Source organism: Epinephelus lanceolatus, chromosome 16 (genome assembly GCF_041903045.1).
Source record: "Epinephelus lanceolatus isolate andai-2023 chromosome 16, ASM4190304v1, whole genome shotgun sequence".
Classification (NCBI taxonomy): Eukaryota; Metazoa; Chordata; class Actinopteri; order Perciformes; family Serranidae; genus Epinephelus; species Epinephelus lanceolatus.
Genome location: NC_135749.1, coordinates 13,315,093 through 13,459,271, shown reverse-complemented (window position 1 = coordinate 13,459,271; position 144,179 = coordinate 13,315,093). Strand labels below are relative to the sequence as shown.

At 42.7% G+C, this 144,179-nt stretch overlaps 2 protein-coding genes across 3 annotated transcripts; both read left to right on the top strand.

Annotated features, from left to right (window-relative positions):
* Window positions 1-40,743: 40,743 nt before the first annotated feature.
* Window positions 40,744-108,192, top strand: col8a2 (collagen, type VIII, alpha 2). Of its 2 annotated transcripts, none has more exons than XM_033637862.2 (3): window positions 40,744-41,544; window positions 95,985-96,176; window positions 103,019-108,192. In XM_033637862.2, the coding sequence occupies exons 2-3, from the start codon at window positions 96,014-96,016 to the stop codon at window positions 104,920-104,922; spliced, it is 2,067 nt and encodes a 688-aa protein (XP_033493753.1). In that variant the 5' UTR covers window positions 40,744-41,544; window positions 95,985-96,013; the 3' UTR covers window positions 104,923-108,192. The 2 variants fall into 2 exon arrangements, with proteins under 2 accessions (XP_033493753.1, XP_033493755.1); XM_033637864.2 differs by lacking the exon at window positions 40,744-41,544 and adding an exon at window positions 63,345-63,432.
* Window positions 108,193-111,791: 3,599 nt separating this feature from the next.
* ptp4a2b (protein tyrosine phosphatase 4A2b) lies at window positions 111,792-139,052 on the top strand. Its single transcript, XM_033637117.2, has 7 exons — window positions 111,792-111,932; window positions 130,860-131,147; window positions 131,496-131,604; window positions 131,693-131,785; window positions 131,894-132,024; window positions 136,028-136,102; window positions 137,773-139,052. The coding sequence occupies exons 2-7, from the start codon at window positions 131,143-131,145 to the stop codon at window positions 137,882-137,884; spliced, it is 525 nt and encodes a 174-aa protein (XP_033493008.1). The 5' UTR covers window positions 111,792-111,932; window positions 130,860-131,142; the 3' UTR covers window positions 137,885-139,052.
* Window positions 139,053-144,179: the final 5,127 nt, after the last annotated feature.

The following is a 144,179-nucleotide window of genomic DNA, read 5'->3' as shown; positions in this document are numbered from 1 at the left end:
AGGCAGACAGACACATGGGAGGAAAGAAAAACTGAAACTAATTAATCACTTAAAGTGCAAGACACGCATAGAGAGAATTAGTATTAGCTTATAATTTCTTGCTAGACAGCGGAGTGCAAAGGAAGTGAGTCTCTAAGAGCATTTGGAATGTATAACAAATGTTTCGGGCGCCGTTTTTCAGTGTTTTTACATTCCAGACATACAGTGATGAGGGTCATTTGTCTTATGTGGTCATTTGTGAGTGTGCCTGTGTGTGCAAACGAGCGTGGGCGGAGCACATAGGGTGGGAAACGAAGCGCTTCTGACCAAGGGATTAGGTATAAATGGGTGTACTGCGAGAGACAGGAAAAACAAAGTGAAGATAGATAAAGTGAGAGGGTGGAGTGAGGCGGAAAAAATTAAAGGAAAATAAATGGGAGGGTAGAGAGGCAAGTAGAAGTGGAGGAGCGGAATAGGGTGGAAAATAGTGGAAAAAATAAGGAGGGCAGGAGGGAGGGCTGAGGGCCTGAGGGAGTGGCAGCGAGGGTCGTTTGAGTTGGAGCGAGAGGAGAAGGGGCTTTGGGAGGGGAGAGGGAGAGAGGGACACTGTGAAATGTTGAAAAACCTCACAATTGATGGTGTTTGATTTCCACAGTAATTACCATTCCTCTGGCTCCGTGCATTCCCAATCTGGGCCTATCTTATATCCACGCCACATTCCGCAAATGATTAGCTGGCCCACTGCTTCTCCCTGCTGCCCACGGACCGAGCCTGCGAGAAAGACAGCGAGAGTTTGAGTTTAAATGTTGCTCTTTAAAACAAAAACAGTAGAAAAAGTTGCAAGAATGCCTCCGAAACTCAGCAGTCAAGTCTCAAGTTTACACAGAAACTCCAAACACACAGAGAAATGTCTTTTAAATTCTCACTGCTACCTTTAAATAGTCATGGAAAGTGCTCAACACGAAGGTGCCCAGGCTGTCCCTGACAGTGTTGCCACAGGGTACGTAAGATCCTTGCTCTTATGTTGGGAAAGCAGTGCAACGTAAGAGAGGAAAAAGACAGGCAGAGAACACGAGAGCGGCTGTGCCAAGCGTATTCGCACACAGCTCCAACAGCAGCCATGCTTAGCTGTGTGAAAAGAACTGGCTCCAGTCGTTTAGAAAACGTCCACTTCACTTTTCTCTGTTGACAATTCTTCACCAAAGGAGAGTTGGAGCGCCGGGCCAAAGTACATGCAGCCCATAAGAATGAAGTGCCGCTGGATTACCGACTTAGACCTCTGCTAGTGCCGCGGCCTGGTGCATGTGGGAGCGTGTGTTTGTGTCTGCAGCATATATCTTCTCACATCTGCTTGCGGTGTTTGTGTGCTTGTGTTTATGTGTTTGTGTGTGTGGCTGCGTAATATAAAGTTAGGGTGTGAGAGATTTAATGCCGCCACATGCAGTGGAGCAGACTGTAGATCAGCTGGCCCCCAGACTCCGGAGCACCTGGAGGTCTCCGTGGTCCAGCCGCTATCCCATCAGCCCCGCAATCAATCACTGTCCAGTTACACCGCAGGAGGCCTCACTGTATGTCCCCGAAGCCTGCAGAGCAATAAAGTCAGCCTCATATTTTCCAATATAGCACAGGGCAGCATGTGAATGGTCACATACTGTAAGTGTTAAAGCTTAGTGAGGCCATTAAACAGACTGATACTGTATACGTGGACACAAACAATAACTAACATCCCACATATATATCAACCAAACAGGATGACCTTCTCGGATAGCAATGTGCTGCACCCAGGGGTAACTCTGCATCGCTGCGGTGTTGAAGGGTGTTTATTTATTTATTTATTGTCAACTCCAGTGGTTCCCAATGGGCGGGTCTTGGACTACATGGGGTCATGTGTGAGTGTGGCGAGCATGCAGGCCAAGTTTCTGTTGCTGTTGTCATGTGATCTTTGCCTCGCACATCCCCTTTCGAGGTCCCTCTGAGTTTCCACTGCTCGTAGCTGACAGAGAAGAAGCTAGCTCAGCCCACAGGGTTAGCCATTCTTGTCTTAAACTCAGTGTTACTTACAGTGGGAAAAAACAGTGTGAAGTAACGTACTGGCCTAGCTTGAAAGCTACGTTAAAAAACAAAGCAGCTGATTTAATACCCTGATTATCTGGTGCTAAGTAGGAGGTTAGCTGTAAAAACACTCTTAGAAGCTTTATCAACCCTTAATTACTTTTAACCTTTCTTGACCCTCCACTAATCCCCACCCTAGAAGGGCCACTGTCCATTCCTGCGCAACCGTAGGGAGGCTTGTCAACATTTCAGAACTGGGAAAAGTGGCGAAAAGGTGCACATAGAGAACTGGCATGTCCGACAGCAAATGTTTTTAAAGTTTACATGGCGGTGTTATATTTTTTGCCTCTCCAAAGCAATTAAAAAAACAACAGGAGAGTTGTCAGATATGGATAGGAGCTGTGGAGGAATGGATCTGACTCAAAGACTGTGGCGACACCTCACAGACAGCCTGTCACTCAAGCAGCCACTCCCTTAAATATGCGTAACTTTAAGCCTCAATCAAATGTAAACCATTTTCAACCCCGATGGTTGCTGCTTGGTCATAACATGGTCAAAACAACATTGTTTTTTCCTGTGTATCTTTGTCCTTCATGTGAATTCTCAAGACATGGGGCGCCTGACGCTTGCAGTGAGCTTTAGGATCCTGACACACCAAGTCGATGCGAGACCTCCAAGTCCAGCTCCGTTGGTCCTCATCGGCACTAGTCAGCTTTTTTTCTGCTAACTCAGCATGTTCAATGGCATCAATGACAATGGAGCCCACTGGCAAATGACGTCATTTTGATTTGCAATACAGCTCAGCACATGAGAAGAGAAGCGGAAGTGAGGAATGTAAACAAAAACCCAAAGTGAAGAGGGAGTGAGGTCGAAACAAACTTGTTATATGAGGTATGATTGTTTTTCTTTAGCCACTGAGCTCCTCAGCAGAAATGTTTCCTGATAGTTCGTGTCATTGTTCACTGGCAATATTCTGTTGTGTTGTTAATATGCTAACTGGCTAACTAGCATTAGAGGCGATCTACTGGTTTCCCTTTTTGAATGACAATTACAGATGACCACTGTCTGTTGGTATGGAGGGACTTGTCCTCTCATGCAGGCACATCTTGTTGACTGTCGGTTTGGTGTGTTCATGTGCAACTTTTTGGCCGAGACATGGCTGCATGTGACAGAGCAGCAGGGGGCTCTTTAAGCCGCTAGTTCTCTGATGTTAGTTCAGTGTGTCTGGGCCTTTACACTTGGTTTTAATGTCATCTTCATTTGCAATACTCCACCAACAAATCATACCGTAAATGTATCTTTCAAATGAACTTTCTGTGAACTAATATTCCAGAAATTACTATTGTGGATAATTTGCTATCACTGACATCACTATATGTTGGGTGAAAAAGCTTGACAGGTTTGCCAACATTAACCAAAAAGGGGCGGGCCTTAACAAAGATTAATTGAATGCTGTAGTGCTTCTTATTTTAATAGAGCCCCTATAACACTTTGTTTATTTTTGTTTATATTTTATGAAATAAAATGAAAGGGTTAGCACAGTCTCCTCACAGCAAGAGGGTTTTGAGTTTGAATCCACCAACTTGCCAAAATGATGGATGGAAATTAAACGAAATACATGTTCTGACGAAATTAGACTCTTTTTTTAACGTCATTTTATACTAACACCTCACAAGGAGTTTGACAGTATAGTTGCTACAGTATCTATTGTACTTTATCTTAGAGTTTAACAGTATTATTCAGTATGTCCTTTTGCTAAAACCATTGCGGTAGGAAAATATTGGGCTTTGTTTGTCCTTGAAAGAAACGTCATGTGAGTTTCTGCATTAAATAACAATGGAAACATATTTCATGAATAAGTAATCACACACCATTTATAGCAAAGTGTTTCCTGATGTAGCTAGGTCCTTTATATTGTTGCTATTTTCTTTGCCAGTCAAAGCACACCTAACTCACATTACATTGTTTTGTTACATGTTTATGTAAAGTTGCCGACACAGCTGGATGGAAACACGATTATAGATTACCTCTACGCAGTCTCTTTAAACATTTCTGCAGTGGCCTTTTTGTTGTTGATAATTTCTGATTGAAAAAGTGACCAAATATGTTTATTTTACTTAAAGGAATTGCACAATAGAACTTTCCCCAATGTGTTTGAACAGGTCCTGTTAAACCCCTAGCTGTGGATTCCTGTATAAATGGGAAATGACGGATGAAAGAGACGGGGTTGCTGCTGTTGGAGAACTCTTGGGCAGATCATCAACATTTCTTCTCCCTGAGACATTGAATATTTGGAGAAGTGACAGTTGTGTATTTGGGTAAGGATGAGAAAATTCGTTTAAGCCAAAATAGAGGAGGGAAAATGAAAGTGAGAAAACAAACAGTGAATTCGGTTGCACACTTCAGTTGTGCAATGATTGCAAATATGAAATAAATGTTCCCTCTCCTTCTGTCGTTCAAGGACAAGCTCACGTTTTCCTTCTGCCTCCATTGCTCTTTCTCTTATACCTCCTTAATAATCTTTTCTTCTACCTCACAAAGCAAGTTTTTTTTCCACCTCCTCTCTGGGGAGCTTGGATAAATATTTAGTATTTCCCTGTTCCAAGTTGATGTCCCACTGTATCACATGCTTTTTTCCCCTGCAAGTGGTCACAGGTGTGTAGCGGCGCTTTGGAAACGTTTTTCCTCTACGAGGTTTGATAGATATATCCGGAAGAAGCTCGGAGCGATGCCACGGTCTGGGATTGCACAGGATTTTGGAATTATCCATTGATGGGTTGCAAAGGGTCTGGTGAAACGCTCCTCAACAAGGCTTTGATCAGGCCTGCTGGGAGAGGACAGGAGCAGGGCTGACCGTATATGTTTTGACTGGCCCAAGTGAAAAAAGGTTGGCATGGAGTGTTAGAACTGGCACGGCAAAGGAGAAAGTGTAAAACTGAATTTGTCTGAGAAAGGTGTGACAGCCTTAAAGGGACATTTGGGTTTCATACAGACTGGACTTTATTTTCCAGGTTTGGGCCTTATTTCTGTCCATGTTAATAGCGTTATACTCAACAAGTTGATTGCTGGGTTCTAGAAACAAATTGGGGCAAAGTAAAAAAAAATCTCATGAAGTAAGAAACTCGAGCTGTCAGACGATCAGCCAGGTTTCTCCACAGTAAATAGACTGACTTGACATTGTTGTGTGGCCATAGTTTTTCTCCGTAATTACGGTTTATTCGAACATTTACGGTGTGCTTAGTGTTGGTACCAATGTCCTCTTGTTTTCACAGTACTACAGTTACAGTACATAGATGAGGTCAGTATTTTCATAACCAATAGAAACAATGACTAAAACTACAGCAGTAAGACTCAGGTCATAATCAACCAAAATGTTTCTTCAAAGCGTCAATTCACTCAAATCACATATAAGGATGTATTATCTCTTTTACCCTTATCTTTGTGTTGAAATAGAATTGGTTTTATGCATCGAGGTTTTGAGCTGTTCAACACCAACTGGACATTTACAGTTGTTTTCCCTTGCATTTTATCCAGCAGCAGTGTTTAAATGAGTTTTATTTTGCACCGCCAGAAGATATTTGGCATGTCTACTGACATGAGAAGGGCTTTACACACATATTTGTTGTAGATGTCAAATTACGATTAACAAAATGCTTTCCATACTGTTACATTCTCTCCTGCACCTGGGGGCAGATATAACATTTGACATCTTGTGTTTCAATCAATATTTTGACTCTAACATTGCTTGTAAAACCAATTTTTGACTGTTAACAAGTAGAGTACAGATACAAGTTACCCACATAAAACCTACCTACCTACCACCTGCGCCCATACCATCTGATCATGTCCTCTGGTCGGCCTTCAAACTGTTTAGAACAGCCGATAACAATTGGTGGACAATCAATTGGACCACCCTTATCTGGGGGTGTCTGATTTGTAGTCCTTGCTTGTCCCTGACTCTGGCTGCTTAAAGTAAACACAGCGAGTTTATTGTGTATGGCAATATTTTCTTATAGCAGCGACGCTAATCATTTAGTGGCACAGTGCCACCGCTTTTAGCCTCATTGTAGCCTGCAGCTCTAACTGCCTCTGTGTGGTGGTGCCGATGTCTCACGGTCTCGCGCAAGTGCACACATGTCAGCGCAGTTTGCACAGAGACAGTTAGAGCTACAGGCTACAATGAGGCTAAAAAACAGAGTTCAAATGACGTTTTTCCAAACAGCTTTTTATGTCGGGGCTTCAGGAAACTTGGATCACTACGGGCGAGCAGTATGGAGATATTTTATGGTTTCAATTCTGTGTTCTTGGGTGTTTTAATCTGGGTCGTCGTCCGCCATTAGGTGTGCAGTTGTGCTGCTAGCCACTTCTCCCTCAGATTTCCGTAAGTGTTGTGAGGACTCTAAAACTTCACCAGAGCCTCCCTCGGTATATGGTGTGTAGATAATGGCTGAATTTTCATTTTTGGGTGCGCTATGCCTTTAAGATGGTGGCGGAATTTGCAGAGGCAGGTAACTCAAAACCTGGGCATGCAAAACTGAAATTACTGTAAAACTTCAATTAAAAGCCCAGTCTCTATTACTAGCCTGGTGTGGCTACATGTTTTCACAAATAAAGGCCTGTCTCAATTAGAAGCCTGGTCTTGTTGCCAAGCAGTTAATTTTTATAGAAGTTCTTTGAATATATAAACCCGGATTGTTGACTACCCACTTGAGCTAATGTTAGTTAGCTGTTTAGATCGCACATAAAAACATAAATGTTTGAACTTTCGTCAATATGGAGAACACCAGAGAAGACCGTAATTCATTCAGATTTACCGTCATGATTAAAAAATAAGTAGAGACTCCCTACCTCATAAAGTCAGCATATGTGTCCATTCCTTGATTACTGGTAAGTTATTTATATTCCTTTAGTCTGTAAGGATTGGCCAATCAAAAGAGTCAAATTAACCCCAGTTATGAGTATTGGATAAAGTAGTGTTGTTTGGTATGCTGGGTGTGATGAAACAAGTGTCATAATGTAACACATAATTGATATGTTATGTTAAGTAATATGCATACTGGTTCAAATAAACAATTTGAACATATTTCCCAGATTTACAGTTTTTGTGGAAAAGGAATTAAAGGCCTGTCCCATACTGTATGTAAGCATGTTGAGTTCTTTGAGTTAAGCAAATAATAGCCCAAGCTACTAACTGAAGTTTTACAGTATCTGCATAAACTGGATACCACAAGAGGTAAATAGGACAAGACGCCTTATTGTAATTTGGGTGACATAACCCTTTAACTGATGCTTAAAGCATAAATAAGCTATACTCTTAAAGCTGTTGCACTCACTGAGATTGACTGTATGTTCATTCTCACAAACATGGAAACATATTCTCCGTCTTACTGTCTCACTCCCAGCATGCAGCAGTAGTTTCATTAAGGAAACTGGAATGACATTACTGCAGTGATAAGCTGCGTATTGCTCTCTGAGGACAGCTCCATCATGGAACGAGACATCACTGAAGCAAAACCCCTCTCCCCTCTGGTCATAGACTACTTGACAGCAGCCAAATGAAGGCTGATGAATATGTTTATTTCATCAGACAAACACTGCATTCTTCTGTCTCGTCTGTTCACGAGCCATCGCACATCCACCTCATAATCCTATCTTTTACAAAAAATATCCATCAAAGTCTTTCAGGTTTCTTTCCTCCATTCTGAGCTATGGCAAAAATGCATCTGTGTGTTCCCTTTTTAGGAACTGGAAGGAATGCTCCCGTCATTCTCTCATTTTTTTTCCACCAGCGTTCATTTACAAAAGAATCAGCAGTGAATGTCTAGACTTTTGAGATAGTAGTCAAAATAAATCCAGGGGAGATGCACTGGACTAGACGAAGTGGAAAGGTACACTGCTGATTGACTATGAATTGCTCTGTTGTGAAAGGAATGGGCAGAGGGTGAATTGTTGGCATTGTTGGGACAGCATGGCTAGACCTCATGGGATTCTGGGACGATAAAATAAATCCCTCAGTCATTCATCTGTTTGCTTTTTCTCCAGCACATAATGTCGTCATCCAAACTGGACCTGTCATTCCCCATGACTAGACTTGTTAAACAATGGTGTCTGATAGATTTCTTTGTTTTCCCTCTGTCTCATCAAGCCAATGGAAAACAGTGACCTTAGCTGCTTTAAGTGGAAATAGACACTTTTTTTTTGCTTTAACTTATCAATATGAAGTACATGTTGATTGCACAATCTAATGGCTACAGAATAATGGCACCATGGACATTTAAGCCCTGTTTCCTCCAAGGGTTACTTTTGGTTCCAAAGGTACCATACCGTGTTTGGTGGAAACAGGGCTTTAGATTGGTTCCCTATAAGCCTCGCTTTCATAATGCAATTCTGTATGCCACTGGGTACAATCTCCCAGAAAAATGAAGGCTCACTTTATGGCACAGAGGAAGTGCGTCAACCATTGCTAGACCTAACCAGGAAGAGGATAGCCCTTCTGTTTTCTCCGGTAGCTATCGGCAGCTATTCCCAGTTACCAAAGAGGACCAAAAGTCTCCTTCATACATGCACTGAAAACCTGAAATTATCTAAACCTTATCTGGAACAGCTGTTTGTGAAAATGCAAATTACTTGGATCGGACATTTAATGGACTTTACCCTGCCAGCTCCCAAGTACAAAGTCCATGTAGTGTTCGATTGAGCCCATGTTTGAATAGGGCAGACAATTCATAGCAAGCGAGTGGGCATGTTGATGTCGTTTCTATCATGGGGCCAATGCGAAACCAGAAGAGAAGAGGAAGGGTTATTAACATGAAGACGGAAAAAAAGTCTAACTGAGAAATGACAAGATTCAGGAACTTCTGTCAGTACGGGCCGAAGTTGAAATCGTCAGAAAAACTATAGGAACCACAAGAGACTCGGTTGTTAGTGACCAAATTACAAACTGGCAATGTGACTATTGTGTAATCCGTGTCATGTCTTGCCTTCTGCATGCTCTACCTAGGCACCACCTCTCACTTAAACCAAGCAGAATCTCCATTAGGTGAGAACGCTTGTGACACCAACACTCTCCTGTTGTGCGCTACATGTGTGGAAGAGAAACTTCGGATATTGTCAGGAATTCATATGAGAAAACAGCTGATGTAAGTTCTTTGCAGTTACCATCCCCAGTAGTGGGCGGTACAACAAATGTAGTGTGTCCTGTGTTATTGTTGTTATGCTCCAATAAAAATACCGCTTGGAAACATCAGGGGCAAAATCTGTTTCCATGTTAAGGAGAGAATAAGATTAGGGTACCCCAGTAGCTCACCTGGTAGAGTTTATGCCCCACGTTCTAAGGCTTAGACCTGGTCAGCGACGGGGTTCAGTTACGACTTGTGGTCCTTTGCTGCATGACGTTCCCTCTCTATCTCTCCGTCTTCCCTGTCTATATTTGACTGTGCTATCCAATAAAGGCAAAGAGCCCAAAAACGTAATCTTTAAAAAAAGAAATCAAGGATTAGAAATGCAGAAAATGAAACAAGGCAAGAGTCCAGGAGAGGACATAAAGGTGAAGAGGATTCTCGTGTATGCTATCTCATTCATTTAGCTCAGGCAGAGGAGACGGGGAGGAAGAAAAGGAAAGCTGTCCAGGGAGCAATGTTTGTATTTGTTTTAACTGCCAGGTCAAATACAGGACAAGGGTCAGATGTATTTGTGTAGCCTCAGGCTGTTATCACTAAAGTGAGAGAAGAAGAGAAAGTTTGAGCAGGGTGTAACAGCACCCTCAGTGATCTTTCATCGCTGGATCCTTGGCCAAAATGTTTGACCTGCAGCCATCAGTCCGGGACTCATAGGCAGTCCAGAGGACACGCAGATGGTGACAAGAGGGGGAGACGGAGAGGGTGAGTTAGACTGCTCAACTGTGAAAGCGAAAAAGAAAAATCCAGTTCTACAGTTGAACAAATAAAGATGCCAAGTTCACCCTTTTGCTGACATACTGTATGTACTGTAGATGTCCTTCCTATCTGTGTTACATTAAGTGTAATCCTCCACTGTGCTTCGAGCAAGATGCTATCAATGGCAACAAATTCCAGCCTCACCCCCTGCACTCTCCGATCCAATCTTAGCAATTCCTCCACATTTTCAGCATTCTTTGCCCACATTGGCATACCTCGTGAAACTTGTCCCTTTGACGCAGACAGCGAGGGGAAAAGCCAAAGAGCGGTCAACCAAAGTCGGGAAGAACAGCATAATATTCAACAGGAGCAGGGCGTCTGAATATTACAACATATTGGCATGTTTAAATGCAACTTATACGAGACCCTTGACACACGAGCTCAGACATATAGGCCACAGACCTCAAATAAAAAGCACAAAAATATGGACATTGTTTTAAAATGATCTAATGCCTAGCATGTAATTTTCTGCCTCTGAGCAGGCAGGTATTTGCCATAGAAAGGTTCACAGCTTATATTAGCTACAAGGGCCTATAAAATGTGGCCTGAGGTGTATTATACCTCCTGAGTGGATACACCTGGCTGACCATTTGCATGTGTGCATGCCAGTGTGTATGTCTGCATAGCGCAGTCAATGTACTGTTTGAATTTCTTCATTTTGTTTGTGTTTGAGCTGCTGGTTGTATGTCTAAATCAAGATTTGATGTCAGTTTAGTCTCAGGTTTGACATTTTGGCATTAAAACTAATCACCTCTTACTGAGACCAGGCTCGTGGCCACGCTTCATTAAAAGAGCATTACGGCAATAGCTAGTCAAAACTCTGAAGTTCACAGGACACTGTAGTTTAAATTCAACCTTTCCGATTGAGCAATGTTAAGAGCTTCACACGGATAAAATGTCAGATCTCTTCCAAACATTTCCAAACATTTCACTTAAAGCCATATAATTGCACATAAGAAAAAAACCCCAAATGTTCTAAGTTATTTTTTCCTGTCACGGCCATAGACAAAACAGCTGCAATACTGACAGAGATACATTACACAATATCTAAAAAATGGGAAATGGGGCAGCCTGGTGGCCGAGGGGTTTAACATGCTGACCATGTAATCACAGACCCCTTCACACCTTGCATTAAAATGCATTTTGGGTTATTGTATTGTCACCAGATAGTGCTTGACCACATGACAGTACAGTAAATGCACCCAAAACACATTGAGGGCAAATTGTGATCCAATCGGCCAAACCACCTCCGCAGGTGTTTAGGGATGCTTGTGATGCATGAAAAACAAATGTAAATGAAACTTAATTTGAAATCTGCATACAACAACTACGTGGGTGGAAATATGTAATTCCACATGACTGTTCCAAACCACCAAGGTAGCAGCCATTGGCCAGTTAGCAAGCTAAGCTACTAGCAAGAAAGCCTAAGGATATTCAAAACAATCCTAGATGGTTGAGTCAAGAGGAGACCAAGTATCTGGTCTGTTGAAAGTATATAGCATAAAACTTCAATTAACAGCTGAGTCCCAATTAAACACCAAGTTCCTTTAACTAGCCGGGTGTGGCTACATGTTTGACAGTTAAACTCATTTTTGTCGAAGTTATCTGGATATTAAGCAATTTAAGCCTACCTGGTATACCCACTTGAGCTAATGTTGGTTAGCGGCCGATTGTGCATACAAATATAAATGCTTAAACTTTTGTCAATATGGAGATGCTACACATCGATAGCACAATTAGATTCTCCACTATTCAATCACTCAGTTAATTTTACTGAAACCGTAAGCACCAAAGAACAGACATAAAAAAGGTGGCGACTACTTACCTCTGAATATGTGTCCATTCCTAGATTAACTCATATTCCATTACTGTGTCAGGGTCCAATGATCAAGAGAATCATAGGGCTTTTTCCTAAAAATAAATCGAAGTTGTGAATATTGTTTTAACAGGATTTAGAGGTGTTGTGTCAGTATGCCTTGTGTTGTAATCCTCAGGTACTGTAAAAGGTCCGTCGTCCGTCTCTGTCTTATAGTGTTGTGTCGTTCGCGAACGAATTGTTCAAAAGAACTAATCTGTTGAGTGAACGTACTGAACTGAATCACATCCGGAACTGATTCATTCATTTCTCAGTTCAGTTGAGCTCAGCAGCGAGCGTGCAGGCTGGGATTGGAACTGCCAATTCGGTCCATGCGAACGATGAATCACTCGCGAGTCGCCAGGCAGCAAGGGGGCAGGGAGGGACTGCAGTGACAAATCACTCGGTGAACAACGTAACCCCGATTCCTGAGTGATTCAAACCATTTCTTCTCAGCGATACACTTTCATAGGCACCGTTTTCTCCAAGCTAACGGCTAATGTAGCCAGGAGTCAAGCCACATGAACACAATCACACACCTCCCCATTATTTTAACAGATTTAGTTTCCAGATAAACAAACTTAAAACGCTATCCCAGCTGACATTGGGCAAGAGGCAGGGTACACCCTGGACAGGTCGCCAGACTATTGCAGGGCTGACACATAGAGACAAACAACCATTCATGCTCACATTCACACCTACGGACAATTTAGAGTTATCAATTAAACTAGTCCCCAATCTGCATGTCTTTGGGCTGTGGGAGGAAGCCGGAGTGCCCCGGAGAGAACCCACGCTGGCACGGGGAGAACATGCAAACTCCGCACAGAAGGGCTCCCACACCCGGGATCGAACCGGCAACCCTCTTGCTGTGAGGTGACAGTGCTAACCACCACACCACCGTGCCGCCCCGAATCTTTTTAGTTAGATCAAATTAATTATTCTTAATTGATATGTTATTAGATACCCTAAGGGAGCGATCACACCAAGATGAAACACTAGAAACGCGACGCCAGTAAAACCATTGTTTTCCTATGATACGGCGCGTCTGACTGGTGTTCAAGTGTCTTTTTAGACGGGTGTTTTTGTAGACGCTTCTTTTTAGACGCTGAAAAGTTAAAATATTTTCAACTTTTTTGAGCATCAGATGCCAGTAGCTAGCAAGCATTGAATAAGCGCTTCCAGCGTTTCAAGCGTCTTTGAAGCGTCTGCGTCTCTAGCGTCTCATTTCTGTGTGATCACCCCCTTACTTTCATACAAGTAATATTCATATTGGTTTAATAAACCATTTGATAATAGCCTATTTCCCATCTTTGCTGAGCAAGAGTTTTGTGTCAAAGAAATTAAAGGCCTGTCCCAAATATATGCCGATTGAGTTCAGTGATTGAAGCAAATAATAGGCAGTCTATTAATGGAAGTTTTATGTTTTGTGAAACTTGACAATTAATATCATAGTCACACCATTAATGAAGCAATCACTAAGCAAATGGTGGAGATTGGCTAGAAGTGGTGCTGGCTGCAATGTCAACGAAAAGTTAAACACATGAAACTGGCATACGGAAAAGCTAAGGATAGCGACAATAAAAGAGGCAGGGGCAGGGTAACAGTCTCTTTTTTAATGACCTAAATACAGTGCTGAGTGATTGACCTCCGTTTTGCCAACATTTGCTTGGACTCACTCAGTGGAAGTAGAAGTGACGATGATTAGATGGTATGTTGTGATGGGATCTCAATATGATACCGGAGACACATATAAATACCAGACGTAAATGTAATCAGCTTAAACCATATCTAGAATCTCACTAGGAAAATGTTTACTGAGGTAATAAATCAAGTGAGAAGTAGGGTCAGTTTCTCATAGGTTTTTATACAATTGCACTTCTTTTTTCAACCGGTGGAGTCGCCCCCTGCTGGCCATTAGAAGGAGCGCAGGTTTAAGGCACTTCAACATTGGCTTCACTTTTCAGACCTGTAGGTTACACCCACTTCTTTTATGCAGTCTATGCTTGCAGTCCACTTTAAACAGCCCTCTAAATGACCTACTAACTTTTGACTCCCAAAGCTATCAGGTCGATCCAAAATGTTTTCCTATCTCCTACAGAGATTACCTGTTTCTGAGGTTGAGGTGGTGAAATGTGTGTCAGTAAAATCTGACATGCTTGGAAATGTTTTCTCTCCCTTTCCCAGGAGCTGCAGCTTGATAAGCTTCCAACTCCTTCTCATGTTCTGAGACAATGATACACTGCAATGGTGAATGTTTTTATTCAACGCTGGCCTTTTGCAGCGACCTGACAAGCATGAAAATGAGGATAAGGATTGGAAGTTTTACTTTGGGACTCTGATTTTTAAATGCAATTTCAAGATATTTTGTTGTTCCACTTTTGTAATGAAAGACATGTTCAGAAATAGTAAGGAGGATGTATGATGAGAGTCCCATTTTCCTTCATTGGGACTTGGCTTCCAAAAGATCAACAAAGCTGCTTTTAGAGTCTTGTGCATTTTATCAAGTTCAAGTCGGCTGCTGGCTGATCACGACAAGCCCAACTGTCAGTCATGGAAGTCGCACATATGACTTTTATTTTTGCCTGAGAATGGGAACTCGCCCAACATGCAGAATAACACCTTAACCAGTGCGTCTTTGGCACTCAGACTGTTTCCTGTTACATTTCAAATCAATGATAAGGCTTTTTCTCACGTCGCAGAGCCTGAGAGTGGGAATGCTTTGCAGTTTGTCATGTGTAAATGGTGTTGTTTTATCCCTTAAAGCCCACGCCACAGCAAAGAACCAAACGCAAAACTGTTGGTTTCTAACTCAAATTATGATGTCAAGTGTCCTCTTTTTGGCTTTTGATCAGGGGCATAAGGTTATACTTTCAGCTCCTCTTATTGCAAATTCCAATTGTGTGACTCTGCCCACGGTGTCTCCTTTAATATTGCCACACATACATGCACACACACACACACACACACACACACACACACACTTTCTGTGGAACACACACAGGCAATTAAAGAAACACCGGCATGTATTTGGACATGTTTGGCTTTGTATTTTCATCAGTTTAGTGCTTCTTTTGTTCATTTTACTGCTAATCAGAACTGATGCATAAATCACACAGAGAGGAAAGTCTTGCCACTTTGGTGTAAAATGATGCTCCACTCCTACAGCTCGTGCAGCTTTGGTGGCCACATCTGCACAAACCCAAATCAGATTTTCATCAGGAACACTTGACATCTTCTTTGTGATTCCACCTGGAAGTTGCCTTTAGAAACCACGCATACACAGAAGACATGAAGGAGGAGGTAAGAGTTGAGGCCGCAGCTACATGCTGTTTCTCCTGCTGAGATACTGCGCAGTTCCTCGTGTTCCACCCACCTTGTCTTTCCACATGCAACCATACACCAATCCCACTAATGAGCTGGCTGAAGACAGCATGATGGGATGGAAGCTGCTGGAGAAAAATCACTTGTGAATCCGCATAAACTTAACTGGGGCATTCCCCATTTTGATTCACATGATATAAAGTATATGTATGTGCACTATTGGCTGTGCGTACATGTGTGATTCATTCATCTTTTTTGGCTGTCTGTTATGTACTCTATGGGTTCTTTTGCGTGTGGCTTAGCACTAATTTATGCATGTCTTGGTGTTCTTGTGTGGTCTACCCAAAGCACAACATGTGGCCGTGGTTAAAAGTGGATTATTTCAGTTGTTAAAAAAAATCAGAAAATGTCTTCATCCTCCGACCCTCCCTCTCCTTGTCACCTCAGCAGAAAACAAATGGAGTCTAATGGCATTCTTTGAATTCTTGGTGCGCGGAGCCGCTGTTTCCGTATTTCACGGATCTGAATGGTGTGGCCCAGGCAGTCTGGAATTCCTGGCAAGGAGATCAGAGGCCTTGATTTATCAGGATGTTCTCTCTGTAAGGTGTGTGCATGGTAGGGGAAACTCAGATAACAGTGCACGCACACCTGCACACACACAACCAAGTGAAGCTATTTTACACAAGTGTGAATCAATAGAGCAAAGTCACTGATTTCAGGAAGTGTCAGAAACAGGGCTTTCTGGCACCACTGTGGTCACTATTTGTATGTGCACACCTCCAGCGTGCTGTACACAGATATAATGAGGAGAGACCTCTGCTGTAAGCAAGCAATAGACTCAGATCACCTCCATGGCTTTTGTGGTTAAGATGCTGGACATGAAAGGCATCATAGGGTTAGGTAATAAAAGTTGTTTTGCTACTACTAAGTAAAATAATTGCTGCCTTGATAACTTCACAGAGATGTCACATTCCTCCTTTGAGGACTATAAACCAGTGTGCAGTGTTTTGGCATCTAATAAGTCTTCTAACTTATGGATCTATTAGTCAAACTGGACTTTCTAGATCCATGTCTCGATCCTACCTAAAAAAAAACACACTCCCACAAATGTACTGTGGCTCTTTGCATTTTCTTAACACAGGCCTAAACAAACCTCCTACATGGTGATGGAGAGATGTGATATATTGTAGGAAAGTCAACAATTAACCAAGTATTTTTGACCGATTATGCATGTCGCTCTATAGGTTAACTTTGCTACTCTTCAGTTTACTGCACTGCACACCACCACCTGGGTCTGGTGGTTGTACCCACCTTCCGTTCCTCCTCCAGACCACCATAGTGGGTAAGTGACTCAATTTCGAGCTGTAAAAACCCCTCTAGCATGGTTACATTATCACTGTTAGCTCTTTTGGCACTGTTAGCATTGTCAGCACAGTAGTGGTGCTAACATAGTAAACAATGCTAAAGGGGTTTTGCGGCTCATAATGAAGCTGCTTACTCACTAGGGCTACCTGTGGGGGACCGGAAGGTGGGCACCATATTCTCACAGCAATGCCGTTATGCCACCGGGACGGCATTACCAGCAGTAACTGAGAATGAATGGCACCACTAGCTGGTTCCCACCCGAACTGAGTGGTGCTCAGTGCAGAGCAGCCAAGGCCAACTGGGGGACACCAGAGGGTGGGCAATGGACACTATAGCCCTGTTTCCACCCTGCAGTGCAGTACGGTACAGTTCAGTTCAGTTCGGTACGCTTTGTTTCCACTGCAAAAAGTTGTGGATGGTACCAATGGAACCGTTCTGTACCATCCCCATTTTTGGTCCCCCCTCTGTTGGGGTACCTAGCACACAGATCTGGTACTAAAAGGTGGAGCTGTGAACACTGCAGTCTGTTGATTGGTCAATATCAGATGGTCACTCTGCTCAGGGCTGAGTTGCGGCTGGTTTTGAGGCTCATGTAACTACTGTTCATACTGTGGAGAGTTTTATTACTGTAACTATAAAATTAAATGATGTTTTGCTGCCTCTCGCAGCAGCTGGAGTCGGAGAAAAAACAAATTAATTCACTGGGCTGACTGCCGGCAATTTTTAAGGTGGAACGTTAACTTGTATTGTTACTCAATGCATGAGCTGAAGATGTGAATCCATCAACACACCTTAAATTTCACTGTGACCATCACTTTGGTTTTTATTGTCTCTCTTGGATGACATACACTTGAAGTAATGAGTGGATCTTCAAGCGTTTGAAATATATACTAAGTTCGACTGGATTATGTCAACTGCGTTTATGCCAATCCTCCCTCGGAGAAAGTAAAAGCATTGTGGATCGCCGTTCCTGTGGGCTCCGGCCGGCTGTGCTTGCCTTGGAAGGACTAAATAGACAAACCCTTTATTTTTAAATATCCCATGGAGAGAGACTCTCACTGCAGCCTGTTCTATTTTGTTCTAAAAATGACGGCGTGCAGCCTCGTTCTGTGGACGATAAATGAGGTGCAGATTGATAAAGGAGGAAATACAGTGAGTGCTGGATGGAGCAGTGAGTGACAACAACCCCACCAACATTTAAGGGTACTGGTTGCGGTGGAGACACAAGGTGGACCAAGGGTCTAGGTACCATGTCTGACTTTTGGTTCTAAAGGTATTTTACCAAAAGTGTTTGGTGGAAACGGGGCTTATGTTTCCGTATACTAATGGATGTCAGGCTATCAAAAGCAAAATAACACCAGGTGTGTTTGGAGGTATCTGTGCATTAGGTATAATTTGCCATGAGTGTCTTTCATAACTGTCGTAGTCTCCTACTGTTTAACACATAAGTTCATGGTCTATCCCTCCACTCCTGCAATGAGTGTGTTATTCATGTGACACTTTACAGTAGGATTTTGTTCAGGCCTAAGCACTGGTCCACCCCAAAAAAGAGTACATAAGCCAGTCATTTTGGTTATAATCTGCATGAGGGTAAATATTAGAAAATACTGATAAAAAATAACCATGACTGAAGGCCTTTGACTGGCCATATTACCCTCTCCTATAGATCGATTCATAAACATACTGTATATTCAGGGTAATGAAATGTGATTTTAGCTGATTATTTCTTTAGATTAGTTTTGCCAGATGCAGTTAATTTGAGTTAAGTGCTTCCAGAAGCATGCTTGCTTTGAGATGTATATTTAAAGGCTCGATCCAGAGTTAGGGAATAGCGGCACGTTTGGTGCCAAGATCGCCCAACTAATGATGTTGTTCACGGGGCAGTTTCAAACTGAAAGACTGACCATGTGAAGATTAGTTTAAATGGTATCGTGTGTTATTCTGTTTTATATCAGAGGACTATGTATCATTTGAAAACATGAAAGAGTGTTTGGGAAATTAAGCTCTGACAGAGAGAGATGTCATGGATAGAATTTAGAGGTTGTGAATTGGAGATTTAAGTTGAAGCTCTTTAAAAAAAAAAGCATTGCAACCAAAGGACACAGGAACCCCCAATTTAGCACGTGTCCCAAGTACAGCGCCAGGCCTCTCCCAAGTCAAAACCATTTAATTGAAAAGAAACGCTTTCAGTATTGTCTTGGCAATTTGCTGAGGAGGGCATGTCAGTTTTCAGAGAGCTGTCTTTGCCGTGGGAATGTCAAACCATTCATTTAGACCTGGACCAGCTTGAATATGTGTCCCTGCAGGGTGAATACAATCAACACAGTTATGATGCTGGGGGCAAAATTAATCACCGAGTTTTCCGTACAGGAAGCCTTTTCATTCATACACGTCATGAGGTAAATGTCGAAAAGGTTCTGGCTGGGTATTTTGGGAAAGAGCAAGCTCTTAACCTTTGAGGATTGACGTAGAAGAAAATGATGAGGGTAGCAACTGTGCGCTTTGCCGAGCTGTTATTTTGAAAAACAGTAACATTAGGGAGAAGTGGCTGGAGCACAGAGTCAGGAGTGGTGTTCTGCCAACTTTGCTTGTGTTTGCTCTTAATGTCAATGACAGTTTTGACTTGTTGAGCACATGCCCTATTCGGCGGTTTCATCATGGTTGGTGTTGTTTTTCTGCCTCCAGAGTGAAAGCCATGTAGGAGTAGGAGTGCTGAGTCATGGCTTCAAGGTGGCTGAATCTGTAAAAATCACTCACTCACCTGTGGTACCCAGGTCCCAAACCTAGCACTTTTACTCAATCACAACCACATGTCTGAAAGCACACACTAAGCCACAGAAGTTTGTTAAAATAAAGAGTGAACCTGCTTTAAAAGCCCCAGATGTATAGCTGCCTGCTGATTTTGCTGAGTACTGGAGCCAGTCCTGAAACACCTGCGGCTTTCTGGAGAGAGTGTTCCTCTGAGGCCTTTTAGTGCTCAGTCAGATGGTGCTTTTTGCACTTTTAAGTGGCTGTAAAGTAAAACTAAAGTATTGCTTTGAATGTTATTATTTATGTGTTCAATATATAAAAAATATGTAAAAACAGCAAGGTCTTGTGTTGAAATGTCAAGATGTATCAATTCACATACTCTAGCCTTTTTTGGTCATGCTGATTAAATTGGCACATTTGAGAACATTGCTTTGTGTTTGAGAAAAAAACATATGTATTCATTAACTTCTCTTGAAGTTGTCCTCAAACAAAACAGCTTTGGTACTATTCAGCCCAAACACTTACGTGTCACTCTGCACTTTAACTTAGCTTGTGTTCCTAGCAACCATCAGGGCGAGCACCAACAGCACAACACATTCTCGCTCCGACCTCGTCACATTTTGACGTTTGGTCATGGACTTTCCGCATCAAGATCCAACATGCAAGGTACCCTGGGTGTGTTGGTTGTTGATGTTCTAGGACGCTGTGTCAAGTTCTGCCTGTTACATGCATTGTCTTCAAAGGCTTGTGGTTGAGTTTAGGCAACAAAACAATGTGGTTGGGTTTAGGAAAACATTACAGGATAGTGAACACCCTCCTGGGTGAAAGTCGGTGGTTTTTGGACTCATCCAACACCTCTCCCTCCCACCCTACTCAGACATCTGCCACCGTAACTTTTGATGTTGTACCGCTGCGTTTCCCCCCATATCATCACGGCGCATAAAGGCGACTGGCTGCATATCATGCAAGCTTTTGTCGTTTGTGTCTGACGCCGGAAGTCACTGACCGAGCACCAGATTTCAACAACTTTGGAGTGAGACCAGGTTGAACAGCACCATGAAGATACAGTGCGTTCTACGTGGATGCACAAACAAGATCACCCCACAGTAGACTGAGGACTGAAGAAATAAAAAAGCAGCAATGGCCATTTTACACTGAATAGTTGCTAAGCTACTGTATACCCACAAATCCTATTTCAGGATTTAAGCTGCAGTCAGAAGCACTGATGTGTCTTGACGCTGGGAAGACCGTTGCTGTAGTTTGGCGTCAACCAAGGATGCAAAGATGCTCATTTAATCACCTCATATAATATATATACTTGGAATTAATATCAATAACTGGCAGCAGCCCACTTCGGTCCTGTGCAAGATCAGCTAATAGCTAACAGAAAATGGGCTAATGTATAGTATAGTTGCCAAAGTACTGGCAACATTAGTACCCAGCAGGGGTTGGGGACAAAATCAACTCTTCGATGCATTGCGATTCCCTCTTGAAAGATCATGTCTTGATGCAGAAAAAACAATAATATAGCTTGAACCAGCTGTTTTGCTGAGGTCATAGTCATACACTAGTCATATGAATAAATCCTGAACAGTATTTGAATATAGCCGCTCACAAGCCACACTCATGCTTATGCACACAAAAAAAGAAGACAGAGGGTGTCAGAGCAATCATGCGGTCAGGCAGCCACTCATTCAAGTAATCACAAGTACACACATATGTACACACACACACACACACACACACATAGTATTCTCTAAGTTAAACTCACTAACTAACTCAATAATGACCTTTAAAAAGTATTCCCATTATCCCTAAAACAAACAGGCATCCCTGCAAAAAACGTTCAGTGAGATTCTGTAAAGTCAAATATACATGTATTTTACGGTCTGCTATTGGATCCACATGCCAGGGGTAATTTAGGAGAGAGCACACTTCTACATGTGTACCCCTATGACTTTTTGATTGTTATAATTACATGTGCATGGCTCTTGTTAAAGCTCCTGACTGTTTATGGTTTCCGGCTGAGTACACAGGTTCAAATATTTTTTCTCCTCATTTAAGGGGGAACATTAAAGGCCGCCTTGGAGGCCTTGCTGCAGATGGTCTGATGATCTATACACAGAGGACCCCACACTGGAATATTTGTACCCTTTGCCTTTTTTCTCCCTCTTCCCTCTCTCGGTCCTTCTCTGTATTTTGTCATTTCTCCTGCCAACCAGCAAAGCTTCGCTCCCTGAAAGCCATAAAACGAGTGTTTTAACAAAAAACACTGGCATGCCTTTGCGCTCCTTCAAAGGGGACTTTTCTGGCGCTGGAGCCAGTACAGAGACTGCACTCATGTCTTATTGGATATTCTCAGACACACTCTCAATCGACAAACATAGAGGGGTGGGATATTCACATGGCAATTCCAAGCAACGCCACAAACTTAAGACACATGGAGCCCGGAGACAAAAGACGAGAGTGGCAAGCCATTACGGAGGAAAAATAAAACACTCAAATCTCCAATCTCCATGGCTTTATACCTGAGATGGCCTTGAGAGTGAGCATTCCCAGGGCTCTGATGAGTGCTGCGCTCTGGCGCTGCGGTTCCCAGGAGGTTGCGCGCTCCAATCTCTCTAATGAGAGAACCTTCCAGGCTAGACATTGTGGGCTCTGGCTCAAGCCTCCAGCCCATGCTGTTCTCACCACAAAGAAACAAGCCAAGTTATTCACTGATTCCTCTCTGACATCCCCGGCCAAAATGTCTCCAATCCCATCCTCCTTCTGCCACCGCTCTTGACTTTCTCCCTACCACTGATCTTTCTCTTTCTGTTCTTTCTCTCTACATTTTTCTTATTCTTTTCCTCTGCTTAAATGTGGTTGAAGTTGTTGTTATGATTCAGAGAATGCATACTCTTCCATTAACAAAGGCATGAGACGCACCAGTGGAGAATATAAGGGCACGAATCATACATGGGCAACACTTAGGCAAACTGGCTCACATTTTCAAACTTGTACAGGAGCACTGCTGTGCTTGGCATGTTCAGCGAGCGTCAGTGTTTACACAGCATGTGATAGCTCAGGCTAACGGGAGGGAGGAAATAGCATTGACAAAAAGGGTGGCCAGTTCTGAAGGAGGAGGTCCATCTGTGCAAACAGCACCTAGTTTAGGGAGTTATTAATTACCCCGGGTCATCGGCCAAACTTCTGGGCCTGCACAGGAGCCCAGAAAGGGGGAGAGGTGATGTTAGATAACAAAGGTATAGAGGAAAGAAGCAGGGGTGAGGAAAAGAAATAGCAGCTGCAAAGATTTGTCTTTAAAATGTATGAAAAGTGGAATTACTAGAACTTGGTCAGTTATTTTACTCATACAAGAAAGTAAGTTGTAAACTTAAATGGGGCATTTGGAGCACCTTATCTTATTTGACAACAACACACACCCTAGCAAGTCTTTTCACTCCCTCCTTCTTCACTTTCTACTCCTCTTAAAGTTGAGAGAGAGGGGTCAATGGCAATTTTTTTACCCCTCTTTTCTGCTTTCAAGAATGTCTGCAATGCTTCCCAGGAATCCTGCCTTGTTGACTTTGGTTTGGGATAAAAGGTACAGCCTCCTCTGTTCTCCATGCTGATCCGAAAGGTGATTAGGCTGGCCTCAACATGAGCCCACGCATAGCCCAGCACACTGGCCCAGACAGATTACCCCACGTTCCTGCGTGCTCCTGTTATTGAGGGGACCGAGGTGAAGAGATAGATGAGAGGGGAGAAATTAAGGGGAAGAATGTTGGTAGCTCGGAGGTGGTAGAGAGACAGAGTGAAAGTTCAGATGCTTATTGTGTTGAAGTGGTTTGTCTGAAGATGATGATGCTGTGCTTTTCTCTTAGAAGTGCAGGTGATTCTGCTGACTCCAAAATTTCTGTTGCACTGGAGCTGATTCATGGTCTGACCATGTCTCAACTGAGACATAAAATTATGAATCACTTGGCTGATTCAAATGATTTCAGTTCAGTTCAGGACAGAGATGTAAGCTGTTCAGAATGCAACAGTTATTGCATCATTAACTGTTGCATTCATTGTTTATTTGCAAGTTTTACGGCCTTTTCACAGCTACCTCGTCTGTTCCGGACTTTCTGACCTTTTAGTTTCTTCCAAACCAAAATTACACTTAATTTTGGTTTAGTCTCTGGAAAAGAGGTGGTCTCCGTCCAGATCAAATTGAACCAAGGTCCGGTTCATTTCCAGTGTGAAAACAGCCGTAGTGGCACATGGGGAGAAGCGAAGACCACATGTTTGATGACTTTATCAAGAGTCAGTTTGAAAAATCTCAGAAAAGATTTCTGACAGGATGAGAGAGAGGGTACGAGAGGATGAGAGAGCATCGGGAGACACAGCTCACGTAGGTGATGATGATATAGGGGTGTTATGTGTAGTCAAAACACTCTCACTTCCAACCCATAAAACATGGCACCTTGTCAGTGGACCTACACTTCAATCTAAGATGTTCTAGGTACCCCTCTAGCATCAGTTTTGGACATGTCAGCTTCCTTGTCAGTTTTCACTGGTTACATGCATACTGTCTAATCAAAATAAACTTTTAACATTTTTTGGCAACTACTTTAGGCTTGGGCAACAAACCTACGTTGTGTAACTTAATTTATGTCCATAAGTCAACTACTGTACTACTGTGTCACGCCACGTGTGTCACATTATGTTAACTAACATCATGAAAAAATCTCAGTGTCAACTTTTGGTTTCACATGGGGAGCCCGGTCTCACTCCGAAGTTGTCGATATCCAATGCTTGGGCAGTGACTTGCGGCGTCAGAAACCAACATAAAGGCATCCTTTAATATTCGCATGATACGCGGCTGGTTGCCCTTATAGTTAAACGGCACCCTGTGGCATCAGGGGGAAACACGACAAGGACGAAAGTTAAGTTAGCGAAAGTCCGAGTAGGATGGGCGGGAGTGGTGGTGGATGGGTCCAACAAACACTGACCTTCACCCGAGAGAGCGGTGTTCATGTCCCATAAGATTCTAACGCCAAACCCTGTTTTTTTCTAAACCCAACCAAGTGTGTTTATTATTGAAGGAAAAAAAACACCAGTTCGCTGTGTTGTACCGACGTAGTGGGTTCATTTTGAAAGAGACTGTATGTAAAGAGTAAATTTCCTGTGAAAACAGAAGTGTATCTTGAAAGAAGAGAACACGGTGTCCCAGAACATCAATAACCAACGCACCCAAGGTACCTTGCACGACATATGTGGACGTGGAAAGTCCACGACCAAATGTCAATATGTGATGTGATAGCCATCTCTTGTGTGAAAGTCCTCTGTTTGTTTGACCTGCCCACCACATCAACCTCCTACCAGCGTAGAGTTTCTGGCATTTTATAGAACATCAAGTCAAGTTTATGTTGTAGTTGATTAGAAAAGCACGGTGAGTCTCATACAGACGCTAAAGGGTGCCTTGTGCATTGATATCCGATGCTGAGGGCCACCGACCAAGCTGCTATAATTGACATAGTGGGAATGAGAACAGGTTGGTATAGTTCTTTAGTTCGCTTGTATAACTGCAATGTGAAACCAGAACCAACAGGATCAAACACAACAAAAACATAAACCTTGGTTTGGAAATGTGAAAAGGCACAAACAGTCACATACTGCATGTCACTGCTGACATGAGCTGGCAGTGGTGACTAGTTATGGGTGCTCAAATGCTAATAGCTACTGATTTGGTCTTTGACACTTACATTTCAGAAAAACTACTTCAGGTTGAGATTTGTTTCTTCATGTGCTGATTCCCTGCAGCTCATCAACATCGTCCAATGTCTGACTGGATTCAAATGAACTTAAATGAACAGTTCAACATTTTGCTTATCATCTTTCTTGCCAACAGTTAGAAGAGACACTGTATTTCCTAAAATATTTATTTAGCCACAAACTGTGCCCCTGTCATCAAAAACTCTTGGCTTTTTATTTCCCTCTGCAGAGCAACAGTTGATTTTGGACATGTCTTTTTTTTTTGTTCCCTCACAGCTTCAATATTCCTCCCTACACTGTGGTTACCCTCTCCCTCCTCCGCACCCTTCTCCCGAAGACTACCATCAGGAAGCTGTAAGTAAAACTGGTGTTTTTGAAATAAGGACTATTTCCACATGCACCATACGCTGATGCATGGGTGAGAGAAAATCGTGATTGGCCTGCATGGGCCAACAATAATATTGTGTTTAATCTAGATATCATTACATGCAAAATGAGCAGGAGAAATTCAAGGGCACCATTGTTTCTGCTCAGCCGGTTTTTCAGGGGTTCCAATGATGGAGTGTTTCCTTTAGAAACCCAAACCACGAGAGATGTGGAGGTGCCACTTACAGTGTTTCAGCAAAATGAAAAAAGAGACCTAGAATCAGAAAGACAGGAGGGAGATGGTGAGACAGGAAAGGTGAACACCATACAAGCGTTGACGGTGTGTGTGTTCTGTATGATGGCATGGATGTACCAAGTCTTTCTGTGCAAGTTAACAAGTTAATCATTGCTGTTTTTGCCCCCTTCTGTGCAAAACCAATGTCAGAAACACTTTGAGCCTAAATTACAGCCCTGCTTAGAGGGAATACTTCAGCATTTTGGGAAATCCCCTTGTTTGCTGTCTTGCTGCAAATTAGATGAGAAGGTCAATGGGCTAATTAGTCAATGGGCAATAATGGGATCTTGAATATGCTACTTCCAAAGACTCTCACGAAAGCTTACGTAATTAATGTTAATTACCATCATGTCAGCCAGAGAAGAATGAGCCCGGGCCAGATTTTTCTCTATTGTAGGATTTCAGCTACCAAAGGTCAGGAGAGGGAACGTTAAGTGGAAAACCCACTGCTTCTACTTGGCGCTGGTTTGTCCTCACGGATGAGGCACTGGGACAGAGGCAATCCTCTGCTGCCCCGTTTCTCATCGCCTCTATCCAAGAGGACGAATCAGGGCCAAGTGCAGCGGTGGAGAAACAGGAGGAGGAAACAGAGGCAGAGACATCTGTAGGTTCTCCAAACTGAGGCCAGAAAGATGGAGATGAGACAGGGGAAAAGGTGCAGAGGAGAGCATGGCAAGGGCCAACCACCCATTCATCCTTTGGGAAAGTAGTATTGAAAGATTTTTAAAACTGTTTTTTAGGAGGTTGTTCATTTGTAATGTAGCTGTATAAAAGCATCTAAAGCTGCAGCTGTTACCTCTGATTATGTGCATGTATGTTTCCTTATTAATACAACCCACTAAGAGACAAATCCCTACATAACTGTCACATAGTTTTTCCTTTGTTGCTATTGTGTGTAGAATTGGAAAATGTCTCACTTTGGTGACTTACAGTGGTAGTATCCAAAAAAATACCTCGGCAAACAGCCATGCACAAAGCTAACCAAACTCCTTACAACACATACTGCAAACTGCGCATATTTTTGTGGGGGGAAAAACTCTAGCCATAGATAATCAATTGGACTAAAAGATGACGCACTGTCATTGCCTTAGCCACTTCATGCTCTCTTCGTCGTCTCTGGGTGGCTTTTAAATATGCTAATGTATGCACACAGGGCAGTTACCAGAACTCTTCCAAGGGCACATAGCTGTAACGTTATTCATTCATTCATTTATTCATTTTTCCTGTTAGGGGTCGCGGGGGGCTGGAGCCTATCCCAGCTGACATTGGACGAGAGGTGGGGTACACCCTGGACAAGTCGCCAGGCTATCACAGGGCTGACACATAGAGACAGACAACCATTCGCACTCACATTCACACCTAATATTAGTGTATCAAAACTTTCTCTTTCCCTTGACCAGTGGTCTCTTCGTTAACACACGGCCATTCCTTTCCTTCCTTTGAGGTTTGACTGGCACTCTTTTAATTCTGTCGTCTCATTAAGCCCTCTTTTTCTGCACTTGAGAATTGGCGCCCTCTGCTGCTCATTTTGATGAACCAACTTCAAATACTAACATTGATTTGATTTTTACTTGGATCTGTTTTAACCCATTGGCTAATCTTCCAAGAGTCCACATTCACATTTATGTAACAGTTCTGGATGCATTTTCTTTTGCTAATTTTCTAAGATTTCAGTCTTAATTTGGATGGAGACCCAACATATGTCGCTGACCATACCCTAGTGTTGCTTATCATTAAATGGTAAATGGACTTGCATTTGTGTAGCACCTTTCTAATCTTCTGAATAATCAAAGCACTTAAACATGACATGTCACACCCATTCATACGCTGGTGACCGAGGCTACCATACAAGATGCCACCTGCTACTCAGTGAAACATTCACATACACTCACAAACAATTGCAATTTGGGGTTTAGTATCTTGCCCAAGGATATGTGGGACTGAATGAGAACTCGAGGAGCCAGGGATTGAACCGTCAATCTTCTGATTTGTGGACAACCCAACTCCTGAGCCACAGCCGCCACAGTCGAGCAGGCGCCTCCAATCTCGGCTCCTAGCTAAATATCTTCCCTTCAAAGCAGCATTAATTGATTTTTGGCCACTTGGGGGCAATAAAACAAGCCGTAAACTGAACACTGACATGTCATCAGTGTCGTTATGGTTAATATGTTGCTGACAATTTTCCATTTATACGTCCAATAGGCAGTAACGACATTATCATTCATATGGGCATGTGTTTCTGGCCATCCCACTAATGTAAGTCCAACAGTCATCATTGTAGCTCCGCCTCTTTGGCTGCTAAATGCTTCATGATGTTCATCAGCTAGTCGTTAACTTTGTCTGTAGGTTAGAGCTGGGCAGGTGGGTTTATCAGCTGTCTGCTGTGGCTTGAAACATGGTTGAGAGTAAACCAAAAGAGTAAAGTTGCGGGCTATAAACCAAAACAAAGAGCTGACAGAAGCTAAAATGCTCCATAAAGCTGAGAAACTGCAGAATCAGGTGATAATTACCTGCTGGTTCATCACCACAAGTGCCTGCTCTCATGTTCATTATCATCATTTGATCCATTGGTAATATGAAAATAATCAATAGTGCAGCTTTAAATTAATTAAATTAAAAACAAACACTTACAGGGACAAAAGTGATTTTTCCAACACCTGACTCGTGTTAGAAATATGACATATGCACTTGTTTTAAAGGATGGTGTGTTTTCATTTTATGTAGTACTTGTGGATTTTTATGTTCAGTGCATTTTCAGCGCAGGAACAGCTTTCTCTGCCATATGTAATGCATTGCAGACAGTCGGCCAACTCTGATTAATCAAACTTTAACCATAGCCTGTTGAACATGGCATCGCAACCGCGTTGTTGAGAGAAATTTAGGGCGTGTGTTATAGCAACTGCAAAACAAAACAACACAACAGCCCTTCTGTGCACCAAATCCATAACGTTTTATGTCTTTATTTATTTATGGAAATATAAAACACTTCTTCTCAGGGTTTGGATTCAGCGGATCAGATAAGCAGGAATATTTGCCAACCACCAGAACCTGATCCGCACGATTTCCACAAGTGATTTACACCCTTATATTACACAGCAAAGGAAAAGATAGGATCAGCTAATGCTCTCGGTCTCCCCTTCCCCTTCTTAATAGCTCCTCAGAGAGGACGAGAGGAAGAGGAAGGAGGAAGAGGGAGCTCAGAGAGGGTGAGAGTGCCACGGGATGTGATTAGGCTGGACCTCCCGTTTATGATTTCTGTATTACAGCCGCTTGGTGCCAGACATTCCCTCCATGGAAGGAATGTCTTCCTAACCAGTTCCATGTGAATGGTTTAGGAGGGAACCACAGCCCGCTGGTTGGGTTGAGGGCTCAGCCTTTTAAAACACACACCAAGGGGGAAATATGAGGATGGAGGGCAGGAGCCTGGAGAGGAGGGAGAACAAGAGGGACAAAGATGATGAACAAAAGGTCAGAAAAGTGTATACCATACATGTACATATGTACAGAGTTCAGTCCAATTTGCTCCTGGCTTTTTCTCCCAAACTTCTATCCACTTCAGCTGCCATGAACATAAATTAACATGGAACGTAGAGTTACACGATATTAAGTGGCGGTGGGGATTCAAATAAAGTTAGTGATGTGGCTTTAGGTTTCATACAAAACACAGGCTAATATCTTTTCCAGGATTGCATGACTTCAGCTTTATAAGGCAAAAAGCGGAGGAAAAGGGAGATTAGCCCCAAGCAAAGAAAGAGAGCGTATTTATATAAAACGTGTCGGCTTTTTATTGATGAAATCATCGGATATTCCGCAGCATCTATATAAATCAGATCCAGAGGTCACACAGTGCAAACGCAGTTATTTTGTTTGATCATGCATCATTATGGCCCTCTATCACATCGACATCTAGACACTGAAACATACTCAGACATTAAACGACATCATATAAAGCCCAGCACACTGCCTTGTGTTTCAATCTGAGATTTCATAAATTCCACCGGCTGCATCTGTGACAATTTTACACAATTGGACTGTAATTGCAACACTAACAAATCATTAATATGCTTCTCAAAAGCGCTCTGCAATTCACATTCTGCCTCTCTTCCCACGAGAAATTGGCCTGGACGAGAACACAAGCCCCAACTGCAGTCTCTCCGCTTGTTATTTGCATTTTATGGCCCAAGAGTAGCACAATGTTGGATGCAAAGTGTGAACGTTTGTTTGTCCTGGAATTTAAACTGGACTGGATGAGTCTCCTGGTGATTTTGGCCACGTGTAACAAAATGATAACAGTGGTTTTTGTTTGGATCGGCTGTAGTCTCGGAGCATGCTGTGCGAGGAAAGGCGGCGGTTAGCAACAGGGGGGAAAACGGTTGTAAAGAGCATTTATAAGGCAACTTTAATGAACACTTATTTGCTATAAAAAACAAATGCACAGCCTCACGCGTAACTTTAGAGGCACTGGTAATGTCTAATGTTTTTATCGTGTGTCTTAAATTTCCTCCTGCTTATTTTCTCTTTTTTGTTATTCCATGCATTTTGACAGCCTACCCTCTTGTGTCTTTCCTGAACACACACACACACACACACACACACACACACACACAGATGCACAACTGACAGAAGTCACGACCTTGTCCTATACAAGCCACTGGCCGTAGTTCCAACAATAATGTTTATCCGTCTGTCTCCGGAAAGAAAAGACACGCCTTCCGCCAGCAGCTAGTCAAAGCAGGAAATCTATGAGAGAAAATGTCCATGTCCTGCACATGTCCAAGCTTACATCTCTCGCGCATAAACACCCATAGGTGTGCAAACAGGCAGACACGGACGTGCAGAGGGACAGGCCGTTGCCTTCGGGCCTGCAGCGGGAGCGAGATGTAATTGAGGAAGGTGCTAATTGGTTAAGTGTTGGTGAGTTGCAGTGGACAGCAGAGGATGAAGACTGTTTTTTTTTCAGGTCTCAGCTTCAGTATGCAACCCTATCACCAGACACAAATGTTGAGGTTGGACAATTCTGCAAAACCCGGGATTACATTCAAGGTTTTTAGCGTCCAGTGCCAAAGTCTTTCTTTCTGCAGTGTCCTCACATGGCAGCTGCGGTATGGCTGAGGTTAGGCAGAGGTTGTGGGTATGGTCAATAAATTATGATTATGGTATTGGTTTAGGTTAGTCAACTAAAACAGTTGGTGAGGGTTAGGTTAGGCCGTGGTCATGGTACAATAACAGTAATTGCGGGTCTCTGACAGGACGCAAAGTCCGGTCTTCGGCAAGAAGCTTGGATGCACTACACGTCCATCCTAAAATGTGTATGTGTGTATGTAGTGGATCCCAACTGGTGGGTTGTGGTCCAAAAGTAGGTTGTGGGTCGTGTGTCGATTCTGAATGGACTGCAAGTGACTCGCAAACGTGTCAAGTTGTAAAAAACACACTTTATTTTGAAGAACAGTGAATTTCTGGCACACAGCTTCTATTTTGAAGTGCCGTTTCCTGCCATACAGTGACTGTATAATAGACAGCTACTTGACAGAGACAGCAAACTAATTCAACGACATGGCAAGACAAAAGTATTACACTAAATATGTTAAACTGTGTGGACCTTGATCTAAAGACTAAGGAGAAATCTGGACCCTGTGGTTGGACCAGTTGGGGACCACTGCATTTGAGTAAGAGAAATAGAAGAGGCAAAAAAGAAAAAAAAATAGCGCTCAGTAAAAATGAGAAAAAAGAAAACAAAATTAGCAAATTTTGCACGACTGTATTATTTTAATGTTTGTTTGTTTTTATTATTGTTTGTTAACTAAGTTGTTGTCTTGTTCTTGTTCATAAAAAAATACAATAATGATTATAATTTAGGGGGTGTGGGGGAACCAGGGCGTCAAATGCGCTAGGTCCAGCACTGCATGCACGTATACGTCCCACTTCGCTACATAAAGAGCACACTTCGACTGTCACTCTCAACATTAGTATTGGAAGTGGGTGAACATAATTCACAGGGAATCCTGGGCAGCATAAAGACATGGCCCCAACTCTGCTCAATCCCTTTTCTGTCCTCTTCGTTCCTCATACATAACTGTTTATGCTGCACATCTGTCTCTGACTCTTTACCCATCCATGCATGTTGTGCTCTTTATCTGGTAGCACCCTCGTCCAAGAAGCTGGTTTCAGTCTTGGTTGCTCGCTTGCACACCTCCATGGGTGGTCCTCGCTGCAGCTCTTCTGCTGTGGTGTTTGTACAGTTCAGAGGTCTTTGTTTTTCTGGCATGTCTCTCCATGCTAACCAAAGCCGGAGGCCTGCTGCCTGTTTTCTTTCGCATAGCTACACATCTGCAGGCTTTCGAGGAGAAAACTGGGCAAAAAGCAGAAAAATAGAAGGAGGGTGGAGGAGCAGGAAGAAACACGAACGCTCTGCCTTCACGTTGCCACTTTCTCCCCCGTAGGTGTGTGTGAGAGTGAGTGTTAGCCCCAGCTCCTCTGACATAAACTGTGGTTTGTTGGCAAAGGCCTGGCACACATGTTGACAGCCTCATTATTTATACTCCATTTTGACAGCTTGTTTTGTGTAATATACACACACGTATTTCCATCCTCGCGCCGCCCTGTCTTCTCCATTTCACAGGAATAAGTCAACTTAATGAATTTTGTATGAAAAAGCAGTGTTCCCCCAAAGGGTGTGTTACGGATCAAACAGTCACTCAGTCACCAGTGCTTTATGGCTAATTCCCCCCACTCTGAACAAGGTCATATTGTTCCCTATTTATACTCCCAGACTGATCAAAGGCGAAAAATGATCCCTTCCGACAGTTAATATTTCTAAACGTCTTGCTGAGAACCAATTTTGTGTTATTCAAACTCTTTTCCCAGATGCATTTTTTGGGACCCATTACCCATTCAGAATTTGAAATTCATGATGTGATATCCACAGATTGTGTGTGAGCTGAGCTCTGAGACGGTGACTACAGCTCAATTTCTCTGTTTCCTTGTCTTTGGAGGAGGGTGGGTGGCGGGACATGTGGAAACAGCTGTTTAGGGAGGAGGTTCCTGTGAGCATCAAGGTCAGGACACATTCACAAAGCTAGACAGGAAGCCAGGTGGGACAGGGCACCAATATACTGTATATGAGTGTGAGCGCATGCGGCATCAGCAGGATGCGTGCGTATACGTGCACGTGTCTTTTTTTACAGACAGCACTCGCAGAGAAAAGCTTTGCGGTGGGGATGTTTGGCTGTAACACAAAACAAACAATACTAGAAGGTTCTCTGAGGTCAGCAAGGGGTCAAGTGAGTAAACGAGTTTGTTATAATGGGACTAAACTTACAACAGCAGGTTTGAGAGGAGCGTAGTGAGGCATTTTCAGTGGGAACACAGAAGCTACTTAGTGTGAACACTGAGGGTAAAGGTCAGTGAGAGGATTGCTGCCACTCAAGAGGTCACAACCCGGGTTGTTGGAGTGCCTCAGAGAGCGAGACCTGCAAACATAATATCGCTGGGAAGCTTGTAGGTTTTAACAGCTTTTAATCTACAGTAGTTACAAGAAGTTATAAATTCAGCCAGTTTGTTTAGCTGAGACAAGCCAATCAGTTCTCATTCCCAGCATTGATGCACAACTGAAACACATTGCAACACATGGGTAACGTTGTGAAACGAGTCCGATTATGTTTAGGCAACAAAACTGCTTGATTAGGTTTAGAAAAATGATCATGTCTTGGGTTAAAATAAATAAGTTTGTTACGTAATTTAACATAAGGTGATGTGAATATGCAACTTGATTGATTTCAGAACGTCGCCAAGGTCTGTAACTTGTGTAACGTGACGGTAAAATAACACTGGTTACATTTGAGGTTCGCAAGCTGTTGTTACAACCTGTAAATAAGATCAGCAGCATAAGATAAGAAATGCTGAATAAATATAGTGAACACACTGAAATCACAAGTAATTTCCTGCTCTATTCAGTTAAATTGAGCATAGCTTTAGTTCAGGCAGGACACGATGTCAAGCTCAGCTCACACTCCAGCTACATCAGCTGATCTCAAACAGCCCAGTCAACTGATGGAGCAGCTGATTGATGGAAGGGAGTCAGCTGATAGATCACATGATTCCTCTCTATGCAACCACTTGGCAAATCTCATTCAGGACGCCCTATTTAAACTGCTCTGGCCTGCCTACTGTTGCTGTTTCCTCTGCAAGCTGCTTTGCAACCCGCCTCCACTCCAGCTCCTCCTTTTTATGCTGTGTCTGACTTGTCAATGTCATTTCTGTTTGTCATTGATGCTGCTCTGTTCTGTTCCCGAGGGTCTTTCCTGTTGCTCTCCCTGCCTTAGGCTTTCCATGTGGGCACATGGAAAGGTAGGGAGGTTTGCCACTCTGCCTCAGGCTTTCCTTGTTTGCACGTGGAAGGGCAGACAGGTGTGCCCTTTCTGCCTTGGGCTTTCTGTATAGTCCTAGGAAAGACAGAGAGGCCCTAGAACAGCCATACTGCCAAATATAATACTGCAAATATAAATCTGCTAAAAAAAGTAGACAGTGGTCAGTGAAATACCACCCAGGTTTGGTGGCTCAAACGTAGCTGGTAAATGCTGCAATGTGTTGCTTATGGCACCAGGTTCGGTGCCATAAAAGCTAGTGGAAACACCACAAAGCATCGCCAAAAAACAATCGATGTTGTTTATTGCTCTTGAACATTGGTCTGTAGGTTAGCAGCCATCTTGCCTAGATGTCATCCCCTCTACCTCGTGATGGCAAAATCAGCTCATATACATGTAATCTGATCTAGGTCACTTTAGAAATGTTTATATGATACACATGACATTTACGGAGTAACATATCCATGGTTTGCAGAAATGTACAATACAAACATTTTCTCCTGACGACTGGGCTGGTTGAGAACCCCTCTCCCTGCATGAACTTAAAACTCAGTCTGTTGTAATATTTTCTAACTTAACCGTGAGTCTTAGAAATTATGTTAACACACAACCAACTTGAAACAGAACATATGTTTTAAGGGAAATATAATGCTGAGTGAATTATGTTTTTTCTATGTATGTAATGAGGACATGTTGCTAATAATCAAACACAAAAATGTTAATACTGAATAATTTAATTTGTTGTCCACCAACACGGGCAATCTTGCAATCAACTCTCTCTCTCACAAAGTGCTTTTGTTGCCTAAACCCAACCACAGACAGGAGTCTGGATGTGAACGAGTTCGAGTTCTGGTGCCACAGTCCGTCATCTACCTTGACCACCAGCGCTGTATGTAAATTAAGTGTGTAATTTAACTCAAAGAAACATTATCTCTGAAAATAATCATGGCAGTGATTATGTTTTCAGCCCAGCATAACTATGAAAATAATTTTGTAACATACAAACATAATACCTAGAAGACAGGGTTGTCACACTGTAGTTACCCTGCTTTTGTTTTCAGTCGGCCATAGTTGCTCAGTATATTTTGTTTTGCCTGTTATCTAAAAATCACAACTGAATTATCTCATGATCTCAATAGAAAAGGCAACAGCTAATTATTTCATTATCCAGGGACAACAAAATGTATATAGTGCTGCCAGTTATTCTGAGAAAACACTTTATATTGTCATTCAGATGTATTAAACATTGTTTATATTCATATTTCTCAAGATCTTACTTGCCTTCATGAAGTGAAGCCATCAGACCGACAGACTCTCACAGGGAGAGGCCATGACTGATGTTTCATTTCAGATCTTAACTGAGATCTTAGATCAGTAGAAATGTCACAGTGTCTTTCTGTCAAATATCTGTTAAGAGCAAAATGCAATAAATTAAATTTTTTCAAGGTGATAAAACACTGAAGTCACGGTGAATTATGTAAGTCTTCATGAGAAAACATTGCAACATCTCATTATTAACAATATGATTAAAATCTTATCCCGTATGGACTTAACTGTTGGCACCACAACATTGCTATGTCTTATATCAAGATATTGAGATAAATGAGCAATGACCATGAGAAAACTGTTGCAGTGTTGAGGATGAATGAGATAATTAAGATGTGATCTTGAGATAAAGGTCCTAAACCCATTGAGAGCCTCTGGACGTCAACGCATAGGATGTTAAATATTGAACCTCCTGAGTTGTGCTGACAAGGTTCAGAAGTTTCAGTACTTAATTCTTAAGGGTTAAGACACCCATGAATGAACTCTGCCCATCCTTGGTCCACAGTGCCAGCCCCTCATATCTAACTGGGGTGGAGTTTTTGGATGTGCCGCTGAGATCTCTAAACTCCGGCAGTTGGCTTTATTTATTCTAACCTGATTGTTTGGGTTTGGGGATTCTGTTGCTCCTGCTGTGAAGGAAATTGCTCTCTTGCCTGCTGGTTCTGAAACGGAAAATGGTTTTTAAAAACTATAACAAAACAAACCTAAACGTTTCTCTGTGTTTGCTGAAGATCGGCGTTCTCGTCGCCCAGTCAGGGCCGGCTAACCGAGACGAGTCTGCCAACGAGAAGGAGAAACAAAGTGTGAATCGAGGACGAGCTGGTAGAGTGATGAGCTTATCAGTGCAGTGCAGTCGTTTTTACTGTTTGTGGACAGAAGATTGCAGGATATCGGTTATAAGCTAGTGGCCAGGGAAATTACAGTTGCAAAGTGTGTTTGTCTTTGCACCTCGAAGATCATAAATGAAAGACAAAGAGGAAGTTGTCTCTGGCAATCAGCACTCGCATTAGCGTCATAACCTGGAAGCTTGGCTTTAGCTCAACGCTCCTTTTGGATTCCTACCCCTGCACGTATCCTTCAACCTTGACTTGTGGTACAGTAAAAGATGTGTATTCGCGTACACACACACACTACAGTGAAAGTTCTCGTGTTTGAGATATAGCAGCACTCTGGAAACAATTACCAGGCAATAATCTTCACATTCTTTCATCCCACCACCAGCTCAGCTGATTAGGATATCCACTGGTACGCAAGGCTAACCTCAAACACGCTCAAACACACTTGTGCATACACATCGTACAGTACAGTAGGTGCCCTCGCTCCCTCTTTGGTTACTGACCAGCCCTCTTTTCTCTCACACACACACACACACACACACACACACACCTGACATCTGATTCCCGACTGATGATTAATGACCCTCGGAGTCTTTCAGCAGGGACCACCCAGGGTCAAAATAACCTGCCACAAATACAGAAGCAGTAAAATACCATTCAGTCGCCACTCTTCTATTTACACATGCTGCGGTGTGTGTACGTGCAGGAAGGTGTGTGTGTATGTGCCAGAGCAAGAAAAGGTGAACGAGTTACTGTGGAAACACTTAAAAAATGGGCGCACCCCCCCTCCTCCTGTCTTCAATCATTTGTGCGTGTGTGTGTGAAGAAAGCGGAGGGAATTACTGTGCTAACACCTTTTAAAAATGTACAACCGCCCTCCTGTTATTCTTTCCTGCAGCTCTTCTTCGTTTTCTTTCTTTCTCTTTTCCCCAATCTTCTCCTGCCCCGGTCCAACAGACGGAAGAATTACCCCGGCTGTCCTCTAATCTCTCCGGAGAGCTTTTTTCCCAGGGTGGAAACACTGCCATCCTTTTTCTCTCCACTGTCGCCCCCCCAACCCCCTTCCCCCTTTTATCAGTGTCAAATGATTACCCGAGGGGAAACTGAGCTCAGCAACAATATGCGTCAGGTTAGCCAGGGGGAGTCCGGCCAAAAACATCTCCTCCTCTACCTGCTCCATCCATCCATCCGTCCATCTAGCTCCCCTCCCCTCTCATGCCCTCGCATCACCCCACCCACACTCTCCACCCCAGTGCCAGCCGAGGGCGGTGGCAGAGCCCCAAGACCATCTCGGAGGAATTTCCCTGTTGAAATTTATATCAATTTCAGAGGCCTGAAGTTTTATCTGCAGCGTGTGAAAACTCTGAAACTCCCCTCTCCCTCTAGAGTTCACTTTCCATTCCTTCCTCTTCTTCTTTAAATGCTTCTTTCTTCCCCTCTCTCCGACTGTCCTCTCCACAACCTTCCCCTCTATTATTTATCTCTTTAAATTCACTTTTCTTTTTGCCCCGTCACCTCTCCTTCACCTTCTTCCCTCACCACCTTTTTTTCGCTCTCCTTAACGGCCTCGTGTAGGCACAGCCTGGTGAATGCCAGGCATTCCTTTGTAAGGTTAGAACACACAAAGGTGGACCACATCACCTGAAGAGAAAACGGCCCTTTTGAATCGTCGCCCGAGGGAAAGAGAGGCTGATAGCGAAGAAAAGAGGGAGCATAAAAGCGGAGGAGATGGAAGAGAGGAACACCTGTCCCTCGCTGTCCTCGCGTGAACCTTCAACTCTGACCTTTGTTACTTGATAGGGATGCCTTGTTTGAATAAAAGGGGCTTAGCTGAGGGAAAGTGCATTAGGCGTTGGTGCAAACCTGAAGAGTGTGAGCTTTTAAAGGGTTTTTGTGCCTCAGAGTAATGAGATTAAACACTGTCAAAACCATATTAGCTCATGCTATCGACTCAATTACCTCCATACAATACGTGACTCAGAGAGCGACCACTGACTGGAATAAACAAGGTCATATCGCGGCCCAAAAGTTAATTCCAATCAAGCTCACAAACACAAACAACTCCACCCTTTCAACACACTCCGACCATTCACACGACCCATTCAAGAAACACACATGCTGAATGAACTCACCCCACCCCAAACACACCACCTTTGAGGAGAACAGACCCCCATACGTTTAACACATAGTGGGTTTATGTTTGGTGATGCTGGGTGTGGTGTAGGGTGGAGTGTCTCGGTGACGCCAACCTGCCCTTCGTGGCTTATTTTTGGGCATTTGACGAACGTCAAGGGCAAAGCGGGTCTGTGTGATGCAATGTAACGGTTTTCCAGTCAGTTAACGGCCACTGTTTGTTTTTACTCTTACTAATGGAACGGAGCGAAGGGGAAAAGTGGAGCGGAAAAAAGAGAAACTTATGATGACCAGGTGTTTTTTCCCTCTTCTTGGGAATGTTTCACCTTGTAAAAGCAAGCGAGTGGGAGGGGACTTGTGTACCGCGGCTGAAGTGAATGGTTTGGGGGATTTTTCAAGGGGTGTGTGCTGACCAAAGCATACGAGTGAGAATGAATGTGTGTTGTGTGACAGTAGCAGAGGGTGAGCTGAGATTTTCTGGGGAGCCGGAGGCAGAATTCTTCAGTGGAACTGTAGCATAGCCATGACTGGAAGAGGCGGGGGCTCTCCCGTGTTTGTGTGTGAGCCTCCACCGAGCAATTTTTTGCCTCATTGAGCTACAGAAAGCTGTAGCTTTTGTGGTAGGGTGTGATCAACAAAAACAACACACACACACACACACACACACAAACAGGCATGCTCACGCTGAACACACACCTGGGTGATGAATGAATGGCAGGCCCTGACTACCACACAGGGCTCCTATTGATGACATCATTGCTGGGCATCTGGTCACTCCACCCTCTCCATGTTTCAGAGAGCCATTCAGACGGCTTCAACTGCACCATGGCTCTTTCACAGACATGACGCCTATTGCTTATTTTCTAGTGATTATTCAATTTAGCCGGCTCCATCATGAGCAAAATACTTTTCTGATGGCTCAATCAACAATTGGCTGGTTTATGCCCCTCAATCAGCGCAGCACAGACGTCTCTGAATAGAAAGAATTTATATCAGTTCCTCCAATGCATGTTTAATCACTTTCCTATCTTGATATTGGTGGAATTTGCCAAAAGAGGGCGAAAGAAACACATAAAACTCCATGTGCATCGTAAATTTTTGCCATAATAACACTCTTTAAATGGTGGGCCCAATTTAATGTAATAGACTTTATCCAAATATGCCCTTGTTGAGACGTTGCCTATAGTTCTCATGCAAGGAAAGGCTGCCTCTGGTTCTAATGGCTGGGAGATTACACAGTCTGGGGACGTTTATTACTCTTCATGAGCAAAACATGAATGAGAAAAGTGCAGCTGGACTGCCAGCCTTTGGTAAATAGATGGAATTTAAACACTGATTGAAGTAATGAATGAGGGGATGCTGCTGAAATGACAGGCCTTTTAATAAATCAATCCCAACTGGCACAACATGATGATGAAGAAAAGCAAAAAAAAAAAAAAAAAAAAAAAAGCTTGGACAAATGTTAGAAACTCTCTACCTCTCTACCTCTCGCTGCAGCGTTTCAAGATCGACTTGGAATTGTGGCCTCTATCTGATCTCTAACTCAGCCAATGGCTTAGTCCCAGTAGGTCTTTCAGGAAAAGGCTAGGCCAGCTTTCCTCTGGCTCGTCCAATCACAGGCACGGAGCAGCTCCTTCTCTTCAAGGTCCGCTACCAAAGCACAGGGCCAGCAAACACAGTGCCAATTAAACACTGAATGCTAAGCCTGTACTGGCCTTACTAAACCCCTGTTGGAAGTCACCTGGTGAACGATAAGGAACCACTGTAGTTCATCCAGGTTGTTAGTTAACATCCAAAAGCACGATTTCCAATTACCCATGCTGATGAGAATTTATGCCTGCAGATGCTTGGCACGTCTTAAATGTAAGGGTCTATTTGATACTTGTAATACTTCTTGTAGCCATGAATAGCCGGGGCTGTAGTCCCGAAATGTGAACCGATGTCATTTACTGCTGTGCTTTGGTGATTAACCCCAAGAGAGTGCTATCACGTAACGATTGTACATGAACAGCAGCAGGTTTTAGGCGACGGCACAATGCCCCTTTATGTATTATCCAGCGTTATGTCCTGCATGGAGATTATTAATCGGACGTTGGAGCTACAAGGTATGTAAAGAGAGATGTTTTTGTGGGGGGAATTCAGGATAAAAATCTCTGGGGTGTTTAATGCCAATATATACATGTTGAGAGTGATTTGGTTTAATAGCAGAAGGATAAAGGGCAGGGTGATTTCTTGGAAGGTAAGTTTGGGAGGAGAGTGGAGGGAGGCAGAACATGAGCAAGAGACGCCTCCGAATTCCCCCTCTTCTCGTCTCCTTTTCGTTCCCTTCCCTCCTCTTCATCCTACCCCACCCCTCTCGACTGTGGCCGCCACCCCACCCCATCCTGCTCACTCCCCTCCTTCCTCAGTGCAGCCAGCCACAGACACTTGCTTTTTGTATGAAGGGGTTTAACCCAATGAACAATCCTGTCTGTCTTTCCCAAAATAAGCCAGTGGGAGAGGGATCGCAGAATAAGCCAGGGAGATTGGAGCAGCGAGGTGCACTGCCCCTGGTTATAAGTCCTGGGAGTGCTGCTTGGACCCACAGCCTTTAGCTCAATATACCCTGCCTGGCTGCCTGGCCTGCCTGCCTGACTGACTTGACTGACTGACTGGAGTCTCACTCCACTGTTACTCACTCTCTCTCCCTCTCCTGTCCTGCTCCCTCGCTCATTCCCTCCTACTTTCCACCCTGGAGAGCGAGAGCGCACAGATTGGGGAAGGTGCTCCTCAGACCTGCGTCTGGACAGCTTGAAGACGGCACAGAGAGGATTTTTCACTCTTCTCTCACTTGCTCTTTCATTCTCGATTTCACCATTGCTGCCAAAAACCACATGGATGGACTTTTTTGTTTCTTGCCGGAGGCAGAAAAATAAAAGTTAAACAATTTGTTCCACCTGCAGCTGAAAATATCCAACTTCTAACTTTTTGTGGTTGTTTTTTTTTACCCTGCACTTGTGAGCAGCACTGGACCAATTCAGGGTGCAAGCTCTTTGCCCAGGAGGACACCATTCCTCTTTTTTGGCTTCATTGAAAATCTGATGCCATCGCATCCCATGGGAGACACGCGTGGCTGAGGCAAAGGAGGGAGGTAGAAGAGAGACCCACCTGAAGCTGACACCTACCACTGCCCTTACCCACTGCTCCCCCTCCCCCCCCTGCTCCTCAACGCTCTGAGGAGAGAAAGGTAAGCCCTACCTGCCCTCACGTTTCTGTGCGGGCTCTGTAAGCATCCTGGTGTCCTGCTGTCTTTTGCCTTTTCACTTTTATTACATGTGGCTGCACTGGCCGAGGCCAAAAGAAACAGGAGGAGAGAACAGGAAAGGGGAAAAAATAAAAATAAAAAACAGACGGTGCAATATCTTAGTCATGGGACTTACATAATTCTTCTCAGTCCTAAGCTAGTGCGCAGAGTAACAGCTTTCAGATTAAAGAGAGTGCAGTTTGTTCACCAAGCTGCAGACGTACAAGTGAATGGGCACTGATTGTGATATTAAAATCACTCTACTCTGAATATCCTGACCTTTTCTTTAGTCACTGTGTTAATTTACTGTGTGTTTTTGCCCTGATTAGTGACGGTGATGACTGATTCAAGTGTAGAACTAAGACATTGTTGATGCACCCATACCTACATACATCTTCTGCTGATGATGTTGGAGTGGGCGTGGTGTGTATTCGGAGTGTGTATAGGGGTGGGGCAGTGTGGTAGTGGGATATGCACAGTGGGTTTGGCTCAATAACAGACATTCTGATTATCGTCTTAAGAGGAGTGTCCTCCATGTGGACAGATCTTGTGTATGGGAACGTAACTGCTACTCATATCCCACATTCTGTTGGCATGGACTGCAGCTTGTTTGATGGTTTTGGGACAGATTTGTTGATCTGAGAGTTTATTAAAGTTCATATTGTGAGTGGAATGTATTAAGGTGAAGGAGTGGTGCAAATGGACACATGGTCCTATCATTTTTCCTCCTCTCTTCTCCTCGTCCCCCTGTTGCTTCACTCTGACCATCCACTGTGACGCCTCTGGCAGGCCACGCTGCATTCCAGTGTAACGACATCCCTCCGTTGCAAACAGAAAGAGGACAGATAGCTGTGACTCTGAGTCCCCAGGTATCCCACATGACAAACTAACAGAGACAGAAAGAGAGGAGAGAAGTGAAGAGGGAAAAAAAAGACCAAGAAGAGAGGAGCACACTGGTGAACATGAGCAGAAATAAAGTGAAGGTTCCAAAACGCATGCTTTCCCGAGGAGATGCATTTTTCAATCACATGTGTTTCAGTGCACCAACAGCAGACTTTCTTAGCAAAGGAAGGAGGGAGACACAGCGAGAGAGAGAGAGAGAGAGAGAGAAAGAAGGGTATAGAGAGTGAGAGTAAGAGAAAGAGGAGGGGGGGGGGAGCAAGTCTGGAAAAGACAGCTCTGAAATCCAAAAACATTTGGCAGCATCCGTCTATTTCGCTGGCTTACGGCAAGAAAAGTCAACTGGATATGTACCTGCGTGTGTGTTGGTGCACGTGCAGCCACATATGCGTGCTTCTAGGTGACCGAATGTGTGTGAGTATCAAAGTGTGTTACACAATCCCTCAAGGAGGAGCGGGTGAATGGATACACACTAAAGCGTGAACTCTCCCCCCTGGCAGTGAGGTACAACAGGTCTGCAAAGCTGCTGGTGCACAGCAGCAGCAGCAGCAGCAGCAGCTTCTGCTTTACTGTTCAAAGTCATATTTGCTCATAAAGTTCGGGGCCTCTCATGGAGATTTAGTGGTTTCCAGTCAGCTTTCCTCCCCTCTCCTCATTTCTATTAAGGTACCCATAGGTCAGGAGATTTATGCCCCTCTCTGCATCACTTGCCTTTTTTCTGGCACATGCACGATGGCAACACTGTGCCGTAACCACAACAGCCCCATGCCACTGACTGGGACTCTCTTGTTCTCCAGTGGGTGGCAACTGGTCACTTACTTTGTCACCGGTGGTTACAAGTGTGTTTTCGTGTGTGCGGTACATTATTTGACCACAACTAACAGCATCCAACCCGCTGCCCATTCAGGCTTTTGCTGCAAAGTGCCGAAGCGCGACCGAGCGTACACAAACAACAGTCACACTGAATGCACAGCAGCACACACAGCACACTTTATGCCCTGTGCAAGACAAACACCTACATGGATTTAACACACACACATTCTGAACAGATGAACACGCTCACATCATCCTGTGCCAAACCGCCTGCTCATATAGCACTGAGACTCTCGTGCCCCACTGCAGTTACTTTATAGGCCAGAACATGTTGAAGTTGGGACTTTTAAGACTCTAAACTCAACATCAGCTCCTTCCTTTTCTGAAACTCCTCGGGGATGACTTGTGTTCTGATGTAAGCTGGAAAAAACAAGGTCTTCTTTGTGGATCTGTGATGCTTTTTTGGTGAGATTTCATCCTCATTAGAGCAGCACAACAGAGAGACAGAGTGAAATCTGATTCTTAGATCAGTCTCTGCTTAAAATCTCTCACTCTGGCTTCATCAAAGAGGCGCAGGTAGAGTGGATTCATCATCTCACCAGAGATTTGGGGGGGTTTTTTCTAAGGAGAGAGATTTTAAGAAGTGAATGGAATTTAACTGAAGTTTTAGGAGCTGCTTCCTCTGTTTCTCACCCCTCTTTGGCTTGTGAAACAGTCGACACTTTGCTGCCACAAGGGGGCAGAATACCAGGCAGTTCACGGTCGCACACACAGACACAAACACATGGCATCTTGTAGTGAAGAGAAAACCTGTTCCTGTATATCTGACTGCTTCAGTAAATCATTTTGAGTCTTATTACATCTCACAAATCTTAACTGTATGGCAAATTATCTAATAACACAGATTATATTCAAGGTAGTCCCTGATTTCTCTTTTACTTCTCGAACATCATGATTTAGAGATTTAGTAAACTTCGCCAAAGATCTGAGTCTGTAGTCTTCTTTAATAAAGCAAAAATACTTTCTCTCAAAACATTCATCCCTCACTCGCATGTGTGTCATACTTCCCTCAGTTGTGCTCCCTAATGGTCTTTTAATGCTTGTTTGTATATGCCTTTGCATGTGTGTGTGTGTGGTGCGTGTGTATTAGAGTGCACATGTGCTTCTATTACCCTCAGTCTTATGCCCGTGCGAGCAGGAAATGAAGGAAAATGCCACTCATTCTCAAGGAAAGTAAACGCCCATTTATTCCTTTACTTCCCTGGAACCCAAACACCTTCAGAACACACACACACACACACACACACACACACACACACACACAAAACTCTACCCTTTTGTTTCATAGGTACTTTAGTATTAAAAGGAAACCCTGTAAAAAACAGGGCACCACTTTAATGACTTCACCAACAAAGAGCGTGTTTTCGTTTCAGCCGGAAGCCTGTGTCTGTATTTCCAGCCACACACACACACACACACACACACACACACATACTGTACTTGCACACACACTCTTCAGCCTGCATTATAAGGCATGCTAACGGGTGCCGCTGATATACTGAATGAAGAATTGCAGTGAAGGGCAGTGGAAACAGAATACAGGCCCTGGTCTTAATCAGAGCCTGGACTATAACATTCAAGATGAATAGGCTGGATTTGTTTTTCAGCTAAAAGGGGGATAAGAGACAGAGACAGTAAAACACAGGAATATATTGCTTTGTGCAGATGCATGGAGATTTGCATCTTGTCTCCCTTTATTTCCTCTTTGTCTCATGTGTGTGTATACTCTCTGAGCTTGTCTGCATATCACCAGTAGCCATCTTGGCCTGGACATGCAGCTGATATATGTGGAGGCCAGTCAGCTATATGGCAGATAGTGAATCTGCACAAACATACAGCCCTCCAGAGTGGATGGAGCAGCACGTTATTAATCAGGCTCTCTCTCAGATCAGAGGACAGAAGGGGGAGGAGGAAAACAACAAACAGAAGAAAGCTGTCAATTATTCTAATTCTGTTTTCACATTTTTGCAACCAAATGTTTTTATTTTCTGTCTGTCTAATTCATTTGTCTGTCTCCCTTTATCTGTCTCCCACTTGCTTTGCCATTGTCTGAAAACTGTGTCTGGACCAGAGGGAGTTTTTCCACTGGGCTGGCAGCGACAGGGGGGACAGAGAAAGGGAGACATGGGGGAGAAGGCAGTGGGGAGGCTTGGCAGACGACCCTTGTTATTTTTCCTCCGCCTCCCATTGACTCTGTCAGCAGTGGCTCAGTCTTAGCAGGGCCTCTGAGCCCAGGGGGCTTGACAGCATGCCCTCTTCAGCTATCAGAGGGAACTTATCACAGGCACGCTTTGGAGACAGGAGCACTTTCATCATTGCCACTTTTTCCCCTTTTAACGTGCCACTTTCTTCTTGACTTTGTTCCAGTTGTCCCAGTTTGTCCACTTCTATCCATCATTTATTTAATACTGTTACAGACTACAAGCCCTTTTGAACCATACCCTAACTCTCTTCACTGGGCTCGCCAGTGGTGGAAGAACTACTAAGATCCTTGACTAAAGTATGGCATCTGCATTGTAGTATTGGCATTTGCAAGAATCACAGGAAGAACCAATCAGATTGATGAATCTGTATCACCAACACATTCTCACTCTGACCTCGTCACATATTGACTTTCCACGTCTACATACGACGTGCAGGGTACCCTGAGTATGTTAGCTGTTGACATTCTGGGACAAGTTCAAGTCAAGTTCTCTTCTTTCAGGATACACTTCCGTTTTCACAGGAAATTTAATGTTTACATACAGTCTCTTTCAAAATAAACGTACTACGTCAGTCCAACACCGCAAATTGACGTTTCTTTCCCTTCAACAACATGATGCGCATGTAATTAGGTTTAGGAAAAAAGAACAGGGGTTGGCTTTAGAATCTTACGAGACATGAAAACTGCTCTCTCAGGTGAAAGTCCTGCCTGCCCTACTCGCACTTTGTCCTTGTCCTACCACGTTTCCCTTTGACGCCACCGGGTGCCGTTAAACTATAACGGCAACTGGCCACTCATCAAGGGTGCCTTTTTTCGATGGTTTCTGACGTCGCAATTCACTGCCCAAACACAGGATTTCGACGACCTTGGAGTGAGACTGTGCTCTTAATAAAAGCTGTCAATCATGGCAGTCACTGCTTGTGAATTGCAGTCAAAGCAGGCAGCACTGATCAAATATGAATACAGATTTTGTTACTGCATTGCCTTTTTCTTACCTTTAATGTTTTCAGAAACATCAGTGTACTGTTTAGCTGTAAAATGACAAAGTTCGTTGTGGTCGGTGGGTGGTGCTTTGTTTCGTTGCGCTATTTTCAACGTGGATCACAAATGTCCCCTTTATACAGCTAAACAGTACACTAAAATAAGTTTAAGACCGCTGAACCCCGCCCCCCACAAAGTTGAAACAAAACCTACGCCCTTGCCTGTGAGAACCACGAATCTCTAAAAAAGTCAACTTTTCATGGTGTCAGAAAAACAGCCCTGTTTTTCCACTTTGCAAGGGTACATTTTCACTTTTACACAAAAGTAGGAGAATTTTTCCAACACATAAAGAAACACTTCATCCCTCAGTTTATCAGAAAAAAGTCAAATCTCCTAATTATGAGATACGTGGTTTTCACTGGACAGGAAGAGAAGGAATCTGAAAAGTAACTAACTAAATCAGTCAGACAAATGTGGTGGAGTAAAAAGTACAGTATTTCTCTCTGAGATGTAATGGAGTCAAAGAATAAGGTTGTGTAAAATGGCAATACTTAAGTAAAAGAGAGTACTCGAGTAAATGTACTTGGTTACATTCAATCACTGTGGTAAAGCAACCTCCATCGTCAGCCATTGCTTTCAGTCTTTCAGTCAGTGAGGCCTGAACAAGGCCCAGTGACCAAGCCACGGACAAAACATGTATTGAGCAATGCTTCCTGGAGTCAAATCTATATTTTTCCAATGGTGTGCCGGAGCTCGTGTTTTCAAGGAGAATCCAACAGGAACAAACAGGAATCAGAGCCTCAGTGCTCATCCAGCAACAGTGCTGTTCCCAGTTAATGGGATGTGACATCTCGTTCTCTGCCACTGAGGCTGAGTTTTCCCTGGATACGAGGAAGCGAGAGTTTCCCCTGTCTCCTGAGGATGTGTGTGACCTCAGTGTTGGGAAGAAAAAAAAGTTGAATCCAAAACACTGAGCAAAGCCAAATAAAGGTTGTTTGATGTTTGGTTGGTTCAGGTAGCTGTACAAATGAGCGTGAGTGTACAGTACATGTGGGTTTATTTGCCTTTTGGGTTTTTTCTCTGCTTCCTCTCACTCATTGCCCCTCAGTTCACCGTTGGGCAAGACTTTTGTTTGGGGCTTCCAAAAGCAGGACATTTGGGCCAACTCCTAACAAGGGTCAACTCCTCAGTATAAAACTCACATTATCCCTCTTTTCATCTAGTTACAGACATGCTTCCTGAGCCAACTGTTTATTTTTTATTATTTCGCTTCAGATGCAGGATGGATATATCTTTCTCTGATGGGTCAATATTGAGTAAGAGATTGGAAACAGCTCTTCTGAGACCGTTTGAAAAGCTCCAGACTTTGTTATTGTTCAGTCTGAGCTTGATTTAGACGTGTGCGTAGGTGTTCGTGAAAAGAGAAAAGAGACTGGGGTTATTGTGGCGTTATGGTTCCCTCGGAGCAGGATAATAAAAAGCATTTTATTTCAAGGGGCCAGATTTTCTGGAGTGGGAAATGGATGCTTACTAAGTGACACATGTATTGTGCTGTATACTCGCACACACAGTTCCCCCCCCAGTCTTCAGTAGCAGACAGCCGCCTGATATCTTCCATCTCAACAAGTTTTGTTCCACCAGTTACCTCATAGTTAAAGGGACAGTTCAACCCAGAATCAAATACATATTTTTCCTCCTACGTGTAGTGTTATTTATCAGTCTAGAATCTTTTGGTGTGAGTTGTGGAGTGTTGGAAATATTGGCTGAGGAGATGTCTGACTTCTCTCCAGTGTAATGGAACTAGATGGCAATCGGTCAACAGCAATGTCTCCTTCCAGGAATCATGACCTGGTTACTCAAGATAATCCACAGACCTTGTTGTGAGCAGTTTCATGTAGAAACTATTTTCTTTCAGCTGAACTACATCCCATACCACTGCACAGAACAAAGTGTGGATCTACTGCTAGCTCAACTAGCTCCACTGAGCAAACTAATATCACAGCTCAGATGAGGAAGACGCCATTAATGTTTACATCTTGCACTGTCACAAGCAGGAGCCTCTTGTCAATGATTTTTGATGCTAATAATATTATTGCAGGAAACAAAAGTCGGTCATTATAAAAAGTGAACTTCAACCATATTTGATTTATGGCATATTCTAACGCAGTATTAAATAATTATTTTTTTTTGGCCACTTGGAGGCAGCAGATAAGCTACAAGCTCAATATTGACATATTATCACCTTAGTTGATGTGACACACATGTACAACAGTTGCTTATTCACACATCCAGTAAACACAGAACAACACGTGCATTCATTCGTTCGTATCTTCCTTCGTTCGGGCGGCAGTAGCTCAGTCCATAGGGACTTGGGTTGGGAACCGGAGGGTCGCCGGTTCAAGTCCCCGTCCAGACCAAATGCAGAGTGTGGACTGGTGGCTGGAGAGGTGCCAGTTCACCTCCTGGGCACTGCCGGGGTGCCCTTGAGCAAGGCACTGAACCCCGCAACTGCTCGGGGCACCTGACCAAGGCAGCCCCCTCACTCTGACATCTCTCCACTTTGTGCATGTATAGGTCCTGTTTGTGCGTGTGTGTATTTTGGACGTATATGTTAATGACAACGGAGTGAAAAAATTCAATTTAATGGGGATTAATAAAATATATAAAATCAAATCTCTGTCCACCTTTTGAATGTTAGCCCAATATTCTCCTTTTAGCTCTGTTTTGGTCTCCACCAACTCCTGGGGAGGCTCTTTAGCTGCGAAATGGTGGCGGTGCAGTCACAAGAACCTAATGTCAAACCAGGCAACCAGGCTGTTCTCGTGCACTGTTCGCATTTGTATACCTACAAAAAGTAATGGACCAAACTTCATGTTTAACACACATAATCATAAGCTAGTTATTCAAATCTAACCCATGTAATCATGAAGGCTGCAATCACGCCCTGAATGCAATTACCGGAGCAAAGGAGGAAGTTGTAAAGAGAGAAAGTCTGCAGAAGGAAGCAGGTTGGGGTGATGGATGGGTTGAGCAAACAGACGACTTTCCCTCAGGAGACTAGTGTTTGTATCCTGTATGAAACCAAGTAAACTTTGAGTTATTTTAAGGTACTTCATCACTTCGTCACATTACATTGAGTATGTAACTTTAAATAAGTACGTAACGTAACAATACCCAACCTTTTTTTTTACCTAAACCTAACCTACGTAACTTTAGATTCTTAAACCTAACCTACGTAACTTTATGGTTAGTAGGTAACTTTGTTAGGTATGTAACGTGACGATGCCCAACCATTATTTTCCTCCTAAACCTAACCTACGTAACTTTAGATTCTTAAACCTAATCTTAGTGACTTTATGGTAAATAGGTAACTTTATGTTAGGTACGTAACGTTTGTTTGTTTGTTTTATTTAGGATCTCCATTAGCTGTTGTACAGCAACAGCTATTCTTCCTGGGGTCCTTTCAACAGTCTTTACATTGTGTCAATACAATTATTCCATTTACAACACATAATCACACATAACAATACAGAAAAAGAAAAAACAAAACATAAGACAATACACATACACGACAGCTCCTACAGGTCAGCAGAGGGTATATGTAACATTTACATACAGTACAGGCCAAAAGTTTGGACACACCTTCTCATTCAATGCGTTTTCTTTATTTTCATGACTATTTACATTGTAGATTCTCACTGAAGGCATCAAAACTATGAATGAACACATGTGGAGTTATGTACTTAACAAAAAAAGGTGAAATAACTGAAAACATGTTTTATATTCTAGTTTCTTCAAAATAGCCACCCTTTGCTCTGATTACTGTTTTGCACACTCTTGGCATTCTCTCCATGAGCTTCAAGAGGTAGTCACCTGAAATGGTTTTCCAACAGTCTTGAAGGAGTTCCCAGAGGTGTTTAGCACTTGTTGGCCCCTTTGCCTTCACTCTGCGGTCCAGCTCACCCCAAACCATCTCGATTGGGTTCAGGTCCGGTGACTGTGGAGGCCAGGTCATCTGCCGCAGCACTCCATCACTCTCCTTCTTGGTCAAATAGCCCTTACACAGCCTGGAGGTGTGTTTGGGGTCATTGTCCTGTTGAAAAATAAATGATGGTCCAACTAAACGCAAACCGGATGGGATGGCATGTCGCTGCAGGATGCTGTGGTAGCCATGCTGGTTCAGTGTGCCTTCAATTTTGAATAAATCCCCAACAGTGTCACCAGCAAAACACCCCCACACCATCACACCTCCTCCTCCATGCTTCACAGTGGGAACCAGGCATGTGGAATCCATCCGTTCACCTTTTCTGCGTCTCACAAAGACACGGCGGTTGGAACCAAAGATCTCAAATTTGGACTCATCAGACCAAAGCACAGATTTCCACTGGTCTAATGTCCATTCCTTGTGTTTCTTGGCCCAAACAAATCTCTTCTGCTTGTTGCCTCTCCTTAGCAGTGGTTTCCTAGCAGCTATTTGACCATGAAGGCCTGATTGGCGCAGTCTCCTCTTAACAGTTGTTCTAGAGATGGGTCTGCTGCTAGAACTCTGTGTGGCATTCATCTGGTCTCTGATCTGAGCTGCTGTTAACTTGCGATTTCTGAGGCTGGTGACTCGGATGAACTTATCCTCAGAAGCAGAGGTGACTCTTGGTCTTCCTTTCCTGGGTCGGTCCTCATGTGTGCCAGTTTTGTTGTAGCGCTTGATGGTTTTTGCGACTCCACTTGGGGACACATTTAAAGTTTTTGCAATTTTCCGGACTGACTGACCTTCATTTTCAAGTAATGATGGCCACTCGTTTTTCTTTAGTTAGCTGATTGGTTCTTGCCATAATATGAATTTTAACAGTTGTCCAATAGGGCTGTCGGCTGTGTATTAACCTGACTTCTGCACAACACAACTGATGGTCCCAACCCCATTGATAAAGCAAGAAATTCCACTAATTAACCCTGATAAGGCACACCTGTGAAGTGGAAACCATTTCAGGTGACTACCTCTTGAAGCTCATGGAGAGAATGCCAAGAGTGTGCAAAGCAGTAATCAGAGCAAAGGGTGGCTATTTTGAAGAAACTAGAATATAAAACATGTTTTCAGTTATTTCGCCTTTTTTTGTTAAGTACATAACTCCACATGTGTTCATTCATAGTTTTGATGCCTTCAGTGAGAATCTACAATGTAAATAGTCATGAAAATAAAGAAAACGCATTGAATGAGAAGGTGTGTCCAAACTTTTGGCCTGTACTGTATAAATATATTTCATCCGATGTCTATATATGTATCATATGTGTAAAACAAAACTCTAATTAATACCGTTATTCAGTCCAACAATTCAATTTATAATCGATTTCACACATTAATCTCACATGCAATGTCAAAACAAAAACAAAATAAGTCTATATTCTTCAAATTTCCAGTTTTTCGCTAACCCAATAATGCAAGTCAAATATTATCCTTCTTCATCAATAAGCATGACTCCTGTTTTCCTTGTTTCATTTGCTCACGCTCTCTCAGGACACATCACCCAATCAACTGAACGTTCATATTTTGCTGTTACCTCAGCAGATGTAATTTCAGCTTGCCTATTTACCAAGCATCTCTGGTCAACAGATGTATCCGAAACTAACTTTTTGAATCTAATTTTACTGTTTTCTTGTGCGATGTGTTCTGGGAGCGCGTTCCAGTCTCGCATAGCTCTATATATAACCATTCGTTTAATTGCGTTTGTCCTTGCTTTTGGTAATGTAAAACTTCCTCTTGTAGCAAGTCTGGTTGCGTAGTCATGTCTATCTGAACTAAAAAATATTTTCTTATACAAAATAGATGGTTTCTTTTCTGCAATGATATTTTTAAAAAATACTAGTAATGAATAAGTTAATCTATTTTTAACAGGTAGCCAACCTAAGTAATTGTGTATTCCAACAATATTTCTCCTATAGCCACAGTGTAGCGCTATGCAAGCTGCCCTATTCTGTACTTTTTGCAACTTTGTTATATTTTCCAGTGTAGCACTAGACCATACTGCAGGACAATAGTCTAGATTGGACAATATTAGAGACTGAATCACTAGTTTAGTTGAGCTTTGTGACATAAATGCTGCACATCTTTTAACAACTGAAATACTGCTTCCCATTTTAGCAACCATTGTATTAATATGTTTTGTCCATGATAATTTACTGTCTAAAATAACACCTAGGAGTTTGGTTTCTTTGACCCATTTAACTGATAATTCAATTATGCAGAGCTTCAACTCAGGTTGCTGTGACGATACCCAACCATTTTTTCCCCTTAAACCTAACCTATGTAACTTTACATTAAGTACGTAACATGACAAAGGGTTGCTAATTTGTAAGATGACATACAAATCCTTGTATGTTCATTTTTGTAAGATACAAGCCGTTGTATGAGGATACATTGATTCGACATATGCTTTAAAATATATCAGTGAGAGGTTATGAAACAGCTCAGAAAATGATAGTTATTTTCATACCACCAGAGAGATTTGACATTTAAGGACATGATAATGTAAATGTTGCTGAGCATCATATGAAATGTTATCTCACAGCACTGTCAGTGTTTCTGCTTTCCTTTCATATATAAATCACTCTGCAGTCTGTCTTTAGCTGGTGACCACTGGTTCCCACCATGTGGCCACAAACGTGAGTCCTCTTTCTTCCAGCCTTAAACCAACTGGCACAGGTTGCCTCTTTCTGCCCAGATAAACACCTCAAATTTAGCTCGGCTCTCAGTGTTCCTCAAAGAGATGGATTTAAGAGGACTTATCCCCTGCAGTGGACCAAAATGTTTCTGTGTCACACCATATTGTGCATCTCAAGAGCACAAATTACGCCTCCAGTGGTTCACACAATGTTTGTGTACGCTGATGCCTCCGTTTCAATGTAAAGACAACAAATAAATAAACCTAATCAGACAAAACACATTTTGCTTGAGCCGTGACAGTATCCCATGATTGTTCGAAGCAGGGTGCTGGTTCTCTCACACTTTACGTTTAAATGGCTGTGGCTTACAGACTTAATCCTTTCTGTACAGACTTTGAGCCCATTGAGCAACATGTGTTTCATAATGCAACACTCAGAGGCATTAGGCAGCGTACAACACAACCAGCCCTTCAAAGCTTTTCATTTTCGTAATCAGCAGCAAAGCAGTGAAACGATAAAAGAAAAAGCGACTTTGTGCTCATTCCAGCTCGTTTGAGGTGAACGCTGTGCGAGCATTGCCTTACCAAGTGCGTTCTACATTCAGTGTGTGTGTGTGTGTGTGTGTGTGTGTGTGTGTGTACACGGTCTTAACTACAGTTCTCCTGTTTCTGTTTATCCGTACAATATATGTAATACTTCCTGGAGTTAGACAGGAGAGGCAATGCAGTTTGGCAGCATTCCTAAGTGCTTAAAGAAGCTGTTGAAGAAGAATTATTTCATGCTCACAAGACAGGAAGGGTTGCAGCTTTGCTGAACTATTTAGGAGGGATACAAGCGGAGTAGAGTTTCATGGAGAACATTTGAGATGCTGTACAGTGAAGACTAAGATAAACAAACACAAGACTAATTGGATGACAGCCTCGCTGTTTGCCTCTTCATCACGCATTTGCTCGGTTTTGTCTGTCAACATGAATTTAAGTGGGTAACATAAGTAAGCATGCAAGCGAGTACGGAAAGATTTTCAAATCTGGCGTTTCAGTTAGTGTGCCCCATCATGAGACATTTTCTGTACAGTGGTGATATGAAGTGTATTTCTGCAGCTCAAACACAATATATGGGTGCAATGTTGTCACTTTTTCCCATGTATGAGAACAAGATCAGAGAGATTAGGAAGCTGCTGCTGGCTGCAGGAACACAGCTGTAGCTGCATAAAGCAACACAGTAGTGAACTGTCTTGCTAAGAGGTCTGAAGACTTACATGACCTGAGTTAAAACCTGGATAGATGATAGATTGCAGAATGAGCTGACGGAAATAAAACATCTTCTACCTGACGCTAACCATGCAAGTCTGTGATTGTTTGGACAGCGAAAGCTACAGGAGTACAAACCATTTCTGGCAGGATGTTCTTTGGCCAACTAACAAAATACTTAATTAGGCAGGGCTTTGAATCAATTACCACTCACTTTCATGTGGTTTGCAGATGGCTACACGCTCTCTCTCTCTCTCTCTCCACTTTTCCTGCTCTTTCTTCTGCGAGCCGCCAGCAAAAAAGGCCTGCTGCGTTGCCTCATTACTAATTTGAACCAGAGAAGTGGTCATTTCCTAACTGTGGGCCCCGGCCTGCTCCGCAAGCCGAACCGACAACCAGCCCAATGGAGCCTGAGCTGGACCGCTCCCAAAGCAGGGCAGAAACCACACAAACCCAAGTCTTCCTGACATGTGGTGAAAGTGTGATAGGGATATGGGAAACATCGGGGAGGGTTAGGAAAGAGGGATGGCGACGGCTCTGTTTCGAAGGGAAAGAAAGATCGAAGTGAGACATGATGAAAATGGGGATAGGAGAAAGTGGAGGGGGCGGTATTTGCGGGAAAGAGGCAAGGAGAGGTGAAAGCACAGGAAAAGATTTGAAGGTAGAAGAAGCAGAAAAGAGAAAATAAGCTTGGTCTGAGGAGCACTCAGTTTGTAGCAACCCATGTGGCGTCTTTGATCTGGCCGAGGACTTGAACCAGTGTCAACAGAAACATGCAGGGGCCGTCTGTTTGCTCCCAGACACAGATCATTCCTCCATGAATTACTCTGCCTCAGTTCGCCGCAACCTCTTTACTACTCCAATGTTTGTTTACCCTGTCGGGAACACCCGGCCCATTCCTCAAGTTGAGCAACAAGCTCAGTAATACCCCAGAACTCCTGCAATCAGCTAAACTTTCTATGCCGTTAATCTCTAGAGGGAAGCAGAAATCTGGGTAGTTTTGAAGATTTAAAAGATACATTTGAGTCAAACAGTGCTGCCTTTATACTCCGCAGTTTATTCAGTAACAGAGTCATTTCTCATTTAGTCCTATAATCCATTCATTCTACTCCAGTCGCTGTCTGCCTCCACAGGGCCGAGGCATGTTCTGTATCCCTCGTAGTCTGGAAGGAAGAGGGAGGGATAACAAGGAGGCTGAGGAGGAAGACGAGGATGCAGACATGTCCGCCAGATCGTTACAGTGAGAGGATGTGTCCTGAATGCTGTGGCCCTGCCATATGACAGCTTGCTTATTCAAACCTCATGTTGAGAGAGACAGTAAAAAGACAGTGGAGTTAGAGGCTCGTTCATGGTTAGACTGGAAATAATGTCCCTCCTCAAAAGAGCTTCAGTAGCATCAAGACGTCTTGTTAATCTTGAATAAGTATTTCACAGCTAGAAAGATGGTCTTTTAATAAAATTGGGCTGTCTATGCTGTGAAAGGTGCAAATTCTTTTGACATTGGTGCTACATGACCACAGATACTGATAAAAAGGGCTGTGGCATTTGCGTTTGCTCAAGAGGTGGGAAACCTACAACTACCAGAATGCACTGCGCAACACCGGTCCAATTAACACTCCTGCTGGTGGGTGACTTAATGCAAGCTAGTCTGTTTTGACACAGGAAACAATACGATGGCTAAAACATATTTCTGAAGAAATTTTGAAACAGAATTTTGGCTCATATTTTATCAGCAGTTTTTCTCTTGATCTGCTTTATACTCTTTGTGTCTGTGGTGGCAGTAATACCAAAATGGAAGTACAATCTGTAGTTCGAGAAAAAGCCTTTCAGCCAGCATTGGAAGCCCGGTCTCGATCAGAAGTCAGCACTTGGGCAGTGACTTTAGGCGTCAGAAACCAATGAAAAAAGGTGCCCTTTAACATTGGTATGATGTGCAGCTGGTTGCCTTTATAGGTTAATGGCAATCGGCAGCGTCAAGGGGAAACGTGGTGGGACAAGGACGAAAGTTAAGGCGGTGAAAATCCACCTAGGGTGAGCAGGAGGGGTGATGGATGGGTCCAACAAATATGGACTTTCATCCGAGAGAGCGGTGTTTGCGTCCTGTAAGATTCTAAAGCCAAACCCTGTTCTTTTTTCCTGAACCTAACCACGTCAATTTGTGTTGTTGTACCGACATAGCGCGTTTATTTGGAAAGAGACTGTATGTAAACTGTACATTTCCTGTGAAAATGGAACTTTTTTTTAAATAACTTGGCATGGCATCCCAGAATGTCAACAACCAATGCATCCAGGGTACCTTTCACATCATACATGGACATTGAAAGTCATGAAAAAACGTCAATATGTAGCAAGGTCCGAGAGAGAATGTGTTGGCATTGGTAGGATGGAGGGAAGTTTGCAACAGTTCATTTACCCATACTATTGTTGTGACACAAAGCTAGATGAAAATTGGCAAAGTATCCCTTTAAGGCTCCACTTATCGATATTAACATGAACAATGGGTCAAATGACTCAGAGTAATGAGAAAGGGGTCATTCATAGAGTTATCACCAAGCCCTGCTGTTAGCCATTCCTTTTTTTAAAGCTTGAGTCAGGAACTAAAAGACAGTTTTTATCATAGGCTGTATGATAATAGACGTAGCTATCACGATGTTACTCACTGGTTTGTAGACTGCCACTCTGAAGCCTCTAGTTTAGCATTTCAGTTGTCACCATCTTGGTTTTTTGGAGCCAGAAGTGACCATATTTTGACAAGAGGTTAGAGCTGACCCACAGGTCATAGTGACACCTCACAGACATCCTGTCACTCAAGCAGCCACGACCTTATATATATGTAACTTTAAGCCATGATAAAATGTAAAAGGGTGACTTATATTAAAAATTCACCCCCCTTACAGTTGATTTTTTTTGTACTAGGCTGTAAACATATTTATTTCTGCCGTTAAGTTGTGCATTTCAACATAGATGTTCATGGGGATTGGCTCGCACCTGAAGCCAGCCTCAAGTGGCCAGTTGAGTAACTGCTGTTTTTGGCACTTCCACGTTGGCTTTATTTTTCAGCCTTGGAGGATGCCGCTTTGTCTTTATTCTGCTGCACTGATTTTGACTTTTCTTTTTTTAGTTGGACTTTTGCAAATCCCCAAACTTGAAGACCTCTTTAATACTGCAGCCATGCAGAAAATTTGAGCCTTGTCTTCATTTGCAGTATAAAAATAGACATCTGCGCTGCATGGAAATGGTCAGGATATCAGAAACATAAGGAGAATCATAGATCTGTATACTTAATCCCTCTCTGGGAGTGGATCAGCCAGGACATTTCTTCTTGAAGGATGATGGGAAAGGCCTGCTCAGACAAGCCAGGCGTAACGCAGCAGGGAAACACGCAAGCAGCCATCCACTCTCACGTGGAGACAATGACAAATCCAGACCCCATCAACACTTGTGGGGAATGTGCGGAGACCCCCTCCAAGCCAGCACAGTACACACTAACAGCGCCCTAATGAATTGAGGGCCTATCCCTGGTGGGCTGTATACGTGTGTGATCCGAAAACCAGGTTCGCTGACATTTTCCTCTGTCTTATGTCTCTTTCTGTTCCCATGCATAATTCTGTTGATCACAAATGTCTTGCTGTTTCCTCTTGAGTTTTGCTTGTCGAAAGGTATCTCCCAGCAAGCTGAGAGTGATGATAGTCAGATCGCCTCAATGCAGAGCTCTTCCAAAAGACAGATAATGCTCCTGTTGCACAACACAGTACTACTGTGATCCAGATGCTCCTGATAGTAAGGTAGAAAAGTCACTGACCTGATTTTTACCATTCACATAGCAATAGCATCTAAAGTATCTTAAGATCAGGACCACAGAAACAATCTAAAGTCTAAATACCTGCAGAGATTTTGTAAACCCCAACAGAAGGTGGTCCATAGTAAAGAGTCTAAAATGAGAGAAATGCATTATATTTTTCATTGCCTAACATTAGACCTGCCAATTTAGATTGGTATTGTCATTTGCCAGAATACTTTTTAAAGGTTCTCGTAGGATCATAGCAACAATGTTGAGAAAGAAACGGCCCAATATCCCCAGGAATTACGTCCATATCGGACAATGCCATACCTCACAATTTACATCCATTGCCAACATATATTGCCGAAGTAGGAGGCAGTGTGCTCTTTATGTAGTGAGGTCGAGGGTGCATGGTTTTTGCTGAATCATCCAATATCGGGAGGTATCTTCATACAATGGTTCGTATGATACCTTATGAATTAGCGCCACATATTGGTTGGGTGAGGCTTAGGAAAGAATCATAGTGACGTGCCTTGAAATAACTTTGTTTGCATTGTCTTTTGGTTTCACATGGAAGACACCCTGACCTCCTCCATTAGTGGACTTTGTCGCTCTAACGTGACCTGATCTCTCCTTTGATCCCGTCATGTGACAGACAACGCCCTGCAGCGTGCTATAATGGATCCACTGCTTTTCCTGGCAAATCCCCCTCTAATGTGCTGTGATTGGCTGGTAGTCTTCATGTCCATGTCAAGGTTAAAGACAGTTCGGGCTAGGGAAAGAGATCATGGTTAGGGCTGGTATTGTCCAATCACAGGACAGATGGGCAGAATTTGCCATGAAAAGAAGTAGTATCCAAATGCGTTCTCATCCCAACTCGTCAAATATCGCTGTTTTCTCAATGGACTTTCACATCTGTATATGACTTGCAAGGTACCCTCCTGCATCTGTTTTTGATGTTCCAGGACACCATGTTAATTTACACTTGTTTCATGCATTGTGTCTTTTCAAAATAAAGGACATGGGCAGTTGCTGCTCATTAGATGTATACAGTCTTTCTTAAAATAAACTTATAACATTAGTAAAACACATTGTATTTACGTTTATTTACTTCTGCAACAAAAGCATGTGGTTAGTTTTAGAAAAAAAACATCATGGTTTGGCTCAACATTCATACAGGAAGCAAACGGTGGGCTCCATGGTGAAAGTCCAGGGTTTGTTGGATCCATCCACCCCTCAGGGACCCCTCAGCCCCTTATATTACTTTGATTCCGGCAGCGTTACATGCTGACGTGGCCCGGCGGATGTCAACATTGACGTTGTTATCGTCAGCATTTCTAACTGGCGCTGTCCAGTGCCATTATACACTGACGCCGCCTGTTGGCGTAGGTGCCTTTTTGCATTGGTGTCTGACGCCAGAATCACTGACAAAACCATGTTATTTGACGATTTGGGAACGAGAATAGGCCGGGGATCCATAATTATGCCTGCAGCACATAGGTCACATGATCACAGCCTTCTGGCTCGTGATCACATGGGTCATATATGAATTATAAAGCACTACTATTCATTGGTATGAGTACAAGCAGTGAACAGAAACAGCCTGAATATCAACGATCTTGTGTGGTGATAGGGTTGGAAAGACAATGGGAATTATACTGAAAAAATCTGAGTGGCAGATTTGTTAGAACACACACGCACACCTACATACAAATGTATACACGTGTTAAAGAATTATGGGGACCTACTCTGAGCTGTGGGGTTTCTCTCTGCTGTTTTCTGTCTTGATCAGTGATACAAATTCAAACAAATGGTGGAGCAACATTAAGAAGGCCCTGCATCGAGTGTGCATCGATTAATCTGCAAATCTCCTCCATGTGACGCTCCTCCTGCCCATTACACTGCTCTCAATACGATTATACAGAGACGACGGGGGAAAAGAAAAGCATTAGTTGTAATGCTGCCAGGGTCCAAAATTGTCCAAATAGTTCTCAGCCCTGCCAGACACAACAGCACATTCACAGTCTCGGCCTGTCTGTGGATTCAATTCATTTTGATCCTGTCTTCTGTTGTGTCCTTTAGCAGCTCTGGCATTTTGCTAAGACACTGCCTACATGTCTTTTCTGTCTATTGTCGATATAGTGACGGCATGACAGCGCTGTTGTCCTCCTCTGTCATCTGCAAAACACATAGAAGTGCTGCTTTCTGTGTGCAGGAGCTGAAATGTTGCATCTCCTCTCTCCTCTGCATATCCCAAGCTCCAGGGAGCAAGGAGTGTTGTAATGCCTCATCTGTAACCTCAGATGCACTTCATCCTATGTCCTCCCTGCATCTCCTCTCTACGTTTCACCAGTGGTCCATCATTCGCTCCATAGAGGGCGTCTGGAATGTGTCTGTAATCACTTTCACTGCATTTTTCTGCAACAAGAGCGGAGCTCAGACAGTAACGCAGAGTGTCTACAGTGGGTGGGAGCATATGCAGAGATGCAGACAGGCAGACAAAGTAATGGATGGTGATGTTTGTTGGCTGAGAAAATCATCTGATCTACAGATAGAGAAATCAAGACTGGCCAGAACTGGCCCGATTTCTCAAAAGTGTCTTAGAACAAAAAACATCTTTGTTCTGTTGACGTATGATGCTTTGGGAAAGCCACATTTAAACCCAGATGGAAGGGTTTTGTCTCCACTGTCAGTCTAGACTCCATTTATTTTCACATCTGTGCTTCTGCGATAAGCAAATTGTAGCTATTACCTTATGAGTGTGAGAGGGCAATTGTGTTTTTTTCCCCACAGTGTGGATGAAGGAGGCAGGGAGGGGGAGGTGGGGGGGGACGCACACAAGCAAAAATGAGTGTGACCACTGTGGGAGATGTGGTGAACATCAAGAAGTGGGGGTGGAGATGGAGGGCTGGGAAAGGAGGAGTTGGTTGGGTGGGTGAAAGAAATTTGGCATCGCTGATGGAAACGGGGTCTGGAGCCGGCACACACTTTGCGCATAAACACATACATACACACACGCAGAGGACAGACACCAGCAACCATCATTCAAACGGCATTTTAAGAGCCATTTAAGTCATTCCAATAAAAACTGCAGCCGTTATAATACGCTGTCCAGGGGTAGACGGAGGGGAAAGAAAGTTATGGCATGGGTAAGCTCGGGGTAAGGGGTAGCAGAAAGAAAGTGAAGGGAAAGTAAAGCAGACAATGTTTGTTTTTAAGTCTGCAATCTTTTTCATGTCATTCTCCCTCTTTGCTTTTCTCTGTGAGAGGGAGGCCAGTTCTCCAGTCTGGGAAAATGGTTTAATGACAGCAGAAGGGTGCAAAGGGTTTACAATCCTGCCAGTCTGATCAATAATCAGCTCATCCCTGCAGCTGAACGTGTGATATTTCCCACCCTCCCTCTGCAGGCTTGAGGGCAGTGATTGTGACTGATACTGACCACATGTTGGCAGCTTGTCGCCATGACACATTTTATATGTTTGACCCCTGTGATGCACCATGCCACCTTTTCCTAGCACTGGTACCGACCTCATATGTCACCCATCATCCATATGCCACTGTTGTTTGACTCACCCCCGACCCTTCCCACCAGACCCTCAGACAACAACCTCCTCTGAAAACGTGACAGCCCAGACCAACATCTAACAAGAAAGGGGGGGTAGAGTTTATCTGTCTGCCTCGCGACCTTAAATCTCCATCCAAGGCCAACAACCACATATGCAGCGTTGCATTCCGACGACTGTTATTTCGGCATTATGTCTATTTGCTCTGTTCTCAACTGAAGGGCTGTGAAAAGCCGTCTAAACACAGCTCTCTCATACCACGCGATCCTGGCCAGTGTTAGCAAAGCCGAGCGAGTGCAAATATGGAGCAGGACGATGGAGATGTCGCATAATCGTTGTTCCTTCACTCCATGGCGTGTGTTCCTCTTCTTTCTTTTTTTTAAGTGTCTTAGTCAGCCTCTGAAGAATGCAAATCCTCATACCTCTTCACCCAATTACATTTTCTTACTTACCTCTGGTGGTATCAAACCCTGCAGAGAGTTTTGGTTTTACTTGTCCAAGTTTTGAGACATCCATCTCTGACATTTTTGCCTCCTCTCTATTACAGTGCTGGTGAGTCGAATTTTATTTGTGGTGTTCACAGCAACAATCCACCGCACAAAAGTATCTACATAGCTAAAATCCACTGGTGAACTTACCCTTCAAACAGCCATGCCCTATTGATACTGTACTTTTTTACAATGGACTACTCAACCAACCATGTCTCACTCCCAACCCAGCAAATACCGACACTTGGCCAGTGACCCTTAGTGTCAAATATTGACACCCTTTAGCTGCAGTCTGAGACGCAACAGACAGCGGCATTTTTTGACGCTCAGGGCAACTGCCTTGGTATAAGAAGCAACATAGTCCACACAGGGCTGGGTGGGAGAGATACTTATTTTTGACCAAACCATGATGTTTTCTTCTAACCCTAGCCACGTACTTTTGTTGCCTAAACCTGAAGAACCCATGTTCTTGGTATATCTTAAAAACAGACTATGCATTTAACAAGCAGACACTTTACATTTCCCATGAAAATGGAAGTTTATTTTGGCAGGACACAGTGCATGTAATGAGCCTAAATTGACATGCTGTCCCTGAGCGTCCAAACCTTTCACAGGAGGGTTAGCTAGAGCTCCATATTTTGTCGTGTAGGACCAGAGCAAGCTTCAGTATTTGACGAGTTGGGAGTGAGAATGTGTTGGACTTCCCTTTGCTCTATGCACCCTGGAGCAACAGTTGTGCACATTACCTAGATTTATTCTCATAGATATCTGCACATCTCACAGACCAATCACCAGAATAACTGTTGGACTGTACGTTTATGCAAACCATAGATATGTAACATTTGTACATTATTATGTCACACATATATTGAGACATTAGGTTTCTTTACAATTTAACAATGCTGTGGTCAATGTGTGGTTATGTTAAGGCACCAAAAACTCTTTGTTATGATCGGTGAAAGATACTATTTTGGCTCAAAATACCATTTGCTGCTGGAAATGCTGCCAATGTATTGAGAAAAAACCTGTTTTGTTTTTTGTTGGGCTTGAAAAGTGGTCTGCAGTTTGGCAGCTGTCTCGCCTAGGTGTCATCCACCATCCCCTCCACCTTCAGATGACAAATTCAGCTTATGCACATGTAAGTAAAAATTTAAAAATTATATGGTATGTATGAAATGTACAAATGTAGCATATTTGTGGTTTGCGGAAACACATACCCACCCACACACACATGTGCATAGACATATGCCTACATGCCCGTATGCACACCCACCCTCACCCTCCCACCGCAGCTCAGACCTCAGAACATTTTTACAGACCATTCAAAAGCCATTACCTCTGATTTACAGGACACGTTTAGCTTGTTCTCCTTTATACCCACCTACCACAAACCCCACTCTCAACACGCACCACCTCCAGCACACGTGAAGTTTTTATAAACCCATGGTTTGAGCATGAGTTGATGTCTCCTGTCCCCATCTCGTTTTGTTTTGCATAGAAAAAAAGAAGTGTTGGGGTTTTCACTCCTACCTCTCAAAACCTAAGTCAACACGACGGCTTCCAAACTATACAGCGTCGCGCTAAAGAGACGCGTCAGACGGGGCCAGGGGTTATGCTTTCTCAGCAGCAGATGAGTGATTTGAAAGGAAGGAGAGGTTTTGTGGGCAATTTACGTACGCTGGACTTTGTGTCGTTTTGGGGTCGTTTGTGGGCTGTGGGCAGCCGTGCCTTCTGCTCTAGACTGACCATCATATCTCTGTTTGATGACCTTCGTTCACACATGTTCTTTTGGTAATTTTCTAGCATAGTTTCACACTACAAGGTGGTTGCATTTCCAGTGGGAGAGAAAAGGAGATTCAAAGAGAGATGGAAAGGCTAGACGAACAATCCTTTTCCATGATGCACTTCATGCCCTCTGAGCACAGATTTCAGATTTGGTCGATGATGCCCTCACCCACCTCCCTCCTCCTTTGTGTTGCCCACTAGCATGGTGTTGCTCAACTGGAAAACAATGGCAGAAGTCCTCCATCTGGTTGCAGTTTGTATCCCGTGCCAGTTTGAGTGGGAGTTACACAGAGACCTCCAAGGGGCTTAAAACAACAACAGCTCGCAGTCGAGAAGGCTGGTTGCATATTTCCAGCTACTGTAGCAATAAACACACTCACACACACGTTCATACGCAGAGAAACCCAAGTGAGTAACTATTAAATTGATATAATTCTGAAACGCGGTGACTGATTACATTCAGGGGAATGTCAGAATGGACAGGTACTGGAAAGACGTTAAAATTATGAAGTGCATGATGAGACGGAGGGGGGGAAAGTATGACATGTATCGGGCCCATGGCAAGTGCAGTGGTGGAATGTCCCGGGGTGTTTTAATGGAGTTTGTCTCTCCACACCTGTGGAACTAATAGCGAACCACTGAAGTCAGATGTCCTATGAAAATATTTGGTGGAATGAGAGAAGGGGGAGAAGGGGGCGTGGATCAGTTGGAAGGCTCATACCTAAAGGCAGGCGTGTAGTTTGGCTTTCGCCTAGGATTTCCATTAAACGGCAGGTTTGAGGAACAAGATAATTGCTCTAGCAGAGTCTCCAGCCTGAACTCCATCGCCTCCTCTATCCCTGTTTCTCATAGACACTCTCTGGCCCATGTGCTGCAGAATATCTTACAGAAAAACACAGTGTGTATGCATGCTGTTGATGTTCTGAAAATGCAAAATCTCCGGAAATTGTCCTGCTACAATATATGCGTGTTTGTGGAAACCATGCCACTAGTCATTTAGATGCCACTGTTGGACAATATTGTCAATATTCCAATGAACACTTGCATATTTGAAGTTCAAAGCACTTGATTGAGCAACACTTGACCCCGGGCTGCGTGGACACTTTTTATAGCCAGTTAAATTTCTTATAAAAATGCATGCCTCTCAAGCTAAAAACACATTTTTTTTCTTCTTTTTGTTTTCACCCGACAACTGTGATGTGCTTGCAAAGGTTTTATGAGGTCAGTGAGGATAGGAAGCCAGAATGCGGTGTGGAAATGGTCCTGGTAGCATTAGAGGATTGGTTGAGGGTTTCCACTGATGCATACACTCCCTCTGTTGCTGCCTTGTTCTTTCTTTGAAGTCGGCGATGGCAGTAGTTATCACAAGTGATGATGTTCCCAAGTCTCTTTTGCAAGTGGGGAACGAGTTTTAGTGGTTACCCCGGGGCTGGGTCTTTCACAGTGCAAAGTATGTGTTCTATTATTGATTTTTTCCAAGTATCTGCCAAAGGGATGAGATATTGTTTCATGGGCAGTTCCTCTTGTTTTGAAGAAAATTCTTTGATCACATGTCGTTTTATTGAAGCCAGTGGAGTTGGATAATCTGCTTTTTAAGCCATGCTGGTGACACTGGCTCGAGGACAACAGTGTCTGGTGGTGCGTCAGTCCACCACTTTGGTCCAGACTGTAATAAATCATCAACTGTTGGATACAGATATCCACGTTATCTAGATGATGTATCCTAATGACTTTGGTGCTCTGCTGACCTTTTCCTCTAGCACCATAATGAGATTCAGTATGGGGGTTGTGACATTTGTGAAATGTCTTGACACACATTCATGTCCCCCTCAAGATAAATTGTAGGGATCTGTCAACCATCATCTGGCTGTAGATGTTTATAGTCTTTTTCAAGTGAAGCCAGTGGTATTAGAAATTCTGTCTTTTTTCCAACATATCCTCAGACAATGGTTTGTATGATATCTAACGAATTAGCGCCCCACAAGCAATGTTACTTATTGAACGTAAAGTTACATACTGAACGTAGGTTAAGTTTTGGCATGTAAAGTTACTTTGGTCAGGTTTAAGTAAAGAAACATTGTGATGTACCTTAAAATAACTCAAAGTTCACTTGGTTTCACACGTTTCTGAACACCGTCTCCTTGGGGAAAGTCCTGTGTTATTTGACCCATCCATCACCCTTAATCTGCTTTCTTAAGCCTTGTTTCCACCAAACACTTTCAGTATGGTACCTTTGGAGCCAAAAGTAACCCTTCAGACATGGTACCTAGACCCTAGCGTTTCCACCGCAAACAGTACTCTTAAACGTGGGCGGGGTTGTTGTCACTCACTGCTCCATCCAGCACTCACTGTATTTCCTCATTACTGGTGACACAAATGGAAGTCTGCACCTCGTTTATTGTCCACAGAATGGGCAGTCGGTCCAGTGAATTAAGTTATCTTTTCTCTGACAAGAGGCAGCAAAACATCCTTTCATTTTATATTTATAGTTTACTAATAACACTCTCCACAGCATGAACAGTGGTTACATGAGCCTCAAAACCAGTCACAGCTCAGCCCTGAGCAGAGTGACAGTCCTCTATTGATCAATCAACGGACTGCAGTGTTCTAGTACCAGATCTGTGTGCTAGGTACCCCAACAGAGGGGGGACCTAAAATAGGGACAGTATAGAACGTTTCCATTGGTACCATCCACAACTTTTCATAGTGGAAACTGAAAAAAAAAGCGTACCGAAATGAACTGTACCGTACTGCTTGCTGGAAACGGGGCTTTATGCAGACTTTTGCTCTTTATACTACTTCCATCTTTAATCCTGTCAGCGTATTGGTCATGTGATTGCAGCCCTCTCGTATACATGGGTTATTCACATATTACTGACACAATTACTCGGGTCATATATGAATTCTGATGCATTACTTTTCGTGGTTATATGTATGAACATTTCATGCTTTTCTCACCAAATCATGAAGCTGCATTCAGTAGAATCATCACACCAACTTGTGATTTTTGTTACATGTGGAAAATTAGCCTCTATTGTTATGCATGAGAATATAAAGGCTGAAAATTTGTTGCAGTTCTGGAGCTTTTCTCAGTTTAAATGGATCTTCTGGAACTTCTTTTGCATCCTGTTCCTGGAAAGGGAAGAATTTGCTTACTGTGTGAAGAAATAAAACATTAACAGATTGCCTACCATAATGACCAACCCTGAGGGTTTGTCAGTGTACTTTCTAGTTGTCAGCTTTAAGGAGTGGTGGTATGTTAGTTAAAATGCCTCCAAATTCTTGTCCCCAATTAGGGTAAGACCACTGAAAACATACCGTACATGGAAATGGGAATGCTGTGTCAGTTTTTCGTGACAGAAATCCTTAAAACCACATGGCAAAGAAAAAGCTGCATCACTCACCAAACATGCAACCTTCAGTCCAAAAAACAAAAGCGTGATGTTTCAATCTGGCAATCTTGTGACCTGAAGAGACTCAACAAGGATGATGATGATTTATTCATTGTTACTTCACTTGTATTTTGAAATACACTTAAAAACTAAGACATGAAAGCACCACAGTCTCCCTCATAGTCACACAAAACTAAGTATGTAGTAGCCGACAGATCTTAATGCATACTGCTGTCTTTGCATGTGGTGAAGACCCTGCATAGACCAACTGAGTGACAAAGATAAACATGATTCTTAAAAGTGACTGACATGGAGTTTGACCTCTGACCTCTCCAACTGCTTCATAATTGGTGACATTTCCTAGGTCATGGGGGGGTCACAGTGCGTGCTCAGGAGGAGGTGAGAAGGTGATGATGTATCTGGTGGGATTTGACGTACAGGTGCTTAGCTGCTGGGCTGATGCTGGTTGATAAATGTAAAACTGGAGAGCAGACTGGAGGCTCAAAGGGAAGCTTAGCCTTTGCATTCCTTCTACAGTGCTATAAAGTCACATTCCTCTCAGACACAGACTTCTAAATCCTTCTGGAGATGTTAGAGCGCGAGGTGTGACTGGATAACGGAGTATGTCGCGTAGGTGTCGAGTATGTCAGCTCAGATGAGAGCAAACAAAAGCCCTCCTTCATTTCCCAGCCATCTTCGGTCACTGGAACAGAGCTGACGGTGGGCAGACAGAGGGCGAATAACTCCGTGGATCAAGCCCCGTCTAAAGCTGTGGCAAAGTGCCGAGCTGCCCCATACCACGCAACTCTTCCCCTCACCCAGACTTTAATCTTCATCCCACTTTGATATCAAAGACAGAATCGCTAATGTGGGAGGAATGGAAGGGAGGAGGGTAGAGAGGTAGAGTGAGGGGGGCGTGGGGTAACGGGGGAATAATTGGGGAATATGGTTTCCAAAGCTGTGTTATTTTTTTTATGAAGCTGAGAGACGTATTCAAGTTTGGAGATCAAACAGTGTGGTGCTTTTTATGTTCTCAGACCACAGTGAATGAAGGAGCTGAGGTTTCCCGCAGCGGCCTGCTCTGTGTCACCCGAGGAACTCGAACAGCTTTCCCTCTCTCTGTCTGCCTCTGTTTGCCTCTTTCTCTCAACTGTCTCTCCCGTTCTTGCCATCAAGCCACTGCGTACGTTGATGGAAGTCGGTCTGGACTTCACTTTGGTTCAGTGGAAACCGTTCAAGTCCCTTAATCAGTCTGCAGATGATATCTGGTGCTGTGACAGTTAAAACGGCAGACTGTTAAACCTCTCTGCCATGTAGGTCTGTACCTTATATTTCAGAGTAAAATAAATAGAGTGCCAGGAGGAGGCTTCACATAAATCACTGAAGGACTGAGTCGTATTCTGTGGCTGTTAAAGCATCAGGTGTTTAACAGAACATAAAGTCTGCTGTGTGTAAAATTTGACAGATCATTAACAAGGGTGTATCCCAGAGGAAATGACACATTTTCTCATCGATGATCTCACTCGCACATTTGCACTCAGATCGGAGGCATCTGCCTGGGCCGGGCAACATTACACGGTCAACCTGTTCTGAGTCAGCGTTCCCGACCGGCAGTGTCCTGACCGCACTTGGCCTGATGCCCCCTCGCTTCAATTTGCGCTCATTTGCCAGCTGACAACTTGTAAACAAACTCGATGAAAGAGGTCGTTCAACACCCACTTCTCCCTCAAATCCCCTCTTCATCCCTGTCATTCCTTATTTTGGCGTGTCGGTCATTTAGGTTTGTTTGGAGTAATAACACAGCAGAGACTCCCACCCCTGGAGAGATTTAGTTCACTGGAAGGACTGAATATGACTTCATGGAGGTATACCTTTCACTTTTTATTAATGTCCCGTATTGGACCCTTTATGTGTCACACTGCACAGAAGTTTTCTTGTGCTGGAATGAATGTATGGTAATTAAGCTTTAAGGAATGTCTTGAGCCTGTGACGGATTTTTTTGGCCACTTGGGGGCAGCGGAAAAAAGCTGTTAACACAAGACTGACATATTACTTTACGTTGAAAGTGGCAATATTGAAGATTTTTGCTCTGGTTGATTTGGTGACACCTGATGTTACTGGTGGTAAAAGCGAATGCAGGTTCATACTAAAGATCACAGAGTTCTGGGAGCAACAAAACAAACTATTGTTTTAATAAAGAAGTAAGGCAGTAATGGAGTAGTGCAGGAAGGCTGGCTTTTTTTGCAATTCCAGTTCTCTGATTCAAAGTCAGTGGGTTTTTTTCAATGAGGTTTTGTTTAGGGGCCTGAAATAAAGTCTGTGGTTAACAAATGCTTTTGTTTAATGACATAAATATGCAAGTAAATAACCCACTCATGAATTCTGAAGCTTTTAAGTGTCTTAAAAAAATTCGGTTGCTAACAAGTGGCTGAATGAGACTAAACAGCCTCATTACGGCAAATATTGTTGTGGTTATCCAACTGTGGTGTGGTTCGTTTATAGCCTAACGTTAGTTTTTTTACTTCTGGTTATTTAATTTGCACTTAAAAAATCATAAAAGTGGTGTTCATTTGTAAAGATGATCATGCTGGGCAAAATTTGTAAGTCTCAGAAACCTCAGCCACAGAGCTTATTTTCTGCGGTACTCCAAAATCCAATGGAGAATTCCCTTTTGTTTTTTTTGTCAAGAGAACCAGGGCGATGCTAACTTCTGGCACCACTCTATTAGCCAGTCATTCTGTGAGCAACTGTGATCTGATTGTATGCTGCACATGGCATGTTGTAATCCTTTTAGCTTTGTATTTGGTCTCCACCAACTGCCGAGGGACATTTCTATCTCCTAAGCTGCTAAATGTTCTGTTATGATCACCAGCAAGTTGCTAACTGTGTGTGTCTGCTGTTTGCTGCTGAGCAGGTAGTGTACAGGTAGCGTTTTTAGCCGCTTGCTACGGGCTGGAAAACCCAAACAATTAGCTGAAAGACATTAAAAAACTCCAGTATTGGGTGATGATTCTCTTTGGGTGCATCACTATGAACAACCCCTTTCAAGGGATGTGATCTATCATTGATATAAAAATATTTTCGAGTTAGAACAACAGCTGCGTCATCCACATGTTTCTGAGGTCCTTGCTGTTTTCGAAGAACTCGTGCACCTTGTGCCAGTAAAGACAACAGCACCAGTCTCTGTGTCTGTTTTGATTTATTTGCTCTGAATAGGTCTCTAGTTAAAGAAGCCTGGCCTCCGCCGCCTCTCAGCGCTGCTCCAATCCTCCCCTGCAGCTCCTCCACTGTCCAAGGATGTGTCTTATTCTCATGTCTGTGGTGTAAGTTTTATTCCTCTCTAACTCTCATATTCCTCCCACCGATCCTCCCGTCCCCTGCAGCTGCCAAGCGGAGACAAAGAAGCTGCTTCAGCCCTCCTTTGGTCTGGTGATTATCTAAGCGAGGGCCCATCAATCTAAACTAACTCCAGACTCTCAAGAATGTCCTCTTCTTCTGGCTGCCAGGTTGGAGATAAACACATATCAGATCTTGAGAATCAGCCCTTAATGAACCATTAGATGCTTGCAGACTGATGTAGCCTCCGTCAGCCATATCATAACCTCCCAAACTGCCGCTCCGTCATGCTAGATAGACCGATATGATATGGGTAAAGCGCCGAGCACAGATCCCACCATTCAAAAACAGGAAAAAAAGGTTTTTTATTTCCATTTAATTTCAACCATTCGCCACATAATGCATAATGAGGAGGTTATTATTGCGTCTAGCCTTGCAAAGGCTGAATGTGCTGTTTTATTGGCTCTTGGCAGCGCTGCAAGAATTCCATGAGGCAGGTGAACAAGGAAATGGAGTTCATTCAACACTACACAATTATCTGAATGTTTGTTGTCATTAAAAGCTCTCTCTCTTTTTTTCCCTCCTTCCTGATGAACAGCGCTCAAACCCAACATTCTGGGGAGCAGACCAGACACTTTTACAGCCCATTAACCATAAATTTGTCCTGATTTTTTGGTGTTTACAGCAGCAGCAGATGTGCAAATAACTCCTTTTTACTAAATTGAATCATACGTGGGATATACAGTCACTCGTATAGCATGCAGGCATTTCGGAGAACTTTAAAAGTCATATCCAGATTATATAAGTGTGCTGTTATCTTCATGCAGCCGGCTTTTGGTCCCCCTAAACTGTCCCAGACTGACAATATCGACTCTCGCCGCCTTTTATCATTGCCGTTATATCTTGTCTCGTAGCAACTGGAACATTCCATTGTGTGTCTCTGATCACCTCCTGATGACTGCGCTATGGAGATAAGAGGCAGGGAACGAGGAGATCTGGTTTTAATATGAAAAGGAGCCCCGATGAAATCAATCACACACAAGGGAACTGAACAGGGAGTCACCCCGAACGCGATTAGTGTCAAGAGAGTGCAGGGGTTGTTGACAGGACGGGAGGGAAGGTCAGAGGGAGATACGGTGTCAGAGAGGGAGCGCGAGAGAAATAAGTTTTTAGGGAGGAAATATAGAGTTAATCGCTGTATCTGTGAGGCACGCTTCCCCTGTCCTGCTCCAAGCCCCGACTGATTTATTCCTCCTCTCTTTCTCCGTCTCAGCTCCCACAATTCACTGTCTCATTCACCTGGGTTTGGTTTAACAAACCAGATAGTGCACGAGACATGACAGGTTAGAGGGACGGCCAAGACAGTTGCTGCAGTTAGTTACTTAACGCCATTGTGCGATTGATATAACATATATTCTGTGGTAAAAAACGAGCAGGCAATTTTTATTATTACATCCTGTGTTTGATGCGAATTGTATCGCTGCCTTTATTTCCAAAACAGTGAGTTCATTATATTGGCGACGGCCTTCCAGTCGTCTTGGCCCGGCTGCAGATCTGCAGCGTCTCATTCAGCCACTTTTTTTGTTTCCTCCTCTTCCGTGTACAAAGTGTGATTATTGAAACAAGACGCAGTGCTTCTGGCAAACCAACATATTTCTGTCTCCTCTTTCCTTCCTTGATATTTAACAAACGCGCCTGCAGAGCCGCACCGGATCACAAGCAAATGAGCAAACAGCACGCCCAATTTGTCTTCTGTCTAAAATCAAGAGTATCTCAGCTAATGATTATAAATAATCCAAATATGATTTCAGATACTTTAATGAATGTGTTGGCTGTTGCTAGCGTTTTTTCTTTTTATAGTCATAATATTGCCAAGTTAACGTGTTGGCCTGTTTCTAATTGACTGACCTGCAGAACACAGTGTACTTCCACAAGTAAATGTCTCAGTAACTTCTGTGAAGTAGCTACTGGTGCCATTTTTAATGTTCATGGGTTATTGAATAAGCCAAAAACATCAAGAGCCTTTGTGTGGTTATTATTTATCCTTTTTTTAAGATTGCATTTTTCTAATTGTATTTATCATTGAACTGTTGCTCTGGGTAACATGTTTATTTTGAGTCAGTACCACATACACCACCCTAGTGCACCAAATGTGTGTTAATCCACACCAGAAAATAGTTCCTCACAAATGCACATTTTACTCCAGTTTGAGTGACATTACATTTTTTAGCCTTTTTAAAAATGAAAGTACATATTTGTGACCTGTTTTTAAAGATTTCTTCAGGAACAAATGCCAACACTAATGGATTGTTAGTACTAGAAAAAGTAAAGTGAATAATATGACCATGTAATATATGTATTGATTGATAAGATCGTCATGTTTTTGGTCATTGTGGACATTTTCAAGCACAACACCCTGTTGTTAAGAATAATACAATCTGCAGTGTATTGTGTCTCCTTGCCTTCAAAGCAATCTGGCAGTCTAAAGTCTGGAAAATTTTACATTCAAATTCATCACAGGAGCCTAATGACTAAGAATATTGTAATACTTTTAATATAGGTGAACAACAACTAAAAGTGGGTGTTAAAGGTAAATCTATGGCATTATATGGTTTAATTAGTCTAACACAGTGTCAGTGAAGCCCCTTTTCCAACACATTCTCAATTCGACCTCATCACATACTGACATTTAGTCATGGACTTTCCACGTCCACATACGACATGCAAGGTACCCTGGGCGAGTTGGCTGTTGATGTTTTGGGACGCCATGTCAAGTTCTCTTCTTTCAAGATACACTTCCATTTCCACAGGAAATTTAAGTGTTTTTTTTTTCCTTCAACAACAAACACACATGGTTGGTTTAGGCAACAAAAACACAGTTAGGTTTAGGCAAGAAAAGGAAGTGGTTAGGAAAAAAGAACAGGGTTTGGCTTTAGAGTCAAACACTGCTCTCTCGGGTTAAAGTCGATGTTTGTTTGCCAGGCACCGTTAAACTATATTGGCAACCAGCCACGTGTCATGCTGAAATTAAAGGATGCCTTTTTTTCATTGGTTTCTGACGCCGCAAGTCACTGCCCAAGCATTGGATTTTGACAACTTGATGATGTTCCCCTTTCCACTGGACAAAATAACACTAAGACCTCATTTACACCGCAAGCAATGCGTTCGCGTAGCACTTGCCAACGGTCGCTGTTTACTTGCGTTTTCATTTCGGCGAGCATGTTAACAGGTTAGAGCATTCACACCGCATCCGTTCTACTCACTGCTCGAGTTGGGCTGCTTTCGCGAGCAAGCTCGAAAATAGAAGAGACGGCGTTTTTTTGCCCAAGTCGCAAGTGAATGGTCGCTGTATTCAACAAAAAACCAACATCTACGTATTCCTAACGGTGGCCGAGAGAGGTCACAACACATGCAAACTCGTGTTAAGTAGTAATACAAAGCAGACAAAGACTACTTACCCATTTGTAGTGCTAAATATTAATTTTCATTGGCATGCAAACCTGTCCAACCTGGGCTTTGGGTCCAAACTCACTTCTTCATGTTTGGGGTTTATTTGCACTACCACCACCAACTGTTCAGGTGTGGTTTATATTATTGACAGAACAGCAGCGGCTGCTGCACGACACATCAAATGCATCGCTTGCTGTGTAAATGAGGCATTACACCAACCATCATTTGGCTTTTGTATTTAATGGGAAAAGTTACAATCAGTAATCACTCCAGGGACAAATGACTCTGCAGTAATCACGGGTATTTGTCGGCCCGCTACAAAATACCATCCAATACTCCGTCCAAGCTGGAATATTGTTTGAAATTCAGCGCTGAGTTTCACACAGAGACTGAATAAGTAAGGGATATAAAAAGCAATAACCACTATAACATTTTCACTGGCCTCCATGCTGCTTTCTACTCTTTACTAACCTGTTTTCGGGCCTGTCTGTGACGTTGAACATGACACACTAGAAAAAAATTATACAAATAAAAAACAGTAAGGCATACCCATCTACTACAGAGCTCTGTAACTGGTGATGGGTTTCCCATGTCTAAAAAACCTGCATACACCCTCTAATTTGGGTGGGAAAAGGGCATAAGCTTTTGATACATGAGTAAGGCAGTATGATTAAAATTAGATTTTTACTTTAGCAGATCAAAGCAGTAGAATTAATATTTTAATGCATCATGGTAATTACAGCACTTCTGTATACACTACTACTGACAGTATGTGTCTTCATATGATTTTATATATAAGCAATGTCTGCTTTCATGTGTTGTTCAGTGTACAGTACAGTATGTGAGCATGACTTACAGGGCGCACATTTAGTTTAGACTGTATCATACTAAAACCGACATCCCAAAACATGCAGTAATGTGAAAAAGGACTGGGCATGATCCCAGCCCTCCACTTGTCATCCTCCCCTTCCGACTAGCTGACACTTCCCAGAGCTTCTGTCTGGTCTGACCGGTGCTGCTCTCTGGTGGCTCTTATAGCCTTCATAAGGCCTGGCACGGGCCCACTGCACACTACTCCAACGGGACATATTCACTTGGTTTTCTCACAGCTTTTACACGGCCCCATGGGTGCGCATCAGCAGCCAAATAGCTTCTTTTATGTGTTTCATACAAGAAAAGCAGACTGATTATGACTGCGCAGATGTAGCACCCGTAAAAGTCCCACTTATCACATGCTTGCTCCGCTGACACCACACTGTTGTTTCAACAACCGTGTGAGAAGTTACTCTGAATTTTTACGCTTTACTTTTAAGTGTATCTCTTTCTTGTTTCTCTGACTCATACAGCTTAACACCATCTTTACAACTATATAGATTTTACACACACACACATAGACACACACTCACAGAGCCATGTTTATACAGCCCAGCGGTGGATTTTGGGAGGTGTGAGGCCAGAACTGGCAGGGTCCTCTTACACAGCCAGCTCTCTTAACCAGCAGCTAATAAAGACTTGCATTGATCCTGATGGGTGGGGTGGGCTTCAGCGAGGACCACAGTCAGAGGGGGCTATGCACTGTATGCTGGTGGTCTGGTTAATATGCATGTGTGTGTGTGTGTGTGTGTGTGTGTGTGTCTTTGAGGTGCTTTGTGGGCTCCTTCAGCTGGCTGGGTCTGGAGACTGAAACACCCTTCTGGGGTCAGCGGCATTTTAAGTGAGTGATCAATCAAACAAGGTCCAGTGAGCAGTTAATGGTCCTCGATGGGATTCAATCCATCCAATGAATTTCCATTTAAGACATAGTGTGAGGTTGAAGAGGAGGGGGGCAAGTGATTTCTGAGCAGAGAGGGATTCTGCAAATTTCCTTCAGCCCTCAAGAGCAGAGAAGAGAGAGGTGGAAGAGTGATGGAGGAGCGTGCACTGCCTGTGTGACCTGATATCCTCAACTATGTTAGGTGTTATATAAAGACTCCCAAGTGCACATACACACTCTGCACTAACCCCGGCCTTCACACACTATTGGAAAGACAGCAACATAATTGCAACGTTGCCCCAGAGCTCGCTGCATATCTCTTTATGTCATCCCATCCCACATCTTAATCCTCTGATGGCCCTGCGTCACGCTGTCTGAGTCCTCGAGCAACAACAGTTCATTCGCTAGCTCATTTCCTCAAAGTTGCTTTTTTTTTAAGCCGACGATGCATCCAGTCAATCCCTTTTATTGTAGACTGTCAAGAGGGAGCTCCGGGCCACACATCGGTCTGTGTAATTGCAGTTAGTGGTTTTCTTGTGTCGTTTACTGAGTAATTTCCCTGTTGTGTATTTATTTATTTATTTCTGTTCTGCTTGTGTTATGTAACATTTGAAAGATGAAAAACACAATTTTCCTAAAAATGAGAGGGAGAAGTCAGACGTATAAGAGGATGCACGCTTTGTCATATGGATACATTCAAAAGGCTGTAAGGCCCTGTTGACCCCATACCAGGCAAGGTCCTCAAATATACACTGTTTCGTCAAGGTCTTCTTGAATCGATACCGGTACCACTTTGCCTTAGGAGTCCCTACCAGACGTTATTAGCAACACAACACAGCATACAGGTTCACAGGGACATACCCCTCCACCACGATAAGGTGGTAATTCTTGGAGGAGTGGGGTGGCTGGGCTCAGCCTTAGAGATACAGTAAGGAGTTTTGGAGGGAGCTCAGAGTAGAGCTTTGCGTCGAAAGGGGTCAGTTGAGGTGGTTCGGGCATCTGATCAGGATGCCTCCTGGGCGCCTCCCGCTAGAGGTCTTCCAGGCACATCCCACTGGTAGGAGGCCCCAGGGCAGACCCAGAACACACTGGAGGGATTACATCTCATCTGGACTGGGAACACTTTGAGGTCCCCCAGAAGGAGCTGGAAAGCGTTGCTGGGGAGAGGGACGTCTGGAGTGCTTTGCTTGGCCTGCTGCCCTTGTGACCTGGCCAAGGATAAGTAGACAGATGGATGGATGGATGGATGGATGGATGGATGGCCCATCCTTCATGTTCACACTTGTATTTAAGGTTTATACAAGAACATGTTTACATGCTTTGATTGTCAAAAATACTGTAGTCACCCTCTGTCTAAATCACTAGTGCCTGTCTCTTCAGCCCCCTCCTGAAAAAGCTCACTCTGCTCTAATAAGTCAACATTTTCGCGTCTACCATATCTCAGCATCTCTGCACCATCACTGTAGCCAGGGGAATGACTACAACAGAGAACAGTGGCACATTTTACCTTGAATAATCACCAATAAAATTTTGTAAACACAACCGGATGTGTTCCAGCAGGAATATGATCCAAAATCAGGGAGAAATGAACAACACCAGCAACCAAGATTATAAGTTTTTGGATGTCAGCATGTCTATGTCATTGAGCAATGTAGGCTACATAATGTAAACACTTGCAGTAACGTCCCTGGAGGAAATTACCATATAAAGAAATGCAGCACACTATGACATCATACTGTAGTCAGAGTCGAAAAACAGAGCATTCAGAACAGTATACGGGAAACCTTTAAAACTAGAAATGTTTGATTTGAACATCCTTTACTGTAACACTTAAAGGGAAATTTTGGTTTATTTCAACCCGTCTCCTATCGTCCTAAATTTGGTTCAAGTGACTAGTGACATACAGATAATAGTTAGCATGTTGTCTTACCCACCTGTGGTGCCATGTTTGTTTACCATCTAGCTCTGCTTTCCAAAGCATGGCCGAAATATTGCAAGAACAAGCAGCGATCTCATAGCGTGCCTGAACAAGCAACAACAGCTGGAAGGTAGAACCGGATGGTCGCCTGAACGGAGGAGGAGGAGGAGGAGGAGGAGGAGGAGAGAGAGAGAGGCGCAACAGGTAACATTAGAGGACGAGAGAGGAGGAATGGCTGCTGCAAGGCTGCGTAGCTCTGGAGATTGGTGGTGTACCTGTGAATGCTGTGCCCCAGTGCCCACAGAAGAGGAATGCTTCTGTTGCAAGGAATGGGACCGGTTGCAGCCTTATTTTCAAGGTCTGGATGTGACCGAGGACCAGACATCTCCACCTGGAGTAACGTTAGTATCCAGCTGGGCTTTATCTAGAGCTGGCGAGATATATTTCAGAAAGCTCTGCTTTTGGAAAGCAGAGCTAGAGGGATAAACAAACATGGCAGCACACCGGTAAGGTAAGACAACACGGTTACATGTCATTTTCTATATGTTCTCTGACATGTATCCTAACGATATGAGGCGGTCTTTGTGGAAAAAAAAGCTTGTTTAGTGGACTAACTTTGCACTTGAAGGGATGCCCGTTCACTTACGTTTTAACAGGTCTGACGCTACGGCTGTATCTAGGCTAACGGCTAAAATGCTAACTATTATCTGTATGTCACTAGTCATTTGAACCAAATTTAGGACGATAGGAGACGGGTTGAAATAAACCGAAATTTCCCTTTAATGTAAGACACAAATATGAAAGAGCATAGTCGGTCCCCTTTAAGTGGTTACTACAGTTCTGTCAAGCCAACTTTGGGCCAGTGTTGTGATGTCATTTCTCTTTTGTGTGCTGCTGTCTTTAGTTATGATGTTAAATGCTTCTAATGATAACTACAGTTTATATATAACAAAAAAAACTCTCAAAAGTGTCACCTCCTGTTCTTTAAAAGGTCTTTCCTGATGGGGAAAGTTTTCATGTATAAGGTTAGGGCTTTCAGAACTTCACTTTTAAATTCTGCGAGTTAGCATCACGCAAATATTTCTCAATTAAAGTCATAATGTTGGCAAGCTTATTGGCTGCTTAAATACATTTGACACCAGTATCAGAATATTTAAACAAAATGCAACCCTAGACAAGACATAAAATAAACTGTGTAACATAAATCAGCTATAAAGAGAAACCAAACTGATATATAAATATCTGGAGGAGTACTCCTTGATTTTTGATCTTGTTTGACCGTTGAATCTTATTCACTTACATGCTCACCACAAAACTCATCAGTGTGGATCCAGCAGAACTCATGCAGCTGATACGATGGATTTTTAAATTGCTGGTTCAATATTTTATCTTGGAATATGATTCCACACTGTAGCATCGTGGGATTTCTTTCTTCCTGGTCTATTGTCTGCTTTCTTGGTTGTCTGCCCTGCTGCCTGTGCCAATGAAGCCCATTCAGATGGAGCCCAGTCAGTCTATAGTCCAGTAGCCTGCAGCACGGAGGCATTTCAGCTCCTTCAGGGGGATTTGACCAAGATTTCCTGCTCCTTATTAAATTATAATCTCCCTTCTACCTCTCTTTCTTTCTCCCCTTCTCTCCATTTCGGACAGAAAAATAGGCCTCCCTCTCTGTTTCGCTGCCAGCTGATGTGTGTGTTTGTGCGTGCGCAACGTGTGCATGTACGTGTGAAGCCGTTTCGGCTGCCAGCGGAAGGAGTGTGTGAGATGATTGGCGGGGCACGCATCTGAAGTGGGTCAACAGGGAGATCAAGAGCTAAAGCTTTTACTTTCTGCTCCCCTTTCATTTTTTCTCCTCCATCTCCCCGTCTTTTCTTTTTTGCCTGTCGTAATGACTTCACGTCTCCTTCATGGCTTCTTGCTTTCTCTTCCCCTTCTGTTGCTTCAATTTCGTTTACGGTCAATAAGGCGCTTTCCTCTTTTTCTTCCTCTTCTCCGTTGTCCCTCGACACAAGTTTCCATCTCCCTCCTTCTCCACCAGTGGCAGCCTTTGACAATGTGATCTGTATTAGCTGTTTTCATGGAGTGTCAAACTGTGGAATCCTTTGATAGAAACAGACTACAAGAGGACTTTTCTGGGCTTTTCCCTCCTGGAAGTTAGCCCCAGCTACGTGCAGCTTGGGATTTTTTCCAGTCCTGGCAAAAAAGAATGGAACAATTGATGGTGTGCGATTGTTCTGGGTTTAGTCCTTATTTAAGCGCCCCGGAACATTTCTCACCTTCAGAGCACTGAGTCGTAAATAGACCCGTGCACACACTCTCCACATGGGCTTGACTCCTCGCCACAGCCAGCTTTGCCTTTGGATGAACTGCCACCATGAATATTTTGACACACACTCAGGAAATAACTAAGCTATGTTGCGATAAAGCTCGCTGTGAAACTCGTTATGAGGAAAATCCTGATTCATTCGCGCGGTGGCTTGTTTTGAGCTCTTTTCCTTTGTCTCGCTTTTTGTCAGTTTTCTGTGTGATCCCTGGCCTGTATGGCTACTGCACATTTCTGAGGCCCCGTTCTGGCAGAAGCAAAGCCACCCACCCAGTGAAGGGAGAAAGGTAACAGCTACTTGGAGACATGGCACAGAAACACAAGACATTACACAGACCAAGCCCAACCCAGTACATTAGAGCCCTACGGAGACCTGAGTCCAATCCCTGATCCGGCACAACACCATCCTGTCCAGCTACTGAACAATTGACCATTCGTAACTCTGTATCCAGGCACATCAGGCCTGTCAGGCTTTGGATGTCCAGATGCTGAAATGCATGGACTCTAATCTAAGACAAGAGCTTTAGGTATAACGTCTTCTTTGGTTTACGAAAGTACACACTTAAGCTATGTTGTGTATGAAAGCAGTAACAGAGCACATTCATTGAACGTGCTCATGTTGTTGGTGGACTGAACATATCCGTTTGCAACTAAACGTGCGTGTCATTCACTCATGCAACAGTGAACAATGCTCTCTCAGTGCGTTTTGTAGCACCTGAGGAATTGTGTTGAAAATTGTTTACCTTCGATATGCATCTCCCCTGCTTAAATCTGAAACAAACCCATTCCTTTACCTATCCACAAAGGTTGGTGCTATGCATTTTAACACTAGGGAAACACTATTTGAAGGGCGAACAGACTTCAACACAACACCTGCATGGCTATAGTGCACCTGGCATATTAGACAACGCAGGTACCGCTCCTGCTGAAGCCAGTTCATATGGATATTTGATGGAGCTTTATGAACAAAGCAGCTCAGATCCCTAGGAAAAAAATCTCACATTTTTATGGAACTTGTGCCCACTGGGTCTGAGAAAACAAGTCCAGTTACACTGACAATGAATCTGAATCACATCGAGCGGAAGCATCCAACCATTCTTGGGGAATATCTGCATGTGAATGATGATGAACTATGAATGTGAACTAGTTGATGTTATGCTGCTTTCATTCCTCGGATCGTCCCATTTTCCAAGCAAGGATGTTGCTCTTCCAACCTCAGTGTGTTTGTGAGCTTGTCCGTCATAATGCAGAAACAGCATGGATGCTATGTTGTATTTTATTGCTCAAGGCGTTTTAAAATAAAAACAACACACTGATAACAGCTTGAAACTTTATATTGTTGATTTTGTCCCAGACTTGTTTCTGCACCAGTGCATTTCCCAAAACCACTGAAACATTGCTTTACCTGACTTGTCATCAGGGTTAATGCTAATGAATACGTTTTCTAACTAATCTTGGTCACTTTACATGGACAGCAACTAATGATTACAACTTAACACCATATTACAAACTACATGTGGGCAAAAATTTGATATTCAATATGTTAATTAATGAAAAGTTTTGTCCTTTATCTTTCTGCATAATATGACATCAACTCAGCAAGTCATGTTCCAATATTTTGGCAACTGTCTGACCTCTTGCTCTGACTTAATGGGGTGTTGACATTGATTTTCCCAGTTGGGAACTAATATTTCTGATTATTCAGATGCCACATGAATGCAGCATTAATGTGTGTGAACTGAACTAGAAGAGTGAGCTCATGTGAACGTGCACAACACTCTACTTAAGTAATCCCAGCCAAACTTGTTAAAGATGTGGCTATGCTTCATTTACGTTATGATTCGTCATTCTTCCTTTTGCAAAAGTCATGCTTTTTCAAAACACCTCAACATGAGCCTACAGTATACTATCCAGCTCACTGATAAAATCTGCAACAGTTCATACTTTAAAGCGACACTTCTACGCTTTTCTTTGTTTAGGTTAAAATTCTATTAATAAGCTGATGGCACACTAAAATATAAGTGAAATCCACCAGAGATAAAAACTCCGACTGAATGCAATGATTGGCCGAGCGTCCTGTCTGTCTTCCCCACGTGGAGGCCTCTGACTGACGTAACCGCTTGCGTAACAGCTTCATCCTGAGCTAAAAAGGGACGAGATGGTTGCAGAGTTTCCACTGGACAGGTATTTTTAGTTTGCCTCTAATGTAACATAGGCTATAACGTTATGTATGACAACACAGCATCCAGTTGCTAACGGTTAGCCTACTGTCATGTTTGTTGCCAGTCACCAGTACTATCTAACGTTAGCGTTTCCATTAAAATATAAAACTCATCAGGCATCACGGACCCCGGATAAGTTTCGAAACTCCGGGGTTCCGTTTGACTGTGCAGGACAGGTAACATTATGTTTAGTTTGCTTCTAATATAACATATAACGTTATATGACAACACAGCATCCAGTTGCTAATGGCTAACATTAGCCTACTGTAGCGTAGCCTCTGAAACATTAATGCTATCTTCCTTGTGCGTTTCCACTTACTAGTAACGTTAAGGCTACTATCTGACGTTAAAACTGTAACCTTATTCTGAAAATCATCAGTCATCACTGACTCCGGTTGAGTTTTAAAACTCTGGGGTTGCGTTTGTAACGTTACACTCGCTCTCCTCTTCCGTGTATCTGACGTTACCTTGCCAACGCCTACATCTATCATAGATGTAATGAGTACATAATGGAGGAGGGGGGAGTAGGCCTTTGGAGGGAAGTGGAGTTGCAGGAGGAGGAGTCGCCAGTCGCCATCTAGAAATACGAGGCTGCTTTTGCTTATTTCTGTGTAAAATCAAAATCTAATTGTTATAAATGTTACTGTAAATCACGTTATAACCGTAAACTGCATGTGCGCTGTGCAAGAGTGGAAACCGAAGCGTGAGTTCTACCTCCCGTTGCCTTTGCCGTCCCCGCTCACTCCCTCTTTCTCCCATTTTCTCCTCTCTGCTCTCCTCCCTAGACATTTGCTGTTATGTTAATTAAGAATAACAGAGACTTGAGTATATGTCAGTACCAGTGGACTTACAAGGGAAAAAAGAAACGCCTTGTTTGGTCAGGCCTTGGCAGCACACAATAAAAGTATTCACACCAGCAATGAGCGGTGCAGCATGGAGAGCGGGAGGCTTAAGGAGGAGAGAAGAAGAGGAAGAGGAGAGGGAGAGAGATGAGCTGAGGTTGCCAGTTGAGACCTACGAGGCGAGGAGAGGGAGAGCGATCGTTCTGATTCGCAGGAGATTGTATTACTGGGTGTCCTCGAAGTTTTCCTTCTGAGGTGAGGTCATCTCCACAGTGCCCTCTAACACACAGTTTCCTTTATGGGTATAAACTCCAATACACTAATCTACATTTTTATATGAAGTTCTCCGTTTTTACATGATGATGCCAGTAACGTCAGTTTGTTAAAGGGGTGATGTGGCCTTCAATGATCTGTCCTGAACATTTATGGCTTTAGAAATGTGGAAGCAGATCGCCCTTTATGAGATTTCTTTTTTTCGATGACCTAATCAGCCACTCATATTGAGTTGAGGTGCACCGACAGGTCAGCTGGAAAGGTATAGCTGCGTCTGTCTGCCTACAGACTACTGCTTTGTCCGCCCCCCCTCCCCCCCATGCTGTAACTAGCGTCTTGGCAGGTCGGAAGTGAGTCTGGATGTTTTGCAGATTTTCAATCCATCTCCCTCGGCTATATCCTTCACAGAGAGATGAGGTGATAGTGCACGAATCTGTAAAGCAGCAGGGGAGCCAGACCGGTTAATATATTGTAATCAATGCCTTTTCACTGGCCTGAAACTGTTTCTGCGAGGGGCTCAGGACCAAGTTAGGGTCCCCATTTGAAACTTGCACGCAATTGTACATGTGTGAGATCCTACAGGTTAATAATCCTGCGACTAATTAACCTCACTTTGGCTGCTTTACCCTTTGTCCCTACACACACACACACACACACACATATGCGTTCATATGCACTATACATCACCCCCCATCTTATGATTAGCACGTCTGCTTCTGCACTCAGATAAGTGCCCTGGGGTATTAGACGTGTTCTTCTGAATGAAGTCATCAAGAAATGGAAACCCTCTGTCTGACCTCCTCACTCATTTCCCCTCCCCATGTTTTCTTCCCAACCTGTCTCACTCCCCCAACACACACTTTACACCACCTACACCCTCCATTTCCTTTTGTACTCTCACTCTTAAGGCACTCCATCAGCATAAACTCATCCCTCTCCGACCGTCCCGCCGGCCTTTTCTCGCCCTGTTTAACCGTCAGGGATGTTAGGAAAACACAGCCCTGCTCCACGGGAGCCATTTCCTGGATTGATGAGACTCTTTTACTTCATCTCCTCAGTGTTTTATGAGGCTTCCTTGTCTCTCCTGAAGCGAAGCGAGGCCTTTTTCAGTTCTATCTGTACTTCACCTGTGGTAAATTTTCCATGTTGCTTCCTCCCATAAACACTGAGACAGATACATTTGAAAAGTCACGCCGTTATAAGGGAATCCTCAGGTTGACAACAAGCAAGACAGATGACAGACATCAGCGGGTTTGACAGATTCACAAAAAAACTAGGACGTGATTGCGAGCACCTGCACTTGAGCAGGCGAGCATTGCGTGTGTAAAATAAAGAGTACCCTTTGTGTCACCTGCAGTGCAGATATATATCATCATTACAGCTACCCAAAGAGGGAAAGATGGATGAGTCTATGTGTCTGTGCGCTGGACCGGATGAAGACTCGTTGATTCTCAATCATCTTCTGTCTCTAGTCTGATCAATTTCAACAGTTCTCCCTGGTTAACTGTCTGGCCACATACAGACCTACACCTCACAGTAAAATAAACTGTGTGGCCAGTAGTATGTGGACACACTGCACAAATTTATAATTGATGAACATGTCACATACGCTGCTAAAATGACCTCTAAAGCCACAAGAACATTAGTGAGGTCAGGCACTGATGCAAGGTGATAAGGTCTGCTGATTCGTTTTATCCCAAACGTGGTGGATGGAGTTGAGGTCAGGGCTCCGTGTAAGACCAGCCAAGTTCTTTCATACTCTGAAACACTGACCTGGCTTTCGTCATGATGACAATGGATCTTCCTGTTGTTTGAAATATCCACCCATTTCAAATGTTATCACTATTTAATAGGTGTTTGTAGCGGCATCATAGATACAGGTTTGAGGGCTCCTGCCATAGTGACTAGTTTCAACAATGTTGTGGTTAATGAGTTGTTATGTTTAGGCACAAAAAACACTTAGTTTTGGTTGGGAAAAGATCATGTTTTAGCTTAAAACACCCAATGTTGGGGGGCATCAAAGCTACTGGAAGTGCAGCTAAAAACACCCACATTTGATGGCTCAAACACGACTAGAAAAGTGGCAATGTGTCACTGTAAAACACCTTGATGTCTCACTAATGACAGCTGTCTTGTCGAGATGTCACAACATCCACCTTTCCCTCCACTTTCCAATGATAAAGCCATTTAATAGCTGATAACAGCATCCTAAACATACTAGTCAGTAGTTAGGTTTCCATCCACCTATTTTTATTTGCATTTTCAACAACTGCAGAAAAAAAACTTGAATGCAAATGCCAGAAATTTGAAAAAACGCTGAATTATCGAAATAAAGTTTTTATGCTTGGAGGGGTTGGAAATGTCAGCGTATCGATATTAGGAAAATGGAAACAGATTTAGTGAATAAACGATGACGTAGGCTACCTACCTAGTCCTTTACGCGCCTACGTTCCCATACACATGGACAACGACGCAGTGGTCCCCTTCTCCCAATTTCTAACAGTAGTACTCTGGTCAGTGAGTGTAGTCTTTCTCGTTTCTTTTTCAGGACACTTACGTACGCTGATATGAGTGTGATGAGAGCTCTTGCAATAGCCAAGAAGTTCCCAAGGAATCTGTCCATCTCGTCGTAGTCATGGATGTGCCGGTAGATGTTTACATCAGTTGTGGACATGAGACGCTCTCAATGACGTCATCTCACGGCGCCCTCTTCTTCTACGGGTGTTCTTTTGCATTGTTATCTTTATTTTTCACGAGAAGCGCCACCTACTGCTCGACCTGTTGACTCCCAGTACTCGCAAAACAATAATGAATGGAAATGTGCATAAATTCGCTTTTTCTTTTGCGCATTTTCACAAAATTTGCAAAATTTACATTTGGATGGAAACCCTACACCCCAGCGTAGAAGGAGTCTTCTAACCTACATCTGTAATGCTGATAACCACTACTAACCCCTAGTAGTAGAGTGGTAACAGTCAAACGGGGTGAAATATCATTTTACGCTGCAGTTGGAGCTGAAATGATTGATCAGTTAGTTGATCAACAGAAAATTCATCACGATTATTCTGATAATTGATTAATTGTTTAAGTAATTAATCTAAAAAAAAGCAGTTAATTTCTTAGATTCAGCTTCTGAATTGTGAGAATTTGCTGCTTTTTTTTCATCTCATGTAATAATAAACAAAATATCTTTGGGTTTTTGTGTGTTAGTCAAATGACACTTTTCTATTTTTAACATGTCACCCTCGGCTTTAGAAGCTGCTGACACACTGTCACTATTTTCTGTCATTTCATAGACCCAACAATTAAGTCTTACAATGGATAATGAAAATAATGAGTTGCAGCACAAGCTCTAGTCTTGGGATTTCCCAAAGGAGTCCACATACTTTTGGCCGTAATGTGTAAGAGCCCATTTGAAGTTGAATAAAGTATGGAAACATAGTGAGTTATTATACTCTTCTATAGTGTATTTGTATGTGAGTGAATTTCACAAACGTGTGCATCAGCATGGCACAGTAGCAGTGTAAACAGTGTGCATCATGTCTCGGCACTTGGCATAATAATTTACAGCGTTCCTAATGACTGTAATTGACTAATGATTCAGTGTAAACACTACTGAGGGAACATAGGAGCTTTTATTGTGGCAATATTTTCCTGAGAAGCAACCAAACAAAACCTTCACCTCACACTTTCCAGCTTGTGGCAACAGATGTTAATATCTCATCATATATGCATTAGTTTGTGGCCACTTTTTTTACACACACATATGAACAGCCATACTGTTTCCCTGGTGCTGAGTCATACAGGGTGCGTTCAAGGCCACCTTAAACCGTGACCACGGCTCAAATATTACACAGTGAGCTGACACCGGAAAGGCGTAATGGTCCAAGTGCCACTCAGGCTGAAGGGGGGATTACCTCATTCAAAAGAAGGTGATTCTCAAAATAAAACCCCACATGCTCAATTTCCTCTGCCCCTCACACACAAACACACACACACCCTCAGTATAACTGCTGTGCTCACTCTGTCCCTCCTCTGTCTTTCCTGCCATCTCTTCCGTAGGTCTAGAACAAGGCGTTCACACTGGTCAGTGGTCAATGGAGCTCTGTGTTGTCTGGAAGTGATACCTTAGCAATGTTTTGGCCTGTTTGTGTATGTTTTAAGAGTTTGCCTAATGTTTGCAGGTGCACGTGTTTTTACTGCAGATCTGTAAAATCCGTTAATACTCAAATGTCTAGACTACAGATTGAATAATAAACCACAGATGTATAAATTTAGTTTATTTTTAGTATCCCTCTCTAGTTCTGGAAATCCATTCTTGCTGTAAAAGGGAAGTTTCCAACATTTACTTGCTGAATTTACAAGAAGAGAGTTTGGTAAAGAAAGATGGCTGTGGTTTAATAGCAGCTGGCCACCCATGTGGGTTCATGGTAACCATCAGGAATGGTTATGGTCATGGTTGTGGCCAAGGTTTGTCAGAATTGGCTGAATCAGCTAAAATGTGTGGTCATGGTTTTAAGTGCAGTTCTCTGCGAGACCTGTGGTTGTAACCAAACTATCTAACAACTATGAGCCTTATTGTTGAACCATTTGGTGTTTTTTTTAAAAGCTGGTACATGATGTTCAGGTGATGATTCCTCCACTCAAGGAGCGGCTCAAATGTTCACCGCAAAAACAACCGCCTCCTCTTCCCCTCCATGACACTGAATCCTCAAACTTGGTATACCTATAATCTCTCTGTGGCACGTGGATTAGGAAATGCCTGGCAGTCTGGGTCCACACATGTACCGCTCAAGGGAAGTGGAGGCAGAGCACCTTCAACCTCACCTCCCCAGCGCTGTTGATTTCATTAGCGGGTAGACGGAGCAGTTAGGGAAGTGTGTGCTTGGCTTGCACTCAGCCGCGGTGTCTGTGTCTCTTCTGCCTGTCTGAGTGGGCCACTTGAGATGCCGCTGAGTTTGGGTTTGGAGGCTGTTGAGTCTGCTTTGGCGCCCTGAAGCCTTTGCAGATTAGCATTTCGGCTCCGTTGAAATGGCATCCAACACATGTTCGAGAAAGACAGCAAGCTTTGGGTATGGTTTGTGTCCCTGACTCAGATTACCAGGTGGTTTGGAGACAGATCTGTGAGGTGTACTGTATGTGGGATGTCTGTCTATGTTCATGATGTGCACTTGCCAACATGTGTCTTTGTTTTTGATGTGGATATGGACAGAGTTCTGAACAGACCCAGTAGGCCTTTTTGCTCCTGATCTTTATCATAGTCAGAGTATCTGCAAACCATGTACAATCCAAATTTTTTTTTTCCCCTTTATATTAAAGCTGCACAGCATTCATGAGTCCACAGTAACATTCCACTAAATACAGTGTCATTGGTAAAGTAATTTTAATCAGTTTGACAGATGAACAGCTCTGCTTGAAAAAATGCAATGAATGAATGAATCTCAAGCTCTATAGGTTTCCTATAATATTTTGTTTAGAGTGCTGGAGAGTTTTGTATCATATCTGTGTAGAGAAATGCCATTGTGAATCTGCTGTGGCAGGACTCTTTGAACAGAAGTCTGTGTGAAAATTAAAATACTGATGTTCATGTTCAGTTTTTGAGCCAACAGCTCATGAGAGTATAGTTCACCTGCAGGAAGGAAACACCAAAAACAACAGAGACAAAGAATGCAAAATGACTGCAGTAAGACACAAAGTAACTATAAAAAGATTCAAAATGATTACAGTGACATGCAAAATGAGCATAGAGATGCAAAACAACTACTAAGAGACAGAAAATGACCAAGAGGAGACACAAAACAACCAGAGAGATGGAAAGCAACTACAGAGAGAAACCGACACAAAACAACTACAAAGAGACACAAATGACCAAAAAGAGTCGTACGACAACTATGAAGAGAAAGAAAACAAGCAAAAAGAGACACAACAACCAATAAGAGATGCAAAGAAACTACAAAATTATGGAAAACTTTCAAAAAGGCACACAAAACAACTACAAAGAGACAAATAACAACCAAAAAGAAAAACAAAACAGCTCCAAAGAGATGAATTGCCTAAAATAGACACAAAAAAGAGACATCAAATGGCTACAAGTGGCACAAAACAACCAAAAAGCGAGCAAAAAAACTACAACATAGAGATGCAAAATGATCACACTGAGATACAAAACGAATACAGAGATGTGGAACAACTACAAAGAGATGGAAAACAACCAAAAAGAAATACAAAACAACTACAAAAAGACAGAAAATGATCAAAAAAGATGCAAAACAACTACACAGAAAAATGACCACGGTGAGACACAAAGTGACCACTAAAAGATTCAAAATGATTACAGTGAGATGCAAAAACAACAAAGCAACCAAAAAGAGACACAAAACAACCACAAAGAGATTTAAAGCAAATACAACGACAAAGAATAGCAAAAAATGACACAAAACAATTACAAAGAGATGGATAACAATGAAAAAGAGACACAAAATAACCAAAAAGAGATGTAAAACAACTACAAAGAGACAGAAAACATCCAAACAAATACAAAACAACTACAAATAGAAAGAAAATGATAAAACAAAAGATGCAAAACAACTTCAAAAAGATGGAATTGCAGAAAAAAGACACAAAACAAGAGACATCAAATGGCCACAAGTGGCACAAAACAACCAAAAAGAGAAGCAAAAAGCTACAAAGACATGCAAAATGGCCACAGTGAGACGCAAAACTACAACATCGAGATGCAAAATGATTACAGTGAGAAACAAAACAACTACAGAGATGCAAACAACTACAAAAAGATGCAAAACAACCAAAAGGGTACGTAAAACAACTAGAAAGAGATAGAAAACAACCAAAAAGAGATGCAAAACAACCAAAAAGAAATACAAAACAACTACAAAGAGACAGAAGATGATCGAAAAAGATGCAAAACAACTTCAAAAAGACGAAATTGCCTGAAAAAGACACAAAACAAGAGACATCAAATGGCCACAAGTTGCACAAAACGATCAAAAAGAGAAGCAAAGAACTCCAACAACATGCAGAATGACCACAGAGAGACGCAAAACTACAACATAGAGATGCAAAATGATTATGATGAGCTACAAAACAACTACAGAGATGCAAAACAACCAAAAAGAGCCTCTCTTTCAGTCTGGCCGTCTCATGGGGCCTTTCACGTGTCTTTGTCCAGGGCTCCACTTCCTCATGATCTGTGCATGGATGTAAATGTCAGACAAAGCAGTTATTTAACAGCTGTCTGGACGTGGGAACAGCAGAGTGATGACTATTGTGTCATGATGGAGTTGGCGGTGCCCTTTTACACCCGAGGGTGAGACTCTCCCTTATTTCCTCGTTAATGCTACTTCTCTGTTCTGCTCTTTCCTTCTCTCTTTGTGTATTTTTGGATCTGATACCATAATGTGTGTGGCAATTTCTCTTTTCAGCTAAATCTGTTTTATATAAAGTGTCACTCGGCCTGCCAGACGAGGCTTTTTTCACTGTAACTCTGGATACTGCTCATGTTTAATGACTGAGGGAGGCTTTGATTCGCCATTAGCTCCCCTCTCCTCTCAGTCCCAGGGTTTTGTTATGGTTTGTTTTGTGTGGAGTGATTTTACGTGAAAATGGGGGAAAGTTAACGAGTATGAGCATTTTCAAGACACCTCGCGTAACCACCTCACCAGAGCTATATTGTGTTCCCATGCATACCGAGAGTGTGTGTTTTGTTACGTGGGTGTTCTTGTGTGCGAAAGCATGTACGAGTCTCGGTCCAGCAGTGGCTCGGTGGTGGCCAGCCAGGGAGGGATTGCGTGAGATTTTTTAGCGTCTGCAGAGCTTTTTGAACAAAAACATTTGATAAACAGATTGTGGAGGTCTGCGAGCCGCCTGTCTGCGTCTGATCCCTGCTCATGCACGGCTCCTGGGTTTGAGTGTGTGTCCCTCCGGTTCTTGAGAGAGTTTGACGCCTGCAGAATGGTGGGTATCCAGAGCCGCCTGTTAAATTACATCTGCACCAAAACCACAGACCCCCATACCAGACACGCTTCCCTGCCAGCCAGCCAGCAAGTCAGCCAACGACCAAACACTGCCTTACCAATACTGCTCTCCTTTCCTCCTGTTTGTTTCTTTTAACATCTTTGCTTTCTTCATTTCTCATAGATTAAGCTTTGGTGTGAACATTTCAGAGGTGATCTTTGATTCTTCCCGGCAAAGACATAAACAAGCATAAACAGATGCCACAGACACTCGCACACACTTGTGACTAATGACACAAAACTCCCTCAAAAACCCAAAGAAACACTTTGGTAAATGACTGTAAAACAGGAATTTGACTACCTAGCTATGTGGTTGCTAAACAATCACAGACGCCGGTGAAAGCAAAGCTGTAAAACAGACCTCATCTCTGCACACACATGGTGGCAATGAACACACCTTTTTCTAAGTACGTGTGAGTTGAAGTCTGCGGTGAACTCCCAGATTACTCCCGAGTCCCTGCTTCCAATTAACTGCAGTGTATAATTTGATGTAATTTTCAAATTAGAAAATGTCAGATCATTTTCAAATTAGAAAATGTCAACTCATGTTTCAGGAACGGATGTGCCTCATTGTAAACTTTGAGAGTGAACTTTCATCTTGGCTGTCGCAATTTGACTGAGTCCATATCTGCCGTATTATATGAAGCATGAGCAGTGGTGATCCGAGACTCTTGGGGGGTCCAAGCAAAGAAGCCTGGGGGCCCTATAGCTACCTGTAACTGTCATACATACCACTGTATGTATGACAGTTACAGGTAGCCAGCTGATTGTCCTCACTAACAGTATCCAGCTGTCATACTGTAGCTAGAAGGCGCCTGACAGAAGGTTTTTTAGGGGCAGTGGATGTTCGCTGTATGCTGCCTTTATATGAGGTTTAAGGGGGTTTATAGTTGTCATTACAAAATGTGCCAATATGAATGGCCATCAGGGACCCTTTTCCCTTGAACATTGGCCTCTGGCATGTTCAATCTGAAAATTTTATGCACCATTTTGTTAGTTTCCAAGTTGAATGACTTGTTTCCTTGGTGTGAAACAATGTTCAGCTGCTCAGAGGCACATTTTCTCTCATCAGGTTGGCGTGTCAGAGGTGTGACCCAATCAGCAGCACAATGTATATAAATTAAATTCTGGTACATCTTTACTTATTGTACATACATATTTTGTTTTTACTTCACACTTGCTTTATATGTCTGGGTTGGGAGAGAGTCACTGCCTCAAGCGAGGGAGTTCAAGTACCTCGGGGTCTTGTTCACGAGTGAGGGTAGAATGAAGTGTGAGATGGATCTGCGGTTTGGTGCGGCTTCTGCGGTGATTTTGGCGCTGCGCCGGACCGTCGTGGTGAAGAGGGAGCTGAGTCGGAAGGCGAAGCTTTCGATTTACTGGTCTACGTCCCAACCCTCACCTATGGTCATGAGTTCTGGGTAGTGGCCGAAAGAATGAGATCATGGATACAAGTGGCCGAAATGAGTTTCCTTCATGGGGTGGCTGGGCTCAGCCTTAGAGATAGGGTAAGGAGCTCGAAGTAGAGCCGCTGCTCCTTCGCATCAAAAGGGGTCAGTTGAGGTGGTTCGGGCATCTGATCAGGATGCTTCCTGGGCGCCTCCTCTGGAGGTGTTTCTGGCATGTCCCACTGGAAGGAGGCCCTGGGGCAGACCCAGAACACACTGGAGGGATTACATATCTCATCTGGCCTGGGAACGCCTTGGGGCACCCCACTAGGAGCTGGAAAGCGTGGCTGGGGAGAGGGACGTCTGGGGTGCTTTGCTTGGTCTGCTGCCCCCACGGCCTGGCCCCGGATAAGCGGATAAAAATGGATGGATGGATGGATGGATGGATGGATGCAGTGTGTAAACGCATGTTTCCCATCCCAACAAAGCCCCTTTTAACTGAATTAAACCCAGCCATCTTAAAAGGACGTGCACATAACACAGCAAGCTGTTCAACACACCACCATTTCTCTTCAAATAAAAGATTTGTTACATTTTGTATTTGTTGCTGAATACAGCCCTGGTTTGTCTCCTGACTGTGCACCCCTGAGCATATAAATGAAGTAGGAGAGGGATAAGGAACTGGTGACTATACTACAGCAGCCTTCTCTGCTGCTTTGGCACTGCAGAGTGACACTTTTAACTTCATTGTATTTATGACCTAAAATAAGTCCAAGGTGATAATTGAAATTGAATTTTCCAGAGTGATGAAGTGTACCTCTCTCGTGCCTTGTCTGGTTTGCCAAATGTCACCTCTGACTGTTAATGGTGTGACTTTGCTGGACAGTCCTGTGAGTGTATTAAACTGTATGTCAGTAAATCAGGAAATACATATCAGTTGATGATGATGATGATGATGATGATGATGCTTTTATATCAGATCAAGTCTGATTTTTTTTCTTGCATCATAGCAGCTCCATTTGCAAGATCAACAAAGACGATGTAATATAATAATAAATGATAGTAACATTAAGATCTCCTATAAAAATATGTTTCAAGCAATGATTTAAAGCCTAATCTCCTCAGACAAAGAATCCAGAGCTTCAGGGCCTTGATGGCAAAAGCCCAGTCACCTTTAGCTACCTGCCTTGATCTAGGGACGACTAGTGAGGGTGGGCTTGAGGATCTCAGTCACGACTTGAAGCATAGGTAGTCAGAAACTCAGCTATATAACTCGGCGCTAAACCATGTTGAGGTTTAAAGGGTATTGAAAGAATCTTAAAATCAATTCTGAAATTATGGAGTTTGCATGTTCTCCCTGTGTCAGCGTGGGTTTTTCCAGGTGCTCCAGCTTCCTCCCACAGTCCAAAGACATGCATTGGTGACTCTAAATTGTCTGTAGGTGTGAATGTGAGTGTGGATCTCTATGTGTCAGCCCTGTGATAGTCTGGCGACCTGTCCAGGGTGTACCACACCTCTCGCCCAATGTCAGCTGGGATAGGCTCCAGCCCGACCACGACCTATAACAGGATAAGCGGTTACAGAAAATGAATGAATGAATATACAATAACTGAACATAATATATTCAAGACTCTTCAATGTACATTTAATTTAAGGATTGACTGGCACAAAAAAGTGCTTAAGTCTGACCTTATTAAAAGGTGGGATCTCTGATTTGATGGTAACAGTCTGTAATCATTGTTCAGGAGATGGTTGAGGACATGTTAGGCTGATTCGTAAGGTTTAGTTAATGGAGAGAAGCTTGCAGTATGTTGTTCTTCACAGCTATGCAACATTATTTGTCATCCTCTCACAATTTCTATGCCTAATTTAAGCGTGACATTTTTGGCATCCAAACAGGAGCAGGCTGAACCTGAGATCACATTTCGCATCCCACATTATCACAAAATGACTCCTGACAGTCATCAGTCCACCGACAGCCGACGAAAACAGCTCAGGGGAGAGCTGGAGTGGAAATTCATGCCATTTTCACACATCGTTTCACCAGTTAAATCCAGTTCTGGACGCCTCCGGTCGCTCACTTACGATACACAAACACACTAACCATCCTCTGGTGGTTTCCTGTTCGCACCTGACCACGGTTGTGAAAATATTTGGCAGAGGGCGATGTGGTCATTTCTTCCTGAAGTAAATTAAAGTCAACAGATCTGTCTGTCACAGGTTCTGAGGACCATCGAGGCCAAACATTAACCCAGCCAAGTACTTACCACATACAGTGTAGCAACTGAGAGCAGGGGCGTGCATCAGAGATATGCTCACAGGTTATATGTGTACGTGTTTACGCCTCATGTTTGGGACCAGTGTAACTAATCTTTTACCAGTGCTGGAGCTAGTGCCTGTCTTTAATATATAGCTGCATATAAAGTAATGTGTGCTTTAGTAGATGTCAGCCATTGCATTTTGGCATTAATGTCATCTGCTTTCCCTACTTCTAAGCAAGAAACATGTTTCCTTGGTTTCCTTGGGCCAGAATGTCTGTGGCTGGCTTGGCGAGGACACACCACGCTTGTAGACAGACAAACTAATAAAACTTAAAACTAATCCTCACAGCAGACAAGATTTAATGTTGGTGCATTACTTCAAATTGCTCGTAGTAGATGAACTCACAGATTCCAGCCAATTAACAGTAAATGCATGTTTCACACGGGTAAATGACCGCGTGCATTGCAACTTTCCAGCATTTTAAATGAGGTGTTTTTCCACAGATGTGTGGTGTTGTGCAAATCAGGCAGAGATGCACGAAAGCACAATGGAAACTTACACCAGTATGGTTCCTTAACTCATTATCACCCTGCGACTTGCTGTATTCCATCACACTGTTGTGATGATGCTTGTCGTTGACTTTAAAAATGATTACTCTGCTGTTTCTCCTGGAATATTTGTGAACTCTGTTCTCTCTCTTCTTCTGTTTCCAGTTCTTTGTGTGTGACATCTGAAGCCGGGGATGCTGGTGACCATGCTGTTGGCTCCTGTCTGTGTGCTACTGACGCTGGGGGCGCGTGCTCTCGCTGGAGGCTATCCCCCCATGCCCCACATGAAGTACATGCAGCCCATGATGAAAGGGCCTATTGGACCCCCATTCAGAGAGGGCAAGGGACATTATGTTGGTGAGTAATACCCATAGGTGAAGTACATACTCTGTGTGTCTCCTTTACTTTTATGTCTCACTCTGCCCTGCATAAAATGTTACCAACTCTGCAGCCCTCAGGTCCACTCACACTTTACAGTCCACTGGGTCAATGTGAGCTGATTCAATATGATTCAACCTCATGTTACAGAGATACACTCCTCAGTCAGTCCATTTAAAATACAAGAAACTGCAAAGTAGCAACAGAAGTCAGTCTTCTTGGCAGAAGCTTCATAATGAGGACTTTTTCCACCTATCTAAACCAAAGTAAGCTTGATGGGGATCATATGCAAATGTCCAAAATCAGAGCTTTCTATGAACAAAAGAAAGAAGTCTCCAAAATCACATTTAAAGTTATGATTGATATGGAGATCCTCCCAGGTCAATCAGGTCTCACTCATTGAAATATGGTGCTTGGGCAGTGACTTGCAGCGTCACCTACTGACGAAAAAAACGGCCATTAACGTCGGCATGATTTGCGGCCAGTTGGTCAGGCGGAAACACAGCGGGACAAGAACACAAGTTTCGGTGGCAGAAGTCCGTGTAAGGCAGATAGGTCCGACAAACACCAACCTTCCCCCTGGGAGATCAGTGCTTGCGTCCCGTAAGATCATAAAGCCAAACTTTATTTAATTTTTCCTAAACCTAACTACATGCTTTTGTTGCCTAAACCCAGCCACAAACATTGGTTGTTAGAGAGGAAAAAAACGTCAATTTGCATTGTTGTGCTGATGTAGTGCTTTTATTTTGAAAGAGACTGTATGTAAACAGTAAATTTCCTGTGAAAACAGAAGAGTATTTTGAAAGAAGACAATGCATGTAACAGGCAGAACTTGACACAGCGTCCCAGAACGTCAACAACCAACGCACCCAGGGTACTTTCACGTTGTATCTGGATGTGGAAGGTCCATGACAGAACATATTGAACACGAGAATGTATTGCCCCGGTTGGTAATTTACCTGGATGGACAGGAGTATGGGCTTCAGCAAGCTACGTGACCGTCTCAGCCCCTCAGGGCATGTTCATTAATATGATAACCTGCATGCACCTTTGTAAGAATGCAGAGCAAAAATCCTAAATTATCTTGATTCGATGAAAATGAAAAGTTGGACTGAGAGGCAAAGTATGGGCTTGTCTAATGTCTAAAACTTGGAAAATTCTGCAAACTAGACTGAATAATACACATACAACATTAGCTAAGTTTGTTTGATGCATGTCAAGTATGAAGGTGTAACCATAATTACTGCACACATTATATGCAAAGATTAAGTTGATAAAAAAGTGACAAGATGACCCAACACAAGCTGATGAGACTGCACATCAGGCACTGAAAACTGTGTGTGAAGCAGGACGTAAGGTGCCACCCCTCTCAGAACAGGCTTGTACACCAAAGCCACTGGTTTAGTGTCTGTCTTCAGGCGGTTAAAGGGCTCACTGAACTGTGTGTGTCGTTGCCCAGTGGGTCCTGCAGCATTTGGCAGGTCCTCAGTTAGGGCCTAATGGAGGCCTGATTGCCCACTGTTTGCTGAGCTCCAGTGGGCCAGTTGTTTCTCCTGCCATCTGGATGCTGTTACCCCAGTGTTTATCACATATTCCTCAGCTGTGGGATGAGGAGAGAGTGTGAAGGAAATAAAAATAGATTATATAAAAGGCTCAGGCAAGGGGAACTGGGAAAGGGAGGGGGGTGATGATCATCCTGAAAAAATGCGCATGCTGTCATTGCTTTCATTATCAAATTTGACTCAAACTACCAATACACGTTCTGGATCATGTGAGACGTGCCTGGCGTTCACAGAGGCCCCTTCTTCAAAGCAAATTTCAAAGCAAACGAGGGGCACATTTTCATTTCAGTGCCATAATGTGATGTTCGACAAAGACAGAGTCCAGAAGCTGCATTCAGGGAACATTAAGTGTTGAAATGTTGCGTTTAAATCCTTCACAGTAACATCAAAGATTTGCTCAAAGAAGTTATTCTTTCTATAAATGGGATTTCAAAATGTGGTAGAAACAAGATTTAGATTTTGGAGCAGTGAGACTAATGCGCCCTGTGGCTGGCGTGAGTGCAATGCCTCTACTGCCACTTAGTGGCCGTGTCTCCACATTGCATCACCACCTGAACATTCTAGCTATTCCTAATTAACCATGTATTGTAATCATCATTAGATCTACTGCAACATTTGTCGTGTTAGAATTTGCAATTACAGCCAACTTCCAACAACTGTAGAGAATAATTTCCATGCTGTTACACAAAGGTGTAAAGCATGCCAAACAAACAGACCATGGCTACAAAATCTTACAACTGAGCAACTTTTCATGCACCAGTCAATTTTGAGATTTTGGCCTGTTTTGCTTCCATAACACGTCTCCTTTCAGACTAGTGGAAATAAAAACATCCAAATTACACATTTAGGTTAATTTTAGTTCAGATTTCTGTTCTGGAATTTTCAGAAATCATTTCAGAAAACTTGCAATACAAAAAATAAAATTAAAAAATAATTAAAGTAAGCAACTGGGAAAGTTTCATGGTGATCTATTAGTCTACCCCATGCACCTGTATTGCCTTATTTTTTGTCTGAATATGTATGGCATTTTACAATATGTATCTTTAGAGGCCCTTTTCTTAAAGAGTGCTTTCTCATACACTGAGCAAAAAAGAAAATCTGCTCCAGTAGCACTCACATACACTAAAATTTCCAGTTTTCTTCCTAACTATATTCTGAAGGTTTTTACAGAGGGGTTTGTTCATATAACCTGATCAATGCCACATTTTATTCCTAAAAACATGGCAGTAATATATTTTTATGCTGTTGCCATTATTTTCTGATTTACTGAGTAAATTTTAAAAAAAATGATAATAAAATAAAAATAGAAATTAAAAAAATAAAATAAAATCAAAGATAAAATAAAATGAATATACATGTCCAAGATTCCCTCTGTAAAAACCTTTGACTCTAATGTGTCAACAAAATGAAACAAGAATTTTGAACCTGGCTTTATCCAGTGTTCAGATTTCTGTTCTGGAAATGTGTGTAAAACAGCAGATATTTAATCAGATAATACCTCATTTGCATATTTACACATAAGATTTAAGAAAACTCGTGATGCAAAATGTAAGTAATCAACTGGGGAAGTTTAATAGTGATATCTATATATTAACATTTGTACCCTATTCACCCAGGGCACCTCCTTTCTGTGGTCATTTGATTAGATGTTCAGTTAAAAACAAAGGTTAATGACTATATAATTAACAAACTTCTAAAATATTTCAGTGCAAGACATTTATATGCAGAAAGGCTGTCTGTTGTGTATCTAGATTTTCTGTTGCCTTCATGAGCCGTGGGTGATGTATCAATCTCAGCTGGACAGGAGTCAGCGCTGCCCTCGAGCTCGCTTGGGTACTCTTGTAAGTTTTTCTCTTACAAGAGCAGAGTTCAATAAATCTCTTGACTCTGTCAGTTCAAATGTATTCGAAAGCACAATTTAAGTCTTTGACTCCTGGAGAGCTTTGCGACGAGTAATGAAGAAGCCATTATATCCTCTGAAGTGTGACGCACCTTATTTCCTCTCTCTGGGTGATGTATTAAGGCGGTCTACGTCTGAGCTGAACAAACAAAGCTGAGGCTGTAATGCTCATTACACACCTGAGCACAATGTTCTGCGTGGCACCCTCACTGATACTGACAAACCTCCAGTCGAGATTTATTAGCTAGACATTTTATTCGGGGGTGAAACCTGAAGTGAGCACAGCCAAAATCTCACTGATGTACAAAACCTGCACAGTGTGGTAAGTAGGTCAAAGTTAAACCTGGAAGCAGCCAAACTCATCACATTTACAATGCACAGACTGGGTGTTATTTTTTAGAAATTGTAACACTCATTAAAAGTCATTGTTAACTACCTTTTAAAATTTCAATGTCAGCAGAAACAGCAGGATAAAATGGCCACAGCCACACAAAAAACACCTTCATTGTTAAAACTGGCATTTTGCTTTATATTGATTGCAGTTTTGCAGCCATTTCTTCCTCAGTCTAAATGTAATGGTCCTAAATGTATTAATATTTAAACCACTGCAGATGTAATGATTTTGGGGGCCATGGATCACCTCATATAAAATGTGTCTGTCTTCTTGAACTTTAGTGCTATTTTTCATGCTTTAAACAACATGATGCAGGCCTGTTGCATTTATGCTGCACATAGACACATCCACCACATACCTGACTGTTATTATACACACATAACTGGGATCATCATTACTGTAACCTGCATAACTGAGCCTTCATCGCTGTGTTTGATTTTTAAATCCAGAGGTTCACATGGCTGCATTCTCACTTACTACCAGCAGGGGGAGGTAGTGGTCTGTAGTTACATTAAGGCAGAGCTACTCGACTTGTTTTGCCTATGGGCAAATTGACAGGAGGCCATGGGCCAGTTAATAAATGACAAACATTAACTCAACTCAACTTTATTTATATAGCACCTTTCATACAAACATGCAGCCCAAAGTTCTTCACGTGGCAAAATTAGACAGACACAAAACAATAAAATATTAAAAAAGCAAACCAACCTAAACAGAACAAACTAACAAAAAGATAATTAAAACTCAATAGACTAAAAAGAGAGTAAATAAATAAATAAAATAGAATACAATTGATCAGGAGAGATGTTTTTTTTTTTTAAAAAATGTAAAAACCAATGGTTCAAACTTAAAAATCAAGACTGTAATGTCTACATTAAAAGCTAGATTAAAAAGATAAGTCATAAAAACAGAAAGCGCTCTCACCAGTAGTTTTAATACTAAAAATAATATTTATCAATATAATAAATTAATTACCTGCTTTCAACATTTGCTTTCCTCTCTCACATTTGCTAAGAGGCAGATCTAGTCACAGCAGCCCTGCACAGCCACTTGCAGCAGTCCCACACAGGTCAGGTGTACACAGGGGCGTTTCTAGGATTAGGGGACGTTCAGGGATTAACCTAGACCTCTGTTGGGGGTCCATTCCAACTTAAATTTACTTGCGTGCTTGTTACAAGAATTTGGAAAGAGTTCCTGGTTTGAACTCAGGGTGGGGGAGCCCCTTTGTGTGACGTTTGCATGTTCTCCCCATGTGAGCGTGGGTTTTCTCCAGGTACTCCAGCTTCCTCCCACAGTCCAAAGACATGCAGGTTAATTGGTGACTTTAATTGTCCGTAGGTGTGAATGTGAGTGTGGATGGTCGTCGGTCTCTATGTGTCAGAAAATGAACAAATGAATGATTTTTACGCACCTCATTCATTGCTGTTTAGCTGCAGGTGTACTGACAGATCCCAGGATTGGAAGGCCATGCATCACATAAGGCTTTCTTCATAAATGAGGAGAAATTATTCATACAGCTTAAGAAATAAACTGGCTTGGATTATCTTTACAACTGAATCTTAACTTTCAGGAGGGAACACTGGCTGAAGCACATGTTGTTTCCTTGAGACACTGCAGGATCTAGACAGACGCTATGCATTTAAAAATATGCTTTTTAGGCTTTATTATAAAAACAGCACAGGTGAACTGCCCTCTGGCCGCCTGACCTACCAAGACGAGTAACACACAGGCAAGGGGCTGCTGAAATGAGGCAGCAAACCAGCTAAAATTGGCTAAGGGTAATTGTGTTCTGTAGACCGAGCTTGTGTTTCTGCTCCTCGTGTCCTGGCTGTGTTCTGCTTTACTCTGCTGGGAAAGAATAACGAGACAGTTTATGACATGTGGCACACTTTTTTAGTCTAGTTTCCTCTTTGTTACACAATCAAAAAATTAGCATTTTACAGACACTCTCAAACCCAATTAAACCCTTAAGTCAGTCAGCTGGAAGACATAAAAGTGAATTCCTGTCCGAGCGTGCTATTACGTAACAATTCAGGAGCCTGTGGATTAGAGACCTGTCCAGGATGTTCCCTGGCTTCTGCTCAGTCTGAGTTTGGATTGGCTTTAGACCTTCTTAACACTGAACAAGTAACTTTACAAAAAGAACTGATTAATAACCAGAGTAGTCAGAACAATTACTGTGCCTTAGGTGGATGGAAAAGTTCATTAGATCGCAAAAAAATTATAAGTGAATTCAGAAGACCCTCTCCAACAAGTTTTAATTTTCATTTCCCAGGTATCGATGTTGTAACGTTAGATGATTCTTCTGTGTAAATACTTAATTCATCCTTAATTTCTTCTGTGCTGCATTGTTGTTTTCCTTTACAGCGGACATGTACTCAGAATCCCCCCTGGTGTATTTTTGTATCTTCTCTCTTTAGTGCCTTAGTGCCTGATACATTTGCTGTCTTTATATTGACAATGACATTTCAAAACTTCTGTGGCTCATCAAAAATGACACTAAAAATGTAATATTCAGTATCTAATCTTTCAGTCCATCCATCACTGCTTGACCAAGACAGATTATTTTTTACAGTATGGATCATTATAGCTTTATTTAGTGCAGATTGACATCCTCACCACTAGGTGGCAGTAATGTGTTAAGTCCAGTGTTCCAACCCTCTTTAATTCTTACATGATGATGAAATCAAGAAGCAGTGCTGCCTTCTGAATAACAGATGGTTACAGGACTATACCTCTATTGGTGCAGCAGCTGTGGGGTGCAGTTGGCTGCAGTGTATAAGAACGACATCCTCCAGTTTTTTTTAAATCTCTTTGACCCAGAGGAAGTTGATTTGTTTTGGTTTTGCTCAAAATGTTTTCAGTACACGACACACAAACACATTTATATGTTATAATTTGTTGATTTGGTTTCTTTTTTTAAATACAATATAATATTAACAACATGATCCTCTCTTTTTTCTAGATATGCCACCCATGATGGAAGTGAAGGGGGAACCAGGCCCCCAAGGGAAACCTGGACCAAGAGGCCCCCCTGGGCCACCAGGACTTCCAGGAAAACCTGGACTGGGCAAGCCAGGTCTCAATGGCCAGCCAGGCCCCCAGGGGCCTTCTGGTTTTCCAGGAATTGGTAAACCTGGACTTCCAGGTCTCCCAGGAAAGCTTGGGCCAAAGGGGATGCCAGGGCTAAATGGCGAGGTTGGCCCACGTGGTGAACCTGGCCCCAGAGGCGCTCCAGGACAGCCCGGCCTCCCTGGTCCAGCTGGCCTGTCTCTGAATGGGAAACCAGGACTTCCAGGCATCAGAGGCCCCCCTGGGGCTCGGGGTGAACCAGGATTAAAGGGTCTTTCTGGCCCACCAGGTGAACGTGGACTTAAGGGCGAGAATGGAAATGGGAAGCCAGGGCCTACAGGTATAAGGGGTCCTCCTGGCCTGAAAGGCAGTCCAGGACCACCTGGTCTTCCAGGCATCGGCAAACCAGGTTTAAAAGGTTTGCCTGGACTGCCTGGTCTTAAAGGTGACCAAGGACTGACAGGGGATCGAGGAGAACCAGGAGAGCCTGGGGCTCCAGGTCTGCAAGGTCTGCCAGGGCCAGTTGGGGTGGGGAAGCCTGGGCTAGATGGACTGCCCGGAGGACCAGGTCCATTGGGTGCGAAAGGTGAGCCAGGGCCTAGGGGTTCTCCTGGATTTCCTGGGACTCCTGGCTATGGAAAACCTGGTCTGAGTGGGCCAAAAGGAGATAAGGGCCATGCTGGGTTGCCTGGTCTCCCAGGGGACAAAGGAGAGCAAGGAATGGTGGGCCCAATTGGTGAACCAGGCCTTGATGGACAATCAGGACCACCAGGACTTCAAGGCCCAATGGGACTTCCTGGAAAACATGGAATGCCGGGACAAAAGGGAGAGGGGGGGCCCCAGGGCCCTCCAGGACTGCCTGGCCTCAGAGGTGACCAAGGCCCCAATGGACCATCTGGAAAACCTGGCATCCCTGGGGAGAAAGGCATCCCTGGGCCCAGTGGTCCTATTGGAAAACCTGGACCCAAAGGTGAGGCTGGGCATATTGGTCTGCCTGGCAATCCAGGACTGACAGGTGTTCCAGGGCCTAAAGGTGAATCAGGGTTTATAGGGACTCCAGGCCCCAGGGGTCAGTCAGGAATTCCTGGTCTACAGGGGCCCATGGGTCCCATGGGGCCACAGGGTGTTCCTGGCCCAAAGGGTGATATTGGACTTCCAGGGCCTCCAGGACTGGGTAAGTTTGGAGAGAAGGGAGCTATTGGCCCCCAGGGTCCTCCAGGGAAACCAGGCCCCTCTGGGCTTAATGGTAACACTGGCCCTCCTGGCCCTCCAGGGCCTCCCGGTCCTCCAGGAAATGGCCAAACAGTTGTTGCAGGGCCGACAGATTCAGAGTTGGAAGGGGATGAAGTACCAGGGGACAGGAAGGGGCCTGCATACAGTCAAGTCCCACTCTCTGCCTCTGTGGCCCCAGCCTTCACAGCCATCCTCACCACACCTTTCCCTCCCTCTGCCATGCCAATCAAATTTGACAGGACCCTGTACAACGGGCAAAATGCCTACAGCTCTGCTACCGGCATATTCACTGCTCCTTTATCTGGTGTCTACTACTTTGCGTACCACATGCATGTAAAGGGAACTAGCCTGTGGGTGGCGCTGTACAAGAACAATGTACCAGCCACTTACACCTATGATGAATACAAGAAAGGCTACATGGACCAGGCGTCTGGTAGTGCTGTCCTAGAGCTGAAGGAGGGTGACCAGGTCTGGGTCCAGATGCCCTCGGATCAAGCAAATGGCCTCTATTCTACCGAGTACATCCACTCCTCCTTCTCAGGATTCCTGCTCTGTCCCACATAACCCTGTCCCCTCACTCAAACATGTTCCTGTATTGGCACCTCAGAGCAGCCCTAAACCCAAAATACCTGCAGCCACAACAGAAACACAAAACCCATAGGATCCTCCATATTATTGCCATCACCTTTATCCGTCTCACCCTCAGCAACGTCGCCGAAAGAAAAAAAACTTTGTGAATGAAATATGGAAAGTTTTAAAAGACAGGGGAAGGAATTTCATACTGTGTTCTTTGTTTCGATGTCCTTCAAATGTGTGTTTTGGGTTGTATTTTATGTTGGTGTTTTTTTTTTTTTTTAGCTTATATTATTTTAATTATTATATTGTCATAATTTTATTGTTATTATTTGGTCCTTGTCATCATTGTTGTTGTTGTTTATCGGATTCAGACTATTAAGTGCCTTACTTTGTAATGTGCTAGTAACAGACCTTCCCGTGTGACTGCACATCCTGCCCACATGCTCTGACTTCACCAGACCCTGGGGGGTGATCGGCTCCTCCGGCTGCAGTCATGTCCCCCTTGTGTTCTTATTTAAACAGTGAATGGCAATACTGACCTAAAGAGCAACAACACAACATAGAAAATATAGACAAACAACAGCAAAACAAGGCATTTGGTGTTGTAGTACCATTACCTTTCAAGTCTCTTCTGTCCGACCATTTTGGTACTCTAAACAGTCGCTATGTTAAAATTATTAATGGGATTAAATCTTTGTTTTTAGAGTGAGATATATATTTTGACAATTAGTCGGCATCTGTAGGGTGCTTATTTCTCTGCTTCTTTCTGAATTTAGTAGGCGACCATTTAAAAATGATCTTTATCTTTCTTATAATTTATTGAACTGTCCAGAAATGCAATCCAATAGTAAATACGACCTCACAGTATTAGAATTGTAAAGTTTAACTGCCCTTTTAAAGAGGCTAATGCAAGGACAATGCCTTCTTTTCTTTTAATTTTCAGGACAATATTAACAAGGACATTATGTATGCATACAGTCAATGTTTACATGTCATAGAATAGATACTGAGAGCTACTATGGACAGTAAGGACACAACTCCAGCTGGATCAATGGCCCGTTTCCTTGTATCGATCTGATTTTCTTTTCCCCCATTTGCACTGCAAATCCCATCGCTGTGTCACAGGAATCCTCTTCAGACGCTCTGACCATGACATCACTGCTTTCTAATGGTGTACTACCTATTAATAAATCAGTATCACATCAATATTCCAAGTGAAAGCCTCATACGTACCACATATTGCAACATCTGTGAAGGTGCTGTGGCTGTTAAGGAAAATAGGGATAGTACATCCATTTCTGCCTTTAGTGCCATTTTGTGTGTGACTTGTTGCCGGGCAAATGAGAGCAATTCTGAGTCATTTGTGAGTGAAAATAGTTTCTATTAATCCCCGAGCCAATGTGTCTAAAACAACTGATTTATTGTTTAACTTAATGAAACATCCGAGACATTTCAAAAGCAAAGGATGTCAAAGCCGGAAATGAGAATCAATCTGCATTTACTCCATGAATAAGTAAAGGGACTGACTGAGACCCACCGGTTATGAAATACAGGTTGTGTAACATTTAACAAACCCTTGCCAGATTTCTGGGAGAGGTGGTGGGCCAGAGGTGAGAGGGGTGTATTTACTCATTTCTGTTGGATGAGGCATTAAAGATACATGCCGCGTGTGTATGCATGCGCTCGTGTGCTCTGGTAGGCGTACCCTTCTGTCTGTCACTGTGTCAACATGTGTGTGAGTGTATGTGTGTGTATGTGTGCGTGCGGTTGTGTCACATTGTTCCCCTGGCGTTCAGGTCGTGAACACTTCAGCGAGGATAATAACAAACTTGAACGAAGTTACAAAACTTTAGGAATGGCTTACAGTCCTGTTAATGTTCCACGAAAGTTTGGCTTTGGCCTGCTTTGGGGTTTTAAAGACCACGTCGTGATAGTGCCTTTGCAAAGTAAGGGAATGAGTTATGAATAGGTGATTGTGATGGACAGATGGGAAACAGAGAAATTGAATAACGAGATAAGAGGACAACATTTAGTAAACATAAATTACTGGTTAACACTGAAAACTTTTGATATGTTGCATATTGGTCCAACAAGTGGCATAATGGTGTGCAATAACCTTTGAGAAGTCATGAACAGAAGACATTCTGGTGAAGATCCTTTATCAGTGGTTGCAGAGGTTTGGGCAATCTTATCTTACCAACGCTGTGCCTCTACACGCCTCAGTCAGCTCAGACAGGATCCAAAATATGCTGCCAAAATGCTTTCATTACACTGAATTGAGGACTACCTTACACCGTGATATAGGACTGTCAATGTACAGGAAGATTGTGCCAAATATTGAGCTTTGCAATCAGAATGAATGTAAACCGTCTGACTGATTTTCACTAGTTTCTATATATAACCTACCATGCATCAACAGTAACTCTTCTGGAAAAGCAGTGCCTAATCAGTATTTTACGTCTATGTAATGCAAACAATGCACTTGCTCCTGCCCTCGCCGCCTCATAACACGAACACAACTACAACTGCTACGTATCATTATTGTGATGTGAGTCTACAAGGCAGTCCGAGGCTCGTTATGTACTGTATGTTGCCTTTTTTTTTTTTGATTTGTCGCCTTCTATTTTTGGACATATGAAATGGTGATGTGAGAGTTACACGTGGCTATGACTCTCTGTCCTTATGTTGTTATGTTTGCCCTGCGTGCAAATCATTTAACAAGTAAGATCCATGTACCGCCTCGATCACAAATCGCTTTCAACTGTTTTCTTTTAAAGGAGAAAAAAAAAATAACAAAAAGATTTTTTTGTTTTTAAAAAAGCCTCGCTTCGGTTCTTAAGGGATATTTGTTTGTTTTAGTTTCAATAAATACAAACGGCCATTCCCATTTGCACATGGAATTAATGAAGATGTATTTATACATTTATGATAATTTAATAGGGATGCCAAAACCGACCACCGAAGCCTAGAACGTATAAATGGTATTTAACAGCATTGATGAGTTAAGAGCATTTACAACATGTAGTTAGCATTCTAGAGTTGTTTGTGAAGGATTATTTGTGGACTTTTATTTTCTATTTGCGTAATGTACAATGTATCAACCTATAGGATTTTTGTCATACAAGGCTATTGCGTGCACTCTATGCAATAGAATTTGGGTATAAAATGCACTCTTTTTGATTGAAAATGTTTGTCTGCTTATACAAAATCTACAGTACTTGATTGTATTGATACCACATCAATAAAAACCTTCTTGTATATCGGTGTCAGGTCCTTTCTTCTGTGTTCTGTGTCTGTATGTGGACGTTATGGAGAAGATGTTAAGTCACAGCAACACGCAGGATCATTAATTGTAGTATTAGCAGCCCTGGACTGGGTGTAGTACGTTTTTTTCTTTATTCATTCATTCATTCATTTTCCGTAACTGCTTATCCTGTTAGGGGTCACCTATGCCAGCTGACATAAGGCAAGAGGTGGGGTTCACACCTACGGACAATTTAGAGTCAACAGTTAACCTGCATGTCTTTGGACTGTGGGAGGAAACCGGAGTAACCGGAGTAAACCAACGCTGACTTAGGGAGAACATGCAAGCTCCGCACTACTCTGTGTGGAATTTGCAGAGTTATTTTCTTTAGTTAAAGCAGTTTAGTAAGAGTGGTGTCAGTTTGCAACGATCATAAATAAATATATACAAATAAAGAAATTAGTGGTAAATATACACATGCAGTATAAAGATGATTAGTGCATTTACAAAACTGATTCGCCCTCTTTTAGAATATGTAAAAATAAGGAAAAAACAATAGAAAAAATGGTAAAAAAGAAAAAGATAAAGCACCAAACCTAGACACCCAAAACAAAGTCGAAGGATCGTACGTTAGATTTAAGAAAAAAATAATAATATCAAGAAATATAAAGGATAACGGTAAGAGGAAATGGTTCATTCCTAGCTAGGTCGATGGTCAGAGATCCATAAGAGTTTCCCATGTTCTCAGGAAGACTTCCCCCTTACTTTTAAATATGTAAGTGCGTTGTTCCAGTTGTAGTGTATCGTTCAATACCTGTTTGAACGAGTTAAATGTTGGGAGGCTTTCCTGGTTCCACTTGAGCAACTTCTTTGCTATATATGATATAATTCCGATCCTCTTTGCAGACATGGGGTTGAGCGTTCTGTTCAGTTCCAAACCAAAAAGGTACCATACTGGCAAAACATCAGATGGAATCCTCGAGACCTTCAGAGTCAGATCGTGAAAACCTCTTTCCAAAGATGTTCTAGTTTTTTGCGCTGCTAGAAAACATGAATGACTGATCCTGTACGTGTTGTACATCTGTGACATTTAGAGGACGAGTTAGGATATATCGTCATATCCATACATTTATAATTCTGTTCAGTTGTACAAGACAATGAAGTGAAAACATTCTGATATATACACCTGCTCATTTCTTACATAGTTGATCCGCTCCAACTCAAGAGCACTGACAACATCATCAAGCCACATGTTCACATCAGGGATAGTTAGTAGATAGTTTGTGGTTCAGGCTCAATTCTTGAATCAATCTGAAATAGTACGGAAAATGTTGCACCAGGACTTCTGAATCTTATGACACATTATATAATAGTGTATTGGAGTGGCTTTGTTAGATAGACAGAGAAGAAACAGAGGGGAACCTTTTATTTATCTTAGAAATATGCAACCTGTGTGCTGTTTTAGATTGCACAAGACAATGTCTGACATTAATAGAACATTCATTAATCTGTTTTAAGCTATGTTTCCATTGTTCCTCTGCAATGGATACTTATTCTCTCTTATATGAGAAGTGTCCACCTTTTCCTCCTGCAGGGCTGCATAAAGGACAGACATTAAGTGGGGAGTATACGGTAGGAGCTTGACACTGGATCAAAGTGTGGACTCAGTTATAGTCTCATAAGATGGTATGAACTTCCAAACACAGTCGCTTATCTGAAGGTAACAGAAGTTATTTTCATTGTGGCTCATTTGGTGTATATAGGAATCAGCTGAAGGCAAAGGAATGAACACTAGAGGGAGATATAAAATTATACTAAAAGCAGCATTCCAGGCCTCCACATGTGAAAGATCCTTGTCTGAGCTGCCAGTAAGCTCAGAGCTGCATCGATTGGCTTTTGCTTGTCAGTTAGGATCACTTAGATAACAAGTGCATGCTGGTCAGTACCTAGAAATGCCCATTTACTGCAGATAACACACAAGAAAGTCTGAATAAAATGAAAATATATGAATATCAATCTTTGCTTTAGTTTGCCTTGTGTTTAGATGCCTGAGAGACACTTGAAGTGGCAAATCAATATTGTGCTATGATATCCATCTGAAATATGATCTAAACACATATATTTCTGTAAATATATATACAAATATAATCAATACAAGTAGCCCACGGTGGACCCACCCTGCTGTGGGCTCTATAAACCACAGCATGACTCAAGTGGCCGTTACAGTCACTCAAGATGTGATTGGTTAAAGGCATTAAATAAAATGTATGTTACTAAACAACTCGTGAGCCCTGGCATATCATATTGTGCGGTTATTTTCTGGAACTGTCGTCACCATGGTGAGCTGTCATCGTGCACCCGGATTCTTCTTACGTAGCACTGACGCCAGACCGCCATGCTGCATTCATGTGATACCGGTAAACGCGTACATCCAGCCGGAGTACTTCGCACTATGAGTCGACCTACACACGTGCTGCTGTAGATATAAGTGAAAGCCGCTGGTTTGATTTAATGGATGTTTTGGTGAATATATGAAGTGGCACATGATGCAGCAGGGAAGCAATGGACAATCACAAAAACAAATTTGGTGCAAATGTTTCCGGGTGTGTCACTTAAAATGATTCCAGTTCAGACGAATGAAAGATCACACAAGTTCTATTATTATCTTATTATTGTGCACAAAATAATTTACAGACATACAAATGCATTGATAACAGAAAATAAAACACAAAATAAGAAGACAAAAGCTAACAAAAAAAAAAATAATAATAATAATTGCATTTACATTTTACAGTGCCAGGGATATGCATCATATCATACTAATTTAATAACTTAAATGTCTTACTGGCTATATCGTTCTTAACATTAAATAACATGGTGCTATACTGTTGAAAGTCATTGATTAAATGCAGGAAAATCGGTTTGGTTTTGACCACTTGTTATTATGGGTGTGGACATTTCCAAAAAATACTAAAGAGATGTATATCTTTTATTTTTATTTTTATTTTATTCCGGCAATTTTGATATGCACACATTGTGCAGAAATTAATTTGCAGAAATACAAATGCATAGATAATAGAAAATAAAACACAAAATAAGCAGACAAAAGCTTACAAAAAATAAAAATAAATAAATTGCATTTACATATTACAGTGCCAGAGATATACGCATCATATTATACTCATTTGGTTATTGACCACTTTTTCTTATAGATATAGAATTTTCCAACAAAATAAAAAAATATATATATTATTGCTGCAATTTTTATATTTTTATTCTATTCCTGTATATTTCTCTTGTATATTTTAATTTTGTCTATATTTTATATTTTATATTTCTATATTCTCATGTCATCTATCTATATACGTTATTTCCAGTCGTAACTACTATATAGCATTGCATCAAACATATTTATCTTTACATTTATTTTCAGTTTACTAATCTGCACCTCTCATATCAAAATTACAAAGCACATTTACAGTGGACTTCCATAGAAATTGACATGTTGCCCATTTTACCCCTCTGCGTTAGCTTGTGATCAACTTGTGCTGCCTGGGCTGAGCTCATATTTCCGACGGTCCTTGAAGGTGCGCACAGACCGAGGAGGCTCCTCCCCAACAACAGTTGCCGACCTCCGACGAGAATTCAAGCTGCCACATTGAAGAGGAACAAAAAGGCGACCTGGCAGCGGTTTCTACACTCCCTCCACTTTCTCCGGGGTAGTCACGGGATTTCAATGTTCAGCCTGCTCTTTGTAAGTACCTAAAAACCCAACTAATCGCAGCCGACCCCTTTGAACTTGTCTCTGACATGATCGCTCGCGATTGCAGCGACGCGGATCCGCAAGAGCCTGATTAAAAGTTGGGCTACATATTGTTAGATGATTAGCACAACACAAGGCAGCTAAAGTAAGTTAACATGAGAGGCAGGCGAAGCAGTGTGTAGCCACGTTAACGTTAGCTCGGACGGCTACAAAATAGGTTACGTATTTGCTTTAAATTATGCTAACGTGTATTAATATCAACCGTCATAGTTTTGTGAATTACCCGCCCTCAAGTTAGTTAAGCTAACTCTGATACAGCTAGTCTTGGCGTATCTCTGGAGCGGTTGCCAACCATTGCTGGGAAAGGCAAAGTGACGGAGCTGAGCTAGCTTGCTAGCTAATGTAGCTACGTTAGCTTGCTATTGGGGCTAAGGCTATTTCCTTGTATAGTAATGAAAAACCTTGAACGTATCTGTATGCTGTCGTTGGGTTTTATTTTTTATTATGAATTACAGCACATTAAATATTTTAAACGCCATGTTACTACCCAAACAGGACGTCGTCCGCAAATTCATAAAATAAGGGCTAATGTTAGCTGTACAGTGTGTCAGTAAAGGTAGCATTTCTGTTGGACAACATCTAACGTTAGCTTAACGTTAACGATGCTATTGTTAATGTTTTAGCTGTTGTCTTGGTGTTCACGTCAGCAGCACCATTTAAATGTTTAAAATATAACCAGTGGTTGTGATTTCCAGTGTTCCCAGCTTCTTTTTCTATTGTACGTCGGTAGTTGTAGAAGGTAGGAGCTTGGCTAGAGGTATACATGGCGACTGGGCTAGCTGCCTTCCGCCCTTTGTGGCAAATCTTGACCCAAAGTATGGTTGACCCATTTATTTGAAGCCACATGCGAAGCTAACGTTGTAATAACAAAACCAAGTGGCTGCCAACCCGATATTTCCTGCCTGTTGTTACCGTGTTGTCTCGGCTGCTCGTGTGTATCGTCAAACTGCTCACTTTATTGTTAACCAGCCGGTTTGACTCATATCGTCAGCCTTTCATGTAAAAAATGTAGCTTGCGCTGAGGTTACACGGGTCTATAATTTAGTCTTGTCTGGTTTCTTAAAGCAGAAAGCACCCAGCCATTAAGCCATGTTGGATGAAGTGAAATGAGGAAATGCTCTTGGGGAGGAAGTTGACTAGAGCAGCTGTGACACTAAAGGCCGCAGCACATTCCCATGCCTCTCAGTTTTCAATTTATGACCTTCCTATGGTTTCAGTCTCTGTAATAAATTCTAGTGGGTGGCTAATACAAACGAATAGCTCTGAATGCTCCTGCAAACATGGGTGGATGAGTCAATGAGTAACTGGTGTAACAGGTAAGCTAATTACATTCCTGCTTATGAGTCACTGCAAGGTGACCTAATTTGTCTGCAGAGAGCGTAGAAGATGAGATGTGTTCAGTGCCATCCGTTATCAAAACAAACTGAGGGCATGGTAATGTATAGTAGAAGTAACCAGATGTTCCTGTTATTATTCTTAACTTTGTTTGCAAATCTCATAATTGTACCCCCATGGGTTATATCAGCAACAACGACACACTTGTTTCATAAAAAGACTGGGATTTCACAACTCTTTGTGTTATGAGCCTCTGCCCTATTCACATTTTTTCCACAGAAGTAGGCCACTTGTATTGGTGACCTGCTTTATGTTATAGCTAATTGACACATAATGCACAGCCCAGTCTTGAAATAGCTTCGCTCCTCTCAGTCCACTTAGAGCACAGCCTGCAGCTAAAGGCAGGCCTTAACAGTGGGAAGTCCTCATTCATGAGACACCACACTTCAAGTCAAACAACCTTGTTTTTGCACATATATGTAAACTATGAAACTGCAAGCCTTCGTTCTGCTTGGGTGAAATGTGTCTTTATTTTGCATTGCCTTGTAGTGCTCACAAATGTCACATGTTAAGACTGAAGTGTGTTGTAGGAGGCCTAAATCTAGCTTGTTGCATGCATGACATTTCACACCAACAGTAGGGTGGTTCCTGTGTCAGGCGGCATTAAAAAAGGCAATGTGACAAGAAGGGAAGTTCTCAGCCTTGGTTACCGTAACCGGGAAAGGCGAGCCCAGTGAACAGTAACAAGACACCGACTTAGCAAGGAGGTTACTCGGGGAGAAGAACACCTATGTTGTAGCCCGCTGGCATGCAGCCCATCGAGCCAAAGGGTGGCTGTGAGTGTTGAGAGGTACGGTTGAAGAGGTCTGTTCCAGTCACTGGCTTAACAGATTTGGACAATTTAAAATCTAGTTATGCCCCTGGGTGTCGGGATTGTTGTGGGAATGCAACACAAGCTTTGGTTTTACTATGTGTTAGCCTTCTAAGATCCTTGGCTCCAGAGCAGTTTTATTGTGTTGAAATCAGCCCAGAGTGGAAAGCTAGGATAGATGCCCATACTTTTTTTCTCCTCATTTCCAGTTGTTTAGAGAAACGCCATATATAATTATGCAATAGTAGCCATGGGCACCTTGTGTGTTTTTTGCGCTGTGATGTTGGTTAATGAATCATGCCCTCCTCGGTACGGCGTTCGTTTACTGTTGTTGCCACAGCGCTGGGATAAAGCGAAGGCACTGGCTCCATAGCACTGGCAGTGTCTGACAGATTGACACCTCTTGTAGATGCTGCTGCTGCAAGGCTGCCTACTGAAACTATAGCAACAGGTAGGAATAGGATCTTTCTTTGTTATTTGTGTTTACAGCTACCTTGTCTAGCTACAGCTGCCAGAGCTGCTGTTAGCAGGGGGAAAACACTATCCTTTGCCAAACATGCTATAGTAAAGGGTGTTGTTATTGTTATTAGAGCTGTTGTTTGTAGGCATATGTAGCTGCTCACCCTTACTGATCCACAAAGAGTTTTGAAGCAACTGTAGTCTAGAAAATGCTGGGTTATTGCACATGAACAAGCTTGCTGTGTTTTCCTCTTGCCTGGGTGCTGTTTTGCTCCTCACTGGAGCTTGGCTTTTTCTTCATTTCCTTAAGCAGCTTATTACACACATGAAAAGTGGGACTACCTCTCTCAACGTGGCTCAAACTAATGTGTTCATTGTGGCCATAATCTGAAAAAGATGGATTTGGTTCTTGGAGCCGATTACAGTGCGTGTTTGATGCCTTTGGTAAGGAAGTTGGATACAATAGATTAAAAAGTTCCTAGATTAGTGTATGTAGACATGTATCTACTCTGAGCCCCCCCAACCCTCTTCAATGCTGCGCCACCTACTGCGTCCTTTGCTTTGCTCTGTGAATGTTTAAAGGGAGCACCATTGCTCTTCTCTGATCTCTTCACAAGGGACACCAAAATTCCCTACAGGGGCACTTGTTGCTACTGCTGAGATAATCGTTGGTATGGCAACAGGCATCCCCCGATGCTGCTGTCAGAAGGCCAACTTAGTTTCCAAATGTCAGAAGAATTGATGTCTCAGTGGGACTCTGCACCTCTCGGCAAAAATGTGAGCAGGCATTCTCCTGTCTGGGTCCGTCTGTTGTCTGTTGGAGTGTCGTCCTGTCCTGAAACGTATTTCTATTTCAGATTAGAAAATTACTGTCATTTCGGTCAAAGTAATTACTAATTACTATGATTTCAGTCATAGTAATTGTGCCCTACATTGACTCGAGTCTATATTTCTGACATCCAAATGCTTAGATAAACCCACAATCCAGAAACGCACACACAGAAAAACCTTTTGTCTCTGTGAAACTAGTTCAGCTCCACAGGAAGTGGCTGTCAGTTATTTGTCAAGATGTGAACTGGGATGGAAAAGCACCTTGTATTCTGATCTGCCCTTTAGCTGTGCAGGTCTTTTCTCTACCTAATTTCTTGATATGTCAGTTAAGGTTAACAGTCCATGTGTTGATGTCTTGGCAAACAGGTAGAGGTGTGGCTCACTGCTATGATGAATGTCTGTCTTGGCTGGGAGATGTCATCCTGGAGCCGATTTGAGGGTTGTGACATGAGATTATGATTTATCAAAAGAGCTCAGACGTGGCTGAATATAGTCCCTCGACCCATATTCCAGATGAAAACTTCCATAGTGCAGAATAGAAAACCAAACGATCCTGTCTGGGGGGGATGCAGCAGCATTGGAAAATAATCTGTTATTGTGATACATATTAATGTGTTAGCACATTAAAACACATTGGTAAAAGTACGGACAGTTATAGTTTTGCACAAGTTGTACTTTTAGTGATACTTTACGAGCAGTACCTTCCCCCGTCTTCTGACTTACCGTACACTTCATTGCGACATAATATCCATGGTTGTTCTGAACTGATGAGTTTTAACAGTCATTTAGTGATCCATTAAAACATTAGGAAAATGTTCAAACGACTGAGCCTCCAACTGGTTAATGTTTCAATCATTTTGGGCCCTAACTAGGGATCTCCCAATGATGAGCACTTTTAAATATGTAATCCTGAACGGAAGCAAATAGTTTCACACTAGATTAACTCTGTAGGCAGAAAATTAAAGTAGATGGCGTTATCCATGTCACAGTGCAAATGTTTTGCTCTGTTCTCCTCCGTCTCTTGAAGTTGTTGGCTTATTGTCATGAGCGTCTATCATGCAGGTGTTTAATATTGTGAAAAGTGTGATTAAAAGTGCAACTAGGCCACAGCGAGGACAGAACGGGCCTTTGTTTGGATATGTTTTCCTCTTTTCATTCCCATTTCTAAGGTACTGAGCCCTGGTCTCTTTCAGTCCTTTCCAGAGACGGATCAGTCCTTGCCCCCCCTCGCCCTCCCCCTAAGCGCTATCAGAGGCCTTTGATCGTCACACTGTTTATCTGTGCTCACTCAGAAGCTGCAAAGCAGTGTGATAAGTGGGCTTTGCCATGTGCGAGTACGTGCGTATGGTGCGTTCGTCTGTTCATGGAAATAGGGGGGTAACATATCCTCTCACCTCCCCTCTCCAGCCCCATTTACACGGACGCAAGAAGCCAGAACAACAAGTACTCTTGCGGGAAGATTAGCTCCTGTCCTTTGGGAACACAGAGAGGTAACCTGTTGTGCTGAATAAGGGACAGAATGAGAAAGTCCATTTACCAACATTTAGGCTAGACGGGCAGCAAAACAACTCATCGTGATTTTTTTAATCAATCTAAATTTGTGACATTTTCAGTTTGTTTTTCTCAAGGCTTGGCACAGCATCAGTAGCATTTAAATTTAATAACAGAGCAAACATAATATGCGGTGTTAGGTTGCACACCCATTTATAAAAACATAACGTACTGAGCTACTGTAGATGAAGAATGCCATCAGCGATAAGTGGATCTAATCAAGAAGAAGTGTACATCATAGCCATGTTCCACAGGGTGCATCTTGATAGTTTTTGCCGTCTCTGTTCTAACAAACTACAGAACAAGACTTTGTATAACATGCAGATGCCAGGTTTTTAGACATAGAAGAAATGCTGCAAAGATGTTACCAACATAATACCAACAGTGATGGAGCTCAACGTAAACTGTGTGACCAGTGCGCTTTTGTCTGTTATATCCCAAAAACTTAAAGTTGTTAAAGAGATGCAGGGTTGTCATTTTTAATCAGCAATTGTCTCTCTGATTGAGATTAAAGGAGTTGCTTGCAAATGTAATTTGCTGCAGGATATTGAAAATTAATTCCATAAATTGACAGAAGGAAGTCTTGACTTGTGTCTAGTCACTGTGCTGTCTGTAAAGCATGTCTGTACTGATCTATGCTTGACCAAATGGTTTCTAGAGAAAGAACCCCCCATCATCTGTGGTAGACAGTCTTTTTATTGTTCACACAGACCAAAAAAGTCATGTGTCATTGTTGGGAAAGCAATCTGGCATTTAAACTGCCGGTAAACTTGAAAGCCTATCAATATTTTAAGCTTGTCAGGGTAAAAGCTCTGCATCAGGACCTCAGAGTTATTCTCGTCAGGGTGTTCTTTTATATCAAAACTTGTGCTGTCTTTATTTACAGCCATTTGTTTACTTTAACCTTTCATTTTAAGTTGGCTTTAATTTAGCTTTTTAATTTTCTTCTGCTTACCTTGGAGTTTTGTCTGTTAAAAGAAATACTTAAAAATTGATACGGGAGCGCTAACAAACGTGGAAAATAAACCATCAGTTTTGCCCCACAACAGTATTCTTATTTAAGATTCATTCACACTGCAGTAAATCACTCCTGTTGTGTGAGTGGGCTCACTGGTCCTAAGTAGTTTGTCGGTACAGCTACCTTTGATTCCTGTTTCCTTAATTGCACGTCTGCTCCTCAGACTTTCACTATTGTTTTGAACAGATTAAAGGTGCGTTAGCAAGGGTAGGTGAGACGGTGTGGTGAATCTATAAACCCAGGCTGGATGAATCTAACTTGGAAGCAGCCTAGAGGTTTTTTGTGCATCTGTTGGGTTGAAGTGTTGCATTCATGAAAAGTCATTCTGTGTCCCAAACCTATTTCTAGGCTTGATTAAACACAGTCCACCCACAGACAGGCTATAACAGGAGGGGTGTTTTTTTTCTATACAGGCAAGTGCAAAAGGAAAGTCTAAATGGAGTTTTTATATATATACTCTTAGTGTTGGCATCTTGGTTTTTATTTAGTCAACAATGCAAGGCATCTGTGTTATTAATTGTGGTAATGTGACATCAAACCTTTTGGCTTAAAGATATTTCCCAAGCGCACTGTCAAATGTTTGTGTGACTCTGTTACCACATCTGAATGTTGGACTGAGAGTACTATCCTGTCTTACACCACAGAGACTTCTTACCCTGTGGTTTTCTTTTGAGTCCATTTTCAAGTACTGCTACCCAGAGTGGAAGGCCTGTATATCTTCGGGGTCTGTGGTAATCGCCCTGTGAAAAACACGGGTTTATTATAATTCTAACCGAGACGACCGCAAGCCTGAGTCAGACCGTCTGTGCATGGTTCCGCTTTGACACAGGTAAACACAGACGTGACCAACTATGACTCATGTCCCAATTATAAGGCTCTAATTAGGTGACAGGGGTCCGAAGGCAGGTAGCCTATTATTTTTGCACATATCCACTGATTGTTTTTTGCTGTGCTGCTTTTTGTCTGTCCATCCATTTATACATGTACAAACATACTAAAACTGCTTTCCCATGATAATACACACATTTACAGTTGTGTGTTGCACGTCATGTTTATACCTTGACAAGAAGTTGCTGAATTTGGCTCTGTAGTTTATTAATTAATCCACTACCATATATACAAAAAGGCTCCATGTAACTGCTCCACTAAGCATTTAAGGTAGAAATTACTTAATGTAAGAGACAGAGGACCTTTTCTAGACATGACATAGTAAATGTCATCCTTTTATTTTTAATTAGTCTTTATTTAAAAAGCTTTAGATTTTACTCATGGTCCAATCACAGCCCAAATAGCTGTCTAAATTTTAAAGGTCCACTGTGTAGGATTTAGCACGCATTCACACCGGCGCTATTTGGTCTGCTTTAAACGAACCCTGTTCCGCTTTCATGGATAGTTCGGTTCGTTTGGAGTGGCGTGAACGCTCATTCGAACTCTGGTGCGGACCAAATGAGCAAACCCTGGTCCGCTTGAAAACTGGGGTCTTGGTTCACTTGCAAAGGAACCCTGATGCGGTTCGCTTACAGTGGTAAATGCAAACAGACTATCCAGCGAACCAAAGAGAAGAAGTGAACCAAAGAAAGGAAGTGACAGTGCATTTTGGATAGAAAAAAAACAAAGCCAACAGCGGGAACCGGGAGAGGTAAAAAAAAAAAAAAAGGAAAAAATTAGAAAATGTCTCATGGGCAGATGTGGAGTAGTGAGGAGGTGCAGGTGCTTATTGATACAAATTTGGTGTTGCTCCATTGTTTTTGTGGTGACCAAGCCGGCTGAAGGGGATGGATTTCCGCTTTCGGTCCTGACCAATCGATCAGCCGAGTTTTCTTCTTCCTCATGCTTTTATTCTGCCTGGTCAGTGGTCGTTTTGGGCAATACCGCCCCCAAACACCAAATCAAACCGAGTCCCCGGACTGTCCTGGTGTGAATGTGCCGTAAGTGGCATCTCGCTGTAAGGTTGCAGATTTGAACCTTTTCCCATGTGCCAGGCGTGTAGGAGAACCACAGAGGCCGATGTGAAAACACAAATGGCCCTATGTAGAGCCAGTGTTTGGCTTTATCAAAGAAAGAGACTCTTGCGCTTCAGCCAAAAAAAAAAGAAAAAAAAAAAAGAAAAAACTGGATTGGTGCTCACAGCACAGGACAAAATAGTAGACGCTACATCAAGTGGGCCACTTCAAAAAATGACTGACGCTACTGTGTCTTCTTCGAAACGTCAGTCTGTTTGCACCTTATTAAAAGCTCTGCAATTTTATCAAGTGCTCCAGCCTCTTTTCATTTGGGTTCAGTCATTTTTTGAAGTGGCCCACTTGATGTAGCGTCCAGTGTTTGGGTTGTCTGTTCTGGGCTACTGTAGAAAAACATGGCTGACTCAGTGGAAGAGGACCCACTACATAAATAGATATTAACGGTTCATTCTAAGGTAACAAAAACATAGTACACACTTCTTATTTTCATGTGATTATAAACTAATAAAATAATGGTTATGAATCTTGCATACCATTTCTGCCAATGGGTGCTCCTGAATCCTACACACTGGACCTTTAAAACCATATTATTTAAAAGTCAGCCAACCTTTCAAAACATTTTGGCATTAAGCTAGCCAAAACCTTTATTAGAAAAGTACTATAAAACTTATAATACAGCAATTTTGTTCTGTAAAATAATGAGAATGCACTGTAGGACGTTTGTAGTAAAAACAAATTTGCGATGGGATACAGATAAATGTCCATTACATCAGGGTCGCAACAGGGCTGCAACTAATGATTGTTTTCAATGTCGAACAATCTGCCCATGATTTAATCCATTGACCTATAAGTTGTTTGGTCTATAAAATCTCAACAGATAGTGAAATATTGGCATGATGTCCTCAAATGTCTTGTTTCGTCCACAACCCAAAGATATTCAGTTTATTGTCAGTGCAGGAAAGAAGCCAGAAAAAGTCATTCAAACTGATTAATCGGTTATCACATTAGTTGGTGATTAATTTAATAGTTGACAACTAAGTGATTCATATTTGTAGCTCTAGGTTGCAGCTTTAAGAAGTGACAAAAAACAAACAAAAAAAGCTATGTGTTGTAAAGTCCAGCTGTTTGTCACTAGACAAACGGTAGCCTGGTGTGGTTACTGTGCTAGTAGTGGTGACAGTGCTTTTCATACAGCTATTATTAACCTTCGTCACGCCAACCCTTCCCTTCCCTAAGGTCATGGCAGGTGAAGTAAAGGTGCTGTTCTCAGAAAAGTTTTGAATGGACTTGTACCAATTCCTCGACTACATTCTCGGAAACTGACGGGCGGGCACGTTATCAGAATTCAGTCAACAAAGCATGAGGCCACACCAAATCTACAGCCTTGGAGTATCACTCTCAGCCTGAGACTCCTGTTTGCAAACCCAAGGGGTGTGCACAGCAACAGTTTAGGATCTCTGTTGGAGTCCATCTCTCAATGCCGTCTTGTCCCGGCATGCCTGGAGATTTCAGTCTCGCTTGTTACACTAGATAAACTGGTGAGGCTCAAAAAGACGGATTAGAACCCTAACTAGTGTAGTTTATTGTCGTGGTGTGTGTGTGTGTTTGCTTTTTTGCTTGCCTGTCTATTTGTCTTTCTGTGTTTTCGAGCATGACTAATGGCAAGGGGTGGTAGCGCACACTACTTCCTTTATGTGTGTACTGTTTGCTCAATGGTGTGGTGACCTGTCACCATACCCCACACTGACAGGCCCCCTCACTCTTGGACTGTGTCCTGAGAGTCCATGGCGTGCTTTTGTCTTTATTGAGCATGAAGTGAATTCTCTTATCTTGTGACCCACTAACGGCTTTGATTTTACATTAATAGTGTTTCCAGACTTCTCAGACCCAAATAATTGAGGTTATACCAAAATTTGTTTGGGAGATGTTACTGACTGTTTGCTTTCATCCATGAGAGTCCTGGCCTGTGGATTGATCGTGCAGCAATCTTTCATCGCAAAAAGTGTGCCAACCATGTCAAACTTAAGATGGTTTTCCTTTTAATACTTCTACTTGGTTCCTCCTTACAAAAAAAGAGATGAAAACCAGTCATGCTTGCGTGTGTGCAGCATGTCATGATGCAGCTGCACCTTCACACTAGACTAATTTCAAGCTGTTTGTGCTTTGGTCTTGAGGCATTGTATCAAACTGACAGTAATCTCATGGACTACGTTTACATGCAGTAAATATTCCGGTTTTGCTTCTACTTTGAAAGAGACAATATTAAACTGTTTACATGCAGCCATGCATACTCCAAGTAACGGCAGTTTTTTCACCAGTTGCGGACTTAATCGACCTTGTGAACACAGCCTACCTGTTTTATTCCTTCAACTGCCATCTTGAAAAGGTCAGCATTGTAATTAGGGATGAGTGCGATTAGCCGTCTAAACGATCAAACGTCTGCCCCCTCGCTTGTCGGCACCAGAAACATTAGTTGGTTAAACAGTTAGTGTTTTATTCATGTACAAGGCCCCTTAACTGTTATGCAGCTGCCCACCACTAGTGGGTGCCACAGAGCCAGCAGTCCCCCTCCCTGCGATAATGCTCGAGTAGACTGGAGCAATGCGCAAGTACACTCGACTCAAGCATTTGGATGTTAACATGCATGGAACGACGGCTGCTGCAGCTAGCGGTGCTAGTCACACTCAAACCAATTTGACATCGTTCACCCGGAGACGCTGTGATCCCGCCTGGTCTGAGAAGATGACGCAGCTCATCACGGCAATGACCTCGCAAGATATGCTTCCACTTAACTTTGTTGAAGGTAAAGGCTTCAGCAAGTTCATGGAATATGTTGAACCTCAATACACCGTGACGCAAAATGATAACCTTCCTTTTTTAGACTAGTTAACTAGTCTTAATTGAAATTTTCGTTTAGTCGACAGGGGAATTAGTCGCCAGGAACATCCCTAGTTGTAGTATTGTTGCATATCCAAAAACCTATTGATATCCAAGTCTTTGATAATGTCAAAAAGTAGATGAGTTTCTCCTTCTGATCAGAAATGTGGGCTTTTATTTTGAGCTGCATCTCTACCCTACAGCCTTGCAAACTGTTGGCTTGTTGGTTTATTTACAACGCACAGAGCTGACCTTATGCAGGCAGAAGGCTGTGTGTGTCAGAAACTGCAGTTAAAACACCTAATTGAGACATATAGAGTGTACTGTATAAATGTTCAAAGAAAGCTCCTCAAACCAAAAAATAGGGATACATCCCTTTATCAGAAAATGCTACAATTGGAAATAGACCTAAACTATGCTGTTTATATGACCCGTATCAAATTCAGAATATTGGTTTCCCTTATAGTTTGATGCTGTATCTATACTGTAGGACAGATCACTGTAGTATGACACTCTCAACCAGTCATGTTAATTAGCTTTCAGTGTGCAGTGGTTGTCCTTGATGTTTAAAGATGGTGCCCCCCCCCACCCACCACCACCACCACTGCTGGTTTAAGATGGATCAGAGACTGCTTGTCTGGCTCACACCCAAGTTTGACACCAACTTTCACACTTAACCAAATGTACCAAGGTCTGTGAAAATGCCCTCGGGTCCAGAAATTCCTCTCCAAGTGTGAAAAAGGCCCTTAAAGTGGGCATATGTCTGTCAGTGGGGCTGTTTTTATTAAGCTGGCCCCTGCCCAACTTTTCCCTGTCGCCAAGTCACAGAGATCTCCCAGCCAGCTGTTGCTTTTTCTCCTCGTGTCCCATTGCTCATTTGAAATGAATGAATAGTGGTTTCTCCATCTCTGTTTGGCGGGGTTGGTGTGAGTGCACAGTTCGGTTGAGAACAGCTCCAATTTGAGGTGAGATCCGCCCACCCAGCCTATCATGAGTATTGTCGTCACTGCGAGGAACCAGCTGGACCATTGGGCAGGTGTGATCCTCTGTTTTATCTCTCAGTAGTCACTGCCAAGCTCCTGACTTGACTTTTTTGGCTTTCTTTCTCATTTGTTTAATATAGCTTATCCATTGTTGTGTCCTCCTGATGATTTTTCTTCACATCTTATAAGCTTTTTTCATGTTCCTAGTCCTTTGTCCCCGTCCTCCTTGACATTTCCAGGCATATCTGTTATCTTTTATTTGGCACTCGCAGATGCCACAGGAATGAAGACATGCCCCTTGTGACATTCGGCCCCATTTCTATTCCCACTGATTGATGGTTTGTGTGAGTTTAAGCGACTATCATTTCGGCGTTTCAGTTCGGCTAAATCGGACAGTTGAACTGAGAATGCAGTGTTGTGTTTATGAAAGAGTGTACTGTGTATAAATGATATCAATAAGACACTAAAAGGAGGAGTGGGTGCATTGAGAGGAGCAAGCAGGTGGGTATGTGAGGCGAGGGTGCCAGTGCTTGTATCTTTCTTGTGCCATCCTTGCCGCTGTCACCCCAAGGAGAGCGGGGCTTTCCCCCTCCTCCCCTCACTGTCCGTCCTGCCATGGATGACAGGCGCTCCCCCCTGCCTCTTGACTCTGCTTCCACACAGCAAAGTAGCCCTCCAGCTGCTTCAAGGCAGTACAGTCTGGTCGTGCCCAGTCTGGCTCCAGACAAAACAGCAGCGAGACTCAGGCACAACCTCAGACCACCAGACAGGGTTGCATGTAATGCTAACACCTTTCACAAGGGGGAAGAAGATGGACTCAGACATTCCACATTTTGTGTAAAAATCTGACGTCGTGCCACCGTGCCTGTCCAGTCTGTAAATTCCATGTCCAGACATTCATGCGTGTGTTTTTCCTGCTAATTTTAGATCATCCCTCTCGCACTTGTGGCAAATGTATTTCCTCAGCGAGCTTGTGACTATCTACACTGTGTACATGGTGTACACAGAGTATGTATATAGCTGTGCTGGTGTGGGAGTGATGAGGGTTGGCCACCTGACAGCTATCAGGTGTCAGCAAGAGCTGCCCACGGCTTTAGCTCTACAATTATGGAGTCTCATGGCAATAAAAGCCTTAACAATGTGGAAGGCTTTCAATTAGGACTCCCACTGTAGCAGTTGTCTCCGTGCACTTTAACTGTGATAACTTTACAACTTCTGCGGGCAGTTTTCCAATCTGTGCTGATATTATGAGCTTCGTCAATGGAAAATGTTCTATCATCTAACCTGCTACTGTATAACCATGATAACAAATAGCTGCCTCGTTCTTAACATTTATTATTCAGTTCGCTAATAAATTTGACAGGGCTTTCTACTTTTCCCGACACACTGATGAGTCATCCTGAAATGATGAGTGAGCAGTTGCAGGATACCCATGCCCTGATTCCCATTCTTCTGCGACTTTATCACCAGTTTAGGTTTGTGTGTCCTTTTCTGTTCTGAGATACTGCGGGCCTTATCAGCAAGTACTGCAACTCCCTGCTCTCTCACACCTCCCATCTTTCCCTCTCTCCTTCTGGTCTTTCTCCTTAGTCACTGGATGAGATTTCTGGGAGCGGCATTGGTCATTGAATTTTGAGATGCTCTGCAGCTTTGCCAAGATAATCAATACATTGGCTGAAGAGCTGAAATGATTTGTTGATTAATGACAGTTTTGGTGACAATTGAAGTCATTTTAAAAACAAAAGTGCAGTACGTTTTGTGGTTACTGCTTCTTAAATGTGAATCTCTTGGGTTTCTGAGTATTTTGTTGTAATAAACCAGGTAATGGACAGGTGGTTTGTACAAAACAAGTTGTACAAGTTAGAATGGGAAACCGTGCAGCATTCTCACTGTTTTAGTCATTTAACACCAGCTGATCAGGCTTTAAAATAACTGTCAGATTAATCTGTTAAGAAAATAATCCGCATCTGCATCTGCTAATGACAGTATTTCACATAGATATTGATTGTGTTAGGTTAAAACAGTGCAATAACGGCATATCACCCATTCATCCTTTGACCCAGCTGAATGTAGTTTAGTCTCCAGTTTAAGTTTTTTTCTTTTAACACTGCGTCTTGTTTCCTGTGTGGTTTATCATGTCTTTGCTTCTACAAACAGATAGAGTGTCTGTGTGTGTGTGTGTGTTTGTTTTGTTCTTCCTGCATCTGTGCAGTGTGTAACTGCAGAACCAGTTTGCGTATTTCAGAGTGATTTGCATGTGTTCCCGGCAGCGCGGGCCAAATATTACCACAGTTTACTCACTTCTCTATTGACAAGCTCATTCAAGACTGAGGCCCGGGGTCCATTTGTCTACAATGCATTTCTAAATTACAATACTGAAAATCTTTAGACTTCAAACTGTATTTTCCCCAGGGGGATTTCCTTTATTCTGCACTGCACACATAAGACAACAGCACTCAGTAGCAACATACAGTGACAGACAATAAGTTCACACTCAGGTCTGTTCGATGAGGCGTCTTGTTTAAGGCGGCTGTGGCTGTGGGAGTTAGACTTTTCGTAAAGCAAGCCCTTCTGCACCTCAGTGTTCAGCACCTGCCCCTGGGGTAAGGTGGTGACTGAGTGGGTGAGTGATGTCCTGTCCTGTCCTAGGTTGCAATGCGTGCAATGGCCTGAGTGTTTAGTCTCTGCGAGGTTGGGTGTGGGGAGACCAGTTACCCTCGCACTGGTGTTTGTTACGTGTGTGCGACTTTGGCCCAGGGTGGGACTATTTAGGGACCTCACGATTCCATTGGATTCCCATTTAGACGGCTACGATGCGGTTGTAAAATGATCATTGATGCATCAGACCTTTTTATTTCTATACATGATTTATTTTTTCTCATTGTGACAATTTCCAACTGTTTAAACAGAGCATATTTGTAAGATATATTGTTAAAAGAAACATGGAAATTACTCCCATTATCTCTTATTATGTAGTTTTTAAGTCAGGTGGTGCTGGTTGGATTTTATCCATCTGCGGGTGCTCACACTAGTGTTGTCACAATACCAAAATCTTTGTTTCGGTACCAATACCAATATGAATTTCGATACTCTTCTTACTCTTTTCCTAAGGAAAAGTCCTTTTGGATACAAACCTTTAGAACAATAAATAGCAGGGGTGTAATGGTACCAAAAAAATCATGGTTCGGTAAGTACCTCGGTACGGACGTCACGGTTTGGTAACTCAAATTTTCCACCAAGTTTGTGTTGTCTCGTGTTGTCTTCCTTTGCGATTCAGACTTTCTCTTGCCTTTTTTCACGTGCGCCAGCTGCGAATGTTGATACAGGTGTTGTCATACACACCACTTGCGCAATCTGTGCTCCAATAGGAACAAAAAAGGCGTTTGTGTGCATAAATGAGTAAAATAAATGAACTAAATAATGAATTGAATCAATTTCAAAGTACCAGTATTTTCCAAATGCAGTATAGTACTGTTTGGAATACTCTAGTACTGCGGTACTATTTTAGTACCGGTATACCGTGCAACACTAGCTCACACTCACCGTCCTCACCAAAACTCAGATGTAGCCCTGGCTCAGAACGTCAACACAATGCACATGTTCACACCTGTTTTGTTTCACCATCCAGTCGCTGTAAGGAGCTCAGAAAATTGTTGCAGGGGGTCATAATTTCAAGAACTGGGTACCTGCATTGAGACGTAATCTTTCAAGTGAGATTCACGATGCAACAGTAGGAGAAGAGGAGGGGGGCAACTTACGTACTTCCAGTAAGGTAGACATGCCTTTCGGCAGCATTGTTTCCACTGTCTCATCAGATCAGTGCAGGATAAGTATGTTGGACTTAATCATGATAATCATGGTGAGAAAATGGCAACTTGTGCAGATAGCGTTGTTGGTTCTATCCACATTGCCTGCAGTGTTATGATAGTTTCTTGATGCCTGCTTCCTATCTAGCTTCATGTATACCAGTGTGAACTTTCAGATGGTCTTCTGGTCTGTCTTTTTGCTCTTAGTGACCCTACTATTGACTGCATTTAAAACGCAGACTGTATGAAGTCACTTTGTGCATCTGGGCAACCGTGCACAAACCAGCTGCTTTTCATCTTTTAGCATAAGCTGTCATTGTGGTGTACTTGGTGTGTCTGCTGGCTCTTTTGTACTTCAGTGATTCCTCCTTGTTTCAGTCTCACTCAACTGCCTGCTCTCGTTTCCAGTCAGGTTTCACAGGTGAAAAGCACACACATGTTTACACTGTCCTCTCTCTCCTTGTCCATCTTTTTCATTCCTGGAGGATTAGAAGCCAGAAAGCCTTTAAAGTCCGGTTACCTTTTTTTTCCAACATTCAGACGTCTGCATGCAGCCGTGCCACATCGTGTTCAGTACTGCTCAGAGGCGGTAATTAAAGGCGTCACGAAGGCTCTCGGCCATCATGCAAAAAAATAAAAAATCAAGGCTGTTTTTGAGTGCCCTTGTGGCTGTTGCCAAGTATAAAAGACGGTGGGGAGGAAAGACATTTATGGAGGAGAGTGGGATGATGCGTCCCCTTGACAGTGGCTCTGTGGTTGGCAGTTAACGGAGAGGATAAGTGACACTGGGGTGGTGGGTGGGAGCAAGAGAAAAAGAGGAGTGTGGTTCTGAAGAGTGGCCTTGGGTTGCAAAAACTGATGTCTAGCAGGATTTTTTTAAAAACTGGTGGTGTTAAGAGATGCAATATTAAATGGTATGTAGCGTCTTATGGCTTAGTGTAATACCTGAATGACTTGTGACTGAGTGTAATAGGAATGGAGAGAAGAGTCAGAAAGAGCACAGGGAGTCTTGTGTCAGTCTTGAGGAGGTGAAAAGAGGGAGCGTGAGACTGAAATGCCGGAGCTGTTTGAAGCTTTGCCCACCCTGCAATCCTCACCTTGTGACTACCGCCTGTGACATGGTGCTGAAGTCCAAGCCCTTTCTCTCTGCTTTCCGCCCACCACTTGTGTGTTTACGTAGTCAGTGTAGTGATAGCCAACTCTCGTCATCCACTTTCCCTCTATGTGCCCCCCCCCCCCCCCCCCTTCCTTTCCTACCTCCCTCGTATGTTGCTCTGAGACGGTTCCAGCCAGTTTGTGGCGGCTGGGTTTAGACTGTCAAGGACTTGGCACAGTTTGACTTACTGCTCCCAGGCTAGTTACAAACCAGACATTACCTGTTCTGGAAGACACCGTGTGTGTGTGTGTGTGTGTGTCTGTGTGTGTTCGTTACATACTGAGCACATTATTAGTTTCCATTTCAGTGACAGGTGGTGAATCGACAAGGTGATGTAATCCAAAGGTGTAGTCAGTTCACAGGAGATGCATAAACTGAGGCTCGAAGGTAAATAAGGTCATGATGTTACCTTCTGTGACTTTTTGGACTTAAAAATAACACGAGCAGAAAACTGATATTTTAGAAATACAGAAGGAGATGGTCTAATTAAAGGTGTGCTATGCGGGAATTGTTGGTTACATGTGGATGGATACGAGCTACTTGTGGTTTGGCACCTGTTCGCTACCTTTATACTCAGTCCCAACCTCATCTGTGCTGTTCCCAGGAATGTGCTTAGGGTGCTTAAGGTGCTTATACTCCTTCTGAGAAGCATTTCAATGTTTTACTTTCACTTTTTGAGGCTATCAGCAAAACAGGATCTTGTCTTTGCATGATATATATGATATATACGGTATGAAAATGGCAGACATTGGTGAAAATATTTTTTTAATATGTCACATCCAAGCCCCCAGGAACAGTGCTGCGCTTTGAGGCCAATTTTAAATAGTGACCAATAGGGGAATTACACTGTCTGGGGCCGTCACATGATGCCAACAGGCCCAAACATGGGGCCCAGAAAGACTTTCCCCATAGACTTACATTGTGAAAGAGACATCTGTAAATCAGTGGAGAAATTATTTTCAGTGTCATGACTCGTTTCACTGTCAGGATTTGACAGTAACATTTTGAAAGTCTGGAGGAGCTACAAGATAAAATTATTTCATCCCCAATGGAGTTAGCAGAGCGCTAAACCATAAGTTAGCTGTTCAGCCGGTAGAAGCTAGTTGCTAGGCTGCGCTTGGCCGCTACAAGTCTCTAGCACGTTTGATCTATGGGCCCCATAATGCGGAAGATCTGGGTAATTTTATATAACGGAAAAAGAGTTGTTTTGGTTTCATACGCCACTGAGCAACCTTTAATTCTGTATCCAGGTCTCTTTATACATCCCTGAGTGCATTAGCAGCACAGTAAAACTTCATCAGGTCATCATTGTAAGATTACAGGAATGTCTGTAGTAATATCATACATTTATGTAAATTCTGGTACATTTTATGTGCCTAAAAATGTAAGGTTATTGTCCATCAGTGATCCCTGAGGATTTCTGTGCTGCCCCGCTGACATTGCAAGGAAACGGTGGGGCACTGAGCTTCAGAGAGCCAGGGACGAGTGGGCCAGTGTGCAGGTGTCCAATCTGTGCAGAGTACTGGACCAAAAACACAGACACATCACTGACAGTGTGATATAACAGCCAAAACAAGTTTTACTCTCAGTGGTTTCTGTGACATAAGAAATACTTTCAAAATAAGAGACACCTGGTGCCACCATTTTCAGTGTAGCATTACAGGAGGAGATAGTTTATCCCCCCAGATTTTAATGGCTCAGGGACATGTTACCAAGTAACATCACTGGTACCAGACCGATGAACCTAAACACTACTGTTGAATGCTCCCGACTGTACTCCTTAAGCTGACGCTAATGATGGGTTTAAATGTTTTTAACAGAAAGATATACAGCTCTGCTCACCAGCTGTCATTAACTCAGCCTCGAAGCCACCTATTGAAACTCTTACGAAACAATCACCAAGAGTGTTTCCACTTATATTCAAAAAGACACAGCTCAGTCCCCCCATAGGAGCGTGTGCTGTCATTATTATCATGTAACCTCACTCCTGTCTTTGTCCTCTCTTGACAGGGTTTCTGTGTTGACTTGGGCCGTACCTATATGGCGTGTGTGAGCGGAGAATTTTGCCAGGCACAGCACCTCACCTCTGTGAAGAAGTGAATCGGCCGCCCCCCGAGGGACTACGCTACCCAGAAACCCCCCTGACTGTCAGCACACTAGGAACTGCTGTGTCATCTAAAGGCCCCCTGGGATACTGCGTAGTCCTTGGCCCGACTGCCCTGCGCCAACCGATTCGACAAATCTTTGCTCGCCACTTTCTCCTCGAACAGCCAATCACAAACAGCTCTCCTGAATGGGGTAAACTGATTGGATGACTCCTGGATAGTTTCTCCATCTTTTTCTTTTTTTTTTTTTCTTTTTTTTTTTTTTTAAATTCTTTTTAATTTTTTTTTGTTTTGTATTAATTCATTTTTTACATCCCGGAGTACTGTGGACTAGTTTATCCTTTTTGGTTCCCCTTTTCTGTGTACATCATCCCATAGTTGAACACCTGTTGTCCTCCTGACCCATCCTTCACCACGTGTTGTCATTTTTATTTATTCTACCCTCCTTTGAATACATAAGTCTCCTAGCAGTTTTTGCTGACTTCTGAGCCAAAAGTCGCTTTTGTTTTGTAAGAGTATTGTATTGTAATTGTTTTTTAAGCCGTCTCGCCAACATGAACCGCCCCGCTGCAGTAGAGATTGCCTACGACTGCATGAGGTTCCTCATCACCCACAACCCCACCAATGCCACGCTCAACAAGTTCACAGAGGTACGTTTGCTTCTCTCTCTATTTGTATCTGTGTCCATTTGTTTGAGAGTTCTGTGTCTAAAATCCTCTTATCCTTGATGTCTGCCAGGACCTGAAAAAGTGTGATGTGAACACACTGGTGAGAGTTTGTGATGCCACCTACGATAAAACTCCAGTAGAAAAGGAGGGGATACAGGTCCTGGTAAGAGTTGACACACACACACACACACACACACACACGTTGCACCCTGTCTTGTTATACGTTAATCCTTTTTAACCCACACACATTCTCCTCTTTCGTCTCCTCTAGGACTGGCCCTTCGATGATGGTGCCCCTCCCCCCACCCAGATTGTGGACGACTGGCTCAAGCTGCTCAACACCAAGTTTCGAGAGCAACCTGGCTGCTGCATCGCTGTGCACTGTGTGGCAGGACTTGGCCGGTGAGTGGCTGTTTGTGTTATGTGGTCGATGTGACTATACAGAGGTGCAAACTTGTCAGCGAAAACCACCATTATGAATCCAAATAGGTAATTTGTGTGATTTGTGTAGATGTAATGATTTCTGAAATGGAGAGGGGTAGGGGTCTGCCAGGACAAAATCATGGGGAGAATGAGGTCAGTCAGGTCAGGCTGCCGAAATAAGCCTAACTCTCTTCACTACAACACATAAATATATTAATCAAATTTTGTTTTGCATCAACTGCGTGCTTTGTGGCAGTGTGCATTGTATGACAGACAATAATTGTATCGCAATTCTTGCTGTCCACTGCTGCTAGGGTTACGCTTGCTCTTTCTAGCTTGCGGCTCGGCTCGATTATTAGTGGCACTGGTACGGTACCACAGAGGAAAATTTCACGCTTGCTGCAAAGACGGTCTGAGGTGGCACATTGCTGAATTAGATCAGTGCAGTAAAAGTTCAGTTAGAAGTACATGTACTGAGGAGTGAGGCTTCTTGGATAAGGGGACAGTGGTGGAGGAAGTATTTAGATCCTTTAGTGCAGTAAAAGTACTGATAATATCACACTGTGATGATACACCCTTCCCCCAAACTATGGGGCAGCGTGACATGTCTGTGTTGCTACTTTCCATGTAGGTCAGTAAAAATCACTTTGCTTCAGGTTCGGGCGGCCCCAGACTAAAAGACTTCCAAGTAGACAAGTAGTCGTCATTTAGGGCCATTAGTTGACTAGCCATCTGTATTCAGTCAAGACTGAAGTGACAGCCGAAACATGTCAAGGTAAACTACAACTCTAAAACTAAAACTCATTGTCTGACAAAAAGAAACTTTCTACACTGAATCTAATTTGAGTAGACAAAATGAACCTATTTACACTAGCCATCTGCATGTTTATGATATTAATATAATTATTAAATAATATATTTTGGGCAGGGCAACACAATGGTTTGAGTTGAAGGTGTGAGAAAGAATAGTATCAGTAACACTGTTAACACTGTGCTACATTAGAGAAATACAAAACCGTACTAATGAACCTTCATTAATATAGGCCTATATTTTATCTACAAGTGCACGTCACACACTGAGCGAGCCGCCTGTTAATGACGCTGTGGGCTAATGGGCATGTAGCTACTTCCATGTTTCAGATGATACGTCATGTTTGTAGTCGACCAACGAAGATGAGTTTACATATCACCTTGGGTTCGTCCTCCACCTTCTCAAAATGATCCCACACTTTGGATTTCCTGCCCGACATGTTATTAACTAGCCTGTGGAATAACCGCAGGTACCAGCCCTGGAAATTAGGGGCCGTACATATGCTGTTTCTTTAACCGCCTGGAAGATGCCAGGTCGGGTGCTGGGCGCTACTTTTGTGTCTTTTTGGTGCCAGCTTTCAAGAGGGTTGGGGCATATTACGTCTGAGGTTGCTAAGCAACCTTAACGAGCATCTTGTAGCCTATTAACCTGAAGTCCTGAGTGCAGAGCTGATCTTCTTCCAGGAGCTGTTTATAAGTGTGTAGGCCTATCGTCTGTGGGACAGATGTAAAGCTCTGGGTAGCCCTGCACTAACATGATCAACTTCTCTGTATTTATCAGACTGAATATTTACAGAAGGGAAAGATATCTGTCGGCTGTGATTGGTTTGTAACGTGACTCCTGTCTGACTGCTGAGCGTGGCCACTTCCTGTGTCTGTCCTGTCAAATTAAATTCCCACATGGTCCAGTCATATAGGTTTTGACTTATTTTGACAAGGCACAGCTCCTAATAGAGTTTCATGTTCATGAAATCTTGGCGACTAATTATCTTTCTCGTTGACTAACGATTGGTCGACTATTAGGGGGCAGCCCCACTTCGGGTCGCAGCAGTGAATTGCTTCCCTCTACCGGCTGGTGTAAATGTTAAAATGGCTGAAAACATGTAAACAGTCGGGATACACTGGAGCAAAGATCAGAGCTGTGAGGGTAACAGGAGTTGGTGTGTTGGTTTTAAACAAATCCCTAGTGTAATGCCACCCATTTGACCTAATGTGTTTCCCCTTCCTGTTAATATTTTCAGTTTAGTGTTATGCTACTGTTTGGGTGTTGACTGTATATATAAGTGGATGTAGCCTGTTGGTCTGAAAAGTGAAGCCAGAGAGGAAGTGTGTTAAACCTGTATTCTTTGTAATGGCTATTGTAAAAACTGATTGTATAGAAGATAAAGTGGCTCCACTTCCCACTTGATTTATTGCCTCTGTAAACACTTTTGTTCTGAGTTTATTGTCTCAGTCATTAGTTTCCAACCTTCTTCAACACAGCATGACGTTCATTTATTACATTATGGTCCCAGTTAGAGTAAAATACATGATAAAGCAGGGTATGCTTTAGGGCGTGGCTGCCTACGTTATCACAGTGACCCGTCAAGCTGGATAGAGAAGGTCAAGCAATGTGTCATTGACTGTGTGCCAGTCAGCTGCATCCTCTTGCCAAATATGGTCATCTCTGGCTCCAGTAAACCAAGATGGTGATGGCCGCAATGCCAAATTCAAGGCTTCAGAATGGTCGTCCACAAAGAAATGGGTGACATCACAGTAGCTACACCCACTTCTTTCTACAGGCTGTGCTTAGATCAGTTCATTTTCCCTGCATCAGAGGGGCTCCAGATTGATTTTGGCCACCTGTAAGAGTCCGCACATGCACAGCGCCACAGAAAGCATTATTTATTTAGATGTAACGTGTTCAAATAAGTCTGTTTTTCAACCCCCCTCTTGCCTTTAACACTTGTTGCGTCTTCAGTACTGTTCCCAAAGCCCCTAGGCTGGCTTGGCTGGGTGTGAAACTCAATGTGCTGCACGAGACCTGTGTGTCTGCATTTACTTGTGTGTCTCCTATTGAAAATACACTGGAGATTATTCAGTTTCCTGAATGGTGGTTGTGCTCTCTTCCTGCTCCTGGTGGTGCTCTGTAAATAGACAGTCAGCTGGTTAAGTTATCTGTCATTAACAATAACAGCCTGTTGCCTCTGTGGACCTGAAAAAGAAAAGGCAATTACATTTGCATGTGATCTGTCTTGGTCATGAGGTTGCACAGGCGATGTGCAGATATCTTAGTCACACACCAATGTGACAGCAAATTACAGACAATTTCTGCCGAGTAACAACACAAGTGTGAAAACAAAGAAGGCAGAAGCACATGACGTGGGCGAGCGAGTGTGAAAATGTCTTTCCTGACCACAAACTCACAACAAGCCAATCAGTTCTCAATGGCTTCCAGCATTTTTCATTGCCTCGGCATTCCAGAGGTTGTATAATTACCAGTTTTGGTCAGACTGGCATTTTCTGAATTCATCTCCTCTTCTTCTCTGTCCTGTGTTTACTGCAGTCATCTGGGTTTTCCACAGCCTTACGATCTGAGCCGCTTCACGCCAGCCAAAATTCTCTTAAGGTCCTTAGTGTGGGAGGCTGCAGCTTTGTGCCTTGTTGTTGTTTGTCCTTTCTTTAACAATATTTGCATCCCTCCTTCCACACTATCCATTCCACACATTGTTGAATTCCCTCTCATTTTCTTTCAATCCCTCACTCACACACTGCCCCTTGTGAATTTTGTGTGAGAGAAAGGCCACTCGATGAAATGCTCTGTCAGCACTGAGATCTGACCAGCCAAGTGGCCGACCAAGTTTTTGTATTTATTTATTTTTGTCTCATCTGGTGAGAAAGGAGAACGTTGTCTTACTGTAACTTATCACAGTCGTGTGTGTGTGTGTGTGTGTGTGTGTGTGTGTGTGTGAGGCTCAGGGTGTGAGCACCGTGCCCCAGCAGGGCAGCAGTGAACTTGTGCACCCCTGTTGATTTCCCAGGCCTGTTTCCCAGGTTTAACCCCCCCTCCCCTCCACCATATTACTATGGAACCATGTGAACCATGGCATTTAATCTCCTGTTCTCCTTCTCTCCTCCTCTGCTTCTCTCACTGTCTCCTTGAACTGCTCCACTGGATTTCTTTACCTCTCAGAGCTCCAGTCTTGGTGGCCTTAGCCCTCATTGAGTGTGGGATGAAGTATGAGGATGCTGTGCAGTTCATAAGGCAGTAAGTACCCTCCATATTTTTGTACATTAACATTTAAATAAAGACTGATGTCAATGAGGTAAACTAATAATATATTTTTTTGTTTGTTTCTTTTATTTGTTGATGTTAAAAACTTAATGTACAACTGCAAATTGGTAACCACAATTCTAGTGTCTGATATTACCATTAAAAACAAATCTGGGCCCTGCAAGATGTCTGGTGTTAAAGGAATAGTTCAACATTTTTGGGAAAGAGACTTTGACGTAATTAATACTTCTGCGTTGAATGGATGCCGTTCCTACGCCGTAGCCCCTGCGTCAACGTAGAACCTATGCCGTAGCTTGACGTGCACCTCCACAGATAAGTGGCTACACATGGCGGGGATGCAGACCTCCTGTCTATTTCTGTAAGCTGAAACCATTTCCCTCAGTGGAAACAAAACTTTTATTTACTTTAATTTCACAGACAATAAACAATACATTATGAAGACAATAAACCCTCCACAAAAATAGCACTTCTGCTCATATGGCTTCATATGAGCAGAGGAAATCTCCGCTTGTTGCTAGGCTAATTTATGCAGTGTAAAATGCCATAGGCTTGTGCTAATAACGTTAGCATGTTGTATTTGTTTGGAAATTTAGTGTAAGGCAGTTGTTTTGTCAGTGAACCTTGTGAGTTGTAATGGAGCCAAATTATGTGCTGTTACCTTTTGTTAAATGTTGCTGTTGTCCCAGGTTTCATATGAGAAGAGAAAAAGATCGCTAGCTGCTAGGCTAATTTATACAATGTAAAATGCCATAGGCTTGTGCTAAAAACATTAGCATGTTGTATTTGTGGGGGAAATGTCCAGATAATGTGTAAATTTGTCCTAAGGTAAATGGTTTCAGCTTACAAAAATAGACAGGAGGTCTGCATCATCACAACGCATAGTTAGATTTCTGGGGAGGTGCATGTCAGGCTATGTCGTAGGTTACGGTGTCGATTTGACGTTGAAGTACAATTCTGCCTTCGACGTTTTTGCTGCTGTCTTGTGTACATAGTGTAAATGACCCTTCTTCTTCACCGTCAGATGTTTTTTTTTTCTGCATGACAGAAACGTCATCAACACATTGACTTGCTTGCCATGAAATCTCCAGAAAATGACCTGCTTTATTCACATGTGCTCAATCGGACATTACAGAGACATTGCACTAGGGAGCTAGCAGGGTAAAATCCATTTAATGTCTGATCCAACTGATTCAGACATTTGTGTTCTCACATAGAGCTCCTCCAGGTAATGTCTTGATAATGTCAGGTTTGCAGTGCATGTGTGATCGGGGCTTTAGACTCCAAGAAGTTCCTGCTCCAAGCCAAGAAACAGCCTGGCACATAAACTATCTGAAAATAGCAGATTGACACAAACAAGATATAACGTGTTAATTATTGCTCTTTAGTGTTGCTGGCAGGTGGATTTTGTCGCCTTTATGCAGAGCCTGGCTAGCTGCTTCCCTCTGTTGCCAGTCTTTATTTTAAGCTAGGCTAACAGGCTGCCCACTGTAGCTTTGTTTTGAAAAGGCAGATATAAGAGTGGGATTGATCTGCTCATCTGATACTCTGCCACAAAGTGTTTCCCAAAATGTGGAACTGTTTCTGTGATCACTACAGTAATGATCGCAGTGTTTTAATCTCCTTTTTTCCACTACTTTTCACAGGAAGAGACGTGGAGCCTTCAACTCCAAACAGCTTCTTTACCTCGAGAAATACAGACCCAAAATGCGTCTGCGGTTCAAGGATACCAACAGCCACAACTGCTGTGTGCAGTAGGCTGCCTGTCAGTGCATCCTTCTTATGTGCATCTAGCGGGGAATCTTCCAACAAGGGGAGATTTAAAAAAAAAAAAATGAAGAGAGTGCTATCAGTAAATATTGTGATGATTTGTTAACACTGAGTCATGGTTAATTGATCAGAGAGCTAGCGAGCGAATCGAATGAATGAAACCAGATCTGGGGATCCACCAGCCGAACCAATGAATGGAAGGTCAAAGCACACAGATAGGCCCGCCTCCCGGTTATACTGTTCAACCACGGGCCAGAATTTTTTCAACTTGAGTCCATCCTGTTTCTTTTCTCTCTCTTTTTTTTGTTTCATTTCAGTTGTAATCATGGGATAACATTTTCCATTTTGTGAATTTTTATTTTTACACAAACAATGGTGATGAAAAGTTAAAATGATATTCTGATTTTTATTTCCACTACCTATTGATATTAAGATTAGGCCAGAATAATGTACCTTTTTAAAAAACATTTTTAAACTTTGAACACATATTGTGACTGTCCATTTTGGTATTGGGGTGTTTTTTTTCCCCTTGTTTTTTTTTTTTTTTTTGCACAAAAACTCAAAAGGTTCACCTGAAAATGCAGTAATGTTTTCCCTTCACTTTCTTAAAGTCACTTTCAGTTTAGGGGTTCACTCAGTTTGAATATGTCTGCAATATTTATTCACAAGATATGATATGTGTGGCAGTTATGAGTTTGGCAGGGGCAAGGACACTTTGTTATCCAATAGTTTTGTTGATGTTTTTTTTTATCCTTTGAGAGCCATGTCTTTTTTTTTCTTTTCTTTTTTTTTTTAATCTCGTTGGAGTGCAATAATCAGTCCACCTCAGATAAGCCCACCAAACCCTGCTGAGCATCAGACACACACGCACACTTACACTTCAAACCACCTCGTCTAGACAGTTTAACAGGAAAATAAACTCAACAACTGCTACAACAGGTACTTCTCCTGCTTTCATTCATTCTCCTTAACGGGGCTGCAATAGGACTTTCCCTAAATATGTATATTTAAACACACACACACAGAGCCTAAGATTCAATCTGAAAGACAAGGTGGAGCAGAATGAAATGGTCAGTTTTTTATCATTGTACCCATTTTGAAAACATCCCCAATTCGTATTGGTTCTTTAAAGATAAATAAATTGAAATAAAAAGCATATATGTGTCATTTTTTCTACCTTTGAATGTTGGCTTTTAAAGTGACAGTTCACCCCCAAATCAAAAATACATATTTTCCCTTTTACCTGTAGCGCCATTTATCAGTCTAGATTGTTTTGGTGTGAGTTGCAGAGTGTTGGAGATATTGGCTGTAGAGATTTCTGCCTTCTCTCGAATACGGTGGAACAAGATGGCACTCAGCTTGTGGTGCTCAAAGTGTGTCAGGAGCATGAGTAGATGCACGCTTCCTTCTGCACTATGATATGGTTGGCAGGTTTAGTTTGGTATGAAGAAAATAGTTCCTACAGGAAACTGCTCACCACAAGGTCTGTGGATTATCTTGAGGAACCAGGTCATGATTTCTGGAAAGAGACATCGCTGTTGAGTTTTTAAAATGTGCACTTGCCATATGCTTCTATTTATGGTATTTAACCTATGAAACCAATGTTTAGACCGTTGGAACAAGTATCTTGGGGCAATTTACTAGTTAGCATCAGGGCAGTATAGTTTTTAGGGTTTTTTAGGCTATGTTTACACGAAAATGATCCGCTGAAAACGGAATTGTTCCTTATTTTCGCTTTGAAAAAAGTTCCACATTAAGACGACAACCTTTTGAGAACAATCGCCGTGCACACGTATCTGCAAAAATTACCAAAAATGCTGTAGTATACATGCCAGGTCAGTAGTTGGCGGTGTGACTTTGTAATGAAGCAACATATGCCTCTTTCTACAGAATGGTGATGTGTAAACAAACAAAATGGCGACCACACGAACGTTTGTCTGGACGGACAACAAGGTGGAGTTGCTACAGTAAATCTACACTTGGCTGCGAAGGGAGATTAGGACAAACAGAGCTCGGGAGTCCGCCATTGTTGTGATGGTCGACTTTCTTGAGCATGCCTAGTGACTGGAACCGTAATGCGCATGTGTGAAAAGTCTCCATTTTCCGAGGTAATGCATATTGCAAGTTTACATGACAACGGAGACGGTGCTGTTTCCAAGAACTTGCACAGACGTTGCATTTTCAGGCACCCAAAACGCTGCTGTCGTGTAAACCATCAGCCAAAACGCATCTTAAGTTTTATGTTTTCGGATGAAATCGTTGTGATTAGTTTGTCGTAAGAGTTTTGTAGATTGTAAATGTTACTGTATATTAAAAGCATTTTCTTTTTCGTAAATCTAGACAACTTGTCAGTAAACGTATCATTTCTGCACCACGTTGTATTTCTTTCTCTCTCTTTTTTTAAATAATGTGTGATTGTATACTTTACGAGCCAAGTGCCATCTAGTTCCATTATATTTAAGAGAAGGCAAACATCTCTATGGACGATATCGCCAACACTCTGCAACTCACACCAAAACAATCTAGATAAATGGCACTACAGGTAAGAAGAAAAATAGCCGAACTGTCCCTTTAAGTTCTGTAGTTCATGAAGAGGTGGGTGGTGGGTGTGGATGGAGTCTGTTCCTCATGAGTCTGCATTGACAAAACATCATTAGTTGCTGGATGTATGGCCGTAAACCTTCTGTCTATGCCACCAGCTGCTCTGTTGTATTCCAGTAGCAATATTTATATCAGTCTGCCTATTCAGAAATCAATGTTCCAATTTCAAACATTTCAAATTGCAAGAAGTGTCTGTACCAGCCCTCTTTCTTTTTTTGTCCTGTTTTGAAAACGAGCTGCCACCTTGCACTTGGTGATTAACACTCCTGGTGTGTCCCAGACAGTGTGTGCTCATGAGGCACGTCAGTCAAAGCCTCCCCGACATGTCCTTTCCCCAGCAGAGTGAGTCAGCACCACGTGGAAGGCACAGGACACCGTGGTACTGAGAAATGACTCACAAGCACAACTGGTAATCACGACACCAGCCAATACCTGAACCAATACAAAGGGCCCCCTCTGCTGCTCACATGCTGTCATGGCCCCAGATAGCAAGTGCATTTACAACACACTGTCAAACCTAATGAGTTCTGCTATTTAGCTCATTTATTACGTCACCAATCCACCCATTTGGACTGTCTCGGACTAAATTCATGATGTGACATGACACAGTCTGGCCTTTTGGCTGAATTGTTATCATTGCCGACAATAATGCAGCAGAACCACAAACAAATGAGCTTGTGTTTTACCACTTCAGCGCTGCATAGCCTGCTTTGAATAATATGAATGTCATTGACAGTGAAATGTTTGACAAGCAAAGCCTCATTTAAATCTAACTTTGTATTCATTGTTCCACTTGAGAGGCTGTTTTCCTTGTACTGACACCACCTTACAATATTATGCAGTCTAACCACAATGAATACAACTGACCTTAAATTTTCCACTTGACTTCTTTTGATTTATGATTGCAATCTTTTGACTTCCTGAGAAACAGATTGCATAACTCGCGACGATATGTTACAGAATAGAGCTAAAGACATGAACATGTCTTTGGGTAATCAAGGAGATGTAGATGTAGACTGTCACTGTGTGCCTTGCTTCCCACCAACAGGTGTCACCAAGAGCTAACAGGATGTTTGTGGTTCTGTAACCGATGCCAGCCCAGGAGATGGATGACTCAGTGTGTTATCATCGCTGGGTTAGACGCTGATCAAAGCCATAAACCTGTTGTGCAATGGGTTGTAAGCAGCTGCGTCTCTTCCCTGAACAGGTTAAGAAGACTGTCACCCTATTATTGTCTCCCCAGATTGTCAAATACTTGGCTACTGGACTGGGTATAACCTCATCCTGGAGGCTGAGAGTAATTCCCGTCTTAGTTTCTTAGATAAAATACTCTCAGTTAGATTGATTTTGCAGATATAAGTATAAAGATTAGTTACAGCAACCATGCTGTCACATTTTCCAACACTGAAATTGCATGGCTGATTGGTAATGGTTGCTATGGATACCATAAAGCACCATAACCAACACAGCTGTGCACAATATCATGTTTCTCCGACTTGAAGCAGGTCACGTCTCTTTGATGCTCGCAGCTTGGACTGAGGGGCACCCACAAAGACACGGGGAGCACAAACTCAACACTGCCAACCATCACTGTCAATATCATCACATAACATAATGCAATACAATAAAGGTGAATTAATACACCACATAATCTGTTTTGTATAACTGCCATGCAAAGGCGTATGGTACACTTATTTGTTATATGACATTTAATTTAAAACGGTGACAGCAGTTTTTTTTCCCACCGCAGACATTTTGACACGTCACAGTAAGAAACACAGAAGCGTAATTAATAGCAATAATAACGGCTGCATTTCATTTAGCTGTGACAGCGTCAGGGTCCTGGTGTTCTGCGCGCTGGCCCACTATCACAGCTTAGTGGGTAAATATAACTAAACCATCATCACTATTACTAACGTGCTTTTACTGCTGTGACAAGTCAAAATAATGAAGGCTGTGTGACTGGAAAATAAGATTAAGATGCCCCCCTCAAGAGCATAGTCAATTTAACATTTGGATATGATTTTACTAAGTGCAGGGCGATGATGCATAAACCAGCACACTGTTGGGAGGAATCAATAGGTGGAGTGGCCAATTATTTTTATTTTTTTTGTTAAAGCACAGAAATGAAAATCAAAACAAGCTATCATACCAAATAAAACCAGCTCAAATCCCAAACCATCAATGGATTATCAAGAAGCCTTTTATCCTTTCCATCAGGCGTATTGTTTTTATTTCAGGATATATTCCTACAGCAAGCTCGCCAAAAATGCTGGCTAATTTTAGATGGATAACTAAAAATGCTAGCAAGCTGATGAAGCTACAATACTGCTCTATTACTATATGTAGATATGAACTACTGTAAAACTTCAATTAATAGCCCAGGCTATTATTTGCTTAAATCATTGAAATCAACAGGCTTATTTGGGACAGGCCTTTAAGTCTTTTTACGCAAAACTGTTGCTCAGCAAATATTGGAAATACAAATAAATTGTTTGTTTAAACCAATATGAATATTACTTGTTTAAAAATAAGGCTTTCAGATAATGTATAAAATATGAATCATTTATTTGATCCAGCTCAGCATAAGAGAGAGAGTTTCCGTACTCGAGTACTATGGAACCCAGTATACCAACACAATACCACTTCATTCTGTTAAAACAATTCTCACAACTTGGATTAAAACCCTTTTCATTCTCTTGATCTGAGGACCCTTACGGACTAAAGGATTATGAATAACATACAGGGTAATCAAGGAATGGAAACGTAATGTGGGTTAACCAACAACCCGGGTTTATACATTAGAAGAACTTCTATAAAAATGAACGCTTGGCAAACAGACCAGGCCTCTAACTGAGACAGGCCTTTATTTGTCAAAATGTGTAGTCACACCAGGCTAGTAAAAGGAACTAAGCGTTTAATGGGGACTGGGCTTTTAATTGATGTTTTATGATATATAGAGTCACATATGACCAGATAATCTAACTAAATAATATTTGGAAGCAGCATGCCTAGGGGCTTGTGACCCCTTCAAAGGGTCTAACTTTACATTTTTACTTTAAAGGAGGACTTGTTTTTCTTTCAAAACAATCTGAACAAGTCTCCCCACAAATCCCATCATATATAAATACACATCAAAGCTTTGACGTACAACTTAATATGAATACAGAGATCACTATTTCCTGATTTTACTTAAGTTCATTTAAAGAGTCGTTTAATTCCTCAATATTTATATACCACTGTTTTTTAATAGTTCTTTTAAAAGTTGTTGTTTTCATGTCTTGTCTGTTTCACTTGTTGACATGTAATGCACTTTGTAACTCCTGAGACCCTGCGGCCTATGAGGACATCATATTTTGGGTTTACTGCACCTTATACTTCATTCTCCTTAACTCAGACCTGTTGTCCTCCTTTGCGGGCACTCTTTTGTGCCATCTAGTGGTAGTAAGAGCACAATACACTAATCCATATTAAAACCAGATGGCAGTCATCTCTGCCAAGTCAGTCTGCAGCTGAACCTGACACAAAAGTGGACAAGGTCCAAAACTTGATCACATTTTATGGTTGAAACTTGTTTATTTATGATTAAAAATATTTGTACTTTGTTATGGCAACAAATTTGACCAATTTTAGCAACAGTAACAAGCTAAGACACTGTTAATTAGGAAATACTCATATGAAG

What these genes read in the sequence shown, in the direction of transcription:
- col8a2 (XM_033637862.2), top strand. Translation starts at nt 96,014, where the DNA reads ATGCTGGTGACCATGCTGTTGGCTCCTGTCTGTGTGCTACTGACGCTG. An exon ending in GGGCAAGGGACATTATGTTG is followed by an intron (nt 96,177 to 103,018) that starts GTGAGTAATACC and finishes TCTTTTTTCTAG; the next exon opens with ATATGCCACCCATGATGGAA.
- ptp4a2b (XM_033637117.2), top strand. An exon ending in CGCTCAACAAGTTCACAGAG is followed by an intron (nt 131,605 to 131,692) that starts GTACGTTTGCTT and finishes GATGTCTGCCAG; the next exon opens with GACCTGAAAAAGTGTGATGT. An exon ending in GCTGTGCAGTTCATAAGGCA is followed by an intron (nt 136,103 to 137,772) that starts GTAAGTACCCTC and finishes TACTTTTCACAG; the next exon opens with GAAGAGACGTGGAGCCTTCA.